At 43.4% G+C, this 144,179-nt stretch overlaps 2 protein-coding genes and 1 long non-coding RNA gene across 8 annotated transcripts; 2 read left to right on the plus strand and 1 right to left on the minus strand.

Moving 5' to 3' along the window:
• The first annotated feature begins 228 nt into the window (after positions 1-228).
• Ocrl (OCRL, inositol polyphosphate-5-phosphatase) lies at positions 229-62,752 on the plus strand. 5 transcript variants are annotated; one of them, NM_001108256.2, is made up of 24 exons: positions 11,925-12,166; positions 12,404-12,483; positions 15,840-15,919; positions 18,836-18,874; positions 29,742-29,852; positions 30,265-30,351; positions 30,926-31,043; positions 31,130-31,291; positions 32,710-32,811; positions 34,156-34,270; positions 35,947-36,063; positions 36,168-36,355; positions 38,222-38,333; positions 41,453-41,562; positions 42,684-42,819; positions 45,703-45,813; positions 46,401-46,566; positions 46,809-47,044; positions 54,747-54,770; positions 57,444-57,560; positions 58,321-58,405; positions 59,006-59,133; positions 60,052-60,163; positions 60,374-62,752. In NM_001108256.2, the coding sequence occupies exons 1-24, from the start codon at positions 12,128-12,130 to the stop codon at positions 60,496-60,498; spliced, it is 2,700 nt and encodes an 899-aa protein (NP_001101726.2). In that variant the 5' UTR covers positions 11,925-12,127; the 3' UTR covers positions 60,499-62,752. The 5 variants fall into 5 exon arrangements, with proteins under 5 accessions (XP_063136160.1, XP_063136159.1, XP_038955773.1 ...); XM_063280090.1 differs by lacking the exons at positions 11,925-12,166; positions 12,404-12,483 and adding an exon at positions 229-286 and having other exon boundaries at positions 60,374-62,748; XM_039099845.2 differs by lacking the exon at positions 54,747-54,770 and having other exon boundaries at positions 11,898-12,166; positions 60,374-62,748.
• Positions 62,753-79,159: 16,407 nt separating this feature from the next.
• Positions 79,160-122,981, plus strand: LOC134484146 (uncharacterized). The gene is made up of 4 exons (XR_010061552.1): positions 79,160-96,137; positions 104,847-104,966; positions 118,647-118,775; positions 120,938-122,981. It is a non-coding gene; the product is annotated as an uncharacterized LOC134484146 (long non-coding RNA).
• Apln (apelin) lies at positions 103,193-135,972 on the minus strand. Of its 2 annotated transcripts, none has more exons than XM_039100000.2 (3): positions 135,294-135,972; positions 129,326-129,497; positions 103,193-103,899 (listed from the first exon to the last, which is right to left on the minus strand). In XM_039100000.2, exons 1-2 carry the CDS (start codon positions 135,358-135,360, stop codon positions 129,331-129,333), a joined length of 234 nt encoding a protein of 77 aa, XP_038955928.1. In that variant the 5' UTR covers positions 135,361-135,972; the 3' UTR covers positions 103,193-103,899; positions 129,326-129,330. The 2 variants fall into 2 exon arrangements, with proteins under 2 accessions (XP_038955928.1, NP_113800.1); NM_031612.3 differs by lacking the exon at positions 103,193-103,899 and adding an exon at positions 126,209-128,711 and having other exon boundaries at positions 135,294-135,700.
• Between the last annotated feature and the right edge of the window lie 8,207 nt (positions 135,973-144,179).

Genomic DNA, 144,179 nt, shown 5'->3' on the forward strand with positions numbered 1-144,179 from the left:
AAAGCAGACACACTATATGAAATATAAACAGATTTTTATAAGCATTTATTTTTTTTAAAAGGTGACAATAAAGTACTGAGAAAATGGTGGGAGAGTAGAGATAAGAATGAGCAGAGGCCATCATGTGCCCCTTTGTTCTGCTACAATATGATACAAGACAGACCTTGAAGAGTTCCAAGAAGTTCTCGGAAAGGTACAAAGAGGCACTGTTGCACAGAAACTGGAGCATTCCTTTCCAGCCGAGCAGTAATGAGAGAAGAGCTTCAAAGCAAACAGCCCTATTAAGGTGAGTTCTGAAGAACTGAAGGTTCCATCAGGCAAAAAAAAATAGAGGAGATGGGAGATAGATAGAACTAAATTAATACCGACATTGAAGTAAGGAGGATATGTTCAAGAAATGAGACTGCATTTCTAGATTGGTTCTGCTCTTTGACACCTTTCAGAAAATTCTAGGCCTTTCAATATTTTTCTGTAAGGAATGTTTAGCAGATCCCTATGGAAATGTTACTGTGTATGGTACTTAGTGTTGAGTATACTTCCATAAGCAATAGAGACTAAATTCTAGACTTTACACAGCCTTCATATGGACATTATTTCTTTCCAGAGAACAGTGATGGGGTTCTTCACATAAGATTCAGTCAATTCATTATGGGGAATTCTTTCAGTCACTTCCCGCTTAGATTCAATGAAACTTAGGATCTATCTCCTCCCTCCTTCAGGATTACCATATTGATTTTGGACTCAAGTTTAAAAAGAAAAAAGGACTGAAATATCAGTTGAAGGGGAGGGGACAAGCCCATTCCTTGACTTCTGGCTGTAGTTTTCATAGGCCTTGCTTATCCACACATACTGCCATCCACTAAGGGAGTCATCTGTCTATCACACCTCCAAAGCCCAGGCCCCTACTTCTCCCCTACACAGTTTCATCTCATCCTTCCATGAGGTATCAACCTCTACTTTTTCTTCTCTTCCTACTTGTGTTCTTATTGCTTCTTTGGCTTTTATTTGTTGAAGCTAGAGAGCTATAATTTAGGGATGTAACATGTATCAACAGAAACTCTTACCAAATATGTTTCTTATACTCTGCACTAAGACTTCAAATGAAAACCAAGACTAGGTTCTTCTCTTCCTCTATGACACTTGCATCAGAGGTAAAATCAGTCTAGGGCCACACTGTCATCATCAATAAGTGTCACAAGGTAGGCACACTCAGGCAATCTTCATAGCTCATCTTACTGTATCTATAGCAGGCTTGACTAAATATTACTTGACCGTGCAGCATTCACAGGCAGAAGCTGTTTTCAAAGTCTGATGTTTTGTAATAACAAAACCGAAGGGAGGAGTAACCTGGGAAAGGAAGAGAATTAGCGAGTGAGGACCCAAGAAAGGGTGGTGAGAGAGAAGAATAAATGAGAACAAATATAATATTGACACATATGTATGAAAATACTACAATGGAATCCATTATTTTGTATGCTAATTTTAAAAACTAATAATAAAAGTTCTGATGTTTATAACTCATAACTAATGCCCCTAGTGGTGACCTCAGTTTTGCAAGTACATACCCAGTCAGTGGGTTAAATTGATAAAGGATAAAAAGTATAATAAGGATAATAAAAGTCTGTCTTCTCCTCTCGAATTTTATGGTTGGAAAAATATTGTCTTGCTCACTTTAATAATTTTTATTTTGTTTAGACATGAAATTAGAGATCTTTACTTAATTTTGCAAACATGGCTGATTTTATTCCCAATAAATGTCACCGATTTGAAATGGAGGCATAATTCTGTTCTTTTTCTTAGGCTTTCTAAAGTTCCAATTCAAGAAAATTTTATATTAAATCTCAGATTATTGATCAGCTTAGGGGTTTGATGAGTATCATCTTGACAATTTGTAGACGTTTCTATCAATTTTATGCTCTGTATTTCAACATCCCCATCTCTCTGATTCTTTGGAAAGATATTGAATATTTTATGAGCTTTTTTGTAATTTTACATACTATAAGGGTCAAAATCAAGATTGCAAGCTAGCAGTAGTCACGTGGATAAAACCGATCTTGTTGCCTCTAACTACTGCACATGTTCAATTCCAAAGACATGATGGCTAAATTGAGTTGAATTCAAGTCTGCAAAGAATGGTCTGAAAAGACATATTCAAGGACTTGTAGATGAAGCTCAGTGGTAGAGGCTAAGAAAAGTGCATTCAAAACCAGATGTGGTGATTCACATCTGTAATCCCAGCAGGTGTTGTTGTGAGATTGAGGCAGGAGGATTGTTGTGATTTTTGAGAGTTGCCTGCTCTATCTAAAAAGTTCCAAGACAGGCTGAGCTGTAGAATGAGAGATCCTGTCTCAAAAATAGAACAGAACAAAAGTCAGAGCTGATGAGATGGCTCAGAGTGTAAAGGCATCTGCTGTCAGACTTGACAGCCTAAATTCAGTCCCTGGGACACACATGCTGGGAGGAAATAACTGACTCCAGAAAATTGTCATTTGTGCATCACATATCTCTCTCACACACACACACACACACACACACACACACACACACACACACACACACTCGTAATTTAAAAATTAAAAGAAAATATTCAACCAACCAACAAACAAAAATGCAACAAAGACAGATCCTTGGATCTGAGCAAGACAGGTTGATTGTTTCAGTTGGATCTCTTTAGCTTCTGAGATGTGAAGGCAAGTAGGTCTGGGTACTGCCTGGCTATGGGATTCAATGTGTGGAAAGACAAGCCAAAGACATGGTCCAAAGAGAAGAATGGTGTATGCAGGAAATGAAAAGAAAACTTAGCCAGGAAAAGGGGGAAATACCCTAAGGTGAGGCTTAGGGGAAAAGGAGGGTCGGAGGGCATCATATGCCAAAGGAGGCTAGCCGTTTCTGCTTGCTGGACTTCTCGCCATTTCTCTAGGGTATACACGACCCTCAGTAATCAACCTTTCTTAGTGCTCATTCTACACAGGAGGAAAATATATGTAAACAAAATAGAAATGCCTAGCTAGAAATACATCACAGAAATGTAAAAAAGAAATATGTAAATAAGAATGAGCTTTTCATGCAGCTCTGTATGGAAAGCAATTCCAATAGTTGGATCTCTGTGTGGGAAAAGCGAGGCTTTCTAACTAGCGGTAATTTAAAAATCAATGAATCATTTATGTCTCGTTCTGCCTGCCTTCCAGCCTCTGGCTGCTGATTCACCTCCATGTAGCCTTCCCTCCTGGCTTCATCTGTGCCGGGCAGGCCTGTGTTTTGCCTTCACAGACCCTAAGCACTATCACTTGTGGAAGCTCCAGCCAGCAACAAATTAAACATATTAAAATGCATCCCTTCCTGCATTAAACATTTATATTTTGCTATAAATTTTTGAAAGGGCTTTTGTAATTTTGCTTTTGAAATTGCCTGTGCATAACTAATTCAATTTATGACAGCTGTGATTTCTCCCATAATAATTATGCAGACTCGGGAAGTCAGGAGATCCGACCTCAAAACAATTTTCAGATATCATGGGCTTTAGGGCTAGGAGGATACTGAGCACGGTTGAACACTCTGTGGTAGAACATTAAACTAGCATGAGCAAGTCAAAATCACTGCAAAAGCAAAATAGAATTGGTTTTTGGATAAAATTAACAATTGATGTCTTGATAAAACATACTATTTTGTAGCTACTTGATTATAAATTACTTTATTTTTGTTTACTGTTTTTCTCTATCCAACAAAGAGTTACCACAAAAACCACTATCTGTTAGACACTATTTTTAAGGTACAGAAAGTACTATAAACTGGGAGGAAAGAGAATCCTGTCTGTTCTCCAAAGTTGATTCCGCTATGGCCAGGTTGGACCGTTGTCCTTCTCAATCACTGAGGGAATTTGCTTGGGATCTTGCAGCCTATTTAATCTAACTTGTGCTGGCTCCGTTCCCTTTGCTTTAAAATGCCTTTGGGGTCTGTCAAAATCTAGTTTTACACTTCTAGCTAAGTTAATTACTTTTCTCATTTTTCTTTTCAAAGCTCATCAATATTGCGGTCTCTTGTCTCCACTTTTTTAGGACAGAGCTGCCTCCTTGCACGCTCTATATTCTTGTTTCTATCCACACCTCTAATTGAAACCACACATTTAGTGTTTGCTAGTGGACTCCTTGCAACAGCCAAAGAAACTCTCTTGGCTTTCATTTTCCTTGGCCTAATTTTGGCATCTGACATTGCTTACCCTCTCCTAGAGTGTTCCCTTTATATTTTCATTGATTGAAAATGATTGCTAATGCAGGGAAACGTGTGATCAACAGAACAAGTATACATACCCATCACCCAGTTCTTGTTAAACTTACAACAACTTTCATTTTGTGTCCTAAGAACTAAATATTACAGGGACACACCATGAGAACACAGCCCACAGAATCAACTGACTGGAACTCATGGGAATTCACAGAGATCAGGGAGCCTGTAGGGGACTTGCCTGGTCACTCTGAACGTATGTAACAGTTGTGTAGCTTGGCCTTCTTGTGAGACTCCTAACATTGGGAGCATGGGCTGTCTGATTCTTTTGCCTGCCTTTGGAACCCTTTTCCTCCTACTGAATTGCTATAGGAGGGTTTGTGCCTGGTCTTACTGTACTTTCTTCTGCTGTGTTTGGTTGATGTCCCTGAGAGGCCTACTCTTTTCTGAGGGGAGGAGGTGGATCTAGGAGAAAGGGGAGGAAGGAGAGAGAAACTGGGGGAGGAGGGGGAGAGGAAATTGTGGCCAAGATATTAAAGAACGTAATTTTTTAAAAAATGAAAAATAAAAAAAGAAATATTAAAAAACAGGTATGGGAGAATACACCTGTAACTCTAGTACTTGAGTGGATACAGCAAGAAGATCTTCACACGTTCAAGAACAGCCTGGTTTACATAGTCTTTTCTGAACCAGGCAGCAGAGCCACAGAGATACCGTCTTGGCAAGGGGTGGGGGGAGAAAGAAAAAGAGAAAAGATAATATCTCTGACAGCTGCTTTATGTCAGTCCTCAGTCCTCTTCCTCCCTTATAATTTTGTGAGCATGCCCTTTGTGACTTACATATTAAACTTTTGCTGTATATGGCATCTATATACTCACAAGCAACGATTTTCAGACTACATAAATATATGATAGATGTTTTGCATAGTTCTGACATTTAATTCTGTTACTAATTAAAATTCAAAATCATTCATTTTGATTTCAAGAAGTCACGATTTAACCATTTACCGTCCAACAGGCATTTGATTTGCTTCCATGTGCTGCAAAGAATGCAGAAAATTTAGTTTTGTCAGGATCTCTACCTAGAAATGAATTTCTGGCTTTGAGGGTGTGGTCTTATCTTCATTAAACATTGTCAATTGCGCTTTACCAACTTAGAATTGTAGTACAAACTCTAACAAAGCTGTCTGTGCTCTATGTCCTCATCAAATCCGTGCTGTATATGAGAGGGATGCAGTAAAGAAACTGCCAATATGGCAGCTGTGCTTGGGGGAAAGGTTTTATTGTGCATGTCTTAGTCAGGGTTTCTATTCCTGCACAAATATCGTGACCAAGAAGCAAGCTGGGGAGGAAAGGGTTTATTCAGCTTACACTTCCACATTGCTGTTCATCGCCAAAGGAAGTCAGGACTGGAACTCAAGCAGGTCAGGAAGCTGATGCAGAGGCCATGGAGGGATGTTACTTACTGGCTTGCTCAGCTTGCTCTTGTAGAACCCAAGACCACCAGCCCAGGGACAGCACCATCCACAATGGGCTGGGTCCTCCCCCCTCGGTCACTAATTGAGAAAATGCCTTATAACTGAGTCTCATGAAGGCATTTCCACAAATGAGGCTCCTTTTCCTGTGATATCTCCAGGTTGTGTCAAGTTGACACACAAAACTAGTCAGTACAATTGACCCCTTGTCAACTTGACACACAAGCACATCACAATTAAGCCTCAAGCCTCACTTTCTTATTCATCCCCAAGATCTAAATAACTTTAAGAGTCACACAGTCTTTACATATTAAAAGTTCAGTCCATTTAAAATATCCAATATCTTTTAAAATTCAAAGTCTTTTTAAAATTCAAAGTCTCTTAACTGTGGACTCCACTAAAATAGTTTCTTCCTTCAAGAGAGAAAAATATCAGGGCGCAGTCACAATCAAAAGCGAAATCAAACTCCAACCATCCAATGTCTGTGATCCATTCACGATCTTCTAGGCTTCTCCAAAGGCTTAGGTCACTTCTCCAGCTCTGCCCTTTGTAGCACACACCTTGTCTTCTAGGCTCCAGATGCCTGTACTCCACTGCTGCTGCTGTTCTTGGTGGTCATCTTATGTTGCTGGCATCTCCAGAATGCTGCTCTCTTCCACTGAAACCAGGCTTCAACAATAGCCTCTCACAGGCTTTCTTCATGGTGCCAAGCCTCAACTCCTTTGCATGACCCCTTCAGTCCTGGGACATCAATTGCAACCGAGGGTACACCTTCACCAATGGTCTTCTACATCCTCTCACAGTGTCCAACCTCAGCTGCTCTTCATGACCCCTTCATGCCTTCAAAACCAGTACCACCTGAGTGATTCTTACACATGACCAAGTCCAGCCACAGCATGAGGTACAACCTTGGCTTTCTCTGGAACACAGCCTCTTTGTACTCTCAGAAAACACTTCCAGAAGATTTCACATCAATGATGCTGGTCTTGTCTTAATCATGACAAATTTCTTAGCTCCAGATGACTAGCATCAATAGTCCCAGTAGTGCAAAGGTTCACTTTAGTAGTCCTGGTATCTTGTTAATCACAGCTGATTCTTCAGCCCCAGCTAATCAAAACCACAGGATCGTCACAATCAAAATAGCAACAGCCATTACAAGAGTCTATAATCTTCCCCTTGAAATTTCACAAGCCAGGCCTCCATCTTCTGCACTGTTCTCAACATTATCTTCTAAGCTCCTACCAAACATTCCACAAAGCTCTTAACACCCCAATGGCTCTTCTAGCTCAAAGTTCCAAAGGCCTTCCACAGTCTTCCCCAAAACATGGTCAGGCTGTCACAGGAATACCTCACTTCTGGTACCAATTTGTCTTAGTCAGGGTTTCTATTTCTGCACAAACACCATGACCAAGAAGCAAGTTGGGAAGGAAAGGATTTATTCAGCTTACACTTTCACATTGCTGGTCATCACCAAAGGGAGTCAGGACTGGAATTCAAGCAAGTCAGGAAGCAGGAGCTGATACAGAGGCCATGGAGGGATGTTACTTACTGGCTTGCTTCCCCTGGCTTGCTCAGCTTGCTGTTCTATAGAACCCAGGACTACCAGCCCAGGGATGGCACCCCCCACAATGGGCTGGGCCCTCCCACCTTGATCACTAATTGAGAAAATGACTTATACTTGGGTCTCATGAAGGCATTTCCACAACTGATGTTACTTTTTCTTTAATAACTCCAGCTTGTGTCAAGTTGACACACAAAACTAGCCAGTACAGTGGATAAGAGAGAAAGTATCCAGAGGCAAGTAAAAGAGTCCAGAGCAGAGAGAAAAGAGACTGGTGGAGAGAGCATAGCAAGGGATAGAGCACAGTGTGAGTAAGAGAGAGTAGAGAGTAGTAACTAGAGAGTAGCAAGAGAACATTGGGTGGACAAGCCATGAAGATTATAGGAGGGACAAGTAGTTGGAAGGAGGGATTCAATTTGGGGGTGGGAAGCTTGTTTTTCTAAGCTCCTGAGGAATTTGCTGGCTTTTATCTAACCACCGGAGGTCCTTTTATACTCCATCTTGAGTGCATTTCTAGATACATGGAGGGCCTGAAACCTAACAGATGATACCCAGCTTTTCAAATTTTTTTGCCAAACAAATGGTTGTGAAAAAGTAATTCATGGATTTTTTTTTTTGTTTGTTTCCCTGAATAGAAAGAAAGTTAGGCATCCTTTCAGATTTTATCAGTCACTGAAGTTTAATAGACAATTATTTCTTCATACATTTTGTCAAGAATTTTGTAGATGGTTGTATATGTGTGTTGTGTGTTGCTAGTTATTAAACCCAGAGCCTGGACATGGTAGACAAGCACATTAAGATGAGTCCCATCTCCTTGCTTCCTATGAAATAAACTCTCATTATAGAAATCCAACTAGTCTTGCACTTTCTGTGTCTACCTAGGCTACCCTCAAAGTTACAATTCATCTACTTCCGTCACTGGGTACTGAATTTAAGGCATGTGTCAGCATGCCTCACTACATTGTCTTAAGGTATATACATTGTGAAAATGGTGTAACTAAAGTTATTCTCATTCTATTTTAAGATAATTTCATTGCTAGGGGTTGCAGTGACTGTGCATGCTAAACGTATGTGCTATCACTGACCCGTATAGCCTCCCACTCCTATTTTCCCATTTTCTTCTGAAAGTTGCAACATTTTGCTTTTCACCGTCTCATTTTTCATCTACCTTTCCTTGTTTATTTTCTGTTGCTGTGATAAAACACTGACCAAAACCAACTTGGAGAGGGAAAGGGCTTATTTATCTTACAGGTTAGAATCTGTCAGCTGCAGAAGCCAGGGCAGGAACTGAATCAGGAGTCATAGAGGAATACTGCCTACTGGGCCACTGTGCTTGACTTACTTAGCTATCTTTCAACATAGGCCTACTTGCTCAGTGGGCTGGGCTCTGCCACCATCAATCAGTAGTCAGAAATGATCCCACAGAGTGTAGAACCATAAAGCAGTTACAATCAGGTCAAGGCAAAACAAAAAATTCAGCAGTATAAAAAGCTTAATGTCAGATATCTGGGACTCATTTGTGATCTTCTGGGCTCTAAAGTGCTTGGCTAACCTTACGTCTCCATAACACACACAGCTTGTCTGATAGGCTCAGGCTCTCTACTAACTATAGGATAGCCTGAAATTAAGATCTCTTCTCATGGTGTGAGATGAGAATCAAATTTTATAATTTTACATGTGGAAAATTCAATATCCCCAGTGTTATTTAGTGAAGAATAGATTCTTCCCTTACTGATAAGACATGGCATATATACTGAGTATTACTCTTCTGTAAGCCTATTGGGTATATTGGGGGCCTGTATTTTCGGTTCTACTGGTCTGTGTTCACACACAACTGAAATGGTAGTACTTTTGATGGCTATCAACAGAGTAGAAAAGTGAAAGGAGAGGTGCAACTCACAGGATTTCTTTGGAGGGAAATTCAGTAACTCAGATCAGATATCACAAAGCTTATAGTAGAGTGATGGCTGGGGGGAAAAGGAGAGAAAACAAGGAATTGAAAACATCATTTCAAAGAAAATATAAACCAGGATTGTTTGGATTAAAACAAATTAAAGGAGAGGAAGAAAGCTTGTAGCTTTGGATTTCGGGGCTGGTGGCTGAATGAAATGGTGAGATAGTTTTGTCAATGAGTAGCATTTTCACAGTGCGCTATATTAAACAAGGGGCCTAGACTAGCCCTGTGTGCTTGAAATTTGTATGCTTGTAAGTCACCTGGGGAGAATGAAAAATGGGGGATAGAAGGACAGAAGGCTGAGCTATGAGTAATTTTCCAATTCAGGGGACAGAAGAAAGAAATGGAAAGAGAAAACACCTTAAAAAATGGCCAATGGCCAGGATGGCTAAAATTATTCTCAACAATAAAAGGACTTCTGGGGGAATCACTATCCCTGAACTCAAGCAGTATTACAGAGCAAAAGTGATAAAATTGCATGGTATTGGTACAGAGAAAGGCAGATAGACCAATGGAATAGAATTGAAAACCCAGAAATGAACCCGCACACCTATGGGCACTTGATTTTTAACAAAGGAGCCAAAACCATCCAATGGAAAAAAGATAGCATTTCAGCAAATGGTGCTGGTTCAACTGGAGGTCAACATGTAGAAGAATGCAGATCGATCCATGCTTATCACCCTGTACAAAGCTTAAGTCCAAGTGGATCAAGGACTTCCACATCAAACCAGATATACTCAAACTAATAGAAGAAAAAGTGGGGAAGAATCTCGAACAAATGGGCACTGGAGAAAATTTCCTGAACAAAACACCAATGGCTTATGCTCTAAGATCAAGAATCGACAAATAGGATCTCAGAAAACTGCAAAGCTTCTGTAAGGCAAAGGACACTGTGGTTAGGACAAAACGGCAACCAACAGATTGGGAAAAGATCTTTACCAATCCTACAACTGAAAGATCTTTACCAATCCTACAACTGATAGAGGGCTTATATCCAAAATATACAAAGAACTCACGAAGTTAGGCTGCAGGGAGACAAATAACCCTATTAAAAAATGGGGTTCAGAGCTAAACAAAGAATTCACAGCTGAGGAATGCCAAATGCCTGAGAAACACCTAAAGAAATGTTCAACATCTTTAGTCATAAGGGAAATGCAAATCAAAATGACCCTGAAATTCCACCTCACACCAGTGAGAATGGCTAAGATCAAAAACTCAGGTGACAACAGATGTTGGCAAGGATGTGGAGAAAGAGGAACACTCCTCCATTGTTGGTGGGATTCCAGACTGGTACAACCATTCTGGAAATCAGTCTGGAGGTTCCTCAGAAAATTGGACATTGAACTACCTGAGGACCCAGCTATACCTCTCTTGGGCATATACCCAAAAGATGCCCCAACATATAACAAAGACACGTGCTCCACTAAGTTCATAGCAGCCTTATTTATAATAGCCAGAAGCTGGAAAGAACCCAGATGCCCTTCAACAGAGGAATGGATACAGAAAATGTAGTACATCTACACAATGGAATATTACTCAGCTATCAAAAACAATGACTTTATGAAATTCATAGGCAAATGGATGGAACTGGAAAATATCATCCTGAGTGAGGTAACCCAGTCACAGAAAAACACACATGGTATGCACTCATTGATAAGTGGATATTAGCCCAAATGCTCGAATTACCCTAGATGCCTAGAACATATGAAACTCAAGAAGGATGACCAAAATGCAAATGTTTCACTCCTTCTTTAAAAGGGGAACAAGAATACCCTTGGGAGGGAATAGGGAGGCAAAGTTTAAAACAGAGGCAGAAGGAACACCCATTCAGAGCCTGCCCCACATGTGGCCCATACATATACAGCCATCCAATTAGACAAGATGGATGGAGCAAAGAAGTGCAGGCCAACAGGAACCGGATGTAGATCTCTCCTGAGAGACACAACCAGAATACAGCAAATACAGAGGCGAATGCCAGCAGCAAACCACTGAACTGAGAACGGGACCCGCGTTGAAGGAATCAGAGAAAGGACTGGAAGAACTTGAAGGGGCTCGAGACCCCATATGAACAACAATGCCAAGCAACCAGAGCTTCCAGGGACTAAGCCACTACCTAAAGACTATACATGGACTGACCCTGGGCTCCGACCTCATAGGTAGCAATGAATAGCCTAGTAAGAGCACCAGTGGAAGGGGAAGCCCTTGGTCCAGCCAAGGCTGGACCCCCCCCCCAGCGAACGGGATTGTTGGGGGGAAGGGCAATAGTGGGGGGGAGGATGGGGAGGGGAACACCCGTAAAGAAGGGGAGGGGGGTAAGGGGATGTTGGCCTGGAAACCGGGAAAGGGAATAACAATTGAAATGTAAATAAGAAATAGCCAAGTTAATAAAGATGGAGGGGGAAAAAAGAGTAAAAACAAATGGCCAATGGAAGGCTTCATAGCCTTCAAAAATGAACAGTATGCTGTGGGCCCTATCGGTCCAGTTCAACTGCTGTGTCCGTTTCTTTTCTCTGAGCATCTTCAAAGTCCTCAGATCCCTTTTGGGTGTTGGAGATAGCAATTTGAAGCCAGATTGCTCTATAGTGGGACCAGCTATGGAGTCCCCAAGTCCTTCGGGTGTCTGGTTGCAGTTCCCTAGGTTGGCCGCAGGGGGCGAAATCTGCGGCGGCCTGGCAGGCGGGCGGGGGCGGGAGGCGCCGCTCTCTCTCGGGTCAGACTCTCTCCTCCCGGCTCCCCAGCTCCCCGGCTGGCTCCCAGGCTCCCGGGCTCCCGGGCTCCCAGGCTCCCCGCGCCCAGCGGCGCCGGAGCTCTTCCTCTCCGCCTAGGCAAGGCGGGCGGGCGGGCGGCAGGCCGCAGGAGGCGGTGTCGTGGAATCCGCTGGCAGTCCGCAGCCCCGCAGAGCCTGGAGGCCGCCCTGATGGAGCCGCGGCTCCCGATCGGAGCTCAGCCCCTGGCAGTATCCGTCTGAGAGAAGGGGGGAAGGGGAAGGGAGGCCATACAGGCGTGGGGCGCGGGTTGGGGTGCAGCATGTCCTGGGGCGAGCGGAGTAGGGAAAGGGGACCAGGTCGGGAGGGGAAGCTAGGGGAGCTAAGGAGGGCAGACGGTGTGAGCCTGTCCCCGCGTCACCCCTCTTTAGCTGCGTTTGCAAAAAAAAAAAAAAAAAAAAATAGAGACCCTTGACCAGTGCCTGCATATGGTGGCGGGTTTGGAGATGAAGGGTCCTCTCCGGGAGCCCTGCGTCCTGACCCTAGCCCGGAGGAACGGGCAATATGAGTAAGTAACCTCCTGACTACCACGGAGGAGAGAGCCTTCTTCTATAAACCTCCTTGAGCCTGAAACCGCAGGGAGCCACCCACCTTGGCCAAGCGGGCAACAGGTTCACAGCTAGGTGTGGAGACTGAGCGAGCCCTGCCTGAACTGGGGCCTCCCACCCCCAACTTCTAAGCTGCTAGGTAACTCCAGGCCCTGAGGCTCAGTGGATGGACTCAATGGACAGGGAAGCAGGAAGCCTGGGTTCTTAGTTCCTTCACCCTGTAACTGACATGTGTTGTGTAACCAAGTTAATCAGGCTTTTCTGAGCCTTGGTTTCCTCTTGAGTTAAATAAAACCAAAAACTGTCTTATGGCTTTTGGAGATGAAACTGGGGGACTACACAGGCCAAAGTGGCTTACAAGTAAGAGTGCAATGGAAATACTATATTGCTAATGTCCCATTCGACTGGCTCTTCCAGTCCCCAGATCCTCTTTTTCATTTGCTTGAAGGTATATGCATTAATTCACTAATGTGTTGGCGCAGGGCAGTCACTGTCGCACTGGACCGGACTGTTGGAAAGCAAAGTTAATGAAATGTGTAGAAACAAAATGGCATTTGACATTTTATCAGTGCATGTCACCTCCAACTCTCCCTTGGATGATGGCAGCTCAGTAAATACTGTTGACTGATTGAGCAGAAGATTTTTTTTTTTTTGATAAACTATCGCCACAGCTGCTAGCCTTGTCCCCTTGCCACTAATGCTTCATCTTAAAAGTTTCCATGGTGACCATTTCATATCACAGTGCTCTATCGCTGTATCTGTACAAGCTCCTTCCCTTGGTTCACTGGTGTCTGGGAGTAGATTTTCCCCCCAGTTTAGCAGTTATTGATCACTTAAATCCTACCGTCTATTAACATTAGGTTCTGCATGAAAAATTGTTTGTCTCAGGGTCTACTTTTAAATCCTCTGTCTAAAGCTGTGTGATTCACAAAGAAGAAAAAGCCCACTAGCCTGGCCTGATCTTAGCTGAAGCTTTGGGTGCTATGATAACTGATTGTCACCTAGTTCAATGAAGTGGCTCTTTCCTAGATCCTGCTTGGTCAGTCATGTCGATGTAAGAAATTCATGTTATTTTCCCTAGACTTTATAAAATCTGGGAAGACTATTTTACTAACAGTACATTTAATAAAATAGTGAACTGAAAAATGCAATTCCACTACCATGTGGGAAAGGTAGAAATGTGTAGAAGTGTAATCTGCACAAACCAGTAAATTCTGTGTATCTTGGTTTCTTCTTGTATTAAAAACCCAAAGTTTTAATAATTGAACAGCATAGCTACACTGTTGAAATAACCACCACAGAGGAATTTGTTCCCCTGGTTGAGTGGGTTTAGAACTCTAGTAAGAGAGCCAACAGCTAGTCTTGGGAAAAGTAACTTGTTCTGTCTAAGCTCTTATACTAGAACTTATAAGCTTGGCAAGGGGAGGGCTCTTGCCTATTTCCCCACAGAGGAATTAAATCCCTGTGTTTTGAGTCCATGTAACTAATAAGGGTATAGTAACAAGTAACTCGGTGGCTTGATGACTGTCCCAAGCATGTGCCATGCCCCTTTACAGGTACAGACATTGAAGTTAAGTCACTTACTCAGAGTTACACAGCCACGTGGCTGAGATCCAAACCCAGGCGACATACTTAAGAATTCCACAGAGAAAATGTCTACTTTTGTTTTCGAAACAATGTTTCTCTGTGTAGCCATAGGTATCCTGGAACTGACATTGTAACCAGGCTGGTCTCAAATTTAGAGAACCGCCTGCCTCTGCCTCCAGAGCACTGGGATTAAAGGCGTGCACTAACATGCCCAGAGGAGAACTTCCTTTTGAGCATTCACTGGAGACCCCTAATATATAATACCACTTAAAAGCTCCACAGGGTTTTTTTTTTTCCTCTTAATGTCATCTCTGACCTAGATTTCCAGAACTTTTTAAATTTGGACTTTTGTCTTAGAAGTTGAAGCCTATCACCATGTTTGGCTCTGTGGTTCTGAATATAGAGACCAAAATGAAAAGGGGGAGGGTTGTTTTTGGAAACAATGAAATGTTAAAAGAGTATTTATTTCTCCAAGGAGTTTCATTGAAAAATTCACCTCTGTTTATGGTGTGATTAAAGTTGTTCACTTATTCAACCGGTTATCATTGAGTATCTGTTAAACTGTAGACAAAACTGAATAGGGTCTTCACTCTCAAGGAGTTCCAATATAATAAATATAAGTGCTGTTTCCATGTTCTATTAGAGGGCCAGGCTAAGGGGATAAGACTGCTGCTTCCTCTTGGGAATATTTGGAGAAAGCTTCACTGAGGAGGTGGGTGTAGGGAAGAAAAGATGTGTTATTGATTTAAAAAAAAAAAACCTCACTTGAATAGTGCTTGAAGTGGAGAAGCCAGTTAATGTTTAGAATGTCTGTTTACCAATTAAGATATACCTTGATTCTGGCCCACTAGAAAGTAAAAAAACAATTCCCAACATGATAGTGTGCATCTGTAATCCATGCAATTTGGAGTCTGGGCAGGAAGATCATATATTTGAGATCAGCCTAAGCTATATAGTGAGTTATAGGCCAGCCTGAACTACAATACTGGAAACCTATCTCAAACATTAATGTTTAAGGAGTGAGTAGAAGTGAATTTTGGAGTCTTGCATTTCATACTTGGGAGCCAAATTCATTTGTATTTACGTAAAAATACCAGCTTAAAGTTAGACAGCAGAGGACATGCACAAAGGGTGTCAAGGCAACCCATTCAGGAATTTTGCTACATCCTCAGCTGCTAGTGTTCTTTTGACTGGCCCAGGAGTGACTCTTCTTGTTCCTTAGTAACTTACATGTGTGTGTGAAAGTGGCAGCACCCATCTTTGGTCAAAGACATGCAACTGAACCTGAAAAGCTAATGAATGAGTTGTCTGATTCATTGATTCATTGCACACCAGTGTCTTAGATATGCCAGGCTCTACACTAAGCATTAGAATTACTATAACAGAAAGATAGCCACAGTCCCTGCCGTCAACAAGTTCACTTAAGCTGTAGGTTCTTCAGTCTAATGGTCATACAGTGAAGGTATGTAAGTGCATGCTCTTAAGCCTGTGCTTAGGACATAGACTATTATACGCTCTTTATGCATGTAAGGCAGTTTGGATGTTCAGGTATTGATCACCTTTTAGCCCTTGAACAACGTCTAGTAATCATGATGCTCAGATCAGGTGGACTCACTGCTGCTCGTTTAATAAACACAGATTATATTTGTGTAGCAAGACAGCAGTGCTTTGTTGCTAAAGATTAGTCATGTTCGGCAGCTATTTGTTGATATATTCTTCTGTGTTCTAGGTTAATAATCCAGTTGCATGGGAAGGAACAGCATGTTCAAGATATCATTCCTATAAATAGCCACTTCAGATGTGTTCAAGGTACTTGCTTTAATAACTTAGCTAGTTTTATAAGGCTTCTCCTTGGCCATTAATGCAGAGTATAATGTCGTACATATTCAAATTTGTCACTGCTTATAAAGTGAAATATATTACGCTTCACAGAAAAGTTAGCACTTCTAGCCTACCATTGAAAAGTGTTGTGGTTAAAAATGCCGAAGAATTATGTTTTAAAATACAAATGTATTTATCACCTGTTTCCCTGAGGAGAGCTGAAGATTTCTGTAAGTAATCTTTGATGCTGATTGACATACATGTGGATTTAAAGTACTATCTTGGGCTTAACCAACATTCTATCTGTTATAAAGGATTCACACACATTCAGCACATTGTTTCCAAAGTACTAGATTTAAGACACCTTGGCACCATGAAGTATCAGATTGTGCTGGCGCACAGTCAGTTATGTTGGTTCTTAGGCCTTGACATTTGTGAATCATAGCTCTGGGAAAGAAGTACTTGACTTTCTGTCCTTACATTTGAGGACTGAACATAGAAAAATCATGTTTCATTTGCTACATTCAAAAACTGGGAGAGCTATGTGGGAGGTACTGCTTCTGCGACCTCACTTTGTTCTAGAAAGGAAGCTGGACTCATCCTATATAACATTTTTCTCTCGCCCACTTGCTACTGTGTTATGAGTGTTTGCTGTGTGCCAGTGGCTGTACGCCCTTCCATTTTATGAATGGCTCATAATCTAATTATTCCCTCTGGTTGACATTTGGTTTACTGTTCAGTGGTATAAATAGTAATGGGATGAACATCTCTGTACATAAATCTTCCCACATATCTGTTATTTGCTCAGGATTTAGCCCTCTGAGTGAATAGAGTCAGTGTGCATGAGTTTTAAGACAGCATGCTGAAAAGAAAACACTGTATGTATTAAGAACTAAAACTACTGAGCTGGCCAGAGCGGCTCACACCTATTATCCCAGAAAGCCGAAGCAGAGAAATGGGGAAAGAGCAGGAGGAAGAGGAGGGGGCATATTGAAATGCCTACAAGGAATAGTGTCTATAGGATATGGATCAGCAAGTCAGCTATTGAGTCTCCCCTGTGTGGGAGAGAGATACTAAACAAGGCACCCAGTGCCACAGTAGGTTACTGCACTCAGTGACTTTGCAAGTGGAAGCCTTCCACAAAAGAGCCAAAGGCTTTGCTGTTCTAGCATGTATTTCTAATTTGCTACTACGTCTGGGGTCTCACTTCTATTGTTTTTTAATAAGAAGGAGATGGCCAGTTGCTAGACTCCAGTGGAAAACAAGTACACGATCGTTTCCACCATGACAAATTGAAATGTTATGCCCTTGAGTTTTCACTTCCTTTCCATTTCCTGACTTGCGTATCTATTTGGAAAGCTAATCACTCAGAGTTTCCCAGAGCTAAAGAGTACCACAGCAGAGCAGTGGATATAGACTGTGTTCACAGCCCAGTTACTTCACCCTGCAGTGGATAGTAGTGAGACTCCATTCTGCTAGTAGACGACGACGACGACGTAGTGCCTTACTCCTTATTTCTTTTGTACCTGACTAATAGAACCTGTGGTAGAATCTCATGTGCTGAGGGAGCAAGAGAAGTGTGCAACTTCCCATCTCATCAACAGAGATCCTGGTGATTCCAGCACAGAATCAAGAGTCAGACGTTAGGCTGTGCTCAAATCTGGGGAAGTCGGAAAGGAAAAGATAGGTTGAGTTCAGATACTTGGGGCAGAAAAAAAAAAAAGGAAGTCCAGGAAGACCAATGTGAAAAAAAAAGAGAACTCTAAGCTTGCAAACTGCTTTGTGCTGTCTTCTGTCTTCTCTTTTTTCCATTGACACATAACATTTGTATGTATTAAGGAGTACAGTGTACCAATTTGAAACATGTAATGATCCAGTTGAGATAATAACATTTCTTTGTATTGGGAGCCATCCAACTCATCTAGTTCTTTTAAGATCTGTAAATGGGTGATATACCTTAGTTACCCTGCTATGCAGAAAAACACTAGAAACGTAGTCCTCCTAGCTAACGGTACTTAACTATCCATTCCTCCCTCCCCCTCCATACCTACTACTTCCTACTAGTCTCTGGTGCTTCTTTTCACTCTGAGCTTCCACATGTAAGTGAGAGCATGCAATATTTGTCCTTCCATGATTGATTTATTTCACTCAGCATAGTGTTCTCCAGTTCCATGCATACGGCCAGCAGGACCTGATTTCATTCTTCTTGTCCTTCAGTAGTACTCCTCTATGTATTCTATACTATATTGTCTTTATTCATCGTCATCACTTCAGTTAGCGACTCTCAGGAATAGTGCTCCAATTAAGACGGAGCTTCATGCTGGGTAGGAAACCTCTTAGACCCACAGGCACTCGCTGAAGCCTAAGAGCCAAGAACTTAAGTATACTCCATTCTTAGGGCAAAAGTCCAGATCAGGAGATCATTGACAAACTTTCAGAGACTGTATCTGAGTTGAAAGATAAGTCAGTGAGAATAAGTCTGCTTGGAGGCTTTTACTCACTTCCCTGGCTTTCTAAGATCTGAAGAACACCGAGAGCTAAGCTTTCCTTCACGTGCATGAACATGTTCCCTACTATTAAGTCACCATCCCTTGCTTTTCTTTGAGGAGCCCCACTTGGGTCCTTGATCGGTTTCTTTCTCTTTCCGTTTGTTGTTCTTGTTGATGATGATGATGTTGTTTTGTTTTATTATGTTTTTAAGTTGAATTGCACATACTCTTTATAGCCTGGGGCTTTTAAAATCCTTTTCTTAAAAAAGCGTGCCCAACAAAAACAAAGGATTCTTTAATGAGATCTAAGACTCGGGGTAACTGAGTAATGCTGTTACTTCGTTATGAAATACTGTTTCTGTGGTAATGAGTGGTTTTCTCCACTGTGATTCTGTTGTGTTTTTCCTCCTTTCAGAAGCAGAAGAAACTCTTTTGATTGATATTGCTTCAAACAGTGAGTATCTTTCAGAATGGCGCTGGTTTTCATTCTACAAATATTGACTTTATTAATACTTTACATTTAAGAGACTTTCAGGGGTGTATTGTGTATTTTGCCATCTCATCCCAAAGTCACCATTTTTCTTAGAGCAGCCCTAAAAATTATCCCAAATCTCTCAAAGCCATTCCAGCTGAGCCTAAGGAAACACAGGTGGCTGTTAAGAACCTCTCCAAAGCTGAGTGCGATAAGCTTTGCTGAGGAGCTGGAAACTACTTGAAGCTGCAAACATTGTCTATGCCAATCATTTCGTTGCTGTAGGACGGATTAATACGAAGAACTAGGGAAATGCTTAAAGTGCTTGAGGTTTATGGGTCATTCGTTTCTATATTAGTTTGTGTGTGTGTGTGTGTGTGTGTGTGTGTGTGTGTGTGTGTATGTATGTATGCAGACAAGCATGTGCATTCATGAATGAGTGTCCATGTATATGTGTGTCCATGTACATGTGTGTACTACAATAGGTAGTATTTTTAGGCGGAGTGCACCTTTGGTAGCTCATCAATTAGGCTATGCTGGCTGGCCAGTAAAACACCAGGAACCATCTATCTACCTGTTTCTGCTTCCTCAACTCAGATTACAAGTGTGTACCGTTTCCAGCTTCTTTACATAGGTTCTGAAGGTAAAACTCAGGTCCTCCTGTTTAAATGCCAAGCACTTCACTGACTAAGCTATCTACAGACATATTAGGGTTTTTAAAATGTGTATACATAATGTATATGAATATATATTTAAAATAAAAATATAAATACATTCTTTTCCTCCTTCCCTATCCTGCCACCTCAGCCCCTCTAAAGGTCACTCCTTCCCAGCTTGCTTCATGACCCCGCCTCAAATGGATAGCCTCTTTTTTAATTATTATTGTTATATATTAGTGTACATGCATGCATGCATAACTATATAAATACAGCCTACTGAAGGTTTCAGTTTGTGTGTATATGGTTTCAGAGCTGAGCACTTTCTATTGGATAATGTATTAGAGGCTCATCTCCCACCAGAGGCAGATTCTCCCTCTCTCAATACTCACTATTTGCCTATTCTGTGGTGGTTGCTGCTGCTGTTGCTGCTGCTGCTGTTGTTAACAGTATACAAAGTAATAGGTTCCATCATGGCCTCTTCCAGCATATCTTTTTTTTTTTGGATTCTCGTCCCATACCAGCCTACCTCCTTCCTTCTGACCCCCTTCTTCTCACTGTTCCACCTTCTGCCTACATATCACATAGTTCTTTTACCCTGATTTCCCTCTCCTCAGCCTTCCCTTAAGCTATCTTTTCTTCTCTCATGGCCCCTTTCCTAGCCTTATGACCGTACCCCCCTACACATATATACACACACATTCACCCATATACACATTAAAATGTAGGCTCTGCATATGAAAAGAAAACATGCAGCATTTGCCTTTCCATATCTGAGATACTTTGCTAACAGTGTCATTATAATTTCCAGTTACACCCATTTTCTTGCAGGTGTCACGATTCTGTTTATCTTTGTGGCTGAATAAATGTTATCTTCCGACTATTATATTCTAGAGTCTACTCCCACCTTGTTTTTATGTTTTTGTGTGAATTAACAATGTTTTCATCTATTCCTTACATTATTTTGAAAGGCACAGACTCCATTAAATTGCTTGTTCTTTTATTTCTTTTCCTTTTTGAAATAATTTGTGCCCTACTTAAGCCCTGTTCCCTCAAGGCTTCCATTCATCAGAGGGAACATGGTCTTCTTTTTGCTGTTTCTGTCCCTTTTTTATGCATTTAATGCAAATCACTGACTTTCTGTGCAAGACGTTCTTTGTTTATCATCGAATTGTACTGTTCTCTGGAGAGGAGAAAATGGGCACTTGATTGCTACTGCGGCTACTGTTCGGTTGCTATGGAAAGTGTATCTGACCATACAAATCTAAATCAAATGGTTTACCTTATCTCTTGCTTGATCCTTGGATAAGCAGAACCTGCCATTTATCTTGGGGCTACAGGTTGCATATAATTTTGTTTGGAGATGGTCTCTGCCCTTAGCACTATTAATGTGTACTAAATGGTTTTCTAGTTTGGGTGTATTATTCCTCTCTTAATCATAGAATATGGAAATCTTAATGACTGCTCCTAAACTGTTATGTAAAGTAGCTGCTAATTCTGTTGCAGGTAGCTAAGAGAGAAAATAACTTAGAATCTGTGTTGTTTTGTACTTAGACAAAAGACAGAACCAGCAGCAGGCTGGAGACATGATTAGGTTGATTTGATAGAGTATTTGCCTCGCATCCAAAAAGCCATGGTTCCATCCCAGCACTCTATAAACTGGGTGTGGGAGCACACATCGGTAACCTCAGTGCAGTGCAGGCAGAAAGATCAGGAATTCAGGTCTATCCTTACATTACACAGTGTGTTCCAAGCTAGCCTGGGCTATATAAAGTACCCCCTGTCTCCAAACATGTTTCTGTTTTTGTTTTAAGGAACATAGGGTCAGGGAGAAATTTCCGTGAGTAAAAGCACTCGTTGCACAAGACTGACAACAATCTGAAATCTAGAAAACGGTACCCTTTATTAATGGGCAAGACTGATTTTAATATAAATATATATTGTCTAGATACTAGTGGTGAACATCTTGAAAGTAGTTTTCCTAGTTCTAAAGTTAATGCATCTTAATTATGTATAATTGTGACAGAAAGTCTTGAAGTATCAAATTAAAATTATTATGTAGAATGGGAGAGATGGCTCAGCAATTATGAACAAGTATTGCACTTGCAGAGAACCCAACTTCGTGTTCCAGCATCTGATTCAGATGGTGCACAACTGCCTATATACCTCCAGCTCCAGGGGACCCAACACCCTCTTCTGGACTCTGCAGACACCTGCACTCTTGTGCATGTATGTTCATGCACACACACACATGTGTGCATGTACATACACAAATACAGTCTTTGAAATTTAGCATATAATCTTGAGGTTATACTGTAGCTAACATTTATATGTATTTCCTATTGTGTTAGTTTGTATTTCATATCATTGGAGTCCTTCTACATAGATTTTGTGGGAGGGTTATAAGGCCAAGAATTGAACCCAGAGGCCTGGTACCTGGCAAACATCTGTTCTACAGCTGAGGTATATCCCTACTGCTTTTTTTTTTAATAGTTTTTATCATAGATTTTCACTTAGCACTTTACCATGACATTTCCCCTATGACATTTAAAATCATTTTAAACATAATTTTGTGGTTGTTGTTTGAGACAGGGTTCTATCTCTCATAGGCTAGCCTCAAACTCTCTATGTAGCCAAAGATGACATTGAACACTTGATCCTCCCTCTACCTCCCTGGTGCTGGGATTGTTTTGTTCCACCATGCCTGTTTGTTCAAACATTATTTTTAATAACCAGTATTTTACCATAGCTATTTTGTCATAGTGTTAGTTTCTTTGTAAAATTATCTTGAGGGAACATAATGCAAGTCTTTATTTCCTATCTTACAGTTCTCAGTAAAATTTTGTAGTTTCTTTTATACATCAAAATTTTAGGTTGAGAATTTCATGGTGGATGTGATTTGCTACTGGTGTGAAATTTTTTTCTGTTTTCTTCTGCTTACTTACTACTATCATATAGAACAACTAATAAATCTTGGATATTTTATCCAGTCACTTTACTTATTTTAATGTTTTTGCTATATTTTCCGACTTTGGCAGATCTATAGCCTTAATTATCTTCAAATAACTATTCCGCCTTGTTTCTAATAGCTAAAGCCATTGGCTTTGTTTCAGTTCTTACTGTACCAATGAGAATTTGAGGACCAATATTAAATGATGGTATTAATCCTTATGTGGCTGTGGGTTTCACTGGGGATGCTTCAACTGTATTTCCCAGTTAAAGACATATTTCTCTGATGAATTGCTGATTCTTAAAAAAAATAATAAATTCTATTTAAACCAGACATGGCATGTGCCTGTAGTAGTCTGGATAACTGGCAGACTTAGGCAAGATGATTGTGAATTCAAGGCCAGGGCTATAACAAGTTCAAGACCAGCCTGAGCCACATAGCAAGACTATGTCACAGACAAAAAGAACAAAACCACAAAAAAAAACTAAGTTTTTGCTGTTTCTTGAAAATGTACACATATACTGAATTTTATTAATTTTTCTCCATTTTTCATAGAAATGAATTTATTTTCCTTTTTCTTTCTTTTATCTCTTTATGACCTTTAGATGAACTCTGTTATGCTGATTTTTAAATAGTACCTACATAGTTTATTCATTATTCTGCAAATATTTGTTGAGTGCCTTCTATTTGTCAGACCTGATGGTAAATCCTACCGAATCATCAGAGCACAGCAGAGATAAGATTCCTGCTTCCGCTTTCCTTTTTCCTTCCGTGCTTTTTGTTGCCAGAGCCACAGACATGCCTATAATTGATAAGTGTGTTCCATAAACATCTGAATACATTTTGAATACTGTGCACTGTGCTAAGCTCTAAAAATGCAAGAGAAAGCAACACACTCTTGGTGGATCATGTATTTTAATGGACAAAAGTGACCTTTAGAAGGATTAGATGCTTACATAAATGTGGATTTAATAAATACTAACAAGAAAAAGTGCAAAGAGTTTACATGAGGGGTCACTAAATTAGGCAGTGTACTCGGGCAAGGCATTTCCAAAGAAGAGACATTTATATTGGGAACAGAGGGCCTAAGACACAGGCAACAACTGAAGAAAAATGAATATTCCAGATAAAGGGGGTTATGAGACTCCAAACTTAGAAGTACCCTGGCAGTTTCTGGGAAATAAAAGGCCTTGAGCACTGAGACAAGAGAGGCTATGAAATCTTGTAAGCCACAGTGTTGAATCTGCATTTTTAGACTTTAAAATGAGAAGTGGAGGATTTTTATGCTGATATAGCATCATTTGCCTGGAAGCAGAAAGACTACTTACGAGGCTGCTTTGGTAGTTTATGCTAGAGTATGGTTGTGAGAGAAATGGAGAAAAGTGAGCAGATTTGATAAAGGAAGCTGGAGGTAAGGCCAAGAAGAATCAGCTTGGGTGGGAGGGATGGGAGGAAGAGAAATATCAAGGATGAAGACAAGGTTCCCAAGGAACGTAGATGATGATACCATTTGCATAAAAATCTTGAAGACGGGCTGCATTTCCCTGAGGGGACCATCAAACATTCATGTTTTAAAATATAAGTTATTGTTTGTGGATACATTTTTATCATTTTACTTACTGCTGAGCATGGAGTCATCCACTGCAGAGTAACTGACCTATCAGAAGCTACACCCTTAGGGAAAACTGACTGTCTCTCCCCTTGAAGCCACCAGCTGTCCATAGCTCCTCAGTAATAGGAGACTCATGAACCCCTTTACACTTGATGCTAAAATGTTGACTGGCTGATTATTATAGGTCCTCTGCACATAGCCACAGTCGCAGTGAATGCAGTTTTGGTCCTGTTTGAGACTTCTTTGAGACAGTTGTGTGTGGATGACAAATTGGCAGCCAAAAAAATATGTCACTCAGGAGTAAAGCTAATTCACTAGCATGTGAATGATACCCAAACCATGAGAGATGATGCCATTGTGTTGAGAGCTCCGTTGTTTCACACAGTGGTGTCTAATGCATATACCTGATTACATGAATTAGAAGTAAAATTCACAATTCAGTGGCTCCATTTCAGTAATCACATTTCAAGAGCTCACTAGCCAGACACTGGGCAGCCCAGTTACAGAGTGTGCTCAGCTTCACAGAAAACTCAAGACAGTGCTATATGGAATGAAAAATAATTTTGGATAATTCAATGAATTCTGGGGTTGGTTGGTTTGTTTGTTGCTGTTGTTTGGGTTTTGGTTTTTTATTTGTTTGTTTTGGGGTTTTTTTGGGTTTTTTGTTGTTGTTGTTTTGTTGTTTTGTTTTGTTTTGTTTTGTTTTAGTTACATATAGGAGAAGCCACTACAAAAAGTAGAAAAAAACAAAAACAAAAACTAGGCATGGTGGCACACAGCCAAAGACCAACCTCAGTTTGGAGAGGGGTTCTGAGGAAGGAATGTTTGGGAGCTAATGGAAGAAACAACTCGAAGTCAGTTTGTGGGTACAAGATGACAACAGTGTTAATAACAGAATGTCCAATGTCTGGGATCCACTCACCATCTTCTGGGCTCTTCCAAAGGGCTTGGGTCACTTCTCCAGCTCTGTCCTCTGTAGCCCACACAGCTTGTCTTCTAAGCTAGGGCAGGCTCCACTCCACAGCTGCCGATGTTCTTAGTAGTCATCCCAGGTACTCGCAGCTCCAAAATTCTAGTTTTCTGCTGCATCTGGACTCCACTTCATCAATAGCACTTCCTGACTTCTCACAGTGTCAAGCCTTCAGCTGCTCTCCTTGACCCTTCATGCCTTCAAAACCACTTCCTGGGTAACTCTTACACTGCCAAGTTCGGCTGCCAGCACAAGGTACAACCTTGGCTGCCTCTGGAACACAGCTTCTGTGTGTTGACTCTGAGGAAACACTTCCCGAGAGATTTCCTCTCAATAATGCTCGTCTTAATCACTGCTGAATGTTCAGCTCCAGCTGACCAGCATTGAATATCCCAGCCAAGGAAAGGTTTCATTTTTGTAGTTTTGGTTATCTTTGTAATCATAGGTGATTCTTCAGCCTCTACCAATCAGAAACACAGAAATGTAATCAAAAATAACAAATAGCCCCCTAGAGGTTTTAAGTTTCCCTCTGAAACTCCATAAGCCAGGCCTCCATCTTCTGCACTGCTCTCTTAGCTTCTAAGCTCCCTCAGAGCAGCCCATTGAGCTCTCAGCACTCAATGGCTTTCCTAGTTTAAAGTTTCAAAATCCTTTCAAAATCCTCCCCCAAACATGATCAGCTCTGTCACAGCGATACCCTACTACATTGATACCAACTTGTCTTAGTTAGGGTCACTCTTGCCACAATGAAACACCAAACCAGAAAACGTGAGGAAGAAAGGGTTGGTTTGGCTTACACTTCCTCATCGCAGTCCATCACTGAATGAAATTGGGACAAAAACTCAAAGAGAGCAGGAACCTGGAGGCAGGAGCTGACACAGAGGCCATGGAGGGGTGCTGCTTACGGACTAGCTCCCTATGGCTTGCTCAGTCTGGTTATAGAACCCAGCACCACCAGCCCAAGTGGCACCGCCTACAGTGGGCTGGGCCCTCCTGCATCAGTCACTAGTTAAGAAAACGCTTTACAGGTTTGCCTACAGCCCGATCTTTTTGGAGGCATTTTCTCAATTGAGGTTATGTCAAGGCAACATCTCGGACCATAGAACCAGCACGATACGTGTGTACTTGTGTGCTTATTTCCTCTGCTTGCTCTGGTGGAAGTATGGAGAAGGCACTTAGTTGGACTCTTGCGGGTTGGAGGTTAGCCAAATAGATGCTGTGGGAGACCAGAGGTAAGACAATTGTGGATTTCTGCAACAGACAATGATGATGACATCTGTTTGAGAAAAAGGGAAGTGAAAGCAAGAAGGGTTCCAGGTATAGCAAATGAGATTACTGGGGCTAGTAGGATTAATGGGGCTAAGGTTCCACAAGGTCAAAAACAATTACAGAAAAGATAAGGAGCCAGTGACTAATAGTCACGGTGAGATGTTTGATTTATGTTGCATGTTAGGGGATGGTGCTTCTGTGGTGGAAAATCTAGGATATTTTTGAGGGAGTCACCACAGGGAGTGAGGCAATGGGGGCTGAGGCCAAATGGGAAGGCCACTGGGTGAAGAACGTGAAGGTGGTAACTGGATTTTCTGTGTCAGTTTTTAAGCAAGACTGAATAATGGCAGGCAATTGAGTGGAAGTAAAGTCTTATGTAGCAGGCATTGGATTCTGAATTCCGAGGTTTGTACAGAGTGGTGGTCTTGTAGAGGAAGAAGGAGAAGGTGGTATAGCCCAGTGAATGGACCTCAGGAGAAAGCAGTTTCCAGACAGAGATGGAGAGGGAGTCGTCTATAGGTGGTATTTAAGCCAGGCATGATAGTGCTTGTCTATAGTCTCAGGTACATGAGAAACTGAGGCAAGGGCATCACATGAGAAACTGAGGCAAGGGCATCACTTGAGACCAGGAATTAAAATCCAATCTGTGGAAGACGTAATCTGCTTGGACACCAGTCAGTTCCAAGTTGCATTTGCCTCCGATTTATAATGTAATTATATGTTGGACTCCCTAAGAAGTATTTTTCTTAAATAACCAGTGGAGTCAGGTGTGGTGGCAGGTGCCTATAATTCCAGCATTTAGGAGCCTGAGGCAGGATCAATGTTTTGAAAGGAGCCTGGGCTACATAGTGAGACATTTCTGGAATTCCTCCCCAGATAGTCTGTGTTTATTGTCCTGAGGTGGGGCACACTATCAGTATGCCCTACAAAACACTTTTGGGGCTGTAGAGGTGGCTTGGTTGGTAAAATGCTCTTTTGTCCAAGCATGAGGACAAGTTTGATCCCTAGAACCCATGTTTGAAAGAAAAAAAAGGTAGTGGTAAGCATATGGCTAATTCCTCATTGTGGAGACAGAGGCAGGTTGATCCCTGAGGCTCACTGGTCAGCTACCCTATACCTCCCTACAGGTCAATGAAAGACCCTGTGTATTTTTAAAAAACCCAAGTGGATGGATCCTGAGGCCTAACAAGAAACTAGCCTCTGTCCTCCACCCGTGCATGCACATATGTGTAGGCACACACACATGCACACAAATGGGAACTTCTAGTAATGTCATGAAGCCATGGTTAAGAACTACCAAAGGATAAAAAGCATGTCAGGTGGAGTGAAAGATGTTGGAATGCTTGCTGCCCACAGAGGACTGAGAGTTGGGGCAGGGTGGAAGAAAGGGGAAAAGAAGACTGGGTGATGGAAAAATTTGTACTTTTGAGCAACATTTAAGAAAGCACCCAATGATAACTTGCTAGCAATTTCTGGAATCTTCTGGCCGTTGAATAGAAGTATTTTATGTTTGCTAAAGTATATTCAAGAACCATAGAAAAGAGAGGAAATATCCTTGTACTAAATTTGTATCAGATGGAGATGGCTTTGTCTCACCTATTTTGATTATAACTGACATGAGAAAGTGAGGCATCAGATCCTAAAGCTTTCCCAAGTATTTTAATGCTGCTCCAAACTAACACTTGTCTCCCTGCCTTCATTCTCGTCTCTACAGTGGATCCCCTATTAAGTAACTTAACTCTAGTCTTTTTGTTGTCTTTCATTTTTCTCCATTTTCTCCATTTTTATTATTCTGACCAGTAACCTTATTTTTTTAAAAAAAAAGTGTTCTATAAAGATGGAAACAAAAGAGATAGAAAAAAGAAAAAATAATCAAAATTCAGAACTAGATTATCAACATAAACTAGGATTTTTAATTCTATTTCCCCTTCTTTAGTATTTACAAGTGTAAAAGTGTCCCGTTCCACAGCCATTTATTAAATGCCTTCTAGCTCTGAAGTCTGCCGTCACTGTCACCAGGAGATTGACCAGCTAACCCAGGACTTTCTCCATCCTGATATAAAAAGTCTTGAATCATACATGGAAAGCCCCTCAACCTCTGACAGCCATTGGCTACTCTAGACTGTAGAGAGCATTGGGTAATGTGTATGTGTGTCTCATCCGTCCCTTGACTGAGCTTATAACTTTGGGAACACAGGAAAAGCAGTATATATAATCAACCAACTAGAATAAGAATATAAATAAATACATAAGTTTCTAAGTAGTTGAGTCAGATGATAATTTTAGGGCATCAGAAAATAGGAGAGAATGTGTTGTACTCTTAAAAAGGCTAAGCCTGGGGCTAGAGAGATGCCTTAGCTGTTCTTCCAGAGAACCTGGCTTCAATTCCCAGACCCTCATGTTAGCTCCAGTTCTAGAGGGACCCAATGCCTCTTCTGGCCACCAGGTGTACCAGGCACACATGTGGTGCACAGACATACATGCAGGCAAAAGTAAAATGAAAAGAGTATTTTAATAATTGAAGAACTCTAAACCCTTGATAAATTTGCTTTGCTTTTTAAAAGGTATTACTATTTTGAATGTGTATAGGTGTTTGCTTGCATTATATATATGCACCATATACATGCTTAGTGCCCATGAGGCCAGAAGAGGGCATTGGATACCTGAGAACTGGAGTTAAAATTCCAGTCATCTGCATCAAATGTTCTCAACTGCTGAGCCATCTCTCCAGCCCCAATAACCCGCCCTAGTACATTTGCTTCTAATTCTCTTCTTTCTCAATTGACTGTTCTTAAACCAACTAACTCTAGGATAGATTTACAAGATTATTCAAGATACCTGGTATTTTTCACTTGTGTTAATAAGGTATAGGTATGTCTTCTCAGAACACATCAAGCCAATCCCACTTTTTAAAAGTTAACTTGTAAATTTAATTTACTCTGAACCTGGCCATGTGACTTGCTATAGTACCTTCATGCTTTAGAATATTATGCAATCCGAACTTAAATGGTAGGAATTTCTAGTGTGGGGATAGAAAGAGGGTGATATGTGAATTTATCTTTTGCTAGAGCTTAGAAATCCCTACATTGACATCTGAGAGACTGGGACATAGGAAGCTATGATTTAGTGCTTAGTGTATTGCTAGTCTGCTCATAGATACAGTTCATCAGCAGTGAGTACTCTTCCTGTAGGGTTTCTTCTCTGCTTCATCCCCTCCAGCACTACAGTACTGGAGCCCCTGCTCTTCAGCATGTGCTCCTTAGGACAGGTCTGGACTATTTGTAATCTGGACCTCCTTCTTACCAGAAACTTTGAGAATATTATCACAATAAAGTATTAATAAAGCATTGTATCCCATAGCTAGGGATCTGTGGGTTTCATTCTTTTTAAAGGTGGCTGCAAAATTCGGGTACAGGGAGACTGGACCAGAGAGCGCCACTTTGAAATTCCTGATGAAGAACGCTGTTTGAAGTTCCTCTCAGAGGTCCTTGCTGCTCAGGAAGGTAACTCAAAATTCAACAATTTCCTTCCCACAATTTCAATGGGAGTAAAATGCTCACATGCTGATTCAGAAGCAGGTAGCCATTAGCAAAGCGCCACTTCATCCCCCCACCCCCCACCCTGCCCCTTGAGCTCTGATAGCTCTTTTTTTTCTTCAGGAATGAACCCAGGGATAGATTAAGGAACAAGTCTTAAAACGATAAACTCAATGGCATGGCATGTAGTTTACTTCAGCCTGCAGTCCCCCTCCTTCTGCCCAGAATGACTCAGAGCTGTTGGTATTTCCTTAGTGTCTTCTATTCCTTTTCAGAATCCTGCTGACTATGCATTCAAGGACTCTGAATAAATGGATAGCTATGGGTTGTAGTTTAGTGATGGTCTTCCCAGTTTCTGACCTAAATCTTGTCTTTCCAGCTCAGTCACAGCTTCTTGTTCCAGAACAAAAAGACTCATCTAACTGGTACCAGAAATTAGACACTAAGGATAAACCTGCTTATTCAGGTATCGGAAAGACTCTTCATCTCTGGGTGCTATGACCATTTTTGAGCCAGTAGATAGTATTAGTTCAGAGGAATTGGTTGTGTGGGGTAACCATTGACTCCATGGCCATGCACAAATGCTTCCCTCCTGGTTTGCTCTGTGGTGTGGTAGCTCTTTCTGACAAGTACAGACTTCACAGCCAGACAACCTAGGCTTGAATGCCAAGTCTGAAACTTACTAATTATGTCATATTGTTTGAGTAACTCACCTCTGAGCTTCTGTTTCCTTCTCTACAATGTAGAAAAAATGTTAATGGTACCTACCTGATGACGTTGTTGAAATGTAAGGAAGGCAAGTGATATATAATCCCCTCTATAAATGTTGCCTTGTGTTATTCAGGTTCCAGATCGGTATAACTTTCTTACAGTTAGTATGTCAGTGCTTCTGGGATGAATATGAGTCTTACCCTAATATAAATGATTCCTACACCTTTGATACCTTGATTCAATCATAAGCAAATAAAAACCTCACCTACCCTGGCTATGTTGGACGGTCTCTTTATCTTCACTTTTTCTTTGGGTCTTGTGTCCTTCAGGACTGCTTGGATTTGAAGATAATTTTTCATCTATGAATTTAGATAAAAAAATGAATACACAAAATCCCCCCACAGGGATTCATCGGGAACCACCCCCTCCACCTTCTTCAAATAGAATGTGAGTCCCCTGTTGAACATACTTCCCCCTCTAAGAGGCTTACATTTTAGCCAATTTGACTTTTGAATCCATGGTTTCTTTTCTAGGCTTCCACGTGAAAAGGAAGCTTTAAACAAAGAACAGCCCAAAGTGACCAATACCATGCGGAAGCTGTTCGCACCAAACAGCCAATCTGGCCAGCGAGAGGGTCTCATCAAACACATCCTTGCAAAGCGAGAGAAAGAGTATGTCAACATCCAGTCTTTCAGGTTTGTCTGTTTTCTACTCACTGAGGCTAATCTTTTAGGCACAACCGTCCTGACTTGTAACAATGTTAGCTTCGTTAAAAATGAAAGCACTCTATACAGAAGTGATTATCTGACTTGGGCTCCTGCCTCTGCTTGCTTAAAAACATAAATATCTAAAATCATGCATAAGCTATAGCTTCCCTTCAATTTCCTAACTGCTAATGATATGATGTCTACTAATATTTCTATCCATGCTTAGAGGAATAAGTCAAACTTCTATATAATGGGCAAAGTCATATATAATTGGAAAATGGCCTGTAATACCTTCGATAAATAAGTATTTGTCTCATCTGGCCAGCTGAAGCTTGTCCAGCCAGTATTGAAAAATTAAAGTCTACCACTACTACATATATAAATTTACTGCTTTGATAAATCAACTAAAATCTGCCCCAATCCTCTGGACAGTCTGTCCTGAATTCTTTTCTATTAGTTTTCCTTTCACCTTTGCTCATTAATATCCCCTTTCTGGACCCTGATATATTTGGTAGAAAGGGGAGGTGATGAGGCATGGCATGTATCCCCAGTGTGCTATTCCTAGACAGAATGTCCCATCTAATCCAAGATACCCATATGGTATTCTGCCATGCATCACTTCCTCGAATTCAAACACAACTGCACTTCCTCAAGTTCTACACACTGCTCGTGTCTCCTCCCTTCTGCTTTCCCACTTCATCCATTATCTGCCTCATCAATATTCCCCACAGTCGTCCTCATGATCCTTGAGAAGTGAGGGGTTTTTGTTGTTGTTTAGCTATAGCTCCTTACAGAAGAGCTAGCCGCATGAGACCATGTCTTCTAGCACCAAGATACCTCTTTCCCACCCTAACCTGAAGCTCTCTCTTAATGAATTTGGATGGAGTATAATTGAAAGGAAATTTGGCAAAAACAGTTGTGTTTGTTTAAAACATAGACCTAGTTCCTTTTAGTTGATTTGCTCATTGTAAAATGGAGAAAAAATAAAGTCATGCCTTTATACTATATGTTCAAGAGTTCTTTTTTATTAATCATTTTATTCATTTACATTTCAAATTATATCCCCCTTCCCAGTTATCCCTCTACCAATCCCCCCTTCCCATCCGTTCTCACCCTCCTCCCCTTTCCCTCAATGAGGGTGCTCCTCCACCCACTCACCGCTCTAGCATCCCCACTGGGGCATCAAGCGTCCCTCCCCTCCCATTGATGTCAGAAAAGTCCATCCTCTGCTACATATGTATCTGGAGTCCTGGCTTCCAAGAGTTCTTTTGTTAGGTATCTGGCAAAACACTTTTAAAAGTTATGTTAATCAAAATACCCATTCATAAAAGTGATAAAAGCAACATTGTGTTTGTTTCAACTTGATCTTTGTTTTTGAATTATCTTTTTTGCTGTAATGTTATTAGATTTTTTGTTGGAACTTGGAATGTGAATGGCCAGTCTCCAGACAGCAGCTTAGAACCTTGGCTGAACTGTGATCCAAATCCTCCTGATATTTACTGCATTGGGTAAGGAGCGCTTCTGGACCTTCCTTTTCCTATATTTGGTGTTACCGTAACCTGACTGTGGCCCCCCTCTCATCTGTGTGTGTGTTTGTGTGTGTACACATGTGGGTGTGTGCATGTGACCCCACAGGTTATCAGGTGTCTTGCTCAATCACTCTCCATCTTATTTCCTTTCCATTTCTTTAATTCTTTAAACATTTAACTTATACATATATGATTAATTTTAGTTGTTTGCACCCCTGTTACCTTCTTCTCAAAAAACTCCCTCCTACACTCATGTCTTCTTTATATGTACAACCCACTGTGTTTAGTTGGAGTTTCTTTTGTGAACATGGATGGGATGTTATTTACTAGAGCAACTCATCGGTGGCTTTCCCACCAAAGAAAGTGATACCCCTTCCACCAGCAACGGTTAACTGCCCACTGTCCCTTAAAAAGGGGTAGGGCCTCATGGGCCCCTCCCCCATTCATGATGAAATGATGACGGGCCCAATCTGTGCAGGACTTAGACAACCACAGCTGTACTGAGTTGAGGGGAACCATGGTGATGTCATCCACGTGATGTCCTTTTGCTGTACATGTCCCCATCTTCTGACTCTTACATTCTTGCCACACCCTCTTTCCAGTGTCCCTGAGCCTTGGATTGTGTGATGTAAATGTCCCATAGTGGCAGAGCCCTCTGCCATCATGAATTCTTAGCACTTTGGCGAGTTATGAGTCCCTCCTGTAGCTGCCACCTACTTCTATGATAAAAGCTTTATCTACCTTATTTTTTTAGATGGGGTCTCTCATTGAACCAGGAGTTTGCCTAGAGATAGCTCCTCCCCTGGCTTCCTCCCCAGTGTGGGCATTACAGACACATGCCTGCACAGACAGCTTCTCTGCATGGATGCTGAGGTTTGAACTCACATCCTCACACTTGTACAGCAAGCACTTTACTGACTGGAACATTTCCCCAGCCTTGAGCTTCATATTTTTTCTAAAGCTTGATTGATAAAAGAAATCTTGCTGTGCACTATATGTGAGGGTTAATTTGTGGGTCAAAAGAAAACATGAATGAAACCGTTAACAGGGAACCACTCATCGTAGAAACGGATGAGATCAATTCTCAAAGTGATTATTCAAAGGTTGTAAAAGACAAGTTTCACTATGAGAGTTTTGATATTGTTCAGTTTTTGTATAACCTATGAATGTACTGGTGGGGATTCTCTAGAAAATCTATGTGCCTTTTGTAAAATTTATCTCATACTCTTTTTTTTCTTTACTCTAATGTCTCAGCAAATGGGAAAGGATGTAGCTAAGGAAAGTTGTGGCTGTGTATAGTGCCTGCATCTCTTTTCCCCTCAGATTCCAAGAGCTGGACTTGAGCACAGAAGCCTTTTTCTACTTTGAGTCTGTAAAAGAGCAAGAATGGGCCATGGCTGTGGAAAGGGGTCTGCCTTCGAAGGCCAAGTATAAAAAGGTAAGCTGCGCTGGGTTCTCGCTTTTAGCAGATGATTAAGTAGAACTCACTGGGAGTCATCCATTAACTGAACCTCTTCCAAAAGGCTTAAATAATTGACTTCTTCCCCGTATGAAATACTGCGTGCGCCATATGAGACTAATCTACTGGAGTTACTTCTGAGAAAAAATTCGTAAGCTTTCTGATCATACATTTTCATCATTTAGTTTTTTAGAATAAATCAATATATTGCTTTTACATTAATAATCCAAATAGTTACATATAAGCTAACTGATCTGTCTGTGTAAAAATATATAAGATTGTCCTCCAACATGGCCAGAATGAAATGCCTACAAAAAGAGCAGTATGGGGGTTGGGGATTTAGCTCAGTGGCAGAGCGCTTGCCTAGCAAGCGCAAGGCCCTGGGTTCGATCCCCAGCTCCAAAAAAAGAAAAGAAAAAAAAAAAGAAGAGCAGTATGAAGTATATGGGGCGCAGAGAGGATGCTTTCAATTCAGAACAAGAATAGCAGTATTGTGGGATTTAAGCACATTCTGAACTTCTTTGTCAGTCAAGAATTGACTTGAGCAAAGTGGTCCAATTTGTTAGTCTTTAGAAGATATCTGCTAGGAGCATTTAGCTACTAGGAGTTATGTTCATCTTAAGACTACTGTCCCACCCCATATGAACAACAATGCCAAGCAACCAGAGCTTCCAGGGACTAAGCCACTACCCAAAGACTACAGGGACTGACCCTGGACTCTGACCTCATAGGTAGCAATGAATATCCTAGTAAGAGCACCAGTGGAAGGGGAAGCCCTGGGTCCTGCTAAGACTGAACCCCCAGTGAACTAGATTGTTGGGGGGAGGGCGGCAATGGGGGGAGGGTGGGGAGGGGAACACCCATAAGGAAGGGGAGGGGTTAGGGGGATGTTGACCTGGAAACCAGGAAAGGGAATAACAATTGAAATGTAAATAAGAAATACTCAATAAAGATGGAGGGGGAAAAAAAGAAAGAAAACAAATAACTCTAACCAATAAAAAGAAAGGAAAAAGAAAAAACACAGCATGCCATTTTCTATGCTGCTTGTTGAACCATTAAAATTCAGTCTTGATCATGTAAATTAAGTGTGGATCTGTGAAGAACTGTATAATTTGGATAGAGCTGGATTAAATGTATTTCTGATTTGGAAAAGAAAAAGACTACTGTCCCAAACTCAAACAAAGTCATCTATGGTTTTGAACAGTTTACGTAGTGACCATTTGAACTTTTAATATGCTCTCAACGGGCTACAGAGTGATGGGTATGGCTCAGTGGGAGATAGCTGCATGACATGCTCAGCGTTCTCCATTTGACCCTCAGCACTGATAAATAGAAGCAGAGAGACAGAGGCATACACAGAGAGAGGCAGACAGACACAGAAAGACAGACACATACACTCACAGAGAGACAGAGAAAGAGAGAGAGAAACAGACTTATGCACTGTCCCTCAAGGCTTTTAACTCTTATTAATCAAAGCCAGACTAGAGCTTCCACAGAGAATCTTAGTTTCCAATTTATGGGGTCTGATTGGAAATTAGAGGATGCAGATCTAGATTTGAACATTAGTAATCATCTCATTGGACATCCTAGGAAGTTAGCTATGTAGCAGAGAGTGATGCTTATTTTAGCCCTTAGTAACTCTCTGGAATTCATAGGTTCAACTGGTCCGCCTTGTGGGGATGATGCTTCTCGTATTTGCCAAAAAAGATCAGTGTCAATATATCCGAGATATTGCTACAGAAACAGTCGGAACAGGAATCATGGGGAAAATGGTGAGTTCCTTTGGCAGTTAATTTGACTATTACTTATATCTATGCAAAATTCAATTGCTGCTCATGTTAATTAACTTTATATATATACTTACTTTGTCTAACAGGGAAACAAAGGTGGAGTAGCTATGAGATTTGTGTTCCACAACACCACTTTCTGCATTGTCAATTCCCACCTGGCTGCCCACGTGGAAGAGTTTGAACGAAGGAACCAGGATTATAAAGACATCTGTGCGAGAATGAGCTTTTCAGTCCCCAATCAGACTCTCCCACAAGTGAACATCATGAAGCATGAGTAAGCAGTTACCTCTCTGTGGCCTTTGGATAAAGCTAGAACAGCGATTAAATAGGGTAAAAAGCTATAGAGCTATGAAGAGTGAGAGATTACCATTTGGGGATTTGGGTCACAAAGAAGAGAAAGTTATTTAGAAATAACAGGTTCATTGAGGCAGAGAAATAAGGTTTGGCACTGGGAGAAAAAAGGGTTTATATTAGTGTAGGTTCTAAAATAACACTGAAGAAATCTGCAAATTAGAGTCATCTTTTTTAATTCAAATAAAAATGTTCACTGTAAGTATAATAACAAAAGATAAAATGAATATATATGATTTTAAATCCTTTATTTATCTTCTGTTCTCTCCAGCCAGTCCCTCTCTCAAAGGAGACTGTCTTTGGGTGTCGTTTGGGTGTGAACCTTTCTAGAGCTGTGCTGTCTGATATGATAGCCAGCATCTGGCTGTTGGGTATTTGAAAGTCATTAGTCAAACTGAGAGAACTGTAAGCAAAAACTATATTGGATTTTGAAGGTTGCAAGGGGAAAATGTGGGAAACCTTAATTTGCAAAATATGAATCACACATTAATGATTTGGGTGTATTGGGCTAAATAAAATTTACTTTTACTTTTATATTTTAAGTGCATCTAGTAGAAACATTAAAAGGATATGGAGACATGTATGTATCATTTCACTGAACAGTGAAAATCTTCTAGACTTTTCTCCATACATATACAGACATACATACTTGTTGTATGAGAACATCTTACCCTATTTATCTCTTTCCAACTCTGTGTCCACATATCTACATTATTCTTTTTAATGGTTGTGGTGATTAAAAAGAGGGGTGGCAATGATGGGTCTGTAAAAAACGAGAGTTGATACGGACAGAAGTAGAGGGCCATTGAAGAATGGGTTGGGTGGGGATAGAAGTGGATATTGGTCTTTGAAGTTCTGAGAGGATGATATGGAAGACACAGTGTGAGGTGACAATTATAGTAAATCAAAAGATAATTTAGGAGTATTCGAAGTAGTGATTATTCGCAGAATTAAGAAAAGAATGGGTACAATGGTGGTGTTTGACTGAGCCCGTATTGTCACAAAAACTGGAATCACAGAGTTCTCTTTCATGGGGGCAGAGTCAAGGTCTTGAAATACATGACCATGAAGACCCCAGTGATTCATAAATTTATTCCCTAAGAATCCAAACCTTTCCTGTTGCCTTTGAGAACTTGCAGTGGCTTAGAAGGGACCCATTTTGATGTGGTCATTTCAGTGTCTTCTCAGCATATCTCAAGTACTCGTGCTAGGACTGAGGACTTAGGTCCAGTTTCCTTCTTTCGGACAATTTGAACTTTAGGTCTTGAACAGGTATTGTCAGGCTGGCTACAGTGGAGATCTAGGATTGAATTTTCCTGGTGGGCTCTGTCAGTCATTCCCACCATGCAAACCCTAACAGAGAGGCTACAAAAACCTCAGGGCTCTGGGAAGCAAAATGCATTAAGATTCTCTTCGCCTGGAGATCTGGCAGGCAGCCAGACAAAATTCTGAAGCTAATCCAGCGAGTAAACTGCATGCTTCTCAGTCCATTAACTCCTTGGCTTCCAAATCCCATATGTATACTGTAGTCCCCCATTTTCATTTGGTTTTATGTGGTGGTGCCTATTTTCCCAGATATTCTATAATCTCTTGTCTTTCTTAGGCCTTGGCAGTACTCGCCCCTAAAGAATTAATTACAGCTTTAAGTCCCATGTCAGTGATAAATAGATCCTTAAAAGTAATCTACCCATTTTCTTCTCTCTCGGTTCCCCATCTGATTGACTTTAATCTTAATTACTGCTAGTCTAATCTATTTCTAGTCTGTACTAATCTATTTCTTGGTCCTCAGTGTTGTCATTTGGTTGGGAGACTTGAACTACAGACTTTGCATGCCTGATGCCAATGAGGTGAAAAGTCTTATTAATAAAAATGAGCTTCAGAAGCTGTTGAAATTCGACCAGGTAAGTGAAGTAAGAGTGGCAGAGATTGGTAGGATTACGAGATCAACACATGGTAGACATGGTTTATACTAGGAAGCAGTGGCAGGTTCGTACTGTCTTGTAAGATATTGTGGCTGGGGATATAGAGCTTTGGAGTGCCTTGATTAGGTGCTAAGATTAAATGGAGATAATGTTGGTGACAAAAAGCAAATGTAAGCTCTATTTAGTAAGTCATTATCAGCAGAAATTTTAGAGATCTGTATCCATGGGCTGGAGAATGGGTGAAGTTAGCTAGAGAATACTTCCTAGAGAAACGGGCCTTCCGCTGGGCTAATATAGTTTAGCAAATGGGATGGAGAAAATTGTTCTATGATGGCTTGGCAGGCTGGACAACAGCTTGGAGATAAAAGAGGGAAAGAGGTCCTGTAAGAGAGACTAGAAAACTGGCATAAGTTTGTTTGGATTGAATGGCACATGCTATAATCTAAGAGGAACTGATTGATGGCATTAACTGATATTCAGCTGTTGATCTTAAACCCAGTGTAAAGGGCTGAGAATGTGGCTCCTTGGATATAGTCATTGCTGCACAAACATCAGGACTTGAGTTAGGATCCTAGGATCCCATGTAAAAGCCAAACTCAGTAGCGTATGTCCGTAACCTGAGCTCTGGGGCATGCAGGCAGGGGTAGTCAAGGACTTAACCACCCTTGTGAGCTCCTTGTTCAATGAGAGGGCCTGTCTCAAAATATAAGGTAGAGACACAATTGAAGAAAACATCCTGATATTACCCTCTGATGTCTGCACATTCCCACATGGACACCCACTCACATATACACAAAGAAGAACAACAAAACCGGAAAACCATCAGTTATGTAGCGCAGCATGCAAGAAACAAGTGTCTATGTATATAAGCCACTATGTTGGTATGTGAACCTGGTAAATGGGTTGAATTTTTATTTTCATACATTTATCTTTTCTTTCTGTGCTAGAGTGTCACTATAAAGCCTATCCCAGATTAGAACTAGCTGTATAGTCTAGGGCTGGCCTTGAATTTATGGGGCTCCTGCCATTGCTTCCTAAATGCTGGCACTGCTAGTAGGTATCAACACACCTTGATCATAAAAATCATTGTACTGGCCAATAAAAGTGAATGTTCCTTCATGTCCTTTCATATTGAGTTAATACATAGTAATTGCACACAGTCATTGTGTTTCTTGTGATACTGAAGAAATTATTCAAGTATATTCAGAATACAATAATCAACTCCAGCTTCTTGGGGCTGGGGAATGTTGCTCAGTGGTGGAACATTTGCATAATCCATGTAACTCTGTGGGGAGAGCTACAGTGCCATAATAATCAAACAGCTTGTTTTTATGCAACCTTCCCCCACATCCTTCTGATGATCATTGTTCTACATTCAGATTGATTTCTTTTGGTTTTCACACCTGAGAGGTAAAACGTAACATTTGCCTTTCTGTGTCTGGCTTATTTCATTTAACATTCATTTTGTCTAGCCCATCCATTTAGCTGCAAATGACAGTATTTTGTTCATTATGACTGAATAATATATGTGTGTCACATTCTCCTTATCTAGTCACCATTAGCAGGCATTCCTCTTGGTTCCTTCTATTTGGCTATTATGAATAGTGCCACAGTAAATGTGTGTATACATATCTCTTCGATATGCTGATTTCAATGGACCCGGAACATCGTGCTACTGCAATGAAAGTAAATGCTTCTTAATGAGGAAAGAATGGTTTGACTTGGTTTAAATGTCTCCTCGTGAGAGTTTAAGCATTAGAGACTGTAAGAATTCAGGAGTTTTGCAGTACAGCAGTTTTTATAGCGAGCCTTCCTTAGATAGCCACCTTCACACTAAAGTTGAGCAACTACGTTGTTTGTATTTCTTTCCTTTTTCTTGCACGCAGAAAGGGTACAGTTGGGTACCGTCTCATAGAAATCGGTGAAATATCTGAGTGAGGATAACTTTTACAAACACCGGGCTGTAGGGGTGGAGAGGTGATACTTTCCCTGCAAGCATGAGGACCTGAGTTTGGATCCTAGCCTCCACACAGAAAAACAAGTGCGACCCTATGCAGCCATAACTCCAGCATTAACAGGGAGAGGTAGAGACAGGAGGATCACTCTGTATATGTGTCTGTGAGTATGGATCTGTATATGTGAGTGCAGTACCCATGGAGGCCAGAAGGCAGTTATGGGGCCACTGGAGCTCAAGTTATAGGTAGTTGTGAGCCATCCGACAAATATGGGCCCTCTGAAAGAGCAGGACACTCTCTCTCTCTCTCTCTCTCTCTCTCTCTCTCTCTCTCTCTCTCTCTCTTTATTAACTTGAGTATTTCTTATATACATTTCGAGTGTTATTCCCTTTCCCGGTTTCCAGGCAAACATCCCCCTCCCCTTCTTTATGGGTGTTCCCCTCCCCATCCTCCCCCCATTGCTGCCCTCCCCCCAACAATCTAGTTCACTGGGGGTTCAGTCTTAGCAGGATCCAGGGCTTCCCCTTCCACTGGTGCTCTTACTAGGATATTCATTGCTACCTATGAGGTCAGAGTCCAGGGTCAGTCCATGTATAGTCTTTGGGTAGTGGCTTAGTCCCTGGAAGCTCTGGTTGCTTGGCATTGTTGTACATATGGGGTCTCGAGCCCCTTCAAGCTCTTCCAGTTCTTTCTCTGATTGCAGGACGCTCTCTTAACCACAGAGCCATCTCTATATCCCCAACTCACCCATTAAGAAAAAACCATTACTTGCTGAAATTGCTTTCAAAATTATCCTTTCAAGGTTTGTGTGCTTTTAGTTGTAGTGATAATGATGCTAGATCATTCCTGCCCAGTCCTATGTAATGTGGGTTTATTCTGAATTCTTGTTTCCATGATTTTACCCTGGCCACAAAACTGGGAATAAAATAGCGGTGTGCTAATAAGTGTTGTTAGAAGGTGAGTTCAGATGCTATGGCAATGTTGACATTGAATTCAAAAGATAAGAAATCTTGTCTGTGTGTTTTTTCATGGTTGAAAAGGCTGCAGAACTGAATACCTAGAACGGAAACAGTGGCCAGTCAATCTATCACATAGGTTGATATGGTGTTGCTATGCTTATGTGGTGTTTCTTTCTGTCTGTAGTTAAACATTCAGCGCACACAGAAAAAAGCTTTTGTGGATTTCAATGAAGGGGAAATCAAGTTTATTCCCACTTACAAGTATGATTCTAAAACTGACAGATGGGATTCCAGGTAAAGTGATGAGAATGTTCTCACAGAAAGGCTAAAGCTTGATCTTTTTTCTGTGTCCTTCCATGTCCCTCCTGCCAGGCTAGGCACTGTGTTTATATGACTCCATACACAGAGAGGATGACTCCTTGGGGTCCCTTTGATTTCCTCATTTCCCCAGAAAAGTAGTGAGTGACCCAGTCAGTAAGTCCATCTTACCTGCCTGTCTACCACATCTGTTTGTTTTTCCTAGTTTCCTAGGTGGGTCAGGAACTTGAAAGACAAAAGAATCCATGGACAGACTCAGCTGCTGCAGACTCTAAGATCATTACATGGGATATGGGTGATGGGTAGGGGAATTGGCAGTAGGAGTGGGGGTTGTCCTGTGTACCCAGGGACCCAGTCCACAATAGAAGAAGGACACTGAGGGACCTTGTTTACTTTGCTTGGTTTTTGCCACTGAAGGTCAAGCTCCAGAGCTCTGATAAAGAATATTTGAGTCACCTACTAGATCGAGTGTACACAGCTTTTCTAGTTTGAATGAATGATGAATAAGTTTTCCTTGCCATCAGTATTCTGAGGACTGTTCTGTGCTCAGGCTCGCATGTATGCGTGTTAGTTCTAGCAAAGAAGCTAGATGTGTCCATGAAAGCTCAGGTTTAGAAGAGAAAGCTCTGTTCTTATCCAGAGATTAAACCCACTCTAGGAACAGAGGATTGTAGTTTTCTACTCCATTAGTTATCTATTAGGAAGCACCACTGCAGTCAGGTAGGGCCAAGGAAGAAAAAATGTTCAGAATGGAACCTTGACCTTATAAGGCCATTTTAAGAAGGTATTGTTCCACTTTCACCTATGGTGACATTGTTTAAGATGCAGACCTACATTTAGGGAAAGCATCTATTCAGTCTTTAGATACTACTAGGCACATACTCTATACTGGGCAGTATTGCTAGGAGTTCAGTGGCTGGCAAGCAGACACAGGCTGTTATCAGTGCTTGCAGTGTAGGAAAGATGATAGGAGTCCTCTGGGAAGAAATGTGTGGTTCCCTGGGAGCACATACAAAGAGGCTGAATGTGATTCTAAACTAATGCGTGCTATTACCCTTGTGTGGTATGTTATTTGTGACCCCTTCCTTTATTTACAGTGGGAAATGCCGAGTCCCAGCCTGGTGTGACCGAATTCTTTGGAGAGGAATAAATGTTAATCAACTTCATTACCGGAGTCACATGGAACTCAAAACTAGTGACCACAAACCTGTTAGCGCCCTGTTCCATATTGGGGTAAACAGTTGATGGCTCATTCATTTGCTCGTGTGTTAAGTAACCATTTCCAGAGCACTGTATACATATAGAGTGGATTCAGAAGCCAGCATGGCATAAATGATCTCTACACAAATCATCATTTACAGAGTTGAGTGGTTAGCACTCCCTCACCAGGCTCAAATACTACCCTCAAATATCGCAACAGTCCAGTCTTTTTACTGATGTATGGCTATGTTATGCTGTGTCGGCAAAGGCTGATCAGAATAGGATCAGATCTACTCATAAGAGATATAGTCCTGTCTGCTACACTGACATCTTCCTCTCAAACAGTATACGTTTCATATTGCTTTGAACTTGGTTATATCTTGAGTTGAATTTATAACCAGTTATTTAATGTTTTGCCTCTATTATAAATGCATTGTCTCATTTTTTTTTTCCGGAGCTGAGGACCAAACCCAGGGCCTTGCGCTTGCTAGGCAAGCGCTCTCCCACTGAGCTAAATCCCCAACCCCGCATTGTCTCATTTTTAGATGTATTATGAGTGTACAAATTATCTTACAAGCTTGCTGACTTATACTTTATTTCTTGTGGGTTTTCCACACATGTGGTCTTGTAACCTATCAGGATATAACCAGTGTGGGTCTTACTAGGATGACCTGATAGTCTGCTACGTGCTTTTGCATTCCAGGTCAACCACTTTGTAATTGTGGGACTACAGACAATTTATTTAATATCCTCATGTATCAGTCTCTTCCTCTACAAAGTATGTTGGTAATGAGACCAACTCATGTGGATTCATGCATGCAAAGAGCATAATAGGACAGATTTTTTTTATGTCAGTTTCAAGGACTGCTGACATACATAATCACCCATGTGTCTTATGGTAACTTTTGTCCTGAGTCCGCTTTTTTAAAAAATTATTTACTTGTTTTTATTTTATATGCACTGGTGTTTTGCCTAAGTGTATGTCCGTGTGAGGGTGTCAGATCCCCTGGAATTGGAGTCGCAGAGAGCTGGAAGCTGCCATGTGGGTGCTAGGAATTGAACTCAGATTTTCTGTAAGAGAAGCCAGTGCTCCTAACTACTGAGCCATCCCTTCAGCACACAGCACGCGCGCGCGCGCGCGCGCGCGCACGCACGCACACACACACACACACACACAGAAACACTCTGCACAGTCCTCTTTTTAAAAGATTTTAGGGCATTTCCTTGGGAAACAAAATTAGTTTTTTGTATTAGACCATATTTAAATTATTTTCAAGACAACCAATAACATTTTTGTCCACTTTTGCAGTTATTATTTTTGTTTATTATATGATTATTGAAGGGCATGTACTGTGGGATGTATGAAGGTTAGATGACAACTTGGCAAGAGGTTATCTTCCTCTACTCTCTGTAGTTGTTTTTAATGTGATGCTAGGAATCAAACGTGGGGCTTTGTGCCTTCTAAATACATGTGGAATCACTGAATTCTACTCACATCCCCTTTCCACCCCACTTTGAAATCTTAACATAAGAATAACACTAGCCCTGTGTTTAATCCTACATTCTAACTGTGTGCTAGAAATGGTGCCGGGTTCTTTGTGCATGTTGGTTATTTCCTGCAACAGTGGTCACTTAAATACTTGCCATTTCACAGAGGAGCAAATAAAAACCCAAAGACTTTAAAAATCACTTCCTTGAGAGTGTTCAACTAGGAAGAGAGCTGAGATTCAAATCTTCAGGCTGTTTAACTCCTGTATCTGTGTTCTTTCCGCTACCACACAATGGTTTCATAATTCTAATATCCTGATAAAACATGCCTTCAAAAGCCACATTTAACCCATCCAAGTCCAGTTTGTTTGTCTAGGATGTCCACTTGTCCTCACATGTACCCCCTAATCCATTTAAGGAAGGTATTTCTTCCCAAACACTAGCCTCCTTGGATTTCTTTGCTGTGTTTCCTTGGAATATTTTCATATTACACCCCAATCCAAAACCCCACTTAAATATTTAAACATTTTCAAGTCTTTAGGTAAAAAAGGAAACTGATGTCTCAAATATGACAATGACATGTTACATTATTTGTACTAAATTTTAATGTTAATTTGCATAAGGTTTTAATATTTTAAAAAATACAGCTATGTGAGGACATTGGAAGTTCTGTGTCATCTGAAAACTTTCTTAACCCATTTGTTAGTCCAAATGACTTGTCTGTTGTCATGGTTTTGTTCTAGGACATTTCGTGGTGGCTTTTTTCTAAAGTGGCCGCTAGCTGCACTTACTAACACCATGCCAGTCTATTATGTAATCTAAACAATTACCTGATTCCTGAAAATGTCCATGGCAACTAATGGACTTAAATGCTTTAATCTTATTTTTCTGCAGTTTTACTATTTCATGCCTGTTAAAAAAATAGCAGTGGGTGTATTTTAGCTGTCATTTTACACACTGCAAGAAATCACTTTTACTCCAATTATCCCATTTTCTCCACAGTCAGATAATTAACAATGGAGCTACAAAAATTTCTCACCAAATATGTACTATTATCATGCTTCTTACAAATTGGACTTTTCCAGAAATATAAGCAATTAACCTTACCTTTCCCCCAAGTGTATTTTTTATAATGCCTATTATCTATATAGTGCCTATTACTTTAGGGGTTTTTTTAGTGACTTTTAAAATTTGCTAGAGACAGCTAGGTGATGGTGGTCCATGCCTTTAATCCCCCCACTCAGGAGCTTTGAGTGAAAGGTATACTTATGAGTAAAGCAGACTAGTAAAGTATTTGAGGGCGTTGAACATACTATAGCATATTTTAAAGGTGTTCCCTTAGTGCCCAGTTTTAGATTATTAGATAATCCCTGATGGAGATGAGCTCCTAGCATGTGAAGCTGAAAACGGTGCCTTCATCCCCTTTAGGTGAAGGTTGTAGATGAACGGCGGTATCGGAAGGTCTTTGAAGATATTGTACGCATTATGGACAGAATGGAAAATGACTTCCTTCCTTCATTAGACCTTAGCAGGAGAGAGGTGAGCAAAACTACACAGGTTCCCGTCTCCTCTCCTTTGTAGATAACACTAAGGAAACCCCATTACTTTAAAGGGCATCAAGGTTAAAATCATCGTCACCAGTGTCAGACTGTCTGCGTCCTACTCTCACTTGCAGTTTGGTAGATGCAGGAGCACACGAAGGACCACAGCCTCTCAGAGATTCAGCTCCCCTTTCTGGAGCACGAGTTAAATAATGCATAATAGACTCATACAATAGCACCTAGCAGCTTGGAGGCCTTCAGATTAGTTACTCTTGTTTGGTGCTTACTTCACGTGTCTGGAGGAACAGAGCTCAGTCAGAGAATGAGCACCCTGAACCATGATCATGTCCCTCTCAGGATCCCTGGAACAATCAGAGGAACCTTGAACAGGGTCAGTGCCATCTCTGCTGGTGTGAGCTAAATAACGTCTGAGAGTCAATGATAGGAAGTTGTCTTGGTCTGTGAATACATGTGGTAGTTTTATAGCTGATTACCTTATTCTTGATTCATATTGTCTACCAATAATCCAACTTACTTCCCCTACTACGAATGCATGGTTGTGTCTGTGTGTTTGTTATTCCCCAGTTTATGTTTGAGAATGTGAAGTTTCGGCAGCTGCAAAAGGAGAAGTTCCAGATCAGCAACAATGGACAGGTTCCCTGCCATTTTTCTTTCATCCCTAAGCTTAATGACACCCAATACTGCAAGCCATGGCTTCGAGCTGAACCTTTTGAGGGCTACTTGGAGCCAAGTGAGTTTCCCCTTTACCACTGTCTGCCTGCTACATACCAACTCCTCAAGCCTCCCGCCACTCTGGCTTAACTTCTTGTTCTCTAATCACTTGTCTCTCACCTGCACTGTACCGGTGATACCTCTTTTGTGTGCCCCATCTCTTCCCTGTTGTTGCCTGGTGGTTCTGTGTTTCGTTTGGGAGGACAGTTGCTTTTCCACAGGAAAGATCTGTGCTCCAGTGCACCATCTCTTTCCTTTCAGACGAGACAATAGACATTTCCCTTGATGTATACGTCAGCAAAGACTCTGTAACCATCCTGAACTCTGGTGAAGATAAGATTGAAGATATTCTTGTCCTCCATTTGGATCGAGGAAAAGATTACTTCTTGACCATCAGTGGGAATTACCTTCCAAGTTGCTTTGGAACCTCATTGGAGGCTTTGTGCCGAATGAAAAGACCAATCCGAGAAGTTCCTGTCACCAAACTCATAGACTTGGTGAGACGCATCCTCAGCCATCAGCCTTCTTTACATTTAATTTGCATGTTTTGTCCCCATTATTTCTGTGCCTTCTCTCTTCCTCTGGGATCATGGGAACTGACAAATGATACAAAAGAATGTCACTTTATCTTAGCACTCCTTTGTTTAAAATAAGCCTAGGAGGGAAAAGGAGAAGACTCCTCGGTCGTTCTTTGGGGACTATAGTAGATAATGTATTGTACCTCCAAAATGAGATCAAAGACCCCCTCTCGCTAAGCTCGTCATACTTTTGAATAAATTGGCATGTATGCTAGGTGTGGTAAGTGCACCATGCAGTATTATCCTCATTGTGCTTACAAGAAAACTGAGGCCCAGAGGGATTCACTTGCCCATAGTCAGATAAATTAATGACAGATCTACTACCCAGATTTTCTGACATCCACTCCAGTATCCCTCTACAGTCTATCAGATCAAACTTGGCTGCTGCTGAGAGCAGAGGCTGTTATGGGTGCTTACAGAACCTGCATCATAGTCCCTAGGGGCGCTTACTAAAAGTAGAGGTTCCCACCCCCATTCACCACTGGTAATAGAGTCTTAAGATACAGAGCCTATGAATCAGCATTCTTTTCCTTTGGTAGCCCAGGCTAGACTTGAATTTCCTCTTCAACTGAGAATGAATTTAAACTCCTGATGTTCCTGCCTCCACCTCCCCAGTGTGGGTTCACAGGTATACTCCACCATATCTGGTTTATGCAGTGTTGGGGACCAAATCGAGGGCTACTTGCATATGACGCAGGCCCTCTGCCACCTGAAATATAAAGTCAGATGGGTATAACATATATTGAAGCTTCTTCACTTAATGTGATTCAAGGAAGAAATAAAAAGAATTATACCCGTCCTCTTTCCCAAGCCAAGTTATTATATAATGTCTCTATTCTTGTATGGAAAAAAGCATATTATTTTCAGTAAAAACATGATTTAATAGCAAGTCATCCTATTAAAATTTTTATCTGCTAAATGAACTATTGTTGGATTTGTGTACTGATTGGCACTTAGCATTTTTTTTCTCCAGATAGAAGGAAGGGAAGAGCCACGTGTTACCATTTGAATATAAAATCACATTGGTGCTGTGGCCTGGCAACAGCTCGTGATTGTTTGGTCCATCAGGAAGGGTTAGAGCAGCAGCAGCCTGCTGGCTTGTCTGAATGTAATCTGTGCCGTTGCCATGGAATCCTTGCACCTGTGACTCAGAGCGCATTCCGCCGTTGGAACGTCATTTGTTTCCATAGAGCTCTCATGATGGGAGGTGTTACCTGTGTTTGAAAGAAACCCTTTTGTACAGAATATCCTGTCTGTCTGCTGTTTCACGAAATTGTTTATCTTCTACCACCATATTTTTTGGTGGGAAAAAAAATTATACAATGGAGGCTGATCACGCTCACCCTCCCCCAGCTCTTCTGGGATCCTTTCCACCCTACCCAGTCACCTAACTCCACACCCTTTCTTTCTCTCTGTCTCTAGAAAGCAAACAAGTAGGCAAATAAAAACACCAGAATGTTTTAAAGGAGAAAGAAAACAAGAACACACACAAACAAAAACCATAAAACACAAGATGGGAAATCATAACATCCAGGTAAAAGACCGGTGGGATAAAGAAAATGCTCAAAGCAGTATGAGACAAAAGACTCATTTTTATCGTGTTTATCAAAGCAGTCTGAGACAAAAGGTGTATTTTTATCGAAGTAGCAGCACTATAGTACCCTGGCCGTAACTTTTCCATGTTCTGGGAATGACCAGGAGGCTCAACAAGCTTTAAAAGTTTTTCCTATAGAAAAAATATATTATCAGGTAATTCAACCATAAATAGAAAGTATCAAAATTATTAGAGGAATCGTGGCTCAGCATAGGGACCTTTTCCCTCGTCTAGGACATAATCGACTCGGGGTCAAAGACAGTGAGTGAACCTTGGTCATCTGTAATTACAGAATGGCTTTTTTATGAAATTATACACTCATGATCGTGTGCTCGTTTTGAAAGGTCCTATTTTGTGGGCTTCAGAGTTCTTGCTCTTTCCATGGCTTAGTGCCTCTCAGTGTTATTAAGTTAGTGTGTCTCGGGGTTGGGGATTTAGCTCAGTGGTAGAGCGCTTGCCTAGGAAGCGCAAGGCCCTGGGTTCGGTCCTCAGCTCCGAAAAAAAGAACCAAAAAAAAAAAAAGTTAGTGTGTCTCATCAATGAGGAAGTTATCCATACTGTTTTGGAGCAGTAAACGGGCCCTAAAAGCTGAACAGCTTTCCTCTCATTTCAAGTCCAAAGTACTTCTTAAGGTCTCATGGTTTTTCCAGGACTTAACAGGATGTTTCAAACCCATGAGACAGTGCCACCAATATTGGTCCATGTCCTCTGTTTAGTGTGTGCTCTAAATTCATGATGGAGCCGGAAATGAGTTCAGTACCTGTGCTCTGTCTCCATGAACTGTTTCAGAAAGGTTTCTGTGTTCCATTTCCTTCCTACCAAATTAGAAATGAGAGCATTGGCATAAATCCTTTTGTTCCTCCAACCATTTTCAGTAAGAGAGATTCTACAGCTCCTAGGATAGTTGGAATTAGGCTCAGAGGAATGGAGGAGAATTATTGGCTGTTGTGACTATTTTTATTCTTTTTCAGAACAAAGGCTTAATTTTTCTGATTGACTAACATGTTAACAACCGGATAATCATCAATATTTATTACATGCTATAAAGTAGTGTGGAGATGATGTGAGTTTCTGCAATTTAGTGACCATGAAAGTATACTTACGTGCACTGTCTAACTAAATTCTAAGTCATGGTTAATAGAAGACTTCATTCATAGTTTGAACATTAATGATCTCCGTGGCTGATGTTCATTGTATTTGGTTAAGTCAATATTTTGGGAAATGATTTAAACTGAATGTTGTGGAGATTGTAATTTCTATTCACAATACTTGCCTTTCCAGCAGTTACTCAAGCCTTTGTGTGTTATAAAAGCTTACTGAGTCACCAGGCAATCTCTGTAAAATCAACCTCAGAATCTGTCCACTGTTATCTTGATGCTTGTAACATTAACATGATCTAGAAGTTCAGTACATATGAATAAAATAGATTAGAGAAGTGACTTGGATTGATCAGAGACATGTTTCCAGTCACGTCAGGGCACTTAAGAAGCAGACATCTATTTAGGTATTGAATGAATAAGTTCTTCCTGAAGTAAGGTGCACCTTGAATAAAGGATGTAAAGCAAGAGAAAATTCACCATGAGAAGATTATGAGATTTCTCTTGAAGGCAGGGTCAGATTATGATATGTGAGACTAGCTCTGGAGGATAGAGGCAGGCAGTGGTCTAGAAATCAAGAGATACACTTACGCATGGGCCAGAGATGATCTAGAACCTTCAGGAGACTTTGAGGGCTAATACAAAGTTGTAAATTGGCACATTAGAAGAAAACATTTGATGGTGCATATAGGATGAGCTAGTAGAAAATAGAACAGGCTTGAAGTGCCAGAAGTCGTTAAGGACTTTGGTTGCAAGTACAAACATGAAAAAGAAGGCTGGGTGAAGAATGTGCCAATGAGGAAAAGGATATAAAGTCCGAGATAAGAACTTGGTGATTCATCTGATGCCAGGGATCATTTCTCTCTGTTTACTTTCTCTTACCGATCTAAAAACTCCTTTCTTGTCCTCTTACATGTATGATTTGTTTCTTCTGTATATTTCATATCAACTATTTCTTCTGAGAGCTTTGATTTTCATATAGTTATTCTTAAATTTGAACCCTCTAATTGGGTCTGGTGACATACACTTTTTATCCAGTTACTTAAAAGACAGAAGGGAGGAGGATTCCAAGATCAAGGCTAGTGAGGGAAATTTGACAAACTTTGTCTACTATAAATAGTTGAAAGTGGGCAGGGAAGCTGGAGATGCAGCTTAGTGGGAGAGCACTTTCCTAACATAGTCCAGGCCCTGGGTTTAGTCCTCACTACTATGAACTGAATCTTCTACTTACAAAGAACTCTCTTCTATTATTTATCTACGTTCACTACTGGGAACATTCTTCTTAGAGTAAATATTGGGCTAAGGAATGATTTGCATTATACTTATTATGTGTCATGTCACTCCAGGGCAGAATAACCTTTTTTTAGTGGAGGTTAACTGACTTTTCTGGCTCTAAAATTCAGGCCAGCATTGGTTTATGAGTAATTTTCATTTGTTTCCTTTATGCCTACATCCGGAGAAGTAAGCTCCCTGTACTTTTTTTTCCCTTTTACACTTTCAAACATATGTGACATACATGTACATTTGTGTGTGTGTGTGCATATGCATTCATGTGAAGCCTGTTCCTTGATGACGAGAATCACGTTCTATTTGTCCCCCACCTTATTGACTGAGACAGTTTCTCAGATAACCCCTGATCTCAGTGATATGGTTAATCTTCCTCCCCAGCTTACTCTGAGGATCTCTTATCTCCCTAACACTAGAAGAACAGCTGGGCCACCACATCCCCGGAGCTTTTTCTTGGGTTCTGGGGATGCAGACGCCATCACACTTGTGTGGCAAGTGAATTAACCACTGAGCTGTCATCGCAGCCACCTAAGAAAGAAACTCTGCATTTCAATTTGCTGTCTTTCTCTTAGCATTTTAGCAGTCCTTTGGATTCCTCTTTTACAGTGTCCTTTTTCCATTCCTCAGGTTTATGGTATTGGGGGTGGAACCCAGCGCCTCATTCATGCCAGACAAGCATTCTTCTACTAAAAGACACTGTCTGTCCACTAAGTTGAAATATCTATGGTGTGTTGGTCAGGACAACTCTTTGGGAGTTGCTTCTCTCCGTCCACCTTGTGGGATCTAAGGATTGAACTGGGTCTACATACATTCACCTCCATCAAGTGAGCCATCTCCCAGGCCCCAGATTAGTAATAAACTGATCCAGTGACTGATTTAGCTCACTTATGGAAGTTGGAGGACAATTTTGTGGGGTTGATTCTTTTACTCCACTATGTGAGTTCCAGAGATTTAACTTATGTCGTCCATCACGCTTGGAGGCAAACAGGCTAGCTGTTTCATGGGCCGCCATGTTAGTTTTAAGGTGTTTCTTTTCTCCTGCTTGACGGATGCTGATATCCATTTCATGTTTCCCTTTTTTCTGCACTTCATTTTTTCCCATTTAGGTCTGCTAGATTAAACATTCTGTAATACTGCTCAAGCGGGGGTGATTTTGTCCTTGCTCTTCAATGCCTGCTGCAGACAATGCAGACATATTAAGTTGTCACTCGGTGTCACATTTTGTTTCTCACTGTTCTCTCAACATTCTCTAGTTAGTTCAGCTTCCCGAAAACAAAGTGAGTAATTTCTTCTTAGTCACCTTGTCATTTAACGTTTCTGTGCATTTCTTTCTTTCTGCTTCGCCCACCTTTTCTTAGAGCATGGATCTTGCTATATTGTCCAGACTGGCCCAGAACTCAGCATTCCTGGGAACTTCCTGAGCAACTCCATAACGGGCCTACACCACTGTGCCTGGCTTACTTCCACTATCCTGTCCCCAAAATCCTGTGGATTAAGGCCTTAGATGTGGCTCAGTAGTAGACTGTTTACCCAGCATGCATTCAGCTCTGGGTCCTAACGCCAGCTTAAAAAAAAATCCTGTATTCTTTTTAAGGACTAGTAGCCATGTATTGGGAACTTTTACATATGAATTATAAGACTATCAGGTTGTAAATTCTAAGACTAAGGAGGAATCAGACTCAATTAGACACCAGGGTTAGGGACCAACCACATCTTTCTCCTTAATTTGTCCTTATCTGTCACTGCCCCCATCAGAACGCGTTTTGCATAGCCCTTTGTACCTGTAGATGCTTATCACTCAAAGGAAACTTCTTCAGGGCCTAGATTGACACAATAGCATGCAAACTCCCTGCTTTGTTTTGCTTGTTATATCGTGGGCATGTACTCATCAGAGGACAAATGTAATGTCTGTCAGATTTACTAACAAGTGTTTCTAAATGTAATAAAAGGTGCAGACTTTTGTTAAATTAGATTGTTGGTACTCAGAAATAACTTCACATTTAGAAGTATCAAAAGGATAGGATTATGCATACCTAGGACTCTGACATCTTTATTTCCTAAGGTATTTAAATGTAGGCAAACTCAAAAAATCAGGCTTAATTCATGATGTATCTAACAATACTAAAACCCCTAATTGCCTATGTAAGAACAGCTCAGGAAAATAGGTTGAGAATGTCACTTGGAATGTCAGGGAATACATATTCATTCCCACACCAGGTACTCTTGCTTCTCTGACACGAAGACTTGGATTTCTCCTTAGCCCTATCAGACTTGAGATGTGATTTCTACTTGATTTCTCATTGGTCTCTAATGGGATCAGGAAGAACCCAGTTGAGAGTCTCTGGGGTAGAGACTCCTCCTGGTTTCAGATTGCTTCACTGTCCCTAGGAGGAAAATATTTTACCAGCTTCAGAGACAAAGACACTGAGACAGTACAAAATTGGATAAATTGCCTGGGCTCCCTACCAAGTCAGTATGAGGCAGAAGGAAGACTTGTACCCAGGCCTGTCTATCATCAATACCTATACTCCTTGCATAAACCATGCTGCCTTGTGAATAACATTTCTCACTCTCCTTAGCTGATCTTAGAAGTACTCTCACAGCTTTTCCCTGCTCTCTATCTCGAAAGCACTTATGTTGTCCTCTCTGATTGTCTAAGAGAGTATGCTGATAATGAATGGGGTTAGTCAGACCTGGGTTCCAATCCTGATTCTGTCACTTATTACCTATGCGTGACCTTGGGCAAATAATTAACCTCTCAAAGCCTCAGTTTCTTCATCTTTAAAATGGGAATAATGTTTCACTTTGATGTGCAGATAAAGTGGCATTGTATATACACCCTTTGCTCGACTATGGTAGAGATTCCTCCTCTGGTGGTGGTGATCATGGCTGCTGCTCTCCCTCTCATTGGGTTGTAATGAGTGCAGAAATGACAAGTACAATGAAGGCACTATTGCTTCTGCTTCTCCTGTGTCTTTTATACCCACTAGGAAACTAGAGGAACTGGTGGATACCCTGAGCCACAAAGCTCTGAGATAAAGTCCATTTACATTTAGTTGGTCTTCAAATCTGGGGAGTCTAGACACTTTGGAGGAGGTGGGTGGCTAAAGGGTGAGAGAAAAAAACTCAAGGGGACTCTTGGAGACTTGGAAGGCTAGCTGAGATGAGAGTGGCGTGAAAGGAAGGAGTATATGGAAGTGAAAGTAGAAATAAACAAGAAGTATCCCTGCTTCTGAATATTCACTCTCAGACCTGAAGCTGAGTTATTCCATGGACGCAGCCTTAGGACAAGGTAAGAACTGCGCATGACAGTAGATGGGTGAACAGGGAGATGCAGCACCAGGCTTGGCTGGAGCCTCAGGCAGCTTCCTCCAGAGGGCACTGCCTATGGTCAAGGCCTGGAGAAGGATGTTTTGTTAGTGATAATCTCAGTGAACTGTTATGGACAGGAGGTGTGACAAAGAACTTTGCATGTGGGGAATGGGTTTCATTTTCAGTGTTCATTGTTTGAAGGACTCAGAGCTGTTAAGCGCCTTTGTGTCTAGCAAGCTAGCAAGACCTAATACTGAGCTGTTGCTAATACTGTGAATTAACTCTGATCATTGTCTATCTGCCAATGACTTTTCTCCTGCTCTGCTCTCAGGAAGAAGACAGCTTCCTAGAAAAGGTAATTCAATCCATTGGTGGTAATGAAGGTTTCCTTGTGCTTGCTTAACACTTAACTGTGGTCCCTGGAAGTTGTCCCTATGTATTCTCATATCAGAGGCCTGTGATTTGGTGAGAATTTCCTAATAACCACTGATGTCCTGCAAGGTGTCTTGAAGTATGTTCAAAATATAGGAACAATGTTGACATATCTGACAAGTTGTTAATATTCTGTATGTAAAAGAAATAAAACTCAAGAGTGCATTTTTTTTCTTTTTGAAACAGGGTCTCATGTATTATAGGCTAGTCTCAAATTCATTAGGTAGCAAAGAGTGACCTTAATTTTTTTCATCCTCCTGTGTCCACCTCCCCAGTGCTGAGATTACAGCACCCCTCGTTTTATTCAGTCCTGGGAATCATACTTGGGCCTTGCGATAGAGGATAGATAAGCATTCTAACAATTGAGCTATATCCCTAGCCACTAGTGTATGCATGCACGTGTACATGTGTGTGCACACTAAAGTATGTCACAAGGGATGAAAATGCTATAAAAAGTTCCACTGCTCCTGAACACCACAATGTAAGGGCAGGTACTGTTTTCTGACTATCCAGGGGTACTGCCCTTCCGTAGTGCCTCATGACCTCTTTCATCCTCTACTGGAGAGGCCAGGCTCCCGTCAGGGCTGCCAAATGCAGAGGAAGAAACTGGACAGATATTCCACACAGCACTTTCATCGTGTTTCAGGGGCCTCTCCAATGGGTGGAGTTGAATGCTGCTTTAACCCTTAGCATTAAGATTACAAAGTGAAGGCTTATAAGGCAAAGAGTGCATCCTGTGAAAGAAGGCAGGGGTCTTGGTTTCCCTTTGAACATTAGGAGTTCACAATAATATACAGAACATGTTTTTGTAAATATTCTTTCCCCCATTTTCTTATTGTATCTTTTTCTAGACTTGAGAGCCACAAGTATGACATTTCCAATTATCACGCATGAATCTAGAAGTGGATACTAGATGCTGCGTATAACCTACTGACATTTTATTAACCTTTTAAACCACTAAGGCTTAAGACACCTTTGCTTCTTTGCTCCTCTCTGTTAAGGGCAGTCCTTGTTCTGTCTATTCAGCTTAAACAGTACCTTATGTTGTCTTGATGCCTTAGTACAGAAAAAACCAACAGTTGGATATCAGATTGTTTTAAAGTATATGAGTTAATGATGAATAACTTATATATGCTAAGTTCGGAGGCATCCGCGACAGAATCTGTACATGTGTTCTGTTTGGCCCAGCAAGTTAGTAGAATGCATTATGACGTGTTTGGGCTCAGGTATCAGGTGGATGCCTGCAGGATCCATACAGCCAGAATGAAATCAGGGAATGAGGCACCACTAGAAGTTACAGCAAGAATACAGAATGTGAATATCAAGACATAGCATCCCAGGGAAAGAAATGTGAAAATAGGTATGTAGAGAGATTTGAAATGGTAACCAGTGATCACTGCCCCCTTCTCTTTATTCCCTGAGAAGGGCACAACAACTTAGGAAATTCATCAGTGCTTCTTGAGGAGCACCATGTTAGGAGGACACCTGGGTGCCGCTGGGGTGCGCTGCCTCTGCAAGCATCGAGACCAGGGCTCGTTTTCCTTTCCCCTAAAGCTGCATGGCTGGAGGTTAGAGACTGAACAATGTCAGGCAAGACTTTCTGAAAGTTAACAATAAATACCGTATAACTTAGAGGTGGCAGAAGGAGGATGCTAAAACGTAACATGCCTTTCTCCACTGGGGCTTTTCTGGAGGCTGCCTTCAGATGATCTTTAACCTAGTTTAGATGGATTTTTTCATATTCTTTACATTTGAAACTCTAAACCTAAGGTAAATTAGCATATTTCTTTTTGAGTATTGGGAGAGGTTGAGTTTATTTTACACTTTGAATTTAGTTATTGGTCTGGTAGTGTCACTTCTGGATTTTTGTCTTGTATTCTTTCAAAAGACTCTAACAATAGAAAGGTACAAAAGGCTAATGATAGCCCCCGAAAAGTCTTTGTTGAGCTACTAATAGAACCAGTAACTTCTGATGCAGACTCTTGGATTTTCATGGTATTTTAGCTCTTTGGTTGTTCTAGTCCATGTTATTACTTTTAGATCTTGAGGCTTAATGATTAGAAACTTGAATCAAGCCTAAAGTATCAGTATATGTGCATCTAATGTGCAGAGTTCTCTTTCATTCCTAAGAGCCAAAGCAATTAGGTTAAAGGAGCAGTGAGAATGCTCAGAAGTACTTGTGATAAGGCCTGAAGGAAGAGTTAGTATAGAATAAACTGAAATCTAAGTATAAGTACAGTCCCTCAGGGTACTAGATTAACAAGTGTGATCTTGTGGTCTAGCTACTGGTTATGCATAGACTGTACTATGACCGTATGATATTCTCACTTCAGAATATGGAATGCTTCCACAGGATACACACCATAAGCACAGATGAAATGCTTACTAACTGAATAAAGCATTTTGGGAAGGAGATTGATTTAAGTACTGCCATTACTACTGAGTGTCTTCTGAACACGCATGTCTCTTGCGAGGAAAAAAAAAGGCAAAAGCTTAAGAGACAAAGATCACATTGTATCCACTTGAGAAGATTTTGAAGGAGATTTAACTCTTCATTCCGAGGCCCCTTTGATTCTTATCCCTTTTCATCTGTTAGGAGAAATCCCTTCTGCAGATGGTCCCCTTGGATGAAGGTACCAGTGAGCGACCCCTTCAAGTCCCCAAAGAGATCTGGCTTCTAGTAGATCACTTGTTCAAATATGCATGTCACCAGGTAAGTGAGAGAAAACCTTCCCTGCAACTGCAGCATGTGTGGGAATCATACAGCAAATGAGGCTTCATATCAGCATAGCGCATTTAACCATGCCAAGCAGCCTGCATGTGGCTACACCGGCAGACCACTAACGCATACAAGCTAAGCTAACTCCAAGTACTCTCTGAGTCTGAGGGCAGAGGCAAGACCAGAACTGAGACTGCCTATGGCTTGTTTATACGCTTTGTCCTGGATGACTGAGTACTCCAGTCTAATGCCTATTTTGGCTGCCCTGTAGCCAATTGCAAATTTTAAAATTGAAACAAATTTCAAGCCCATTTCTTTAACAGAACACTGAGTTTTCTTTCCAACCCTACACTAAAACCCTAGCTACTCACAACTCATTCCCTTAAAAAAAGAAAAAAAAAAACTTTCTTCGACCAAATTGGAGGGTAATGTTCTCAGATCTACTAAGAGCAATATAACTCAGAAACCAAGTTGTATCATGCACGTGCCATTCACACCTTTCCCTTCATCCAGTTCTGTCCACGTTTGTCAATGGCTGTACTTGTGCAGGCTACACCCTGTTTTCTAGAGGCTTCTCGTGGATTATAGAAATGCTAAAGGAAAGCAAAGCTACATCCCTGCTTCCTTCCCTAACTGTTAATACGTGCACCACCCTTCACTTTCTGTCCTGTTGCTCTCCCAGTTTCTGGGCAAGTTCAGAACTTGAGGGGAAGGCTACCTTACCTTGTTCCTTTTACTCGTACATCTTTGGTAGGAGGACTTGTTCCAAACCCCTGGAATGCAGGAGGAGTTACAGCAGATCATTGATTGTCTGGATACCAGCATTCCTGAGACAATCCGTATCCTTTCTACCCAAGGCTTGGGAATATGGACAGATCCTCGGCCAAAGTCTTTTCTCACCTGTCTTTGATGTGTGTTTCTACATTGATGTTTGCCATTGCCTTATTATAGGATAGTCAGTGACTATCTAATTGTTTCCTTTCAGGAACTTTTAGTCTCCCTTTGTCTGGAAACTCAGACTAAGAGGAATGAAGGGGTAACAACAACATCTAATGAGCGTGGGACACAGGAGCCAGTCCTGCTCTCCTTCAGGCAGTTGGCCCTTCCTGCTAACCTCCCCACCCAGGCTCTATCAGTAGGGCAGGAAGAAAAATGAGGGGAAACGCTGGCAACTACTTATAACCCATCCAATGGACCCTGTCACGGTGCAGGCTATGCTCACCAAGTCTCTTGGTAGAGTGAACCCTCCCAAGGGAATGGCAGATTCTCTACCAGCTCAGCTGCAGAGCATCTGGACCATTATCAAAACACGGTCAGGGGCAGTGTGTGCTGAGAGAGAAGAGAGAAGCCAGCCCTCTAGAGGCTTGAGGAAGGGCGTCAGTCAGGTCTCTGTGTGGCTTTGTTCTGGGATCCTCTTCCTTTAACTCAAGGTAATTCAGCTGGTAGTAACCATTCTGTGGCTGAAGCACTGCTCATTTTCCTGGAAGCCCTGCCAGAGCCAGTCATCTGTTATGAGCTGTATCAGCGATGTCTCGACTCTGCTCATGATCCTCGGATCTGCAAACAGGTGAGTTTTGGTGCTCTGAGGATGTGCTCAGTACAGGTTCTCTCATAGAGAAACGGCTAGTTTCACAAGCTATATGATAGAATGGGCCTGGGTCAGTTATTCATGATGGGACACCATAGTTCAAAGTTAAGATCCTTCAGGGAGCCAGTGAGATGGTTCAGTGGGTAAAGGTACTTGCCACCAAGCCTGTTGACCTAAGTTTGATCCGGAGAGCACAAGTAATGGAAGAAAAAAAATCAAATCGCAATAGTTGTTCTCTGATCTCCACATGTGCCCTACCCCTCCACCCACACACTAAGTAAAGTTGAATTTAGTTAGTATGATTTTTTTATTATATTCAAATGTTTTCTAGTTGGCCTATCTCTGTTATCAGAAAACTTAGCGAGGTGGATACCTCTCACCCTGGGGTGAGATTGGCAAAGCAAATTGTAAGTGCAGTTCTAGTTGTCATTACATGAAAGAGTATGTGACAGTTGGGATCTACCACCTCCTTTTTCTCCTCCTCCTCCTCCTTTCCTTCTTGATGTGTTTCTGATCTTGCAAAGATTTTGGTCCACAATGGCTGAGACTAGCTATGAATCACATTATTGAGTACTGGTAGGAGGTACCCATCATTGCCAAGTGGCATTGTGGAGAAAAGCAAGTTAACTGATGCCTTTGCTGTTGGGGGAAAAGGAAAAATAACAGAGGAACACTTTCCTTCTGGTGAGGCACTGTATGAATGTGACTCTGTGCTGACTTCATGGCCTGGTCCAGAGTTCTAATTTGCCAGGTAAAGTACTGCTCGTGAGCAATAGAGGGTAGTGATAGACAAATGGGGCCTATAACGGTTGGATTACAAGTTTTCCTATGGCAGCTATAGATTCTCCTTCCTTATGAGCCATTTGCCTTACTACACACTCCTCTCTAAAAAAACAGGTCATTTCCCAGCTTCCAAGGTGCCATAGAAATGTTTTCCGCTACTTGATGGCATTCCTTCGAGAACTCTTAAAATTCTCTGATTACAACAATGTCAGCACCAACATGATCGGTAAGGGTACTTCACGACAAAGCCTGTGTGTTGTGCTTTTTGAAAAGAATCAGTGTGCACTGTGCATAATGTATACCATATTTGATGTTTGGGAACATGGGAGTCCCTTCCCTCCTACTATTCTTGTTCCTGCACCCCGGAACAACCTTGTGGTTTTGCTAAGATCATGTCTGACAGTGGGCTTCCCCTGTTCTTTCTCCCAACCTTTAGCTACTCTGTTCACTAGCCTTCTCCTAAGGCCTCCACCAAACCTCATGGCAAGACAGACTCCAAGTGACCGCCAGCGCGCCATCCAGTTTCTTCTAGTCTTCCTGCTTGGGAGCGAGGAAGACTAAATCTTTTCCTATCTGAGATTCTAGAGGAGGAAGATCTTGGGCTCCGAGTAGTTCAGAATGATTTGAAAAGTCATGACACAAAAAGGGTCTATTGTAGGATCTTACATTCTGTTAATAATACAAAGGGAAGAGTTTCCTAATCCTTCCATACCATATCCTACACAGCAAAATCCTTTTAGACATATATTGCCAAGCCAAAGTTACCATATTTCGGTGTTTTTGTGTTTACTCTTTGTAAAGCAAAGAGGTCTGTATTTACACACCTTTTCTGGAGGTTTTCTGCCCTGCTTCCTAGTCCTCATGATTTAATACCCTAGGCCTGGATTGAGAGGCATTCCCATTCTAAGCCTACAAGCACTACTTGCTATATAGCCCAGACTTGTCTGCAGTCCTTTGTACACAATGCACTTTGGATCCACCCTCTCCTCATGTCACTACTTTGCACACTTCCTCCGTTAATGCTATCGCTTTGAAGGAAGCCTGGATGAGGTTAGTGACTCCGTGGGTATCCTGAACAGTGAAGTTCACTGTCTACATGTGATTGTTACATGCGTTCGTGCATTTCTACTACAATAATGTCTATGTGTCACTGTAATATTGGCCTTCTTGTGGAGCCACACTTGGTGGAACCATATTCCCTTGTCTCAGACCATGTTTAGTTATGTAATTTTATGGACTATTAGAGATGGCATCCCACTGATGTGAAAAACATCACAACAGCGAGGAAAGCACTGTGACTATGTCAGAGTGAAAATGTCCCTGCTTCCCATCCTCTTTCCCTGGTAATATCCACACTAGACATGAGGAGCAATCCTGCATGTCATGGTACCCATCTTCCCCACTAGAAACCCACTTCCAGAATAATGTTTGCATCACACTCAAAAGAGGAGTTTGTGCACCTCAAGTAAGGCCCAATGGAGCTTTCCTCACTCTCCAAAACAAGTATTGAGGGTAACCCTCAGAAGCCAGTCTCCTATCTTCAGAAGTATTGAGGGAACACATTGACCTCCTCAACAGGGCTGACTCTAAGCTCCACATCTGCCTCCTTCAAGCAAAGACTTCAAAGACTGCCCTTGGCTTGAGACACTATATCCAGTGCTGTGTATGAGAGACTGGTCCATGGGACCAGCCACACACATTACCTCTTCCACTTGAAACGACTCTAAGGTTTTCATTTTATTCAAGCGGTATGGGACAGACAAACTTTTTAAAAATCAACTTGTTGACTGACAAACCAGCTGCCAGCTTCTGGCTGCAAAAACTGCCTGGTGAAATTGACTTGCTCGGTTTCATTCACCAAACCAACCCAAGTCGTCTCGTTCTTGCCTATGTACAATCTTGGGTACTGATTCCATCAGTAGCATCTTATACCATCCAAGGAGAGGGCCAGGGAAACAGCCACCATCAAATGGTTTTCCAGCTTCCCCGTCTCTTCAAAAATTGAGTTCTTGGGAGAACAAAAGGTATGTATCCTGCAATAGACCTGATAAGCCCTCAAATAAGTGGGAGTTGGGAAATCAGAGTCAAAGTATTGGTGCCAGCTCACTGAGGATCTGATTGGGTCAACAGTTGATTAACGGAAGACTGAGAGGAAAAGAAAGTTGTCATATCTATTAGGCCAGAAAGTAATCACTGAAGAAGCAGATGATGTGGAACAAGGTGGTCCACAGGGAAATGCCTCTCCTGGGCCCACTTTACAATACCTTGCCAAGCTTGGGTCTTCAGATGAGCAAGGATATGGTGAGTGGGGCCTCTGTGGAGCATGCACGTAGTGCCCTGTCTTCATCAGGCCAAAGCACCAAGTTGCTTCACTGCCTCAGCCTTTTGTCCAGCTTGGCCTGGGATTTATATAGAGCTGAGGGTTTTAGACAATCTCCAGGTAGGGGATACAAAACAGATCAGATGGAAGAAACCTGCTTCCCTATCCTGCCTATCCTGCACCTCAGCCTCTTAATTCCTAATTCCTCCAAGGTACTATTTCATAGTTGCTCTGAATTAAGGATTTCACATCCAACTGGTACGGAAAGACTCCGCACCTAGCATCTTTGGGAAGAAATGATTCCAATCTAATGGGTGATACTGCATTAGTTTCCCTTTCTGATTCTTAATCTGTAGGTCTTTGTTATACTTCACAAAAAGGAAAAATGTCTCGGTCACTACGCAAAGCTGCTAGTGGAATTCTGTATTTTGTGTCATCTTTTTTATTATAATTTATTGCAATTTTATGAATAAATATATGTTGTGTGAAAACTCATTGTGATCTGAGAAGGAACTAAAGAGGGGGGATTTAATGTCACTTGGTCACACTTGACTTTTGCAGTTCCGGTCCAGCCATACCCGCACCTGTCACTACGCAGCCTACAGAGAAATACCATTTAAAATTGTTGGGCTGGGGCTGAACCTCCATTCTAGAGTGCTTACTTAGCCTGCACAGTGCCAGGAGCACAAATGAATGTTTTCCTCGGCTGGCGAGATGATTCCATGGGTACTTGCCATCAAGGCTGATGGCCTGACTTTGATTCCCAGAAGCCACATGGTAGAAGGAGGGAACCGACTCAAGAAAGTTGTCATCGAACCTCTACACGTGTGTTGGGATGTGGCCACATAAATAAAATTGGGACTGGAGAGATGGCTCAGCAGTTAGGAGCACTTACTGACTAGTTTTGGTTCCCAGCACTAACACCTAGCAAGTCACAGTTGCTGTCACTCCATCTCCAGGGGATCCACGGGCCTCTGCAAGCACCTGCACACATATGGTGCATTTATAAAAAGCCATGTATTTTATGAGACTAATAAAGAAGTCATGTACATTAAGGACAAGCAAAAATAATTTTGACTCTAAGGGTTCAGGCAACAGTGAAAGAAAGTCTTCAATGGGATAGGATGGGATTTATAATGGAATCTCACTATGTTGCTGAGGCTGTTCTTGAACTTCTAGACTCAATCAGTGCTCCTGGGCCAGCCTCCCTTGTAGCTAGGGCTGTAGTCACACACCATCTTGCCTAGTTGATACTGATTCTTAATCCTGTAAACGCCACAACAAGGTCATACCCACGATCCTGCCAGCTCCAGAAGCATGACAAGTTCTAACATACACATTTCAGAGGAGCCCAGGTGCCCCTACTGTCACCCTAGGTGGATTAGATCTGACTCCCAAAGAACCTGTTTTTCACATAATCCATTTTAGAGCTTTTGAAAGCTAGTTTATTACTTGGGCTCATGGCATACGTTTACACATACGTAGGGACGGCTGTGGTATGAGCTCTCTGGCACTTGGAGACGATGCTCCTCAGTTGAACAGGGAAACACTCTTGGCTGGCCCATCTACAGCACGAATCTGTGGATTCTGACTTCATTACCCTTGAGACTGAAGAAGCTCCACTGGAGAGTTCTTCTTAACCAGGCCTTCTTCCAACTCCTCCTCCCACTGTGAGCCTGCCAGATGCATGTGCTGACTCAGCGTTGTTAGGGAATTTTTTTTTCTAGCTCCACCCAAAGGCTTGGCAGAAGGTGTTTCCTTTCAAAACTGATGTTCCCTTCTGTGAATGGAGACTAACACCAAGCAGTTTCTGGGTAGTAGTGGGCGCTGTAACAAAGCAGGCACTGTAGATGTCCTTGCTTGAAGTTAGAAACTGCATCTGTACCTGCCGAGCTGCTCTTGTGGTATAGAGGCCCCACTAGAGCCTTTTTTGATGAAAGGCAAATTGAACAGGCTCTGTGCTGCTTAATAATCCATAGCCACATAAAACCACAAAATGTTAAGGAGAGAGCCATAGTAAATTATTTAATCCATTGTCATTGTTCAAATAGAGAGTTCAGAGTGGACAATGATTGACCCATCATGTAGTTGGGTGGGAAGAAAAGGCTTAAGCTTTGTAACTTGACATGAGTCAATAACCACCCTACAGAACCTTAACCTATACTTGCCAGGTCTGGTATGGCCTTGGTGGGGATGTGATTCCTGCCCCTGGGACAGGACCAGCGGCTGTGGGCCTCCAGAGTTGGTGGCTGCAGTAGGCTTTAAGCTTGTTTGCATAATAATGCACATATTTTACATTCCTCCCTTAAGGAATAGCCTTCATGTTAATGTTCAAGAGTCCTTGATAATGAGATAGCGGGAGGCAAAGGTGTGGCTGATGTCTTAGAAAACAGTAAACGTTGGGAGCTTCAAGACAGCCCTTCAGGCTGTGGAAAAGAACTGTAAAAACCTGAGTTCAAAAGTATATAATTTGGGCTGGAGAGATGGCTCAGTGGTTAAGAGCCCCGACTGCTCTTCCAGAGGTCCTGAGTTCAAATCCCAGCAACCACATGGTGGCTCACAACCATCTGTAAAGAGATCTGATGCCCTCTTCTGGTGTGTCTGAAGACAGCTACAGTGTACTTATATACAATAAATAAATAAATCTTAAAAGTATATAATTTCTCAACTACACAAAAAATAAGGATGCAGTATGAATTAAATGAGGGGCTTCATGAACCTAAAAGAACAGAGGAAGCTGCATTAATGAGCCAGCTTGTCAGAAAGATATGAAAGCAGCCAGATTCCTAAGTTCAAGGTCAGCCTGGGAGTCCAGGCCCAGGTGTGGTAGAAACAGTAATTCCAGGATAGGGTCCCACCCAGCTAACTTACCATCTATGCTTAACGGAGGCAGGCAGATCTCTGAATTCTTTGCAATGTTAAAATGTGTGCTTTGCTGTCTTGGAAGAATTAAGGGACTGGGGTCTTGGGATGCCGATTCATAGGATAATCAAAAGGAAACCTGGAGTAAATGAGTGGATTGATATGTAAAATAAAAGGCTGGGTTTATGATCTGCAAGAAATGAACCATGCAGAGAAGTTTTTTAGACTAGCAGAGAACTGCTAGGAGAACTTTCTCAAGCAGAATGTAGGGACAGAGGAAAAAAAGAAAATGCAGATCAGAGAGAGAAAGCAGGCTGGAAGGCTGTGCTGTCTCCAGCAGAACATAGGCCGCCAGCTTGGACCCACAATTTGACTGCTCCCAGACCAGACGCCCCTTCTCTCAGAACCCTTCTCCAAGCGGAGGCTTGTCCTTGACATATACTCACCAGTTAACATTTAACCAGAATTGCCTTACCTTGTGTCTGCTATTCAATCCAGTTCCTGCCCCTTCTTTATTGTGAGTGACTTTAGACTAGTTAGCCTATATATAGTTCACTTGCCTATAAAAATGGAATGAGTACAATATTGACTTTACATGGTATAATTATAGAAGTCTCATCACTTCCTTGTTAAAAATGCTAAAGCATTACTTGGTATGTTTAAAACAATATCCCAACTTTCTCATAGCCTGTGAGGTATGGAATTGTTAAATGAAAGATACTTTAAGTTGCCATCAATAGTTCATGGTATGTAGAAGCTGCTATATTGTTTTCCCACTTGGCAGCGGTAACTGTACGTAAGGCTTTAGATTTCTTATTGCTAATAACCTTGTCAGATAGGCAAGAATCAACTTGTATTCAACCTGTTCAGCTCGTCTTTACCATCTGACTATGCCACCATAGCAGCACCTATGCCTCTGTATTTCACTTACCTGTAGCCCATTTTCAAATTATTATTATTATTATTGTCATTATCATTAGTAGTAGTAGTAGTAGTAGTTGTGTGTGTGTGTGTGTGTGTGTGTGTGTGTGTGTGTGTGTGTGTGTGTAGGTCAGGGAACAAGTTGTGGAAGTCAGTTCTCTCCTTACACTGGGTTCAGGGATTGAATTCAGGTTGTCAGTCTTGTGGCAAGTTCTTGTTACTCAGTGGCCCTTTAGGTGCCCCCCTAGAAATGGGATTGGGCTATAACTTAAAGCCAAGTATGATGATGTACATTGACAAAGGAAGTGTTTGCTTGGGAGGCCAAACCAATTTAGAGCTACAGCCTGGGTTATATACCAAGTTCAAAGTTACACTTAACTAAATAACAATGCACTGTCTTGTTTGTTTTCTCATTTGTGTGTGTGTGTGTATGTGTGTGTATGTGTGTGTGTAGTTGTGTGTGTGTTTGTGTGTGTGTTTGTGTGTGTATATTGTAGTGTAGTGTAGTGTGTGTGTGCGTGTGCGTGTGTGTGTGTGTGCGCGCGCGCGCGCGCGCGCGCGCGCGCGCGTGTGTGTGTGTGTGTGTGTGTGTGTGTGTGTGTGTGTGTGTGTGTGTAGCAAGTATGTGCAAGTGCCCAGAGGAGCAGAAGATACCATTTGGATCCCCTGGAGCTGCGGTTACAGGTAGTCATGAGTTACTTGATGTAGATCCTGAAAACAGAACTCAGATTCTCCTCAAGCAAATTTTTTTTAATTTGTGAAACATCTCTCTTTGGCCATACCCACTCAAATTAGAAGAAGAATGAAAAACAAGCACACTCGTGTGCTCCATCTGGCTGCTAACCAACCTTGGGAGCCGTGCCAGCGCTCTGCCCACTCCTCCCTGCCAGCCTCTTACTCTTTTTAGGGGTCTTTGCCTTATGTGGGCCTCACTTCTAGCCCTCCCTGCTTTATGAGTAAATGGCTCATTTTGGCCTTTGCTACTTGGGCCATCTCTAACTCTTTACTCACAGTGCTCCGTTCTCTCTCCTCTGTCCTGAGGAAGCTATTCCTACCCTTCTAACTCCCTTAGTAAAGAAAAGGAGCTTGCCTGCTTCTGGATCATGGTTTGAAGCCATGGTTCTGGACTGTTTAATCGCTCGTCTACAATTTAGGTGAATACTTGTCAATCCGGGCCTTCATTACAGTCATCTAAAGCCATAGTCCTCAAACTGTGGTCCTCAAGGACAGCAGCAGCAGCAACATCTGGAAACTGCTTTTTTTAAAAAAAGATGTATTGGGGCTGGGGATTTAGCTCAGTGGTAGAGCGCTTACCTAGGAAGCGCAAGGCCCTGGGTTCGGTCCCCAGCTCCGAAAAAAAGAACAAAAAAAAAAAAGATGTATTTATCTATTTTATATATGTGACTACACTGTTACTGTCTTCCGACACACCAGAAAAGGGCATCGGATCTCATTACAGATGGTTGTGAGCCACCATGTGGTTGCTGGACATTGAACTCAGGACCTCTGGGAGAGCACTCTATGCTCTTAACAGTTGAGCCACCTCTCCAGCCCTGGAAGCTTCTTTAATGACCACAGCATGTAAAGCCCCACTTAAGACCCTTAAACGAGAGTTCCTTGTCAGGACTTGAGCATAATAATATCTTTAAAGTTTCCTGGGACATTGTTTCTCAAAGTACACGGAATCACCTGAGGGGTAAGAACTACCAAGAAGACTAGAACTCACCTACTGGGTTTCAGAGTAGATCTAGGGGTGAGTATTTTATTCCATGTTCTGTTGTTACAACAGAATAGTTGAGGACTTGGTAATCTAGATGGCATCAGGAATGTTCAGTGTGCTATGGTCAGAGACAAGACTAGGTGATTTAAGAGGCATAGATATTTATTGTGATTGACAACTGCGGATGTTGCCAAGAGCCCAGGAGCATGGCACTGGCATCTGCTTGGCTTCTGCTATGGGCTTCCTGGTTCTTCAACTCCTAGCTGGAAGTAGACGGGCAGGAGGAGACATTTATAAGTGAGAAATGGGGATTGAACTCACTATAGGTAACCCATTCCCACAAGAAAAGCATTAATCTCAATTAATGAGGGCTCTGTTCTTATAGCCCTAATCCCTCCCATTAGGTCCTAGCATCTGACATTGCTGATGACCAGAGACTCAGCCTCAACATTAATTTTTTGAAGCAACAGATATTTAAAGCCTAGCAGGGAGAATAGTGAGCACCTCTATTTCTGACAAGTTCTCGGGTGTCCCCATTTCATTTCTGTTGCTATAATAAAATATCCTGGCAAAAAAGTAAATTAAGGGAGAAAAGGTTTATTTTAGCCCTCAGGCTTACAGTCTGTCACTAACAGGGAAGTCACAATGGTAGGAGCCTAAAACAGTTGGTCACATTACACCCATAGTCAAGAGCAGAGAGGATCGAATGCATACATGCTTGCATGCTTGTTTCTACTCAGCTTGGTTACTTTCATAGTCTGGGATCCCTTGCCTAGTAAATAGTGCTGCCCAGAGAGGGCTCTGTCTTCCTCTCATCGTTTAACACATTCACCTAAGCTCAGTGGTAGAGCATTTGCCTTGCAAGCCTAAGGCCCTGGGTTCGGTCCCCAGCTCCCAAAACAAAATAAAACAAACAAACAAACAAAAAAAACCACATTCACCTAAGACATGTCCACAGTCCAACCCAATGTATACAAACCCTCATTAAGCCCCTCTTCCTGAGTGATTCTAGGTCGTGTGAAGTTGACAATCAAAGCTAGCCATCATAGCAGGTAAGGCTGAAACTGATGGACCACACAGCTTGCCTACTGAGCTCTACAGTAGAGTTACCATTACCTAGTTCCCAGTTGGCCTGTCTACTTTACCCCTTGCCATCATTCCTGCCAGTGCAGATGTCTACATTAATAATATGTATTTGATAAATGCTAGTACCTTTACCTCTCCTTATTTTAAAACAAGGTGTCATGAAACCCAGACTAGTCTCAAAACTAGCAACAATGCTTCTACCTTGGCCTTCTGGGTGCCAGGATTGCAGATTGCCCCAGGTCTGGCTCATTATAGCCATCTACCCAGTGGGTAGCCTTCCTACAGACTACAAACTGGCATTCTACTCTGTGGGACCAGATCTCCTAATCAGTCACTTATGCTTTCTCATGGCAAGATGTCCCTTGCTAAGGCCAACTCTTCTACCTGTGCCTTGAAAGTTTCTCCATCCACCCTTGCCAGACTTCCTCACCATCATCCGTGACACTTCCTCTTGCATCTTCAATAACAGTAATCATGATACATATTTCTGAGGTACATCCTATATGTCCTGTTGCTATTCAAGTTGCTAGAATCACAGAAGTAAACAAGACAAAGTCCCCATTCTGATGCTACCTTTATCAGGAGGGAGGTAGACCTGCAAACAGTACACAAAGCCACTTCAGATCATCACAAACACAATGGAGACAATCCAGCTGGGTAAGCACCATTGGGTACAGGAAGAGATCTTGATCAGGGAAGCTGCCTTCAAGGATGTAGCAGCAATCTTCCTAAATCCCTGGAAGCCAAAAGATACCTTATCATTGTTTGAGTGGTGGTTACAGAGTACATCCCCAGAATCCAAACATTAAGGCTCCATATAAGATTAGATCTCCACAAAAGAAGAGAGTAAAGTTCCTGAAAATAGTTTTCCATATTCTGAGGATAGCCAGGAAGAGCACAGTGATGGTGGCTATGCTAGACAAGAGGTAATCAGGGACTGAATCACTGAGAGCCTCAAATGCTGAAGACAGGTGCTCCATTTTCTTTCACATGCAACAAGATGCTATGGGTGTTTCTCGTCAGAATAGTGACATAGTAACTCTTCTCTCTCTCTCTCTCTCTCTCTCTCTCTCTCTCTCTCTCTCCCCTGTGTGCATGTGCTCCTTTGTTTCACAAGAACAATAATGGTATTATGCTGTTATAATGTATTTTTCATCACTTTTAGTTAGCCCTGACGCTGCTCATAAATTACTGCTTTATCCCCATTTCCACAGCCAAGGAAACCAAAGCTCAGAGACTTTGTAACTTATTGTTCTGCTAATGACTGAGTAGACAATGACTCCGGAGTCCAAATTGAGCTGTTAGAAGCAATCGTTATCTCTTCCACTTTACTGCAAGTGAAGATAGGTATGTATGCTTCCCCTTCTGTGATAAAATACCTGAAATAATTAACTTGAAGGAGAAAGGGCTTATTTGGCTCTTGATTTGGGAGGGTTTTATCCATAATCAATTGGCCACATTTCTTCTGCCCTCTAGCAGGGCTGCCAGAGGGCAATTGTGGGAAGTTCCTGGTGGAACAAAGTCCCTAAACCAGGACAAAAAGAGGGGATAGGGATCCCACAAGTCCTTTTATGTGCATGTTCCTCACTGGCTTCCCAGTAGGCTCTACTTCCTAAAAGTTCCAATACACTGTGTTGTGCTACTTTTCCTGGGAATTCTATTTACCCCAAGACAGACGGAATACCAATAGGCCAAGGAGCCAGTTCTGTCCAAGTCTAGCTCGGTGGACCAGTGAGTTCATTCCCGATACTTAGAAGAGCATGAGTGACTCACAGGCAGCTGCAGCACCAGAAAGCCCCACCCTAGCATGAGCAATGACTCAGAGAAGCTGCCTCTCTGGAGTCTCCTACCCTAGTCAACCTTCTACCTCCTATATACACTCCACCACTTCCCTAAGCCGTGTGCAGCTGGGCCAAGATGACGTGTGACTAGGGAGGGCTAAGAGGAAGTGAGTGGCTGGAGTCAAAGAGAACAGTCTGGGAAGATCTGATCTCTCTCTCTCTCTCTCTCTCTCTCTCTCTCTCTCTCTCTCTCTCTCTCTCTGTCTCTCTCTCTCTCTCTCTCTCTCTCTCTCTCTCTCTCTCTCTCTCACACACACACCACTTATGCAGAAATGATAGTAGACAATATCAGGTGGTCTCATGCAAGTAATCACACTGCTCTGCCCCCAAGATGGCAATGGTCATGCCATGCCTTGAAGACAGTTTCACAACACCTTCCTTGTATCACCACCCTGAGGACCCAAGCCTTTTACACATGGATCTTTTGAGAACATTCAACATCCTAACCACAGTAGTGGAGAAGCCCCCTTTTCATCCCTTTTAGCTTTATCCCCAATACATAGCATCAGCTTAATATCCAGCTGGTAGCTGATATTCAACTTAGCTTAGCCTTTAACCAGCTTCTCCTGTTACCTTGCTCTCTCTCAAAGCCCAGGCCTAAGTCTTTGCTACGTCAGGGCTCTGGGCCCCACCTGTAATCGTGAACTAACTTGAATTCAGCAAGTACGTATCAAGCACTCACTAACTGCAGGCCATTGTGTAAGATTCTGAAGGAAAGTGAAATGGATATGATAGGAGATAAGACAAATGTGTGGACTCTTTCCTTTGAAAAACAGGAAAAGATAAGATACAGGGGGTGGGGAGGAAGGGGACAAGAATGTGGAAGAAGGGGCTGAGAGAGAATGAATGAGAGAAGGGAAAGAGTGGAGTAGTGAGAGATGGAAGGAAAAAGGGTTAAAGAGGAAAAGAGGAAAAGGAAGAGTGGGGAGAGTAGATGTAAGAATGAAGAGACAGCCTAAAAAGTGGAGCCAAGGTGGGACATTCAAAGGTACCCACATCTGGACCCTGTTCGCCCTTTCCCACTTCCTGGACCCCACAGAATTCAAGCCCCCATTACTTCAGATCTGAGGGGCAAAGCTTGAGATATGCTTCCTAACCCCTGCCTAACTTTTCAGCTGCCAATTTATCTCCCTTTCAATTTACCTTGCACATCATGGCATTTTCTGGATGTCCTACCTCTCTGTGCCTGCTTACTCACACACCACAGAAGTTCTAATTCTTCAACCTTCTCAGTCTCTTCTGCCCACTTCTGTGGAAGAATCTGCCACTCTCAACCTTCTCATGCACTCCCCTTGCATAAACCTACCTATATTCTACTCTAGCCTAGTCCAGAACAGTCCTTTGGTCTCTCTAGGCCAGTGGTCCTCAGCCTTCCTAATGCTGTGACCCTTCGATACACTTCCTCATGTTGCAGTAACCATAAAATTATTTTCATGGCTACTTCATAACTTAATATTTCTACTACTATGAATTGCAGTGTAAATATATGATATACAGGATATCTGATATGTGACCTCTGTGAAAGGGTCATTTGGTACCCAAAGGGCTTCCGACACATGTTGAGAACCACTGCTCTAGCTCCTGTCTCTACACCTGTTCAGGCTCAAGCAAATGTATTGTCATTCCCTCCTCCCCTCCCTTCTCCTGCATTCCTTAAACTTCCACTCTGGGCCACTATTTTAAAACACAACTGTCAAAGAGTATTGTCACCCCTCAGGACTGGAAGCCAGCCCCAAGAGAGGTGGAACCAAGCTAACCATATTTGGAGTTTTCCCAGAGTACCCTGCAAAGGACAAGTGCTCAATAATATTTGGTTAACAAATGAAAATATTCCTGAAAATACATGAAGACATAAGTCTATTTACTATGTGTTCCCAAAAGATGTGTACAATTAATTATTCATTCTGAGCTCTGTTAACTTCAGAGAAAGTTGTGTGCATGCATGTGAGCAGGTGGGACACTGGTGGATTTCATTAATGTCGTCTGAGAACATAGATCATAGCTTTAGCAGCCACGCAGTTCTATCATTTCTCTTGGTCAAATGCAATTTTGTTGATTTTTTTTCTTTTTTTTTTTAATGTGTATGGGGGTGTTGTCTGCATATATGTACAAGTGTGACAAGTATGCCTCGTGCCCATGCAGCCCAGAAGATGGAGTCAGGTCTCCTGCAACCGAAATTACAGACATTTGTGAGCCACCATGTGGGTGCTAGGCATCAGACCAGGTCCTCTGGAAGAGCAGGGTGTTCTTAACCACTGAGCCATTTCTCCAGCCCTGAATTTTCCTTTTAATATGTTTACTTCACTTATTCATTCATTCATTCATTCATTTGTGTGTACATTTGTGTGAGAAACATATGCATGGTATATACATACATGCATACCACACAACTGTGAAGTTCAAAGAACATTTTATGGGAGTTGGTTCTCTCCTTTCACTATGTAGGTTCCAAGTATCAAACTAAGGCTGTTAGACTTGGTAGGAAGCACTTTTACTGCGAAGTCATCTTAGTGGCCCTTGAATATCCTTTTCTTCCAATGCTTCTCAAAATTGCTCAAAAAGTTAAAAAGGAAACTACAATATAAGCCAGCAAACATACTTCTGGAGATACATACATACATACATACATACATACATACATACATACATGCATTAATTTAAAGAAAGTTCTTGAAAACAGATTTGCTCACTCATATTCATAATATTATTCACAATAGCCAGAAGGCAGAAGCCACCATACCCATCCACAAGGGGGTGGGGGGGGACAAGGAGTATGTGGTATGTAGAAATAATGGAATATTATTTAGTCATTTTTATTTATTTTATTGAATATATTTCTTTATTTACATTTCAAATATTATTTCCTTTCCCGGTTTCCTGTCCATAAGCTCCCTATCCCCTCCCCTCCCCCATAAGGATGTTCCTCCATCCACACCCCCGACATTCCCCTACACTGGGGGTCCAACCTTGGCAGAACCAACAGCTTCTCCTTCCACTGGTGCCCAACAAGGCTATACTCTGCTACATATGCAGTTGGAGCCATGGATCTGTCCATGTATACAGTCTTTGGGTAGTGGTTTAGTCCCTGGAAGCTCTGGTTGGTTGGCATTGTTGTTCTTATGGGGTTGCAAGCCCCTTCAGCTCTTTCAGTCCTTTCTCTAATTCTTCCAACGGGGATTCATTCTCAGTTCAGTGGTTTGCTGCTAGCATTTGCCTCTGTATTTGAAATGCTCTGGCTGTGTCTCTCACTAGACACCTATATCTGGTTCCTGTCTGCATGTACTTCTTACCTTCATCCATCTTATCTAGTTTGGTGGTTATATATATGTATATGGGCCACATGTGGGACAGGCTTTCAATGGGTGTTCCTTCTGCCTCTGTTCTACACTTTGCCTCTCTATTCTCTCCCAAGGGTATTCTTGTTCCCCCCTTTTTTTTTTATCGTGTCAAGCCAGGAGAGGAAGAGAGAGAGAGAGAGAGAGAGAGAGAGAGAGAGAGAGAGAGAGAGAGAGAGAGAGAGAGGAAGAGCGGAAGGAAGAGTGAGAGTGAGGAAAAAGAGTGAGAGTGAGAGTCTTGTTCCCCTTTTAAAGAAGGAGTGAAACATTCGAATTTTGGTCATCCTTCTTGAGTTTCATTTGTTCTAGGCATCTAGGGTAATTCAAACATTTGGGCTAATAGCCACTTATCAATGAGTGCATACCATGTGTGTTTTTCTGTGATTGGGTTACCTCACTCAGGATGATATTTTCCAGTTCCATCCATTTGCCTATGAATTTCATAAAGTCATTGTTTTTGATAGCTGAGTAATATTCCATTGTGTAGATGTACCACATTTACTGTATCCATTGCTCTGTTGAAGGGCATCTGGAGTCTTTCCAGCTTCTGGCTATTATAAATAAGGCTGCTATGAACTTAGTGGAGCACGTGTCTTTGTTATATATTGGGGCATCTTTTGGGTATATGCCCAGGAGAGGTATAGATGGGTCCTCAGGTAGTGGAATGTCCAATTTTCTAAGAAACCTCCAGACTGATTTCCACAGTGGTTGTACAAGTTTTTAATCCCACCAACAATGGAGGAGTGTTCCTCTTTCTCCACATCCTCACCAACATCTGTTGTCACCTGAGTTTTTGATCTTAGCCATTCTGACTGGTATGAGGTGGAATCTCTGGGTTGTTTTGATGTGCATCTCCCTGATGACTAAGGATGTTGAACATTTCTTTAGGTGCTTCTCAGCCATTCCGCATTCCTCAGCTGTGAATTCTTTCTTTAGCTCTGTACCCCATTTTTAATAGGGTTATTTGGCACTCTGGAGTCTAACTTCATGAGTTATTTATATATTTTGGATATTAGTCCCTCTATCAGATGTAGGATTGGTAAAGATCTTTTCCCAATCAGTTGGCTACCATTTTGTCCTAACCACAGTGTCCTTTGCCTTACAGAAGCTTTGAAGTTTTATGAGATCCCATTTGTGGATTCTTGATCTTAGAGCATAAGCCATTGGTGTTTGTTCAGGAAATTTTCCCCAGTGCCCATGTGTTCGAGACTCTTCCCCACTTTTTCTTCTATAAGTTTGAGTATATCTGGTTTGATGTGGAGGTCCTTGATCCTCTTGGACTTAAGCTTTGTACAGGGTGATAAGCATGGATTGATCTGCATTCTTCTACCTGCTGATCTCCAGTTGAACCAGCACCATTGTTGAAAATCCTATCTTTTTTCCATTGGATGATTTTAGCTCCTTTGTCAAAGATCAAGTGCCCATAGGTGTGTGGGTTCATTTGTGGGTCTTCAGTTCTGTTCCACTGAGCTATCTGTCTGTCTCTGTACCAATACCATACAGTTTTTATCACTATTGCTCTGTAATATTGCTTGAGGTCAGGGATGATGATTCCCCTAGAAGTTCTTTTAGTGCTGAGTGTAGTTTTCACTATCCTGGGTTTTTTGTTATTTCAAATGAATTTGCAAATTGTTCTGTCTAACTCTATGAAGAATTGAGTTGGAATTTTGATGAGGATTGCAATGAATCTGTAGATTGCTTTTGGCAAAATGGCTGTTTTTACTATATTAATCCTGCCAATCCATGAGCATGGGCGATCTTTCCATCTTCTAAGATCTTCAATTTCTTTCTTTAGAAACTTGACGTTCTAGAAAGGTCTTGAAGATCTTTCACTTGCTTCGTTAAAGTCATACTGAGGTATTTTATATTATTTGGGACTATTGTGAAGGGTGTGATTTCCCTAATTTCTTTCTCAGCTTGTTTATCCTTTGAGTAGAGGAAGGCCATTGAGTTAATTTTATACCCAGCCACTTTGCTGAAGTTGTTTATCAGGCTTAGTAGTTCTCTGGTGGAACTTTTGGTGTCACTTAAGTATAGTATCATATCATCTGCAAACAGTGATATTTTGACTTCTTCCTTTCCAATTTTTATCCCTTTGACTTCCTTTTATTGTCTGATTGCTCTGGCTGGAACTTCAAGAACTATATTGAATAAGTAGGGAGAGAGTGGGCAGCCTTGTCTAGTCCCTGATTTTAGTGGAATTGCTTCAAGTTTCTTTTCATTTATTTTGACATTGGTTACTTGTTTACTTTATGTTGCTTTTACTATGTTTAGGTATGGGCCTTGAATTCCTGATGTTTCCAGGATTTTTATCATGAAGGGGTGTTGAATTTTGTCAAATGCTTTCTCAGCAACTAGTGAAATGATCATGTTTTTTTTTAATTTGAGTTTGTTTATATAGTAGATTATGTTGATGAATTTCCGTATATTGAACCATCACTGCATACCTGGGATGAACCATACTTGATCATGATGGATGATCATTTTGATGTGCTCTTGGATTCAGTTTGCAAGATTTTTATTGAGTATTTTTGTGTCGATATTCATAAGGGAAATTGATCTGAAGTTCTCTTTGTTGCGTCTTTGTGTGGTTTAGGTATAAGAGTAATTGTGGCTTCATAGAAGGAATTTGGTAGTGCTCTGTCTGTTTCAATTTGTTGGAATAGATTGGACAGTATTGGTATGAGGTCTTCTATGAAGGTCTGATAGAATTCTGCACTAAACCCATGTGGTCCTAGGCTCTTTTTGGTTGGGAGACTTTTAATAACTGCTTCTATTTCTTTAGGAGTTATGGGGTTGTTTAAATGGTTTTATCTGTTCCTGATTTAACTTTGGTGCCTGCTATCTATCTAGAAAATTGTCCATTTTCTCCAAATTTTCAAGTTTTGTTGAATATAGGCTTTTATAGTAAGATCTGATGATTTTTTGAATTTCCTCTGACTCTGTAGTTATGTCTCCCTTTTCATTTCTGATTTTGTTAATTTGGACACACTCTCTGTGTCCTCTCGTTAGTCTGGCTAAGGGTTTATCTATCTTGTTGATTTTCTCAAATAACCAGCCCCTGGTTCTGTTGATTCTTTCTATGGTCCTTTTTGTTTCTACTTGGCTGATTTCAGCTCTGAGTTTGATTATTTCCTGCCTTCTACTCCTCCTGGGTGTATTTGCTTCTTTTTGTTCTAGAACTTTTAGGTGTGCTGTCAAGCTGCTGACATATGCTCTCTCCTGTTTCTTTCTGCAGGCACTCAGAGCTATGAGTTTTCCTCTTAGCACAGCTTTCATTGTGTCCCATAAGTTTGGGAATATTGTATCTTCATTTTCATTAAATTCTAAGAAGTCTTTAATTTCTTTCTTTATTTCTTCCTTGACCAAGTTGTCATTGTGTAGAGCATTGTTCAACTTCCATGTATATGTGGGCTTTCTGTCATTATTGTTGTTATTGAAGACCAGCCTTAGTCCGTGGTGATCTGATAGGATGTACGGAATTATTTCTATTTTCCTGTCTGTTGAGGCCTGTTTTGTGACCAATTATATGGTCAGTTTTGGAGAAGGTACCATGAGGTGCTGAGTAGAAGGTATAACCTTTTGTTTTAGATTGGAATGTTCTATAAATATCTGTTAAATCCATTTGGTTCATAACTTCTGTTAGTTTCTCTATGTCTCTGTTTAATTTCTGTTTCCATGATTTGCCATTGATGAGAGTGGGGTGTTGAAATCTCCTACCATTATTGTGTGAGGTGTAATGTGTGATTTGAGCTTTAGTAAGGTTTCTTTTATGAATGTAGGTGCCCTTACATTTGGAGCATAGATATTTAGGATTGAGAGTTCATCTTGGTGGATTTTTCCTTCGATGAATATGAAGTGTCCTTCCTTATCTTTTTTGATGACTTTTGGTTGAAAGTTGATTTTATTCGATATTATAATGGCTACTCCAGTTTTTTCTTTGAACCATTTGCTTGGAAAGTTGTTTTCCAGGGTTTTACTCCGAGGTACTGTCTGTCTTTCTCTCTGAGGTGTGTTTCCTGTATGCAGCCAAATGTTGTGTCCTCTTTAAGTATCAATTCTATTAGTCTATGTCTTTTTATTGTGCAATTGAGTCCATTGATGTTGAGAGATATTAAGTAATAGTGATTGTTGCTTCCTCTTATTTTCATATTTAGAGGTGGAATTATGTTCTTTTGGTTTTGTTGCAAGAAGATTACTTTCTTGCTTTTTCTCTGGGGTAGTTTCCCTCTTTGTATTGGAGTTTTCCATCTATTATCCTTTGTAGGGCTGGATTTTTAGAAAGATGTTGTGTAAATTTGGTTTTGTAATGGTTTCTTGGTTTCTCCATCTATGTTAATTGAGAGTTTTACTGTATATAGTAGCCTGGGCTGGCATTTGTGTTCTCTTAGGGTCTGTATGACATCTGTCCAGGATCTTCTTGCTTTCATAGTCTCTGGTGAGAAGTCTGGTGTAATTTTGATAGGTCTGCCTTTATATGTCACTTGACCTTTTTCCCTTACTGCTTTTAATATTCTTTCTTTGTTTTGTGCATTTGGTGTTTTGACTATTATGTGACAGGAGGAATTTCTCTTCTGGTCCAATTTATTTGGAGTTCTATAGGCTTCTTGTATGTTTATGGGCATCCTTTAGGGAAGTTTTCTTCTATGATTTTGTTGAAGATATTTACTGGCCCTTTAAGTTGGGAGTCTTCACTCTCTTCTATACCTATTATTCTTAGGTTTGATCTTCTCATTGTGTCCTGGATTTCCTGGATGTTTTGGGTTAGGAGCTTTTTGTGTTTTACATTATCTTTGACAGTTGTGTCAATGTTTTCTATGGTATCTCCTGCCCCCGAGATTCTCTTTTCTGTCTCTTGTATTCTGTTGGTGATGCTTGCATCTATGACTCCTGTTCTCTTCCCTAGATTTTCTATCTCCAGGGTTATCTCCCTTTGTGCTTTTTTTTTTTTTAAAGATTTATTTATTTATTATATATAAGTACACTGTAGCTGTCTTCAGATACACCAGAAGAGGGCATCGGATCTCTTTACAGATGGTTGTGAGCCACCATGTGGTTGCTGGGATTTGAACTCATGACCTCTGGAAGAGCAGTCAGTGCTCTTAACCGCTGAGCCATCTCTCCAGCCCCCCTTTGTGCTTTATTTCTTGTTTCTATTTCCATTTTTAAATTCCGGATGGTTTTGTTCAATTCCTTCACCTGTTTGGTTGTGTTTTCCTGTAATTCTTTAAGAGATTTTTGTGTTTCCTCTTTAAGGGCTTCTACTTGTTTACTTGTGGTGTCCTGTTTTTCTTTACGGGAGTTATGTATGTCCTTCTTAAAGTCCTCCACCATTATCATAAAATGTGATTTTAAATCTAAATCTTTCTTTTCTGGTGTGTTTGAGTATCCAATATTTGCTTTGTTGGGAGAACTGGGCTCTGATAATGCCAAGTAGTCTTGGTTTCTGTTCCTTAGGTTCCTGTGCTTGCCTCTCGCCATCAGGCTGTCTCTGGTGTTTGCTTGTCTTGCTGTTTCTGACAGTGACTTGACCCTCCTGTAGGCCTCTGTGTCAGCACTCCTGTAGACCTGTTTTGTTGTTTTCTTTCAGCGGTTTCTAGGAGCAAAGTGCTCTGCCCTCAGGTGTCTAGGCACTCTTAGTGACTGTCTTTCAGCTCTAGGCATAGGCAGGAACCGAAAGGGTCCTATCCCTGACTGCTTCTAGATCCCTGCACTCAGGGGGCACAGATGGCACTAGGTGATTCCCTCTTGGGTCGGGAGTGTGGGCAGAGGGTAGTCTCCTCTGATTTCTCAGGAGTGTCCACAACTCTGAGGGTCCAGCTCTCTCCCTTACAGGGTTTGGGTGCAAGGAGCTGTTTGATCGGTTCAGTTCAGTTCTGTGGGAAGACTGGATCCGAAGGTGCCTGCTGCTGACTGCTCCTATATTCCAGTGTCCAAAGGTACTATGCAGTTTCCTCTTGGGCCAAGGATGTGGGCAATGTGGGCGGAAGTGGCAGTCTATCCTGCAGTCTCAGGATGGTCCGCACTTCTGGGTGTTCAGCTCTCTCCCCCATGGGATTTGGGAGAAGAGAGCTGTGGGATAGGATCAGTTCAGTTCTGGGCATAGCCAGTACTTAGTCTTTAAAGGAAGGCTCTGCTGATATTATTATACAGATGAACCCTGATGATCAAAAATCAAAAATCAGACAAATATTGAATGATTCCACTACAAAGACATGTAGGGTAGTTAGTCATACAGACAGACAGTCAAACGAAGGCTAACAGGGACTGTGGACAGGGAAATATTTGTTTTCTGGATATGGAACTTCACTGTTGCGAGATGGAAAAATTTTAGAGATCTATTGCACCTCAGAGTGATTATACTTAAGACTATTGAACTCTGTAGATTAAATGGCTAAAACGGTACATTTTATATTATGAATCCCCACAACCCTCAGAAGGCAAGTCTGATCACATCACTTCTCTGTTTCAAACCATCCTGCATGCTTTGGGTGCAAATCTTTTGTGCATTGATACACTGTATCCTCTTGGATTCATCCAACTGCACTTCTCTTCTAGTCCCTCTTACCATTGGCAACAACTCCCCTGAATCTCAACAGAAACTCATTCTTTGAGAGTTTCTTGGTCAACGCCCAGCCAGGACTGCTCTCCTAATACCCTCCTATTCAGTCTGTAATTGCACACTCACTATTTGGTCAAAGTCACTCTGTCACCAGACCAGACATTCAGTGGAGACAGAAGTTCTTTTTCTTTCTCACTAGTATATCCCCAACATCTTCCCCAATGCCTGGCATTCCATAATCTCTATCATGAATTACTCAAGTATTGAGATGGGCCAGGAAAAAGCCAGTCTGAGGAATCTGAAATCATGAGTGTCAACTTTCTAAACACAATAAGGAGATATATAGGGTAAACCTGGAAAACTTAAAGGACACTTGTTGAAGGAGTGTAAATACGACCCCACAGACAGTGGGAGACGAACACTGAGCTTTGGTTTGGTTTGCTCTGCTTCTCTATCCTTTGCTAAAGACGCACATGTATTGGTTCGCCTTACATATCATTGTTGAGCTCAACTTGTGATAATGCCACCATCGAGAGAAACTCACCCGAGAACTGCTCATGAGGTTCCTGTGGGAGCATGGCTGTTTCTTTAGGATTGGTCTACAACTGCCTGGTGTCTGATTGCTGAAAGGACTGGACTATAGCTGCCGGTTCGTGTGTGCTGTCTGCCTGCCTAGAGGACTGATCTGAAGCTGCTGAGTCCTATTTGGTGTTTGTTACAGGATTGGTCTGCTGTCAAAGGAGATCAAGCTTTTTCCCAAAGAACTATTGCTGAACAGGTCCATTTCCCCCCTATCCTAATAAATTTTCTCCTCCACTACCTCTGCTGGGTAGAGGAGAGGGTGATCCCTTATTAAATGTGGGTTGCAAAAAATGTATGCCTACACTCTTTTATCATGACCCTGATTAACAGGCTGTTTTAAAATGTCTAGAATTGTATGGATAGGATAGGATAGATGTTTTCCAAATTTTTTTCCTGCAGTGCTGGGACACAACGTCATGCACATGCTAGCCATGTGCAGTCCCACTGAGCTGGACTCTCAACCCCAATCACATTTATTTATTTATTTATTTATTTATTTATTTATTTATTTATTGTGTGTGTGTGTGTGTGTGTGTGTGTGTGTGTATTCATGTGTGCATGCACATGTGTAGAGGTCAAAAGCTGACTTTTAGGTGTTGGTACTCTCCTTCCCCCACATGGATCCTGGTCATCAAACTCAGGTGGTTGATTTGGTGGCAGGCACCTCATCTGTCGAGCCATCTCACCAACCCCCAACAGATAATATTTTTAATTTTTATTTTTTAAATTAAATTATAATCACATAATTTCCCCCTTCCCTTTTCTCACTTCAACCTCTACCACCTACCCAACCCACTTACTGTCTCTCAAATTTATGACTCTTTTTCTTGACTTATGATACACACACAATTATATAAATACAACCTGATTAGTCCCTATAATGTTACTTAGATGTGTGTGATTGCAGGGTTAAGCACTTGGTATTATTGGATAACCGGTGGGCATAGCTTATCTCATGGGATGACTACTTTTCCCATTCTTAGCATTCTTTGGTTGCCTATAGTTCTTCGTCTATGGTTGAGGCTCCAAGAAATTTTCCACTTCTAAGTTATCAGGCATATTGGTGTTATCTTTGCCAAGTCTTTTTTAGATAGCCACACTGGTGGGACTTTATGGATGTAGCTTTCCTGACATTTGTAGGAGGCACAATCTCACAGTATACTTCGTGTAGTCTCCCGCCTCTTTTGAGAGGTTTCTCGAGCCCGAGGTGCATGTGTTTTATTTTACCCTTTATCAGTTGGGGCTGGGTACCATATGATCACTGGTTCTCAGCATTTTCATCAGTTGTGGTTTTCAGTGATGGGCACCGTTAGTGTCAAAAGAAAACCCAAACCAATACTAGGCATAAGAATCCTTTTAAGTCGTTGGTGAAGAAAGTGCAGGAAACTCCCAAAACATCATAGGCTATTGCTCTTGCTCATCGTTGCTTCCCAGAGTTGAAAGTCCGTACTGCTAGAGGAACCACGCACTTTGGACATGAACCCAAAGGATCAGAGCTGGATCTGACCTGAAAACCTCCTCCCTGAGGACCAGTTTTCAGAAGGTGCTATGCAAGCATCCAAAGTAGGGAAGCTGAGTACTCCTATTCAGCTGTCACACCTACAAACTACAGTAACAACCAGAATGGCAAAATACTCCCCAGGGTACACTAGTGGCACGAATATCAAGGCACTAACCAGCAGCTTTTTTTTTTCAACTTTATTAACTTGAGTATTTCTTATTTACATTTCAAGTGTTATTCCCTTTCCCGGTTTCCGGGCAAACATCCCCCTAATCCCTCCCCCTCCCCTTCTTTATGGGTGTTCCCCTCCCCACCCTCCCCCCATTGCCGCCCTCCCCCCAACAATCTAGTTCACTGGGGGTTCAGTCTTAGCAGGACCCAGGGCTTCCCCTTCCACTGGTGCTCTTACTAGGATATTCATTGCTACCTATGAGGTCAGAGTCCAGGGTCAGTCCATGTATAGTCTTTGGGTAGTGGCTTAGTCCCTGGAAGCTATTAACCAGCAGCTTTTTAAATTGTACTTAAAACCTGCTCTACAAGAGGGAAATCACGCCTGGTAGTGAAAACCTAGCCAACTACTTAGGGTAGGTGAAGTCAGGAATATTGGAGAAAAGCTTACAACTGTCACTTTAACCAGCATAAGTCCTGTATTGTTGATATTTACCCTTATACCCACAGATTAGTATAGCTTTCACCCTTCATCAAATAATATTTTCAAGGAATTGTGTGCCATGGGAAAATTGTTAGTATGTAGCATCAAATAGACAAAGTAGGCTATGTATAATTATATCCAATTATGTTCCCAATTTTAAAAAATCAAATTCAAAAATAATCCCAGCATTTGGGAGGCAGAGGCAAGCAGATTCTTGTAGATCGAGGCCAATCTGGTCCACAGAGCAAGTTCCAGGATAGCCAAAGCTACATAGAGAGACTTTGTCTCAAAAATAAAAGAAAATTGTGAAACAATAAATAAAATGTTTTTCAAAGAACAAATAATCCAATCCAAAAATTGTGCAAGTTAATTAACAGATGATTCTCAAAGGAAATTCAAATGATCAATAAGTATACTCTTTTTTGTTTTTCAAGATTTATTTATTTTATATATCACGAGAACACTGTAGCTTTTATGAAGCAAACAAATGCTGATGCATATTCAGAGAAGGGGGAATCCTTATGCACTGCAGGTGAGAATGCAAACTGGTAAAGCGACTATAGAAATCAATTGGAGGTTCCTCAAAGAGCTGAGAAGACAATGACTATCTTGGCTATACTGAAGGATTCGAAGTCACCATACCTCAGAGCTACTTGAGAGCTCCACTATGCACAATAGCTTGTAAATGGAACCAGCCTAGATGATGATCAACAGATGGAAGGATAAAGAAAATGAGATGTTTATGTCCAGTGAGTGTCTTTTCAGCCAGGAAGAAAACAGAAATTGTGGTATTCATAGGCAGATCAGATAGAACTGGAGATGATCATGTTAAACCAAATAGGCCAGTCTCAGTCTCACAAAAGAAAGTGTCACCTGTTTTAGTCTATGTGGAAACAGTACTCTAAGCTGTTGACAACAGTCTTTTTGGATCACAACATGGTAGTCTGTGATAACCTCAAAATATGTATGGAGGGAACTTTAGAAGCCATTAAGTGCATGAAAGAGTTGTCCTGACACTGTACATTGCCTTTATATGGAAAGCAGAATTTTGCTTAAAGTGACAGGAGCATCCACAGTGACTTTGGGTGTATTGCTGGAAATTATGGTAACATGCGCCCCTGGCTACTCTTTGATGCTTACCGCAATAATTTTAGTGACCTTGAATATTTGGCTGGTTTACTAGATGTTTTACAATGAACACATATTGCTTTTTATACTCACAAAAAGATTAAAGAAAACATTATTTTGAGAAAGAAAGGGATGTCTCTGTGTTGGAGTGAATGAACACGGTTTCTCCCTCAAGAATAGGGGGTGACTGGAGATGTCCTTGTCAACGCCATGCCCCTCAACCTCATGTTGAAGTGTTTTGACAAAGAAGATCACTGGGGTCTTATCTGTACCCCCTAGGAATAGCTCTATGGAGTATAAAGCTTCAAGATAACACCTCAATACAAGCACAGACGTGCACACACACACACACACACACACACACACACACACACACACACACAAACCACAAACTCTGGCTTTGCAGAACAAGGATCATGTGCAGATTGCTGCTATGGCCAGTAGACGGCAGCAGAGGATGACTATTCTCTCTCGTTAAAAGCATTTAAAAGTGGAATTATTTTCATTTTGGCATCATTTCTTTTCTACTGAGGCTCAAAAAGCCAACAAAAACAAAGCTTTTTTTTTAAAAAAAGATTAAATTGAAACTGGGTAAAAGGCAGTGGATATTTCAGCCCTGTGTTTCATAGAACACCATGCCAAATCAAATAATATTTTCCTCCCTCAGTTATTTTGAAAGCGCCAACCACAGTTGAGAAGTAATCTTGCTGCCTAGAGCTAGTGACTTATATCTTCTGCGGAGAGGAAAATGGAAATGACTGGACCATCTGGAGAAGGAGGCTGGGGAGAAACATGAGAACTGGGAAGAAAGCAAATGACCCCTGACTAGGTAGCTGGAGGAGCACAGGGAGCGGGGAGGCTGAAGGTGGAGGAGGTTGTTGTGAGTTGCACTGGAGCCCTCCAAATCCACATGTTTAAGTCTTAATCCTTAGCACCCATGAATATGACCTAATTTGGAAAACACTTTGCCTAGCTCCCCTCCAATGGCTTGGAGGTGCCGTTGCACGCTCCTTTTGCTTCTCAGCCCTACCACCAAGTGGTGGTGTGTCCTGGGATTTGGTCACATCTCTTCTCATACTACATTTCTCCATTAACCGAGCTCATTCTTTTGCCTGCCATTCCCACCTGTAGGCTAACAAGTCCCAAACCTCTCTATCTGAAGCAATATCCAGCCCTGCCATCGTCCACTTCAGATCCATTTTACAGTGCTGTCATCCCCTACTTGGTTGATGTTCTAAAGTCTGCTACTTCAAAAAATGGAGGGGATTTAGCTCAGTGGTAGAGCGCTTGCTTAGCAAGCACAAGGCCCTGGGTTCAGTCCTCAGCTCTGGAAAAAAAAAAAAAGGAATGATCACAAGAGCTATCCTCTAACTATTCCCAATACAAAAGAATGTGAGTGCCCCCTCCCTCCCTCCATCCCTCCCTCCCTTTCTCTTCCCTCCCCCCACTCTGTGTGTGTGTGTGTGTGTGTGTGTGTGTGTGTGTGTGTTTAAAACAGGGTTTCTCTGCGTAGCCCTAGCTGCCCTGGAACTCACTCCATAGACAAGGCTGATCTTGAACTCAGAGGTCCACCTGCCTCTGTCTTCATGAATTCGGGGATTCTAGGTATGTGCCACCACCATCCAGCACACACTGCTCTCTTTAAATATAGGAATCATGCTCAGATCAGGGAGATGATCATACCACAAAACACAACTTAGAACTGACACCTGCTAAAGGGATGGCAGTGTGACATCTTTCACACTGATTCCCAGAACACAATTGCTTGGCCCGAGCATGGGTGGGGTACAGAATAGTTTCCACCAGTATTTTCCCTCTCTAGGAAAGCATAAATCGGGTTGAGTTGACATTAAGTGAATCCTTATACGTCACTACAGACTCAAGCGCTCCACCAGATGCCCCACATTTATCTCAAACTGAACCTGTCATACTGCCATAAATCAAGCTTTTCCAGAGTTTTCTGTGTCCTCAGTGAATGCCAGTGCAGTCCTACCAACAGAAATAGTCTGTTGTAGGTGGTGAGGGTGAATGGGAGTGAACGCACCTGGGTGTAACGGCGCCTGCGTGTAATGAGATTTATACTAAATTCAAGGACACCCTAGGAAACCCAGAATGCCAAAATAACCTGTTTTGAGAGAGCAGGCACAGGGCACACTTACTGAAAGGCCTTATCCAGAAGCCTTGCCCACCTGCCTAGCCACAAGGACCCTTGGTAATAATGTTTAGTATTATACTATACAATAAGACTAATGTATAATTTGCCTCTGAACAAATCCTGTAGAATTCTGTTCTAGAGGCTCTCGGGGGTTGGCAAACCATGGGCCAAATCTAACATACCATCTAATTGTGTAAGCTAAGTTTGATTGAAGCACAGCAATGCTATTTTTTCCACGTTATCTATAACTGTGCTTTACTACAATAAGAGAATTGCCTCATTGCTGCAGAGACTCATGAACAAAAACATTTACTACCTGACCCTCTACGGAAAATTTTATAAACATTGTACACTAGACTGTTCTGCTCTGAGCCCTACTAGTGGTGCCTGGGCCCTTTAGTACAAGCTTTGGTAGCAAGTCCATGTCATCCAACATTTAACTCAAGAGAATTCGTACATAAATGCTCAGAAGACCAACAAAAAGTGATAACAAATATGGTTTGGAGCAGCCATTTCGCCCCTCATCACTCACATCCAGAGCGAGCATGGAGCAAGTGTGAACTGGTGCACCTGCTCTTCCCATACTCCTTCTCGGTCCCTGTGCACCTCTCATTGTACTGGACTGGTTCTCATGTCTGCACTCAATCAACAGTGCTGGGACAACCAGATAGCCATCTGGAAGAATCCAGAGTTGGATCCATCCCATATACTGAGAGCAAGATAAATTCCCACCACTGCAGACTAAGGAGTTTCCTTTGCCTGAGGAAGTCCCTGGATGGATGATCAGTTTAGAGACCCAGAAGATAAGCAAATGCCTTGTGGGAGCCAGGGGGTTGGGGTTTTGATGGACCTAGTATACAGCAAGCAGACCCCTTGGCTGGAAAAAAGATGAGCCAACAATGTGTATATACAACGTGTACAATTTAGAACTGGCCAGGAAGTAGGGCTAAAACTGACGGTCTCAGAGGGATCAGAGCAGGCCAGACCCACAAGAAGTGGATCTCACTGACACAGGAAGAGCACAGGCTCCTTAGCCAAGGGGTTGGGCAAACATCGTTCATTAGTTCCTAGAATATAGCTAGGGTGTTGCGTAACTCAGGGGTCATGACTGTGGTGCCGCCCACCCCTGATTCACGAAGCCCCCAGAGGCTCACATTCTGGAAAACTCACAGGCCATGGAGTGGCTCCAGGAACTGAGGTAATCCCAGAAAAGATGAAGTGATCCCTGCTTCATTTTTCAAGTAGACAGCTAGAGACCCTGCGGACAAAGGACAGAGATGGGAAGGCGAGAGTGAAGCCAACAGGATGATCCTTGTAGTGACTCAAACCTTACAATCTGAAAAGCATTAGAAGTAATTTTAAAAATACCTTACATGTTTGTTCCTTTAGTTTGTCCAGACTCTTGGAGAGTTGTTATTACTCGCAGTCTAAAGTTACACCACATGACGAATTTTGTGTTTAATCCATATCTCGGCTCAGGAAAATAGAAGACCAACCCAAACCTGAACCATGATCAAAAGCAAAGGGGCATGCTGTCCCTGTCAGCTGGGTGACACCTGAAATGGGGAGGGGCAGGGGAGAGACAGGGGCACAATGATTACCTCAGCCTCTGCTTCAAAGCCTGGGTACCCCCTGAAGTCTTGGAGCAAGGAAAGATGCTGAATTTCCTGAGTTGAGCTCCTTTTGAAGTCTTTCTCAGCCACTTCAGGATGTGGCCATCCTGACAGGAATGAAGATACTCTAAAGACAAGCTTAGGACCCTCCTGTTGGCTCTAAGTCAATTGAAACGACAGACCCCTAAAAATCTTTCCCATGGGAGATACAGGCTAGTAAAATGAAAGGCTGAGGCTGTGGTGCCAACCAAAGGAGAAACTTATCTCCCAAGATTCCACACCATTCTGACAAGTTGCCAGACCAATTTACAGGAGAGAGAAGGTGGAGCCCATGCAGACAATAAAGGGTCAATGATGGGCAAGCGACACCATCTCGTAACTGGAACTGCTTAGTTATACATATCTCTGGCCCCCTATTTAAATCTACCTGACAGTACCCAGAAAAGGGACATGGAGACGCAGAGCTACTGGTCCTTTTAGTCCCCTTTTCTTAATGTGCAGCATTAACTACATGAGTAAAACCCTTTTCTCCTGCAAATTTTCGCTCTTCTTTATTTGCCTATTGAAGACAAATTGCTAAGCCTGGTTTGTGAAGGGCCAAATTCTCATCCTAACAACTCTGGTAATGAGAACAGTCAAGAGTGCCAGCCCACAAAGTCCCCCAATGCCTGGTTTTCTCTCACTTCCCATTCTTTGAGTCTCGAGAATTGCTTCTTGCTACATCCTCCCAGTCTCCTCTGTGGAGAAGATATATGGCTCTTTTTTGACTTCTTGTGACTGTAGAAGGGAGAGTGGTATATTGGAGAACTGGCCAGTCATCTGTTGTGGTAGCCACATGCCCATCCTGAGGAACCACATTGTGAGATTTCCATGTCAGGCCTCTGGATGGAAGTGTTCACAAGTAGCATTGTTTGTAAGGTGGGATCTGGGAGACGTGGAAAAAGGCTGGTGATTTTGAAAAGTCTGAGCAATTCAGCCTGGAGCCTCTTCCCAAGTCTTGCCAAACATGCAGAGCTGAGGGTGTGGCTGATTCAATGGATGTTACCTTAGGCTCTTAACCATCAGACTGCCAAGAAAATGTGTGAGCCCAAATCTTAAGGGCAAGAGCACCGACAGCATCCTTAATGCATGGCCAACTGCAGGCACAGGGCCTCTGCCTCCCAATGTAAAGCTTTCCCACCAGTCTAGAAACCAGTCCCAAGTCACTTTGTCCTGCATTGTCCCATGGTCACCCAGAGACCTGTCTGGCACCTCCTCCTTGCATTGCAAGGACTAGGGCAGAAAGGTGAGACAGTTAACCTGAGCCAAGCAAGGGATGAAGACCATGATGCAAAATGAAGCAGGAGGCAAAGCTGGACAAGAAATGCCAGGGCCCCTGGGTTCGGTCCCCAGCTCCGGAAAAAAGAACCAAAAAAAAAAAAATAAATAAAAAGAAATGCAAGGGCTGTGGCGATGACTGTCCTCCTGGCTTCCATAGTTCTTTAACGTGCTTTTAAAGGACACGACCTCAGAAAGTGTGGTGGGTAGGTTGAAGGTGTGGCTAGATGACAAAACCGGACACTGTCATATTTGACACCTCCTTCGGTTTCATGATCCCACACCCTTTTTGCCCCAAATTCTTTCCGACTTCTCTTCAACTCTATTTCCATTGTAGCCCAAGCCACTAACCATCATCTTTCTGTGATGATTAAGACAGGGAAGGCAGACAGACTATAAGCTACCTAGTTGAATCTGAATCTCAGACACATAAAATCAGTTTCAGCCTATCTTGTACTACATTTGGGCCACACTTACACTTAAACAAAGCATTTTCTCTGTGAAGTTTAAGTGTAACTGGACCATCTGTGTTTCATTTTGTTTGTTTCTCTTTTTTCCCTTTTGTTTTGTTTCTAAACCTAGCAACCAGACCAAGAGCTTCACAGCCCAGCATCCCTTACAAAGCAGCCAAAAGGAACTTACAGACATTTAGATATGGCCATTGTCACTCACTACTCAACACCATGAAATCCCTGCTCACCCAGGGATCAAGTCTAAGCTTTTCACACGATACACAAGAACTATCTCTGCCTGAAGGCTTCCCAGCCCTTATCTTCATCTCATTCTGTTACCCCGAATCCACGCTATGCCCCCAACATACCAGATGCCCTAGACTCTTCTCAACGTGCTTCTTTGCTTTTACATATACCAACTCTGTCACGTTACCTGAAGAATTAAAGTCATCCAGCTAGCAACCACCATCACTGACACGCAACAAAAGACATATAGGCCAAAGGATTAGAATAGAGGACTGACCCTGAAATAACCCAAAGTGCCTAGAGCTACCAGATCTTTGGACAAGGGTGTCAAAAACATACACTAGAAAAAAAAGTCAACCTCTTCAACAAATGGTCCTGTGGGAATTAGGTACTCACATGAAGACAGATGAAACTAGATTCCTGTCTTCCCCCCTAATACAAACAAAAGTTCAAAGTTGATCAAAGGCCTTAATGTAAGACCTGAGGCTTTGAAAGTGCTCCAGGAAAGCATAGATGAAACACTTCAAGACACAGACTTGGGCATCAAGAGACGCAGACTTGGACTTGGGCATCAACTTTCATTAAGGGACATACAGGACTCAACTCTGAGAACTGACAAACTAGGTTGCGTGAAATTAAGAAACAAACACCAGAGTCTAAAAGATACCCTCAGGATGGGAGAAAGCCTTGCCAACCACACATTAGATGGGGGATTGCTATCCAGAATGTATAAAGAAATGCAAAAGGTAAACACCAAACCTTCCCCCCCCCCCAGTTAATACGTGCTGATGAGCTGAATAGTCAATTCTCAAAACAAGAAATACAAATGACCAATAAATATTTTTTACAAGTATCCAGCATCTTTAGTCGTGAGGGAAGTGCAAATTAAAATTGGTTTTGAGATTCCATCTCAACCCACTTAGAGTGGCTAGTAACAAACAAATGCTGGAGCTAGCAACGTGGCTCAGCGGTAAGAACGCGTGCTGTTCTCCCAGAAAACCGGGTACCAATATGGCAGTTCCCAACCACCTATAACTCCAGTTTCAAGGAACCTAACACCTTCTTCTAGATTCCACGGGTACTAAGAATGCACATGGTACACATGCATAAAGGCAGGTCAATATCCACACATACGAAATAAGAACAAAGGTGTTTTGTTTTGTTTTGTTTTGTTTTGTTTTGTTTTGTTTTGTTTTGTTTTAATCCTAGCAAGGATATGGGGAGAGAAGCCTTATAAATTGGGTGGGGTGTGAACTGGGGTAAATATGGAGGGTCCTCAGCGTGCTGAAAATAAGACAGCAAAGTGTTCCAGCCCACTCCTGAGTTGCACAACCATGTTTATTGCTGGATTATTCACAATAGCAGAAGATAGAACCAGTCTAAAATCCCATCAACATGTAAATGGGAAAATAGTACAATACACATAGTAGAAGTTTATTCAGATGTGAAGGAGCTTGAAATCATGACATGAGAGAATGGAGAGGACCTGGAGAATATTACATTCAGTGAAATGAGCCAGACACAGAAAGACAAACCCTTTCTGTTTTTTCTCATATGTGGAGTATAGATGTAAATGCCCCTCTGTGTGAGGAGGGGCATAGGCGACTGTGAGAGAAGATGAGATATTAAGGGAGGGGACAGAAGGAGAAAGAGTAATGGAGTACAGGTGACCCAATACCCGAAGAGGCAACAACTACCTGGGGGAAAGAGGGTATCAGGAAGAGGAGGGCAGGTGAAAAGGAGACAGGTATTTGGGAGAGGGACAAATAACAACAGATAATCACACACACACACACATGAAAATTTCATAATCCATTAATTAGTATGATGACTTTAAATTTAATTTTTAAATTATTAATTTATCTCAAGGAAATAACAGGTAACGACAATGTAATTTTTAAAATGAAGCTTAAAAACCATGTCCTTTTTCTTCTTCATATTACTCATTGCCTCCCAAGCACAATGCAACCTAGCATGAAATAACCCTTTATACTTATTTTCCTATTAAAGCAACCTATGTGGGTCAGCGACATGGATCAACATATAAATGCACGTGTGACTACACACACACACACACACACACACACACACACACACACACACACACACCACAAATAAATACAAATGAAATTATCTTTTTAAAATCTGTGTCTATTTCTCCTACAGAAGTGTAGCCTCCTTAAAAGAGTATTTAAGTCTTCTTCATCGTTGTTGTCACGGTGCACAGAGCGCAGCTGCTGGCCAGCGTGGAGCAATCAATAAAAGTGTGAGGTGTGAATGAACCAAGAGGTGTGAATGAATGAAGTATTGATTCTAAACCCGAAGGCTCCGTAGGCCAATAGAAGTGAGTGCAGTAACAGTAGTGGACACCAGAGGGCAGTATAAGCTTAGTTTTGTCCGGTGGGCGGGGCTGTAGGGGAAATGGAGCCGAAACCTGACTTGGCTCTCGCATCAGTTTCAAAGAGAAGATTTTCTGCTGTTTTGTTTTGCTTTGTTTTTAAATCGTGGAAACAGGAAACAGGAAGGAACCTTAAAAAAAAGCAGTTGATTCAATCGCCTCTGTTCACACAGTTGAGAGAAATCTCCCTATTTCTAGTTAACTCCTTGTTTCCAGGAAATGCAATTCAGGTTAGGAATAAATCACAGGTTAGGAGATTTTCTTCATGTCAGAGAACCAGTGAATGGTAACAGTAGGTCTGATGTCCAGAGTTCTGCAAGCAAGACCCCATGTCCTTCTCACTGCCGCCCTAAGAGAGAGGTGCTGTTCCTAAATTGCACATGGAAGAAAGCCACCAAGGTGCTGTGGTAGAGTGGGGCTCGGACCCAGGTCTCCAGATCTCCATTTTCATGCCCTGTCCTTCCTCACAGTCAGAAAACTGCCAACGTTGGGGTACAGACTGGAGGCTTCTCTTTCTGGATGCTTTTGCAAGAGTCACCCGACTGTTGCAAGACGATTCTGCAGACCCCAACGTTCTCAGCACCAAATCTCAGAAGGTTCTCATATAGGGAATCCAGGTGGAGCCTCTGAATTCTGGCAAGTGAGGCCCTTGGGTGGGAAACTAAGGTGGGGGTGGAGGGGGGTTCCTGCTCACTCAAAAGTGCAACGTGAGAAGGTGCAGGGCAAAGCTCGGTGTGTGCATCTTACTCCGTACCCAGAAGCCTCACCTGCCTCACTTGTACGCCTGACCCTGGGAAGAACATTGAAACACGTACCCTTAGTCTTTTCGCCCAGTGCTCGACCAGCCTGGCCTTAGAGGAACCTGGAGGGCACAGGGGTCCCTAGAAGTAGAAGAAGAAGGTAAGATGGATTCAGGGTAATCAGAAGAACACACACACACACACACACACACACACACACACACACACACACGTTTATCTCTGCTATACATTTTGATCCTCCTTCCAGAGGAGCCTCCAAGATCTTTGTTCCTAGGGCCAGTCTTCGTGGCTGGAACAACTCAGACATGCTATGTTCTGAGGGCTCCTTGACAGCAGGGGGAAAAAAATAGGCCAGCCATGGGCCCCGCTACAGTGCTCACCACCCAGTTTTGCCTCGCCTTGCTCTCATACATAGACTGAGGCCAGAGCTACAAACCTGTAACCCAAGCAGATGCCCAGCCAGGCATGGCTTTTTGATAGATCTGCCATTCTTCCCTCTTCAAAGCTCAAGCCCCCCCCCCTTCTGGGTGGAAGTCTCCTGGCAACTCCTCACCTTTCTGGGTGCTGAGGTGGGGAAGAACAGACAAAGCTCAGTCACGGTCTCCTTATGCTGTGATGTCCCCAAATTTCCACTTGGATCAAAGGAAGGAGATGGTGAGAGCAGCAGAGAGGTTCTTAATGGGTTCCTACAGAAAACTTTGGCTGCCCTGTGGTGGAAAGTTTCTCAGCACATCTTTTTGGAGGTTTTTCCTCAGCTGAGGCCTGCTGGTCAGTTCCAGGGTCTCCAGAAGACCCACTCACACCGGGTTCGGTAAATGCCCACTGAACAACTTGCTGTGCCTTGGCTCCTATAGCGGAGACTGGAGATCAAATGAGCACCATTATTAACCTCGGCCATGTTAGATGATAAGGCTTAGCATACCTAATTGCCAGGGGAGAAGCAAAAGGATTAGGAGGGACCCATTAGCAAGTAAGAAACACCTTGGGATGAAGAGAGCAAGTTGCGTTAGTTCACCAGATGCATTTCCCTTGCATGTCAAAAATTTAAAGTCCATCTGTCTAGTTTTGGTTTTGTTTCAGTGCAATTCAAGGCAGATTCTGACAGGTAGCTGAGCTTCTGGGAGCAGTAGAGAGCAGTGAGTAGTATCAAGGCCTGGAATCAGAAATGCTTGCTTTCTAGCTAGGGCAGATGCTACCTGTGCACGTCTAGATTAGTCACTTCCATTCTCCGAACATGTTTCCCTGGGTGCAAAGTGGGGATGATAACCACACCTCCCTCTAGGACTAGGAGGATCAGAGTAGACAGAGTAGAAGCAAAATGAGCCAGCACTGTGTACTAATGACACATAGTACATTGGTAGACATCAGTTATAACTTGTGTTATTAAGAGGTCAGTGAGCAGTACAGAAAGCTTTCCTTGGGGGGCTTGGACTTGAGCTTAGCCTTGAATGGAGAAAAGATTTTGGAAGACATCTTCTGATGGAAGAATATTCTCATAGGTAAGTCTTCACAAAAAATGAAATTGAACAAGATTCCCATTTTAAACCCCCCCCCCCTTCCAATGAATGATCTAATGAGATTGTCATGCACGTGACATGACACAAGAGATCCCAGCAAGGACAGGGAAGTCATAGGGGAGTCCAAGAAGCAGCATAGGCCTTCTATTCTTGATAGATATTCATACTTCTTCACAGGGCAGCAGAGGCCTAACTGTGGGCCAAGGCATGCAGTCAGTCAGCTTCCTGCTTTGTGACCAGGGCAGCTCTGAAGCTGTAGACCCGTCCTTTCTGCTCCCCTCCTGAAAAATTTAACCCTGAAGAATGAGCTTTCTGGGTCCCAGAAGATGAAGGCAGAGACCCTGCTAAGGAAGTGGTATGCGTCTGAATGGGCTTCTCAAGAAACAAGGCCCTACCTCCCACCTCGTCCCCCAGCTCCAGTTCTGCCCTTGTTTTCATATTTGAAATGTTGATGAATTCCTTGAGAAGTTTAAACAGTCGCTGCTTGCTGCATCCAGGGAGCCAGGACTTAATTTCCCCCACACTCCTCTCCCTCCCCCAGCTAGGGAGAATTGTGGGTACCACTTAACCTACTCCTATTCTTGTTTGGATAGAAGTGGTGTGGTGTGTCCTTTTCTCTGCCATCTCTATACACTAGGTCAAGCTGCAATAACAAACGCCCTGAAATCAAGGTATACAGAAAAGGCTTTTTCTTCCTCACACAATCTAGCGAAGGTTGAACCACAGCTAGGGAAATTATCTGAAACCAGGGGCCTCCAAGAACTCCAAACCAGAGCCAGAAAGACCTGGGGAAGCAGGGAGTCCTAGCTCAGACTGCCACAACAAACAGCCAAAAACCACCTCCTAACCATGTGGCATCTATCCCTTGGTTCTGAATCCTGGGAAGTCAGTCCACCATCAGTGCACTGGAATCTTTTGTGTCTAGGCTGGGTAAGCTTCCTGTCATGCAAATGGTGTCTTTTCGTGGCATCCTCACCCCAGAAAGAGAAAGATACCCCTCTGATAATAGTGTTAATGGTTCTGCATCAGGACCCCATCTTTCCAAGCTCACTTGCCTTTCGTTCTTTGCTCCAGATCCAGACACTCTATGAAAACTCCTTTGGGAGATATAATCCAGCCCACAACAGCACGGTAACCCTTGATGATGATGCGCAGTGATTCCAGTGGCCTGCTCTCAGGGACTTGCTTATGTTATCTTCAGCCACCTGCCACCCACTGCCACGTGTGCCAGGTAGACACAGTGAATAAAGGGAGCTGAGCACCACCCCACCTCTCTCTTTTTCTGGTGTGTTCTCTCTCTGTCTCTCTCTGTCTCTCTCAGTCTGTCTCAGTCTGTCTCTGTCTCTGTCTCTGTCTCTCTCTCTCTCTCTCTCTCTGTGTGTGTGTGTGTGTCTGTGTCTGTGTCTGTGTATGTCTCTGTCTGTCTGTCTCTCTCTCCATCCCTTCCTCCCTCTCCCTCTCCCTGCCTGCCCCCTCTCTGCCCCCCTTTTTTCTGCCCTCATGCCTCTGGCCCCACCTGTCTGCCTATCTATATGGCTCTCTCACTGCCTCTACCCCCTCCCTAGGTCCTCACTCCTCTCCCCTCCTCCCGTAAACCCCCTTTACATCAGATCTCTTACATGGCATAATTTCTCAGGGGTGCACCTTGGCTCAGGCCACCAAAAGTACCCCTCTCACCGCATTATATTCATAACACCAAGAATATTCCACAGTAGTTCCACTGATTCTTTCTCAGTCAGAGCTAATATGTTGCCGAAACTTAACTACAAGGAATGCTCGGGTATATGGAGTAACAAAAGAATATTTATTATATATAATCTTTACTGTATACTGTGCTCTTAGACTGAGTCTTGTAGAGAGTTTTTGAAGGTCAAAGGACAATTCTAAAATATCAGGTAGGAAGTGCATCAGAGAGAGAGAGAGAGAGAGAGAGAGAGAGAGAGAGAGAGAGAGAGAGAGAGAGAGAGAGAGAGAGACAGATCTGGCAAGTAGTTTCAAAGAGTAAATAAACTTGGTGATAATGTGCTTGCCTATATCCTCTGTAATCCCTGCACTTGGTAGGGTGACTCAGAAGGATTGTAAATTCAACACCAACTTGAACTACATAGCAAGACTCTTCAAACCACAAAAAAAAGCCAGGATGTCCAACATGGCTTAGAATTGTTCACCTCTGCACATCAATGGGAGTAGTATATGACACTAATGCCAAGGACATGCCTGGGGAAACTGCTTACCTTGTAAACTGCCCAACTGCCCAGTGTGTTTTCAGACATGCTGGAGAACTTGCTCTTTTCAACACAGGAGCTTGGCTTTCTTGGGTGCCTTGGGAGGGAGCATAGCAAGCTTACTGTCACAAAGCCCAGCCTCGGCCAGATGTGGAGGCACATACCTGTAATCCCAGCACTCAGGAGATGGGGGACAAGAGGATCAGGAGTTCAAATCCATCCTCAGCCACATAGCAATCAAGTTCAAGGCTGGCCTGGGCTACTAGAGATCGGAACTTTAAGGGGGTGGATGGGGGTCAAGGATGAACAAACAAAAAGCAGAAGCTGAGTTTTTGTATGAATGGGTGCAAAGTTTGAACTGATAAAATCTGAGATGGAGACTCTGCTGCTCTGAGATGTCTAAAACCCAGATGGGGAAATGGATGATGGGGGCCATATCTTTCTCCTGACAGGATGTGAAACGTGAATGATTGTGCAATGTGTCATGACAAGTTGCTATACGGGATGACCTCAGTACTATGAGGCTACCCTTGTGCTCATGACCCATATACACCCTTCCTTCTGTGACTTATGAAGCCTTGTGGGATCAGCTCATACCTGCTGCTCCCAGCTGATGACCCTTCAGCCACCCAGGAGCAATGGCCTCTGCTCCACTCCAGGAAAGCCACAGGCCCTTTGATGCCTCTGGGCTTTCGCACTCATTGTTTCCTGTCCCTGGAAAGTTCTTCCCCCAGGTCTTCGAGGGCTGGGTCATTGTCATCGTTTAGGTCTTCTCATAGTGAGACGAGTGATGTCTCAGGTCAACTCACAGTGACCTGACTATCTGCAACAACATCACGGTCTCCTCCCTCACCTTACGTATTTTGTGCTAGCCATATGGGATTATAGATCCCCTCTTGAGACACTTATGATCTACAAATAACAACACAAACAGCAACGTTTATATACCATTTACCATGAACTATGCATTGTTCCAGACACCTTCCTTCTATTAATTTATCTTTGTCCCAGAAGCCTACTTTTCACCGATGAGACAACTGAAGCTCAGAGAGGTCAAAGAACTTGCCTGGGGTCACACAGCTGGCTAGTGTGAAATGAGCTATTATTAGTCACTAACCTGGGGAATTCCCCTGTCTCTGTTGTGGTTATTGTTGAGCCAGGTTGCTTAGGAAGTGCTACATCAACTCCTCCTGCACTTTAGATCCTGTCTGCTGACAGTTGTGCTAAACAAACAACAGCCCCGATACTGCTGGCCTTTTTGCATCCGTTTCATACCTGATGAAACTTTTGAACGCCAGCCCTTCTCTAAGCACATAGATCTCAGCAGGGAAGTCCTGTACGCAAGACTGTCTTGACTTGAAGTCAGGGATCTCACACTGGCCAGCTTAGTGGACTCTATAGAGGCTGCTCCTAAACCCCACATCTTCCCTGAAGAATAGCCAAGGAGTGTTACAGTGTGAACAGCATCATGCACAGCTCATAAACAGCTGAAGCCGTGACCTCACCCATACAGCAACTCCTCCCTGAGAGCGAGCTGTGCGCCTGGTACAGTACTTGCTCCTGAGATTCTAGCCGTGAAAGCAACAGCCTAGAGTCCTATATTCCAGTGGTGTGCATGGTGCAGTAGAGGAGCAGAAGATGAAGAAAATGAACGTGCAGAAATGTCTCTGGGTGATAAACAACACCGGAGAAAAATAAAACATAGGAGACTTGGACTGGGAGCCATTTTAAATATGGTGGTGAGGGAAGGTGTTACCAAGGAAGTGACTCCCTGAACAAAGATGAGAAGGTGCAGGACTGCCACCAGGAGCCAGGCTCCATACTTTTGTATACACAAGGCCTTCTACAGTGGCCTGGCATGGCCTAGGAGAATCTTTTTCCTTTGTGGACTTTTGGGTGGGACTTGGCGTACGAGGCTGTGCTCAAAGGCAAACTTCACCCCTGAGCTTTAGAGGTCACCAAGCTGAAGGACCCCATTACCTAATATGGAAGGGACAGGCCAAGAGCCACAAAGACAAATACCTTGCTATCTGCCTGCCTTCTCAGTTTACTGGTTTGTATCTTCAGTGTGAAAACAGCCCTGGCATAGGCGTCCCCCATCAGCCTCTAAACTGCAGTCATTAAGATCTAACTGCAGTCATTAAGATCTGTAGCATTTAAAGGGGTTATCGCCAATGCTCAGTGTATGTGTGTGCATGTGTAAGGGGTTATATATCTCAGAGTCTTCTATTTCAAAGATTTATAATGTCTTTTGTTTTCAGGACAATGCTAATTGAAGTCATTGTCAGAGAATCACGGTCTTTCACTAGTCAACACTATAAGTTGATTCTGACTCCAGCATTAGATAAAACTGCACTAAAACATCAACCTAACCATATTCTTGGTGTCTGATCTTTTATGTAAGTCCATTTTGCCCTCTGAACAGCATTTACCCTCATTTGTTTATTTACTTACTTATTTCTAAACAGAAAGTCTTATGTAGTCCAGGGTGGCCTTGAACTCATTGTGTAGAAGGATGGCCTTAAACTCCAGGCTTCTTATCTTCTGTGCTGGGGCTACAGACATATACTGCCATGCCCAGTTAATAATGTGATAGATATCCAATGCAGGGCTTTGTGGATGCTAAGAAAGTACTCTACCAACTGAGCTAGCTCTGGCCCTCCTTCCATTATCTCTCTAATTCCGTTCCTCACTGTCCCTGTCCTCAATCACTACTAGCCAAAGTGGTCAGTTGATTTCCATGCCAATGAGGAACCTGCTAGATTATATCAGTATCTCATTGGCCTACAGGGTGTCGCTTACTGAATGGAAGGAAAAGTGGGAGAGGAAAAAAGAGGGAAGTCTGTACTCTAATGGATTGCGTTCACTCACATAGGAGAGTGTCAGGAAACCTCTGAGCTATCTGGGAATATTTGCAAAACCAATGCAGCCCATGGGGAGGGGAAACGCAGTAAGAGCTTTAGCAGATAAAGAGACTTACATTGAACTGTGAAGGAGATGGATTTAGCTGCATCAAATGGTAGCAGGAGCCTGTTGCTGATGAAGAGGAAAGGGGAGGTTAGTTTGGCCTGGGCCGCAGGTCAAATCCCCAAGACAAAGGCCTGAGGAGACAAAGAAAAGGTACGAGGGACTTTTGGCAAGATGGCCGAGACCCTGTGTGTAGTCCTTGTTCCCTAATTCTCCATCTGTTCTTTTGCTAGACTTGATCTCCAGCACCACTCCTCCACTCTCTCCCATCTTTAGACCACTCCCACCACCATCATTTCATCTGCAAAATGAAGATGCCCTTACTGGAGGCCGGTGGTCTTGCTGCTCCAGTCTTGCAGGCCAGTTCTGAGATCCAATTTAGTGCTCTTCCAGGGTGCATCCTAGGAGAGGCCTGAGGGAGCAAGCCTGGCATTCTATGTTGCTGCTTACTCGGTATCGTGGGCAAGACTATTCTATTTCTCATTCAGGATGGAGTCAGCCAGGGACTCCATCTACCTTGCTACAAGAATCAAATGGCTTCCTCTCAGCACTACAGTCCCTTGAAGATGAGAGAAAGGCTAGAAGAGAAGATCTTTGATGTTGTTCAATTGAGAAATTCATCAGGAGGGAGCAAGCCCGGAAATGCCAGAGTGCAGGGCTCCACAGTGGGCCGAAGTGGCCCAACCCTGGCCTGGACTTTGTTTTCTGATGGTAAACATTCCCTGACATAAACACAGGAGAAGCAGGGAATAGCAACATCCAGTCCTCAAACAAACAAAACAGGAACGGACCTGTCTTGCATGGGGGATGGCTCCTGCTGCAGGGATGAAGCTCAAGGGCCTTCGCTGTGGAATTTCCTGCCTAGAGTATGATGGATTTTCCATTCTTGTCCTCAAATGAACATTGGCCTTGGAGCTTAGTAGATAGTCGGTGGGGCTGAGGGAGGCCCTTTGGGAAATGAGCGCAACTGGGTAAGGTAAAGAGGGGGCTGCTCCTTGTTTGATTCAAGCCAAGGTGAATGAATGTTGTTGCTAGTGAGTCCTTCAAAGCATTATGACACTCTTTGACCTAGGGCACCTGAAGATCTAGCTTGAAACTACTTTTTTTCTACCTGCTCTTAGATGATTTCCCCTACAGATACCATCTACAGGTACCACTGCTTTCCATGAGATGCCAGGTATTCTTGGATCCCTCCCTGACTCTTCTTATTCAAGTCCTAGCTTGCACCTCTCACCTTCATCCTATTTCTGCCCATCCCAGAGGTAGTCTGAGTAGTAGCTATGGCATGGGATCTGCTAAATTTCTCCTGGGCTCCATCCCTAACCAGCTGTGTAGCCTTGAGTGACTTGGGAGCCTCCAGAAGCTTCTATATCTATACCTGTTCAATGGGGAGCAGAAGGGCACTTACTTCATAGGATTGTGGTAAGCCTAGATTACTCATTATTCATAGTGCACATAGAAAAAGACAGCATGGGGCTGGAGAGATGGCTCAGTGGTTAAGAGCACTTGTGGCTCTTGCAGAGGTCCTGCATTTAGTTTCCAGACCATTTCGTGGCTTACCACCATCTGTAATTCTAGTTCTGCTAACACAATGTCTTCTTTTAACATCCATGGGTACCAGCCACACACATGGTACATCTACAGCCATATAGGCAAGCAAATCACCCATATACAATAAAATAAATTAATCTAATGTTCTTTTAAAAAAGACAATCTGATATATAGACAGCACCTTCATAAAGTATTAAGAACATGCAATTGAGGCCCAAATCAAATGCTAGGTCCTTTATGCAGTCTTCCTGACCCACCCCAAGGGAAATGTCCTCCCCCAATTTTTTAACTGGCTCTTTCCTGGGGAGCTAGTGACATGGTATCATGACAATGGGTGTCAATGGATCAGTGACCTGAGGACTAGGGAACATCCAACCTCCCCAATAACTTTCCCAGGGCCTACATCTAATAAATGTTCAATGGGTCTTTGGTGAAGAATCTAATGGGAGTGAAAAGGGGAGATTAAAGGACAGGACCTACAAGAATGTGCCACAGCTACATGGATTTGGGCTTCTTCTAACTATGAAGAAATGAAGTAAAGGACGGACACATGTTCAGGAAAGCTAGGACCAGGTGGGCCATGCACGCCGATGGAGACATATTACAAGAAGCAGTCCTGAAACTCAGCACATGTAATTTATACATCTGAACAGAGAATGTGGTGGGTTTATAGTGTTTAGCTGATCATGGAAGAGACAGGTTAGCTGATCTTGGGAGGAGGTCTTTGTATGGAAACAGTTTCAGGTTGTAGTCATCCTGGAGAAGGAAGCTGGGGCTGAGAGTTTCTACATGCCCTGGTCTTAGCTAAAGGTCAGTTGTTCCTAACATTGGTATTTGGACCAGAAGAAGGATTTACCATTTCCCTGAGCCTGACCCAGGGAAGTTTTTACTATTACAATGGGTCTGAGGCACTGGAGGGTCCATGACATGGTCATGTGAAGGTCAACAAGAAACACACATTCACTCAGTACTTATGTATGTTCAGGAAGACTCCACAAGCTAGACTTGACTCATCCCTATCAAGTTGTGGCGATCTACATTTCAGTGGCCTCCATCACATTGTGCCCTGTTGGCCACCATGAGATACCCTGAGCCAGTATAGGCAGCTTTCTGCCTACTCTCAGCTCAAGATTTTCAGCACACATCTTCCCAGAAAATGTAAGTGGTATCCTCAAAAAACTCACTCAGTCCCTGGTGTAATTGTACCTCCAGATGCTATTTGCTTGCCTTCCCCTTTTCCCCTCTCCCTGAGGAGTCTAGACATACCCAGATATCCCCTGAATCAGGCCAATTATCCGGTGAAGCTGGTCTTGGGCTCTACCACTCTGCTGAGCTATTTTCTCAGTGCTCCCCAGAGTCCCTGTGTCCTCCAACTACCCTGCTGTCGGATTTCTGTTCATTGTGCTATCTCTTGTTGAAATGACTTCTCTATGGGTTTCAAGTGACTGTACATGATTTGTTGTTTGCTTGTTTGTTTGTTTGCTTGTTTGCAACACCTAACATGGTGAGTGGGGATAGAAATTGTCTTTGAATGCCATAGATGTTTCCTTAATGCCTGTTTATTCTTATCCAATTGTCAAATCAAGGGAAGGGAGGTGATAATCAAACCTAGAGTCTCTTTGTTCTTTGCCTTTGCCTTGCTAATCACCCAACTGGATTTTTGAGTTTTCTCCAGGCCCCCATACTCCGTGAGACCTAAATGGCCTTACCTCTAGCCTTCTTCACCTCTGTGCCAGGTCAGGGCCAAGATCTATTTATCAGTTTCATGGGGTGGAAAAGTAATAGGGAAAGCATATCCTGTGGTCTTCTTTGCCCCACCCTCACCTCAGTTCCTGTGCTTTGGGGCCATGGTCTCTGTACCTACAATATTGATGGAGGTTTGAAACCTTGGCCTTCCCTCAGTTCTTCACAAGAACACAATGAGAAAATAAGACCTTCCTGGAGATCTTTGGTAGAGGTACCCAGACCTCTTCCATCTCTCTGGGTCTTCTGACTCCCTTTCTTCACTGCTCCCTGTTGTTTTCCTTCAAGCTATCTAACATCATTCCAAAGTCTTTTCTTGTCTCCTAGGGTCTTGGTATGTATTACAGGTGTGATGACAGGCCAGGCATCCCTTTTCTACCCTGAAAAGAAGACTTCAAGCTTTTGGCAGCATATTTCCGCTTCTGTGGATGCTGATGCTAGCTGTTAGGGAAAACATTTTCTTCATCTCACTGCATGAAGAGGTGCCTTCTTTCTTAGTTTTATAATCTGTAAAATGAACCAGAACATCTAGGTTAGCCATGATTAATAGAAATGCAGTGTAAGTCACATGTGTAATTCAAAATGTCCTAGTAGTCTTACTAGAAAAAAAAAAGAGGTAAAATTACTCCTTTTAGCCTCTAGTGCAGTAATGGCAAAGGTACTGAGGATCTTTTTCACAGCGTCATTGCTATACAGTTGGCTTATAATGAAGTGCATATATTGAAAGTGTTCAGTTTGATATATATGTTAGGATCTGTGAAACCACCATCATAATCAGAGAGTGAATGCATTGTTCCACTCCAAAGAGCTCCTTCTGTCCCTTTGTGAATGTTTTAAATTTTTATTTTTCGTGTGTGTGCGCGCGCGCACTGTGAAGTCCAGAACAGAGAGTTGAATCCCCTGGAACTGGAGTTATGGACAGTCATGAACTACCAGACATGGTTGCTGGGAACTAAATTCAGGTCCTCTGGAAAAGCAGCAAGTCTCCTTAACTACTAAGCCCCTGCCCCTATAATTTTATATATTTGGCTGTCTATTTTATGTAATTGATTATGTACAAAATATTGATGTGCCATAATTTTAATGTATTATCAATACACAGACTATTAATGTGGCATTTCATGTTATTTTCCTCAGGCAAATGCTTCTACTTCTGGTGTATATTTTACTCTTAGAGAACATCTTTTGCAATAGCCCCATTTCAAATGCTCTGTAGCCAGATGTGGCTAATAGTACTTGTTCTACACAGCACAAGTTTAATTGATTTCTAAGCACCTTTTCCTCGGCTATGGTTTGAAATTCCATGTGTTGGAACATTAATTCCCAGTGCAGAAGTGTTGAGAAGAGAGGCTTCCTGGCAGGTACAGCATACATGAATGGATTAAGGAGTGGGTTTGTTCTGACAAGAGTATGTTCATTCTTATTAGAGGGTTGTTGCTTTTTTTTTTAAACAGTGTGGTTATTTTGCACATTGTCACTTGCCCTCCTGGGAAATCATCCACACAGCACTGAAGCCAGATGCTGTCAACATGCCTTGGAACATCCCGGTCTCCAGAACATTGAGGGGAAAAAAGGTTTGTTTTTTTTTTCTCCTTTTTAAATGATCCAGTCTGTGGTATTCTGTTACAGTAACAAAATAGACTGTGGTAGCAGGTCTCATTCTGAAGGACTCCAAGGTGTCTGTTTCTCCAGAGGCGTGTCCTTACTCTTGGTCTTCCAGCGTTGAAGCTACTCTACAGCTGACCCAGCTGTTTGACAGGGTGGTGAGCAGGCTGTTCCCTGATGCTCTATAGATAACTGTTGTTGAACCTGTTGCCTGGCACACATGTGGTCATTACTATGCCAACTGGGTTCAAGCATCTATGGGAGGACCTCCTGCTGTATGATCATTCTTGTGTGTTCCTGAAAGGTCCATGTCTGAAAGACTTGGTACCCAATATTGCATTGTTGTGAAGCAGTGAAACCTTTAAAAGGTAGGGCCTAGCAGAAGGAAGTTGGGTCACTGGGAGCTATATTAAGCAGACTTAGTGTCGCTATAACAAAATGCTTAACCAGATAACTTACAGGAGAAAAGATTTTGGGAGTCTCATGGTTTCTTGGCCCCGCCCATTCAGGCAGAACAACATGATGGAAAGAGCATGTGGCAGAGGAACTTCTTGGCTTTGTGGCAGCCAAGAAGCAGAGAGAATGCAACTGTTCTGTTGGCTCTCTCCTCTCTCCCCTTCTCTCCCATCCTGGCTCCAGCCTGTGGTGCTTTCAACACTCAGAATAAGACTTCTCCCTGTGCTAGTTAGCTTTCATTGTCAACTTGACACAACTTAGAGTCATCCAAAAAGAGGATCCTTAATTGACAGGTTGCACACTTTATATTAGCATGTAATCACGTCTTTGGGGGGACATTGTTTTGATTGCTAATTGATGTGGGAAGGACCAGCCTACTATGTTAGCACCATCCACAGGCAACTGGTCCCAGGATGTTTAAGAATGCTAACTGTGCAAGCCAGGGAGCAAGCCTGTAGGCAGAATTACTCCGTGATATCTGTTCTAGTTCCTACTTGAGTTCCTGCCCAGACTTCCTTCAGTAATGGACTGTGACCTGGAAATGTAAGTCAAATAAGCCCTTTCCTCCCTTAAGTTGGTTTTGGCCAGACTGCTTTATCACAACAACAGAATGAAACAAGAACATCTCCTTAGTTAATCCTCTCTAGAAAGAACCTAATGAACACACTCAAAGGTGTGTTTTGCTAATAATTACTTAGATGTGTCCCACCTCTGTCAAGGTCACAATTGCTATTGTGCCAACCACCACAGGGAACAACTCTTGAAGGAGCTTCTGGGACTCCAGTGTCATCTTCTTGCTTTCTCTCACTTTTGAGTGATGAGGTGAACAATTTTCTTCACCACATGCTCCCTCTCTGATGTGCTACCTTGCCACGGACTCAAAATAATGGTGCCAATTGGTTATGGACTGAAAGCACGAGAACAGAACAGACCTCTTTACAAGTTCATTATCTCAGGTAATTGTTCTAATAATGAAAAGTTGATGACAGGGAGGAACCCCTTTCAGGACAGCAGAGTCAAGACAGTGGTAAAGGATGCCATAATAAAGTATTGAAATTTGCAAAGAAATGGTTTGGCATTACATGTAATGTTGCATCATGATGATCTTCATTGCCAGGGTGCAGTTGGAATTATTCCAAGAGTGAAGTTGTTCTCCCACCATTGACCCCTCTTCAGTAGGACAGGAGAAGGGTCTACAGCTGCTACACTATGAATTACTTTGACTCTACCTTATCCTCTCTGAGCTGAAACCTTGAATACCCTTAAGGTTGGATGACAGATATAGCACCAGTGATTGCAAATTGATGGGAGTGAATTACCATGCCCCAAAGCATGCCAAAGAGCATGCTTAGTATGTGCTAGAACGCAAAAATAAATATTGAAGAGTCCAGAAATGGGGAACTAAGGTGAGAAATAAAAGAGGGCCTTTAAAGAGAAAGGCTTTGAGCTGCCTGAGACTAAACATTGCTCTACAAAGCTCCCATAGAAAAGATGGAGGCTGAGAAACAAATAGTATCACTTGGTGGGTAGGTGCACCTCAGTGAGAGAGCAAGAAGGCAAGCATACCTTCCAGGCCTGAATGCCCTTCTATCCATTTTTGGCAAAGGTGGAGAGGGGCTACATAGACAAACACTTTCCTCTAGGCCAAGAAGGCACTCTGCTGTGGGGTGAGCAATTTGTCGCTTTCCTTTGGGATTGGGTGGGGTGGCAAGAGTGAAGGTGGCTCACTGGGGCCCTACAACTCATGAACTCTAGAATGGACTTTGGGGGCCGGATGGAAGTTGCAGTTTTTTTGCTTTTGCAGCTGCAGTGGAAGTGAAGAAAGCAGGAGGGCATCCTGAGGCGGGAAATGCCTATCGCTGTCATCCCAGCTGCTTCCGCCTTCCTCCTTCAAGGATTCCTCAGCCTCTCTGTAACCCTGCCAACTCCTCTCCCCTCCCGAGTTCTGGCCAGCAGCTGTGCATTCCCCCTTTAGGGCCCACGTCACAGATCCTCTGAGAGGCTGTCAGTTCCCCATTGTTCTTGGGGCTTCTCCGGCATTCCTTTGGCTCAAGAGGGGAAATGCCAGAGGCTTGGCCTCCAAGTCCTCAGAGATGCTTGGCCTACTCGTCACCAGTTCTCTGGCTCCTCCAGGGACACCAGGAGAATGTCAGTGGATCCTAGTGCCGGCCATACTGCTGGATGCAAAGATGGAATCTATAGCACTAACCAAGCCAATGAGCCTTGGGCTTATCCTTACCCATCCAGAAAGGCTCAACCTTTCCCTCCAGAGCAGGAGCTCAGTTAGCACCACAGTCAAACCCTGCCTTCCATTCCCAATCCTACTCACACCCACAAAGGTCTTCACACACTCTCATAGCGATACTCTTATCTGATCTACTGTTCAGGGAAGCCTTCAGGAATGGCACAGTCAGGTGCTACCTTTGCTGTAAATGTGGAAACAAAGCCACATCCAGGAAAATTTCCATGACCAAAAAGCAATGTGTCCTGGATGGAGGCTCTCCATACCCCTACCTGCTGCATAGGCCCCTTCAGGAACATAACAGACAAGAATCCAATCATCTTAGAGAATTGATTTTCGACCTGTGGGTTTCATAAGGGTCACATATCAGATATCCTGCATATCACATATTTACATTACAATTCATATGGGTAGCAAAATTACAGTTATAAAGTAGCAATGAAATAATGTTATGGTTGGTGGGGTCACCACAGCATGAGGAACTGTATTAAAGGGTCACAGCATTAAGAAGGTTGAGAACCACTGTCTTAGAGTTTATAGTTTCATGTGAGAAAGAAGGCAATCAACAAAGAATTAAAACATATATGATGTAATAGTGATATGGATGAAAAAAGAGGAAGAAAGAGGACTGGTTCAAGGAACATTTGTAATTTTAAAAATTGTGGTGTCTTATGGAGATAATAAAGTAAATACTGAAGGATATAAAAGACAGCCAAATCATAATCTGAGAGAAGAACGTTCTGGACCAAGGGAGTAGCAAGCACAAAGGCTGTGAGGTGGGACCGTGCTTAGTGAACGGGGACTAACCAGCAAACCGATATGTTTGGAGTGGCGAGAATGGCAACAGGAGGTCTGGCTAGGAAGCACTGAGACTACATCTGAGAGGGTCATTTGTCACCACACTAAGGAAGATGGAAGGTAGCAAGGGATTCTGGGTAGAGGCCTGGCCATGACTAATCAATGAATAAATAGGAGGGCTAGAGACCGGGAGACTAATCTCAAGCCTTTTATAACACTCTGGGTAAAAGTTGGTATTGTCTTAACCCACAGCAGGGATGATGGGTGTCTAGCTACTGTGATGAAACACCATAGCCAAGACAACATATAAGAGAAAAATGTTTATTGGGGCGTAGTTTCAGAAAGTTGGAGTCCATGATTGTACAGTAAATGCATGGCAGCAGTAACAGCTAAGAGCTCACATCTTGAAAGAGGGAAACACTGGGCATGGTGAGACTCCTTTGAAGCCTTAAAGCTCACCCCCAGTGGTACACCACCTCCAAGAAGACCACACCTCCTAATCCTTCCCAAACAGTTCCACCAATTGGAGACCAAGTATTCATGCATATTAGCCTATGGAATCCATTATCATTCAAATCACCAGATTCCACTCCCTTGCCCCCATAGGCATGTAGCCATATCATAATGCAGAAATGCTTTCAGTTGAACTTCAAAAGTCCTCATAGCCTATCACAGTCTCTGCACTGTTTAAAAGTCTGAAGTCTGAAGTCTCTTCTGAGACTCAAGGCAGTCTCTTCATTGTAACCCCCTGTAAAATCAAAAAGCAAATTACATACTTTCGACATACAATGGAACAGAATATACATTACCATCCCAAAAGGAAGGGATCAGGGGATACTAAGGAAATACTGGACAAAAGCTAGGTCAAAACCCAGAAAGAAAGACTCTAAATATTCATTCCATGTCTGATGTTAGAGAGCTTAGATGGCTCCACCCTTCTGACTTTGTTGCCTCAGCACACTTCTTTGTTTTGGGCTGGTTCTACTCTCTGTGTGCTGCTCTTCTTGGGAGATATTCTATAGCTTTGGCAATTCTATCATCTTGAGATGATCCAATGTGATCCAGGCTTCACCTTTACAATTTGATGGAATGGCCTCTCAGGGCTTCCATGAAGAGACTTTCCTACCAGAGGTCTGGCCTCAATGACTGTCCTTAACCATGAGGAAACTTCCACAGCCATTTTACTCGTGTATCCTTCATGACTCTGAAGCTAACCCCACGTGAATAACACTGTCAAGTTTGGCTGCTGACTTGGCCCCCTTGACTCACATTTGTAGCAGCTTTGACTTGTTTTTCCTTTCTAGGAAGAGAAAATTCCTTAGGCCTTTTCCTTTTACAAGTTGGAAGCCTACATGAATGGGGTCTTACCCCAAGGTCACACCTTGCTTTAGTCTCCTTATCTCTTTCAGCAAAAGCCTTGGTGCCAGTATTAAATTTCCTGGTGCTTTTTCTCCTCAAACTGTACATTTTAAATTTATTTCTGCCCCCACGTGCTCTTTTTCATTATAAACCCATGTAACAACAGCAGTGTCCTGAAATCTCCTTTGCCAATGCACTCAATCCATTACCTTTTAATTTAGTTCCAGACAAATTCTTAGGACAAAGGCAGTTGCAGTCTTTGCCAAAATACCACAAGAATGGTCTCTAGCCCAGTTGCTAAGATTGTTTGCCTCTGAAACCCTTTGAGCAAGGCCTTCACATTGCACATAGCTCTCAGAACCACGGTCTTCCAAGCTCCTACTAAGATGGCCCATCAAACTCTGCTTACAACATTCAACCGTATTTGTAGTCCAAAGGGCTCCATATTCCTCTAATAAAACAAAACAACAACAACAGTAACAAACATGGTCAGGTTCTTCATAGCAATGGTCACCTTAAATACTTTTCTTTTGTTCTTATGAAACACATGACCAAAACAACTTATAAAAGAAGTTGTTTAATTTAACACGTGGTGAGAGAGTTAGAGTCCAGTATGGTAGAGCAAAGGCATGGTAGCAGGAACAATTGAAGAGTTGTAATCCACAAGCAAGAGGCAAAGAGGACCCTAGGAATGACACAAGACTTTTGAAACATCAAAACCCACTCCCAGTGGCATATCCCTTCCAACAAAGTCACATCATTTAATCAGTCCCAAACAGTTCCACCAATAGGTACCAAATATTTAAACATATGAGCCTATGGGAGCCATTCTCATTCAAAACACCACAGATAATATGAGACCTGGGCAAGATTCTCTCTCTCTCTCTCTCTCTCTCTCTCTCTCTCTCTCTCTCTCTCTCTCTCTCTCTCTCTGTGTGTGTGTGTGTGTGTGTGTGTGTGTGTGTGTGTGTGTGTGTGTGTAATTTTTCATGGAATACTTCAAAAATGTCTGCAGAGGCCATGCCATTCTGTATAGTTCAAATTTTGCCATATGTATACCTGAAGTGAGAATGTATTTTTACAGTGCATTCCATCTATAAACAATGTCAAACATGGCTTTATGAGTATTTGAACTTGATATATCCTGTCCATATCATTTTGCAATGTGCTCTTTTTACTCAAAATTATGTTTTAAGATTTAGCATGTTGAAACATCTATTTCAATTTAACTCTATAGCAGTCCATAGTGTAAATGTGTTCCAGTTTGTGTACCTATGCCCTATTGAGATCACTTCAGCTGTTTGACTTTCTGAACGCTGTGCTTGTATTTCTACAGTTTGTAATGCAAGGCTTTGTGGTACTAGTCATACAGATGGCACATGATTGGTATAAGGCATGGTTTGTTGCTATTTTATTTTTATTGGCATTTTGCTGGCATGCATCTGTGTACCATGTGATTACTTAGTAACCCTAAAGACCAGAAGAGGGCTTTGAATCGCCTGGAACTGGAGTTTTGGACAGTTGTGAGCAGCCATGGCTGTGCTGGGAATTGAACCTGGGTCTCCTGGAAAATCAATCAGTGCTCTTAACCACTGAGTTGTCTTTCCAGCCCCTACCAGGCATGGTTTGATACATACCTATGATCCTATCACTTAGGAGGCTGAGGCAAGAGGATTGAAAGTTCAAGGCCTGCCTAAGGTATAGGAGAATTCAAGACCAACTTTGTTAACTTAGTATTACCACATCTCAAAATAAAAAGTGTAATAGAGGGACATTGGAGAGACGGTTCAGTAAATCAGAGTACTTACTGCTCTTTCAGAAGACCCAAGTTTGGTTCCTTAGCATTTATGTCAGTGACTCACAGCCACTGTTGACTCTAACTCCAGGTGCTCCTACAGAGGTTACGGGACTCATGTACATATATACATAAAAAATGAAATAAAAACAAAACTTTTAGAAGTGAAAGGAGAGCTGTGCATGGTGGTACATGCCTTAGATCCCAGCACTCTGTACAAAGAGGCAGGTAGATCTCTCTGAGTTCAAAAATCAACTTGGTCTACATAAGGAGTTCTAGGCCAGCTAGGGCTGCACAGTGAAATTCTGTCTCCAAAAAGGAGAATGTGGATGTAGTTGAGTGGTGGAGTGCTTGGCTAGTATACACAAGGCTCTGCGTTCAATGCCTACTACTTAAAGAACCAAAGTTTATTTCATAATCGCTGGGTCAAAAATCTGGGTGTGGTTTGACTTGATCCTCTGTCTTAAGTTCCCTTTCAAGCTGGGGTTGAATTGTCAACCAGGCTGCAGTCACTGTGGGGCTCAACTTAGAGACTTCACTTCCAAGCTCTGTCATGTGGCTGCTGGCAGGAGTGTCCTGGTGCCTGCTGGTTATTGGATGGAGAGTCTCAGTGTCTTGCTGGCTTTTGGCAGCCCTCAGTGCCTTGCCATGTGGAACTCTCCAGAGGGTAGCTCACAACATGGCAACAAGCTTCCTCTAAGCAAGCAAGAGAGAGAATTTGAGAAAGATGAGCATCCTTGTCTTACAGTGTAATCTTAGAAGTGCCTGCCTGTCCATCTTACCATTAGTTAACCTTTCTAGGTTCAGCCCACAGTCAAAGGGAGTTAGATTGGACAAGGATAGGAAGACCAGGAAGTGGTGCTCTCTGAGATCATTACAGCCAAAAGGATGGCTCACTTGCTGAGACCATAAAGGAAGACGACAGGTGAAGAATGGTACCAAGAGCCAACAGATAAGAATGTAGGGATGATGGACTGGGGATTTAGCTCAGTGATAGAGCGCTTGCCTAGCAAACGCAAGGCCCTGGGTTCGGTCCCCAGCTCCAAAAAATAGAAAAAAGAAAAAAAAAAAAGAATGTAGGGATGAACTTAATGAAGGCATATGGTTGAACACCATTTGTATGAGGAGGTTAGTTGTGGAAGAGTGTTGGAGGTGGACAGTGAAACTCTGAGCACATTTAAGGGCCAGGAAAGAAGGGTAAGGATCTGGCAAAAGGAAGGACACTTCAGAGAGTGGAGAGGAACAGTGGAAGCCAGACACCTAGAAGAGGCAGAAAGGCATCTTATTATCTGATGGGTATTTATATACCACAGTGCAGCTTGAAAGTGTTATCACAGATCCATTCTAACGTGAGCCTCATATTTCCCCAGTGAGGTTGATAGACTATCGCCTCCTATTTCTCCAGATGAGGAAGCAGATGCCGAGAAGAAAAATAATCTTCTCTAAGTCATATACACAACACAGAGATGAACCAGAATAGAGAATTCGGGTATTCTGCCTCCAGGTGATTCAAGTCCAGTGCTGGTTCCTATGCCTCAACCCAAACCAACCTTAGTTGGCTTCCTTGTTTCTATGAGGCTGATGAACTGCTATAACAGCACAAGGAACTGAATGAAGAACCCCAGTCTAGGTCCAAGCAGGGAAATGAGTAAGAATTTCTTCACTATTAAGTGGTCGTAACTCAAACTGTAAGGATTTGGGGTATGAAGGCGGGAAAATCCTTACAGACTGACTTGTTGAGCTGCAAGCCACAGAAGTTAGTTGGACTTGGGTGACCTAATGAGATTCTGTGTGGGAGATCAGTGGCAGTCAACAATGGCCTGCAGGGAGAACAGACAGACAGACAGCCCTGCTTAAGAGCCACCTATTATGTCCCCCTCTCCAAAGTGCTCAGCCCCTCTTTGCTGTTCAGGAAGCTGACGAAGCCCAGTGCAAGAGTTTCGGTTAGGCCTAGTGGACGTTAACCGAGCTAGAATGGTTGTTTTTATGCAGCTTTGGGTGGAGCTGGAGCAAAAGCTTAGCAGTGAGATTGAGGTCTCTTGTTGGAACATCTATTTTAGGCCCCATGCCTACCCCAACCCTTCCCCAGGAGACAGAGAGCTAGAGCCATTCCAGAAGCCAGGGAACCTTAGGACAAGCCAGTAGAAATATTCTCACTGTAAACATCTGTGCTATCAAGGGGGGCCCAAAGAGGACCCAGGCTCTCGTGTTTTAGAAAGAAAATAGGTGTACAAAGCAATGAGGACCGTGGTTCAGTATCACAAAACCACTGGAGCAGGGCAGAAGGGGAGGGTCACAGTTTGAAGGAAGGACCATTGGGAAGCTAAAGTAGGAATTCTGAGCAGAGTTACAGAGTTGCTCCACATAATGAGTGTCATGTATAGCATGTGTGCTCAACAAATGCATCGTAAATAAATATAAAACTTTGCTCTGCTCTTGAGTCCCAAGCAGTGAAATTAGAATAACCATCTAGGCTTTTTTCCCATGGAAAAATAGGTCAACTCTGACCAGAAACTGCAGTGGTGGCAATGGGTGGGACATTAGTGGGCGTGAATTTCTTACTCTTGATGGGGATAAAGAGCTTCTTGACTCACTCCCCTCTTTATTTTGTGGTGGTGAGAGGTGAACCCAGAGCATCACAAACACTGCATGAATGCTTGTCCTTCTAAGCCTTCCATTTTTGTTGAGCACTTACTTGGTATCGTCACACAGAGAGAATTATCATGTAAGAGTTTCATGAAAAAGAACTGCCCAGCTCCACACCTCATCTATAGATGCACAGATGCTAAGTAGCAGAGCTGGGTCTCGAACCCAGGCTGTCTGGCTTTACTGTTTGTACCCTGGAGAAAGAAAGCTTGTAGTAAGGGCTGCTGCCTCTGCTGGTCAAGGAGTCACTCCCACTCATGACCACTCCACTTGGAAGTGTCACAGTGGAGGCTCACACTTCACCACCCAACCTGTACATACCATGGTGCTTTAAGGGCCTTCCCCCTGGCCTTCTGTCAAAGGGGAAAGACATACTCAATCTTGACTCCTATGTGGAAACTTTTCATGAGGCTGTCTGGCCTTTGTAGAAATAACAGAGCTTAAAGACCCCAAATCAGGGTAGAAATACAAAGAAACAAAGGAAGACTCTTTGTAGCAATATCCTCATCTCTGTCCATTTGACACATATTAAGGACCTACTATGCATCTATAAGAGGCAGTTAGAGAGAGGCAGAAAAGTGACCCAATAACAGATAGAATTCAAAGGAGAACTGTGACCAAAATAAGTCCTCTAAGTCCAGTGTAATGGTATTAAGAGGTGGCATGTTAGGCTGGAGAAGTGGCTCAGCAGTTGAGAGCACTCACTACTTTTCAATAGGACCCAAATTTCATTCCCAGTACCCCACGCTGAGTGGTTCACAATTGTCTCTAACACCAGGTCCAGGGCATATGATGCCTGTGGCCTCTATAGGCACCTGCATTCACATTCACACACCCATATGCAGACATAGTTACATATAAATAAAAATAAATTATTTTTGGAAAAAAAGTTAAGGTCTTTATGAGGTAAGTCACAAGGGTAGAACCTTCGAGAAGAAATTAGGAAACGTATAAGATGGCTTGAGAAGGGGATTGAGCATCCAATCCTACCCTTCTGTCACCTGAGAACACAGTGCTCCTCTGTACTGGACCTGACAATAAGATGCTGTCCTGAATCAAACTGCAGGCAGGCCTCACCAGTCACCTAATCCATTGGCACCTTCTTGGATTCCTAGTTCTGGAATTATGAGAAACAAAGTTCTGTGATTAATGAATTATCCAGTGCTCAATATCTTGTCAGAACAACCTAAAGGGTTCAAGGCTGGAAGAATGTTCAGAAAGGGGCTGGAGGCATGGCTCAGCGATCGAGAGCACTAAGGGGGCTCTTCCAGAGGACAGGGTTCAGTTCTCTGCATCCACATAGTGGCTCACAGCTGTCTGTGACTCCAGTTCCGGGGATCCGATGCCCTCTTCTGGCTTCTTCAAGCATCAGGCACGCATGTGGTACACAGACATACGTGCAGACAAAACACTCATACACATAAAAATAAACCACCACATAAAGAGTATACATGGCCCCAGCTGCATATGTAACACAGGATGTCCTTGTTGGGCACCAATGGGAGTAGAGGCCCTTGGTCCTGCCAAGGCTGGACCCCCCCCCCCAGTGCAGAGGAATGTCAATGGAAGGGAGGCAGGAATGAGGGGTGTTTGGGGAGGGGAAACACCCTTATAGAAGAAGGAGAGGAGGATGGGATGGGGGCTTACGGACAGGAAACCAGGAAAGGCAATAACATTTGGATTGTAAATAAAAAAATCCAATAAAAATTTTAAAAAAAGAAAAGAAAATTTCAATGGAAAAAGAAAAGACTGTTGAGGTGCGGGGAGGGTTGCATCATGAGGAAGCTCGGTGCCAATGCAGTCCAGATAAAGTCCTGGAAAAGCGTACACACTTTGCCCTTGCTGAGGGGTCAAAGAAGGGGCTGCGTCCACCAGACTCCTGAGTCAGACATGCGGCCCTGTAAGTCCATACATTCAGAACGTGTGAAAGTGATCGTGCTGCTACTCAAGTCTGAAGGAAGAATTACAGACCTTTTACATCAATTTTATTCATTGTTGTGGCTGTGATATGCATGCAAGTGCACAGTTGCCACAGCACATGTGGGAGTCAGAAGGACAACTGCAGACGTCTCTCCTTCCGCTTTTACATGGCTACAGAAATTGAACTCAGGTCATGAGACCGGCACAGCAAATGATTTGCTTGCTTGAGCCATTCTCCTAGCCCTACAAAACTTTTTTCCTTTCTTTCTTTCTTTCTTTCTTTCTTTCTTTCTTTCTTTTTTTTTTTTTTGTAATTGCTATTTTACTTGAGTTCAATTTAAGACACGGTCTGCTGTGTAGAGCCTCTGCCTCAGCTTTCCAAGTCTTTGGAGTTTAGGTGTGAACTACCACACCCAATGAGTCCAGACCTTTGATGCAATTGATGGGCATACACCTTCCTGAGTTTCCATGGTAACTGGGAATCATCATAGCTATCCGCATCCTAACAAAATCATATGCCTTTTATGGCCCGCAGCTGCACAACGTCGTGAAGAGAGAATGCTTCCCTCTGACATGGCAGTGTGTTGCATGTGGATAATGACAGGGGCCTGGGGTGGGGCGGGGGGTAAGGGGTCTCTAATGACTTGGATGAATCCACCTGCTTCAGCTCATTGTCACCAGAGAGAGGTCATAGGTCAACACTGCTCACAGAATTCTCGGCTGGAGCTCTTAAGTAGCACCCCTTGTGAAGAGATGTTCACCCAGGCTGGTGCACCAGGGTTCACTTTTCCCTGCCTTGAGCTTCCTTTGTTCTGCATTAAATGGACCCAGTCATGCCTGCCTTGATAGCTTGTTCTGAAGAAGACATTATGGCTGGCACAGCAAGCATGTCCTAAACTACTGACTAGCTCATAACAAGTGTGAAAGTCAATTCTGGAAAGTCTGTCCTAAATGCTTTTGCCCTGCCCCACCATGGAACCTTCCCCCCAACACACTTTCTTTTCTTTCTTTTTAGAAATTAACTCCACAAACAGGTAGAAAACCTACAAGTGGGAGTAGTCCCTGGGAAGTCAAAGATTCCAAGTTCGAAATGATCCAAAGTTGAGACTTTTCAAATTGTGTCTCACAGGATTGTGGGTGCCTCCAGGGGACTCTGGTAGGAAGAAGAATGAGACTCAATGGTTGATGCTGAGGGCTTTGATCTTGCTTTGATCCAATTTATCTAGGCTATGGATTTGCAAAGAGTTTGAGAAGTCTGGCAGGGCACTTCTGGCTTTGCTCCTGAACTCAAGTAGCCTAAAAACAGCCGCGGTGAGAGAAGCACGGGACCCCGAAGGTAGCCAAAGCTCTATTTGCTCACACAGGCCAAGCCCCGTTCCCCAGACCCAGGCTGTTTCAACCTGGCACCCTGAGAATCAGACTGGTAAGCAGAGAGAGGCTGAGGAAGGAAACAAATCTGGGTCTTCCCTCTGGGAAGCAAGAGCAGGAGCAAAATCCAAAACACACTGGGCTGGGGGGCCCACCTTCCAGGACATTCTTTGCTGAGGGTGAAGGGTACGGGTCTAATCTGCATTCAGGACAAAGCCGACAGGGTGTTTGAGTGTTGTTGTCATAGAGACTCAGAAAGGTGTTATTAGCATCTTTTCAACTCGGTGGCCCTGTGTGGGCCAGTCCCGTGCAATCTTAGCAGTAGCGCGCTGTCACCCTGGCAACCCATTAGCCTAGTGTTGTTACCATGGAAACTCCAGCGAGGTTGATGGGCCCAAGAACTTCCCTGAGGAGGTATCCTCTGGGGGATCTGCCCTTGGCAGTGCCTATTCCTCAGGTCTCCCAACTGACAGTTGCTTGCTACTCAGACACTGGAGGCATTTGGGGTATTTTTTTTTTCTGGAGTGAGCTCAGATTCTGTATGACAGAAAAGAATTTGGCCCTACAGAGTGGCAAGTCTATGCTTTGTTACCATGGAAATGCTGCTTTTAAGGCTCTCAATGCAGGATGCAAAACTAACTCTTCCAGGCAATTGAGGCCAGCCAGAGAGGAGGCTTGCACTTCACACTCTTGGAGCTCATTCATTCATTTGGCATCACTGAGCACTTATCAATACACTGGGTGCTGTGGATGCTCTGGGTTACAACTAGAGACAAGGCCTGATTACCCACTGTTCTCAGCTGAAAAGAATGTTGAGGTGGATAGAACCATTTTACTTCCTGCTTCAACCCTGCCTTGTTCTCAGCCACTGCATTAGGACCATGGGGTACCAAAGAAGCCTAGGTCCCTTGGGGGATCCGGTGATAAGAGGAGATGTGTGACTGAATGCCAGCCCCCTAAGAGTGGCATCAAGATTTCTCTGAGTTCAAAGAAATCCTCAGTTTTGCTGTATAAGGATGAACAAGATGAATATTTGTATAACATATTCCTTACTTGTATCTTCAGGAAATTTATATCATTGTGCTGTCTGTGTCACTAAAACTTGGGTAAACTTGCCAGAAGAGTCTGCCAGCTACGGCTGTGTGAAACCAAAGCAGGCTACCCTGAGAGATAATGAACTCCTCATTCCTGGAGGTAAGCAAGCAGAGACAAAACAACTGCTGGGCAAGGATTGTATAGACGGTTCAGTCATAGACCTGGACTGCAATCTCTAATTCTTGGCACAGCTTGCTAGCTGTGTGACTTTAGGCAAATTGCTTATTGAACTTTGCTTTCCCTGTCCATAGAAAAGGGAATGAGAGTTTCTGCCTGGTGGAGTTGTCTTGGGGACTCAATGAGTAGGGCAGATGTAAAGCAGACAGAATACCTAGCACATCAGTACTCCATAAATATTAGCTTGCCTTATGATATGATGGTTCAGCTGAAGTTCCCACCAAGTGTGACTGTTAGCTATGCATCCTCCTGCACCATCTAGGGGAGAGAGAGAGAGAGAGAGAGAGAGAGAGAGAGAGAGAGAGAGAGAGAGAGAGAGAGAGAGAGTCTTCCCAAGGGCAGGGCTCTCTGTACCGATCCAGGAGCTTTGAACTCTCTCCACTAGCATGCTTCTAGTAGTGGTTTTCTTTTCAGGTTGCTTTTAGTTTCAATCTCTTCACCGAGCCTAAAGACCCAAACAAGGGGTACAAGGGGTCACGTCCACAGTATAGTAAGGGAAGTGAAGACAGGTGGATGAGTAGGGACCCAGTTATCAAGTGGCAGAGCTGGCATGACAGCTTCCTTTGCGCTACAACCCTTCTCAGAACTTAGGACCACCATATCGAGAGGACAGCAGATGGAAAGAGCAAGGTGTGTGGGGTGGACGAAAGAAGAGCCCTGCCTGGCAGTGGTAATTGGAGGGCAGCCTCCTCCCTTCTTGCACTTGTGCATGAAAGAGTCACAGCCACAATTAGGGGACCCAGCCAGGGTACATCTTAGAAATGCTAAGGGTGTGACTGCTGTGCTCGACCTAAGGAAAAAGCACACAGTGATGCCTGCGCATGAGCACTTACGTGAAGCTGATTTCTAGAAGCTTTTCCTGAGCTCCTATCATTCTGCTCACACACCCAGAAGCTTTCCCTTTGAGTCAAGTTCGGGGATTCATTTTTGTCTCAATGTAGTGGCTCAAATACTCAGCTAATGACCTCTCCAGGGGATTTTGCTTGCTGAGATTGGGCGGGGAGGGTAGTATTTTTATGTAGGATATGTGAGATCTTGTTACCAGACAGGCATGAGAATGGTAAGGTTAAATGAACTCGAACCCTGAGAATCTCAGAATTGAGAACAGCAGGAGTGGACCCATTCCCTACCTGCCTCTCCCTGCTGTGGAACACCCCCATGACACCCCACTGAGAACCACAGACACGGGGTCAAGTAGCATAAACACCAGGAGTTCTCTATGCTTTTGGGGTATTTAGATAGTCCAGCCCAGAGTTCAGCCAATGAGCCCTTCCTAGGCATTCCTTCTTGCAAAAGGTATTCAATCCCTGGTCCACCCTGAATAAACTGTGTGCATTCACATCTATCATCAAATAAAACAGTCTGAACAAGAAAGGACCGGCTCTTCCTGAAGGATTGCAGCAGAGAAAGCCTTCATCTTAAACAGCCATGTGCCTAAACTCTTGAAAACCTCCTCCCCTCCAGACGCTCTGAACCCTTGGCACTCACTCCGAACCAAACCAGGTTCCCCCAACCCAGACTCTGCCTTCCCCTTCCTGCCCTGTGTGTGAACGCCCTGAGGGGAAGCATGAACTCCCCTACCTAACCCCCCAGACCCCAGTTCCTGACTCCCAGCAGTAGGCTAGCAGAGTTCAGGTACACAGACCAGGAACCACAGCATTTGTTGATTCCACTGTTTCTCCTTCCTGTTATGGACCGTGTCCTGACTTCTCCAGGTAGCACTATGGACACCCCAGCAGAGAAGCAGGGATTGGGACATTTTTAGTCACTTAAAAGAAGCGTGGGAACAGGAGTGATGCATTAACTCGTGGACTTCGGGTTAAGATGAACATCTGTATCTGGGAGTGTGGGAAGTATCTAGAGTGACACCATGAAAATCTTGGATAGCCATCACAGCAACGAAATGTCCGTTAATCAGCGTGTTCTCTGGACAGAAACACCCTATATAACTTCACCAGTGCAGGCAGGGGCAAAGAGAACCCCAGGTTATGAACCTTAGCAAAGACTAATCTCCCAAGAACACATACAGTAATAATAACTGCTATTGCCCGTAGAAGTGATGGAATTTCCCTCTGGCACTTCAGGGTAACAGAAGGGCCGCTGACAGGGAAGAGACCAGTGGGAACGTGAAGTTCACTGAAGGAAGCATTCCATTGGATGCATACAGCGGAGAAGCCATTCAAGTGCTCACTCGCAAGTGCGGAGCTCAGGGACAGGGAAAAATTCTCTGCCGTTCCAACACTTTGCCAGCAGGGGGAAGCATCTCATGCTACATTTCTCCCCCAAACTGAGCAAGCCGACTGGAGAATAGCAGAGCTGAACCGCTGGTTAGGATTGCAGAATTTAGAAGCTTTCAGCGCATCCTGCTAGCCTGAGAGTTGGCCCAGGTGAACTCAACCACCCACTTCTGTAAGGGGAGGGAGGGGCACTACCTTTCCTAAGCGACTGATAAATTTGGTAAGAGCATTTGAGCAATTTACCAGGAGACAATGTCTTAGTACCCTGCCTTTCCAGTCTACTGCAAGAGTCCATGTTGGAATTCAATGGAATCTCTCGTTGAGCAAGCCACACAGCCTCTCACAACCTCTCCTCTTTGTCTGTAAAACGGCTTTGAAAGTCACATCTTCCCCTTCCTGCCTCAGTGTTTCAACAGGAGCCCTGGGCTTCTTCTACAAAGGCCTCGCTCCTTCTTGCTCCAGACTCATTCCTGAGGCCCCATCTCCCAAGCCTCCTATAGGAACCCTACTCCGACATCCACACAGTCCCCAGAGAAACTGCCTAGAAGCCTGGACTTTTCTTCTAGGACACCATAGTTAAACATCTATTGTGATTTTTAATAGCTTCTCTCTCTCTATCCCTCCCTCCCTCTCTCCCTCCCTCCCTCTTTATCTCCCTCCCTCCTTGCCCCCTACCCCCAACTTATAAGGAATGTGATACATCATAGGCACTCAATACCCATTTGACAAATGTTAAGATTTCTTTTGAGGGGGGGATGGAATCCTGGACATAATGCATGCTAAGCCCACACTCAACCATTGAGGTATATTCCCAGCCTGCAAAGGACTATGATTTTTCATTTTGGAAAGAATAAAATTGAGGCCCAGAAAGATACCAATACCACCTTGGTTCTCTGAGTTCTCTTACATATACCATGCAAGACCCTTAAACTGGTGGGTAATTTCGTTTTTCAATGCCTCTGTTTTCTCTGCTGCAGAGTGAGATTGTGATGGAGACTAAATCAAAGCAGGTGAAGCTCTGTGCATGGCTCATGAGAAGCACTCTAGTGTTACCTAGCCGTGCCCCTTTTGACTGTCAGTTTCCTGGCCTGACTCAACTTTGTCATATGCAAAAATGAAAGGGTGAGACTCACAGAATGAGCTTTCAGGCTCATCGACTCTGATCTTGGGATTCTCTATGGCTGAGAAAGGGACACCACTGGTAGATGATCCTATGAGAACAGATGAGGGCAAAATGGAACCCTAAAAGATGACCCAGTCAGATGCTGTTCAAGCTGGGGTAGGATCTAGAGCTCTGAGTTTGGGAGCTTCATGCTACTGGGCTCCCTTGATTATGCCCTACCATTCTTCAACTCCAACAGAAGAAGGGAAAGCAGTTTGCACAATGGGTGAAAGGTGACAGAGAGGTAGCAGCCTCTCTGGAATAAAGGGAAGTAGTGGAGACCCCATAATCCAGCAGTGGCCTTCCTTTCTGGCTGAGGTTAATGCCCCACCCTATGTGAATTTCTTCTCCCAGACCTCAGCGGCCTCCACAATACAGCCCAAAGTACCTGAAGCCCTTTCACTGTTTGCTGGAATCCCAGCTATAAGCACTGTTCCTGAAGGTGGTTCCAAGCCATCTACCCATTCAAGCTGGCCTACCAGGGAAGGAGATTGAGGCCTATAGCAGCCAAAGAAAAGCATGGCCAAGCTGCTCGGAAAACCAAGGCAGAAGCAGATGCAGGACTAGAACCTAGGTTTACAGGCCCCTGATCCTTCGAGAAAGGATCCCTAAATGCTAAGTCTCCTGGAGCAGATGTCTAGCTCCATAATTGCAACTCAGGGTCCCCAGATGCTGATAGGAGGATTTGGGATCTTTGGAGAGGCCTTCCAGGCTGTAGCCCAAGTGAAAGCTGGCACGTGAGAAAATGCTGTGGGCCAAATATGTCCCTGGGAAGGCCTTGTATGTTATCTAGGAGAGCTGAAGTTTCCAGTGACCAAGGCACAGTTTGCATGGCATCCAGACCTTTTGGGAACAGGACAGTGAACCCATGCTGAGGCTAGACCTAGGTTTGAGTCATGACTTGCCAAGTAGAGCTACTTCACGAACTTGAACAAGTGATTTCACCCTCCTCAAGCTTTTTTCCCTCTTCGTATAAAGCAGAGATAATGGCTTCTCTATCCGCATCTCAGGGCTCATGCCACCCTGAGGAGAGATAATAATTGCACCTATTTAGTGAGCCAGGCCTGGCCCCTGAGGTCCGTACTGAGCACTCCGCCTGTGTGATGCTACACAGACCTGACCATAGAGCACTGAGAAGCAAGCAGCAGCATCCAGGGCAAGGAGGAAAAGCAGGCTCGCCCTGGCCATGACCTTACCTTCAGTGTCATGCATATGAGTAAAATGCACCAGGATTCAACCCGTGATCTTAAAGTCAGACTTCCCATTCCACTAAAAGCTCTTTGTGAGATTATTCTCACATCCCGGTGCAGGGGTCATATCACAGGCAGTTGATGACATTCCCTCAACTCTAAACCTGGCTACAGAAAGTCCATCCCATGTCTGGGTCTGAATGGTAAGTCAAAGAACTGGTCAATGCTTCATTAGAATGGGTTGGCCAAACTATAGCCTGCTACCTGTTTGTAAAAGTAAAGCTTAGTTGGAACACAGTCCCACCCATTGATTTATGTGCCATCTATGGCTGCTTCTGTAGGAAAAGACAGATAAAATTCATAGGTGGGACAGATTTGAAAAGACTGTACAGGAAAAGTGCTCTGGTCCCTGATGTGAACTGTCTTCCATGAGCCTTTGACCTTTCGGCTGTAGTCCAAAGCACCAGCAGGGGAGTTCCTTGCTAGGCTACCTCTCCAAGCACTGGCTACAAGGAAGGGGAAAGTAGGTTTTCAAAAGAGACCTCCAGAGGCCTTTCTTTTGGGTGTTCCAGAGAAATCCTGGCAGGGTGAACAGCCTTTGCCAGCCAGGACAGGAAGGTATTGACTAAGTCTTCTCTACCATTTTCTTTGGCAGTTAGCTGGCATTGGTTCAATCTGGGCAGAGAGAAGCCCTGGATTGAGAAATTTAGCTGAATAGCCTTTAGATCTAAGAAACAGGATTATATAAGCACCCTGAAATGGTCACTTACTCCAGGCCCCATGAGCTCTTTGGTAGTAGAAGAACCCAGCCCCAATTAGGGGGTCTCAAGTCTAGCAGAGAGTCTAAAGAGAAAGGCTTCACAGCAAGTAGCCATGCCTCATTCGACAGCAACACCTGGGACCTGAAAAGCCATGCCTGTCCCAAATCTGTTTTCCCAATCTCGGTCATTTCAAAGGCTGCCCACTTTCTAGATGAATTTGGAAGCAGTGTCCTTTTTCAGTTTCTTTGCCTGTCTCCCTCATCTGCTCAGGGTGGGACCTCTAGTTCAGAAATAATCAGGTGAATTGTTGATTTGTCTAGCAAGAGGGTGTAACCACAACTTGCGGGTTATGAGAGTATACATACATTTGTTTTTTTGTGACACTGATAGCTACAGCTGTCACACTCCAGAATTGTATAAAGCAGCCAGTAAGATGGCTTAGTAGTTAAGAGATCTTTTGGCCAAATTTGAGTCCCATCTCTGCAACCTTCACTGTGGAAGGAGAGAGACGACTCCAGCTAGCCGTTCTCCAACCTCCACAAGTGCACTATGGAAAGCAAGCCCACACACATTTGCCCACATACACAAGTAAATAAATGGCAAAAAAAGAAAAGGCCACATACTCAAGTTACAAAGAAAGCTCATAATGTTTAAAGTATACATAAGCTTTTATGTCGGGCCACATTCATAGCACTCCTGGACCACGTGTGCTCTCAAGGCTATGGATTGGATGTCTGTGGAGAGTTCAGCATTTTGACAACCACCACCGTTCTGATTCTATTGTATTTGTTTGGTCAAGACATGGTATCTCCAAAGGATATAACCTATATGCTCCTGCTCTAGTCAGATCTGAAGTCCAGTTATCTTAACAGAGGGACATTAGTATTCCTTCCCCTTGTCCTCTGTGCCAAGGGAATCAAGCTCACACCTACTCGCTGATACACTGTTCACACCCTCGCTTGCTTGCTGCACCCTGGTAGCTGCTGTTTCTCAATCTTAGCCTTCCCTGCCTACCATCCTCGTCCAGACTCTGTTGGGTCTTAATAGGCCAGTTTTAATCACTCAGCCTCTCTTCACTCTCCCTGATCCCACCAGACCATCATGCCTCCTACTCCAAAATTCTGTTTCACCGAGTGGAAAAAGCAAACAAACACATTTTACACTTCATTATAGGAGACCTTCTGTTCTACACTAGAGTTTGCATTCTGGAATTCGTGATGTAAATTCTATAGCCATTTACAAGCTATGAAACTTTGGGCCAAGACCATCACCAATCCTAACCATGTTTTCTCATCTGTAAGATGGGCATGGCAGTGGTTGGTCCAAGATGTCCTAACGATAAAATGACCTAGTAACTTTTAAAGAGCTCTGCCCAAAGCCTGGATACTTGTGGGTCAGAATTCAGTTGCTGCCCAGTACTGTCCCTTTGCCCTTGATTTCCTGTGAAAGTAGCGCTCAGGGGGTGACAACACACCAGTCAGTTTAAAGCCAGCCCATCTCCAAGCCAAGCTCTGCCTACATGCGCTAAGCTCCTCCGATAACAAGTTCACTTAAACAGCAAACTAGCAATTTCAAAACTACATGTTTTCCTAAGAGGCACTTCCAACAAAATGCCATATTTTTAAAATTGCTATGGCACAATGTGCACCATTCCGTTAATGACGAGGTGCTTAAGCATTCTTGAGGGTGACTTTTCTTTCTATGCTGTCTCCTATTGAGCAGTTTTATGACTGTTTAGCAAGTTTGTCTGAAGGCATTTTCTTCAAAATTAAATCTTCTCAACACTAAATACTTGTCAAATCTATGAAAATGCTCACAAGATTTATCAAACTCATCTATTCTGATGATTCTGTCTCCTCCGTGGGTTTTGTTCTGCATTGTATATTCTTGTGCATACCTAATGGGTTTATTAGCCAAATTAGCATGTACCCAATGTTCCTGTCTGTTCTTCGAGATATTGACATTTTGACAACAAGCACGAAAAAGTAAGACAGATGGGGCAGGATTGTATTGAACTCCTCGCATTTTATTTTCCAGGCTATCTCATTCATCAAGCAACTCCACTTTGTGAAACATAAAATGATACATACAAAGTCATTACCAAATGTATTTATGGCTGAAGACAACATTTGTCAAGAAAGGCAAACTGGCTAAAAAGTCCCGAAAGTATTCAAAAGCAGATACAACACAAGACACCCACCAGGGTTACAAAACAGCATGTAGTACAATTCCCACCTCTGATCAGCGTGTCCTTAAATGAATTGCTTCTGAAAAAAACCTTTAAGTGACACTGCCAGAAAAATGAGGACATTCGAACAGATGCCAAAGGACTTAAAAGGGGCTCAAATTTATGTGAACTGGCCCTTAAGCATAGCGAGGCTTTTTGTGAGCTTGTGGCAAATCGGTTTGAGGCCAGTTGACCTAGAACCAATTTGGGATACAAGCACTCACCTCCCTACACGTGCAATCTGTGGGCACAGGGACAAGCTCGGCCCTAGGGGGAAAAGAAGGCCCCTCCTGAATATGACCTCAACAAGTAAGGGCAAACTGTCAGCTTTTAACTCTTTATTATAAAGACATATTTACATGGAACATTTTTTACAAACATAGTGAACACACGGGATGAGGACAGTTTCTTTAACTCAGAGGGCCTTAATATCTCTATATAAATTAGTATAAGAATCATACACAACCACTTTAAATAAGACAGCCCACTGGGTCCATTCACTCCCCCTCTTCTGTTTCTATCTCTCCTCTTTCTCAGCCAACATCCTCCTTCCCTCCCCTTCCCTGTGGGATTGGCCATGGCAGGCTGATAAGGCAAGAGGTACAAAAACAACAAAGACAGAGAAGGCCTGGTCCCTGGCAGGGGTACCAGCAGTAGAAGAGGCACCAGCAAGCCCCCACTTCAAGCCCAAGGAGTGAGGACTCTATGACTGGCCCAGCTCCCCAGGGTGGGCCTTGAAGCGGCAGCAGCAGCAGCAGCATTAGCAGCAGCAGATGGGAAGGATTTTGGGACGGGTGAATAGGCAATCAGGTTATTATGGGGCTTGGGGGTCCTGACTCCCCCTACCCTATACATATGTAAGTGAATTCAAGCTTCTGTCTTCTCTTTTCTCCCTCCTGAGAGGCCTCTGAGAAAAACATCTGCTCAAGCAGAGATGAGAGTCTCCCTTCAGGGAAGGGCTACAAATGGCTCCTGGTGAGAGATGAGACCACTTGTAGTGATAGAGCCCACCTACACATCCTTCCACTCTCCTTCCTTTCTTCGCCTTTCTCCATCCCCCAAAAGCCTCAAGATCAAGGGCCCAGTCAACATAGGGGTTCATGACAACTAGTTTCAGGGCCTAAATGGTAGTTTCAGTTCCTGAGAACCTCAATTAAAATCGCATGAGCCTGGGAATAGGCCTGTGTGGGGTACACCTCACCTCTTATGGACTCTTCCAGGCCACATTGGAAGAAGTCCCACACAAGGCACTTCCTAACTGGCTTGTCTCTCCCTTGCTTTTCCTTCCTAGCCACCCACTTCACTAAACCCATCAAAAGGCACTTCATTTGCTATGAAAGGACATCATCAAGAGGAAAAAGGGCATCATAAAGTGGGAGTTGGGGGCCCTGGTGCCCTGTGAGGCTCTGCAGTGGCTCTGAGAAGGTCATTTCCCTCTCCAGGGCCTGTTTGTGCAAGCTTTTGCATAAGGAAGCTAAATGATCTTCAAGGGTCCTTTGGGCTCTGACTTTCTGTGGGTTGTTTGGTTTGGAATTTTTTTTTTTTTTTGGCAAAATTACTCCCAGAAGAGTATAGAACCATGTCAGGATCAGCACTTTCCCCTTTTGACCTGGGGAGTGAACCAGCGGCAATAGAACAGAGAGAGCAAAGATGTTAGGAGACACAGTGACATAGCACTTCATGGGTTCCTCTCCTTTGCATCTTCCTTTAACAGGGCCAGAGAGAGCTAAGGAAGAGGCCATGACAGCTATTTCTCCTCACCCCTTCCTTATGCCCACTGTTTCCCCAGTGCACCTTCTCTGGACCCCAACACCCAATCCCTCTCAACCAAAGTCTCATTGTACATCCCTGTACTCCCTTCCAGGCGAGAGGTCCAATTGATAAGAAAGTATGGATGTGCAGGAATCCATTGAAGAAGGGAGTGTTCTTGTCCAGTGCCCAAGGCAAATGAAAAAAGGGAGGGACCAAGAGCAGGCTAAAGCCAAAAGATAGGAACTAGCGCCTGGAGCAGGCCAGGAGAAGCTGGGTCTCCAAGGGCAGTCCAAGGAGTGGCCAGGAAGATGGGCCAAAGGGATCCTTGCAAGAGAAATGGAATCATCCAAATGAGGGGTGAGACCACGCCATTAGAGGAACTTGGTGGGTGAGAAGAAGAGCTGGGACCATCAGCAGCGATAACAGGTGCAAGATGAGAGCCAAATAGATGTGAGGGTTCCAGAGAAGAGAACTCATCTGTGGAGTAAAGAGACTGGCACCGGGAGGGCACTTGGAGAGCCCTTCAATCCTAAAGAGACAAACCAGAGAGAAATCAGAGACATATCCTAGGTCAAAGGAATCCTTTAGGAAAAGAGGAGATACAAGTCATTCCCACTCTACCCATAATCCCAAGGCACCACGTTGATTTCCCTTGTTTCTAGCTGTTGTGAGAAGAGAAGCAGGCCAGGCCTCAGGGGCAGGCCTAGGCCCTACTCTCTTCGGCAACCTTTCATTCTTCTCTGCTTCTCACAGCTCTGGACAGCTACCATTCAAGCTCTCCTGTCCCCCACCCAACTACCCCAAGGCTCTCGGCTGCCTTCCCATTTACCCATGGCCCTGCTAAGAGTGCACACTGGATATCTGTAGCCATACCCTTGGCACACCTCTACAGCCAAGGCCTGCTAGGGCTTCCAGAACTCTCCAATGACAACACCCTGTCGGATCCCACTTAGCTCTTGGGAGGGAGTCAGGAGATTGATCCCAAGCACTAAGCGTTTCTCTGGGCCACAGTCACCTCTTCTATAATGAGATGAGTACTTTTTTACTAGCTCTCAAGAAGTTCTAAGACCCTGGTATGTCTAGCCATTGATGGTAGGCTGCCCATCCCCGGTTAGTGCTACCAACCACAAGGGGCTCTAATACCTGCTTTAGAAAGGCATGGGTCCCTTATGGGAGAGACGGGGCCGCTGTCTGCGAAATTTCCTCCTGCCTCCCTGCCAGGCCCCTGGTCCAGTCCTCGAAGTTCTGGGCTTCACCAGGTAGCGCATGTTGCCTTCTTCTAGCCCTTTCCCATCTGGAGGCAGCATCAGTGGCACTGCAAGGATGAGAAACATCTGTTAGCCAGGAAGATGAATTGAGACAGGGGAGGCCACAGTCCAAGGGACAGTACAACTTCTCCACAAGGCCCTCATGATTTTCTTTTCTACCCTGATGAAAGGAGGTCCCCATTCAAACACTGTCCTGTGGCAAGTGGAATCACTCATTTTACCACTGAGGATTTCACATTCTTCAGACCATTCTACCATGTAGCCACGAGCACAAACAAGCTTGGGAAAGGTCATGATTGGGGGTGCACTCTGAGACATGAAGCCTATACTTGGTTGGGGTGCAGGGACAATTTCCCTTGACACATCTACAGTTGGTGTACTTCAACCATTTTAGACATACAACCTGACACTGATGCCCCTTCATGGACACACAGCTAGACATCACATCACAGTTATTAAATGGAATCCTGTATGCTTCACTTGTTCTTTCTTTCTCTCTTTCTCTCTTTCTCTCTTTCTTTCTCTCTTCCTCTCTTTCTTTCTCTCTTTCTCTCTTTCTCTCTTTCTTTCTTTCTTTCTTTTCTTGGCTACAATATTTTTAAAGCAAATAACAAATGCATGTTACTCCATGCTTACATCCTTTGATAGGTGACCCACTTCTTTGTGCTAGAGATCTTGAGCACCTCACCAGCAGTTAGGTATATTTGAGGCTTTTCCTTGTTTCCTAGGCTTCCTTGTGTGTATGTGGCTGGGATATAACTCCTCCTGCTTTGTACTGGGTTCTACTCAGCCTGTGACCAGATTTAGAGGCTAGGAAATAAAGGAGTGGGGCAACTGTGTCCTGTTGCACTGTGCTACACCAAGAGAGGGGTGGGTTGTTGGGGTTAGATCATACCTCATATCCAAAATTTGATATAAACTCTCTCCATTCTAAGGCCACCTGGTTTCTGTTATGCTCTCCCAGGCTCCTGTCACCATCTGCCTACATCTGGCTTACTGCAGAAGTCATCTGATGCCATTGAGCCCTAACAATGGAATCCAAGTTGTGCAGGATGTTCTTGGGAAAGATGAGGGAGAAGGTACATTTGCCAGCTCTCACAGAGCCAACAGTGTAGCCAGGAAAGCTGAGCTAGTACCCAGAGACACTCTTGGACTCAAGAAGCAGACAGTGTGCAGAGACGAAACCATTCTGGGGAAGAGGCAGATGAGAAGGATGCTTATGCAATGCCCTGTATGGGAGTGGCCCTCAAAACCAGAGAAGTGCCTGAGGCCAGTGATAATGAATACCAGTCTCTGTTCCCTATACACCATCAAATGTGCCTTCAGCTACATCCCTGTTCCTCGAACCTCATTGCTATCTATCAATGAATTCCCACCACTGGTTCACAGTTTCCTTATAGCATCCAGTTGATTACTCCTCCTCCCCCAAATCCTCCCTGCTTCCAACACCCCACACTCTGGCTCCTTCCTTGACCCATTGGTTCTTGACCTTCTTCTGCTTGCACACAATTTCCAGGCATTTCGCATCCTCTTGGGTGAAAAGTGAGCACGGTCTGTCCTCGCAGCCCTCTGCACAGACTTTAGAGCTGCTGTTCTTCCTCCCCACTCGGAGCCAGACGAGAACACTACACATACCAGCCCCTACACCCCTGCATGCTCTCTATCCATACAACACCCTTCCATTCTTGTCCAAGAAAAACTATTAGGCCTATTAGGACCCAGGAGTTCACAGGGGTTGATTTGCCACACTTCCGTGTTCATGATTAAAGTGCGTTAGTGTGTCAACTGAACCCTAAACCTATAACCTATAAAAATTAAGATTTTAACAACAACAACAACAACAACAATAATAATAGTGCTTTTGAAGCAGAGGAATGATGATGGGTTAGGGACTGCTTCTGTCTGACTGACCTAGAGCTGTTCTCGTGCTAGCATCTGTGAAAGGGTTGTGGGAACACCACTGTGACCTCCCTACCCGCCCTAGCTGATGTCCTGAGCTTTAAGATCTCATTAACGCTTACCCTGAGCCTTGGGGGTGGCTCTGAGTGATACTGATGAGAAGTCAGAAGCAGACACACATTTCGGGTATGGGGTGGTAAGCACTGTGTCCAGCATGTGGCCATGCATAAGGGAAGGACCCTATGGGTCTTTAAAAAGTGAGTCTTTGGTTCCCGAGTCCCTGCCTTCAACTACTGGATTTGGAACAATGGTCCAGGCCATTGTATCCTAGAGAAACAGCAAGCATGGATGACTGGTGCCAGGAAGGATTATCATCCCCCCACTCACCCACCCCCGTCACCCCATGTCCTCATGGTCTGAGACTGTTGGTGTCTATGGGAGTCAAGAAGAACTTGGGGGAAGGGCACTACAGGGAGAGAGGTCAAGAGCCCGGATGAGCAGCATGCTAACAGTAGCTCAGAGTCAGGCCAGAAAGATGTCTGGACTCTAGACCTGCAGAGAAGAGTAACCCTGAGCCGCCTGAGGCTCAGCCAGGCCTGGGAAAGTAGCCACCCCAGAAGCCGCTTGGCCTCTTCTGTCCTATTCGGTTGGAGCCCGTTGCCTTCCTCATCACAGGAAGTCTGTGAGCTCCTCCTGCACTCTGATCCCATCACCCACTTGTTTCCTACTTTTACTGCTGAGTCTAGTCAGATAAGCTGATACCTGAAACCCTGGCTTTGTCCAGTCTGAACGAACAAATTAGAGGCCATTGATTTCCATCAGTGTTGAGGTCCTGGCTGTACAAAAGGCATTCCCCTTTAGAAACGGAGAATACCTCATTACACTTCAATATGCCATTCAAGCTCATTTTCTCCTCAAAAGGAAGCAGGAGCTATTTCCCAGAGAATCTCAAGCCAAGAGGATTGGACCTCTTGTCCATGAGAGTAAAGACAACAGCATTTTCAAGCTGAGAACTGCAGCCAGGGGAAGAAGCAGATTTGATTTTCATGCAACCTGAACCCCAACCCTGCTGAGATGCAAAAGGAAGTCTGTGCAACTTTTCAGGAACATGCCAACCTCAGCAGGAATGGTGCGCTTGCCTGCTTGTTCGGGGTCTGGCCTCTATAGTGATTGCTTTAAAAGTCCGCCCAAGGTTCTGATGGAAGATCCACTGATGACTATGCTACTACGTAACTACTCTGTAGTAAAGCTTGTCTCTGGGATATGAGCCAGTCTTTTATGCCTCATATTGACCTTCTCCAAAACACTGTACTGTCTACTGGCAGCTCTGTTTCTCTGGATTGGGTTCTGGAAAGCCTGGACTCTAATTTGTCTACCTTAGGTTTTTACTGTAGACAGACCTGGCTCAGGTTCCAAGGGTGCCTAGAGTTTAAAACTTGGATGGAATGATGTCCTCCACAGTGGGAGGGGTACAGTAAGCTGTCCCTACACTGCATAGTGAAGCAGAAGCTGGCAAGAGGGAAGAGGAGAGAAAGTGGTGCTCAGAGACCAAGGGACACTTGGCGAGGACCCAGAAACTCTCAGTCTCAGAAGAGCAAAGCGTCTCCCAGGTCGGGAGGCAGGGAGAAATCTTTGTGGTTGGGGGAGGGGCAAAGAAGGAGGGAGAACATTCCAAGACAGAAGAGAAAGTGGGAAGAGAAATGGAAGCATGGTTTTTGAGTCTGGAACTTCGAGGACTCTGGCTGTGGAAAGCTCATACAAGTCTTTGCTAAGGACAAGGGAATTCTAGAGCTCCTCTTTCTCGACCAGGACACAGGAGTAGAGTGTGCATAGCTGAACCTCTGGCTGGTGGCCACCTCCAAGGAAGTGCTGTTCTTGGTTCCAGGAGTGGTCAAGGGTGGAAAAATAGTAGGAGCTTTAGAAGTAGCCAATGCTAGTCTTTAATAAAATGTCTTATACCTACATTGTTAGAGTATGCAAAAGATTTAAAGCAAAAGGAGGAGACAGAGCAAGAAGTTTCAGGATCTAGATCAGAACCCCAATGTATTCTGGCAGCCTGCTTAACTTCCTTGAAATTGGCTCATGACTTTACTAGTAATACCCCTATAGCTGCACCCCAAAGGGTTCACAGAGTATCTGCTAGTCAAAGTCTCCCTTATACCCTCTGGAGAAATATGCAGCTTTAGGTGGTCCAGCCTCCTCTGGGGTACCCTCTCTGTACCCAGTCATTTTCTTCTTTAGAGGCACTACCTTGGACTGTTTGCTTGAAATTGAACGATGAGGATGTCTTGTCTTGCCAATCATACTGGCTATGTAAACTCCATGGTGGAGGGGCAGGCTGATGTGGTATCTTTATTCATAGTTTTTGCTCCCTTCTGGCCATTGCTTAGCTGACATGAATTTCTGAGGATAAAGTCTTTACTCCTCTTCCTAAGGAGGAGGGCTGCCTCAGTGCTAGGTAGGGTCTTGCCGGAGATCACTGGACTACCTGGAGGCAGGAGGCATCAACGGGGCCAATGTACTTTCCTGAGAAGCCTGACAATGTACTGAGTTCAGGGCAATGCCAAAGAACAAAAGCACAGAAAGGAGGTGGTTACACAGAGAGGCAGGCAGAGTTGGCTAGAACCCCAGAGGCTCCTGGGCAGTATGCCATCTTCCTGTTCTGGGGGGTGGGGGGGGGTCGTCAAACTAAGAATGTTCCTGGGCCCTTCCTCTAGGAAACTTGCTGTCCTGTTCACTCCCTCTCTCTCCACTCTCACCTCCTTGTGACTCCAGCCCTGGCACTGGCAACTGTCCACCTGGTCTCGGCCTTCCCTTTCGGCTGTGCCAGGCAGGCTGCCGTGACAGCCAGATCACAGGACTGGGGCAGCTGAAGGTGGGAGCTGGCAGTCCCAGGAGGCTCTGACCCACAGAGGACAGGCAGACCGAGCAGGAGCTGTTGGGACACTAAGGACCCAGGAGACTGAAGTAGACAAGAGATTATCGGTGCAGAGAATTTCCAGGTAGGAGGTTAATACAGGTGGAGGTGAAGGGAGTCCTCTTCCCTGAGCTGCGTGGAGGTTATGAGATCAAGTGCCTGTGTTTCCTCTTTTTTGGTACCTGGAGACCGGGGACCAAAGTTATACCTGGGGCAAGAGTGGAGGATGAAGCCAGAATTGAGAAGAGCCAAGTCTCCAGAGAGATGGAGGTTGTGGAGCCAGGTGTCCCACAATGGAGCAGGGAACAAAATCATCCAGGACCTTGGAGTACAGAATACCAGCCTGGCCCTGTCCAGTCCAGATCTGCCTAAGGACTATACCTCTGCTTACACAGAGGCTGAAGGAGCAACAGCTGAGATCCACTAGCCACTGCGGTCGCCCCCGCCCCCGCAGCGTGCTCCTGACTATGCAACAAGTGTCACGTCTACATGTTGGCACATCATCCCCAGTAGCTTGAGCCCCTGGACTGGCCAGCAGCCCCTAAACTCCAAGACCCAGAGACCTTCAACATGGAGTCCTGACCCACTCAGCTCAGGTCAGCCACCTCCACTGATTCACGAGGTGAGCTGGACATGCTCCCATCCTCTCCCCCAACCCTGAACCACCACCACGTGGGGTACAGGGTGCAGGGTGCAGGACATAAAGTGTGAGTCTGTGGCACGGAACACTTTAAAGTACGAGGGACACGGGAGTATGGGGGTGCTAAGTGGTGATATACCAGATAATCACGAAGCCCCCCGCGCTGTCCGAAGAAGCAAAGCCTACATGGCACGTCGCCCCGTGGCCCCAGATGCCCTGTCAATAGGCCTCCCGGTGCGGCTGGCGCGTGGCTGCTCCTGCAAGACTCGCGCCGGGTTTCCCCGGAGGCGGGAAGAACGCGCGTGGGGCGGAAAGAGAGGATCGCGCAGGCTGCACCTCGGGAGAGCCCCGGAGAAAGCCCAAGCGAGCAAGAGGGCACGCACTCACCTCCACACACGGCAGTCAAGGAGAGCCAGAGCAGCAGCAGCGCCTGCACGCAGAAACTCAGATTCATGCTGCAACTCGGTCCGTGGCAGCCCTAATGAGCCGGCGAGTGGGCGGAGAGGCCGGGCACCCTGACGCAAAGAAAGGCGCGAGCCGGGGCTAGCGCGTGCGGGCACGGAGCTCGCGTGGCTCCCGGACCGCTGGCTGGAGAGAGTGAGCGCCCCAGCCGCACCGCTGGCTACCGGCCCCAAGCCTGCTCGCTGCCTCTGCTCTGGTGCAGCCTCCTCTGCCGCCGCAGGGCAGCGCCGCGAAGCTGGCCTTGGTGGCTCCAGTCAGCAGCAAAAACTCTCCAAGTGGTTAGCTGTGCTCTGCCCGCGACTCCCAACTACCCGTTGGTCCAGGCTGCTGGAGAGAATGCTTCCCTGCTCACTTCGGGGTCTGCATTTTGTAGCTTGTGGTTTGGCCGCGAGCCCACTTGGTCATGTGGTCATTAGGAGGCGGGGGTGGGGCGGGGGGAGGCAGGAAGAGGGAGAGGGAGTGAGCCTCCCGCACCGCCCCCCTCCCGGGAAGCATGCTGCAGCCCTATCCAGGGCGCGAGAGAGAACCCCGAGGTGGCCCCACAACAAAGGCTGAGCGGCTGCTCGGACAACCCACAACTGCTCCCGGGACAATGCCTGCCTGGCCGGGGTCCAGAGGGTTCGTAGAGACCTGAAGGATTTCAAACGCAAAAAACATTTGGAGCAGTGAAGGGTACTCTTAACCCTTTCTCACCTGGGTTTCCTTAACAGCTGTCAGGATAGTTGGGCATTTGGAGAAGGATCCTGTTTGGACTCCCCACAACACCCTCCCTCCTTTTCTGAATCTAACTTTGTTCTTTCTTTCCTTGACACTGCATCCCCAAGTATGGGTTTGCTCCTTTGCTCAAGACCTCCCCTACTCCGCCTCCTTTCTCCTCTGCATCTTCAACTGAATTAGAATTGGGGGTGACTGCCTAGGGTGTGCATAAAACTTAGGTCACTGCTTACCACCCTTAATTCTCCCGCTGTCCCCCAACGTGTGCCCTCTACCTGGATGCCTGGCTCCATGACTAAGCTCTTTATGCATACAGCAAAACCTCGATGTCCCACTCAATCTAAAAGCCACCGTTCTGTCTCTGCCCATTCCGGAGATACTGCCCCCTGGTTCCTCTTCACTGTTCGGAGACATTCTGCAGGGTTCTACCGCGTTCCCCTTCTTGTTGCTTGGAGCTGTCCTTTACTTAGTTTGTCCCATTGTAGGGGGGCCTCCCAACGCCTTCCAAACTCGGCTGAATTTTTTTTTACACTCAACTGGGATTCCTTGCTATAAGAGGGCCCCGGAACCATTTGCCTTTCTACTCTAGAGGCTTAGCTCCTTTTACAGCCTGGGGGCTCCCAAAGAAATGCACCAGACTGGGAACCCCTTAAGATTGGACCATAATGGTCCCAATCTTCCAGATCTCTCTAAAGTCCCCAATATCACTCTCTGCACATAGGTGGCACTCAACACATATTAAAAGACTAAATCAAAAGGTGTTTCCACCTTGAAGCAAGGCAGGCAGTTTGCTCCATGTGTACATCCAACCATACACAAAAGGTACGTTGGACAGTGTTTCTATGTACCACAGAAGATGTGAAAAGGTAGGCTATATCACTATGGAATATCTTTGAAATGTTACAACATTCCAATACATACACGTTGTCAGTTTCTCTGCCAAAACCATTTACAAGAAAGTGACCCTTTTTCTGTATAAATGCAGTTCCAGGCCCAGAACAGGGCCTCAGAGCTAACTGGGGCTTCAGAATTTATGATTTTAAATATATGAGTAACTGTTCAAATAAATTAATGGAGTTGGATGGGAATAAGACAGGGTTCTTGATGGTGTTCTGTGATCCAACTGGCCACATTGTAAAGAAGAGGGACCAGGAAGACTCTCTTCAGTTGAGGGACCCTAGATCTAAACAGCCAGCATGGGTACCATGTCACTCTCTTCTTGCCCTCTCCTACTGGAAAGAATAGTTCAGTGAGAACAAGAAACACTGTCCTCTAGATGTGTCTGTTGTAGGCCATTGCTGCCCTTACCCACACGTACTGAATCTTATGGGAAGGATAGTCTCTGCTCTGACAACTCCAGGGTACAAATTGGGAAGAGGCCCTTACAGAGTCATCCTTAGGAAACGTATAGCTCTCGTTCTTGATGGAGCAAGTCTGTGACATGCAAATAAGTGTCCCTCAAAGCTTAATAGAAAGTTTCATATTTCATTGCATGTTAACTGGGATGAGGATGACTATTGCTGAGTGCGTTGAAATTCTGCTTTCCAATATGATAGATACTAATCTCATTCTAAACAAAGTTAAATTTTCAGTTCCTTGGTCATACTGGTCATTTTTTTTTAGTTGCTCAAGCCATATATGCATGGCTGGTGGCTCCTAGACTAAGCAGCAAAGAACATGGCCCATTCACAAGACTTAGTTAGCATCCATGTGAGGCAGGGACACAATTTGGTGTATGTATTGCTGGGAACAGAGATGAGATGGCCGACCTCTGGGAGAGCAGTGTGCCATTCGTCCCCACATCAACTCCATGCTATACAGTTCCAGTGTCCTATAGCAGAACCATTAGCGCTTTAGCTGCCCAGTTGACTTCCTACCTCTGTGTACTGTGGGTTTATGTGAGCAGTATGTCTTTTCTTTTAAACCTGAGACTTTTAGTAAATGGTTTTAAGTTCTGCTCCTCAATTCCTTACATAGACTGTGTGGCTCCAGATGTCTAACTTATCCCCTTTGAGGCTTCAAAGCTTCTTCTGCACACTGCAGGTACAGAGCCTTCTAAACTCTTGTTGGAACTAACCCCCCCAGGGGAGGAGCTTTTTGGAAGGTGATTAATTCATGAAGACTCTATCCTCATAGGTGGATTGGACAGAGGATGAAGGAAACAATCCAATGTTCTTTTCTTTCATTTTATTTTATTTTTATTTCTGAGAAAAGGATTCTCCGTATAGCCCTGGCTGTCCTCGAACTCATTCTGTAGATCAGGCTGGCCCCAAACTCAGAGATCAGCCTGCCTCTGCCTCCCAAGTGCTGGGATGGAAGGCCCACACCATCATACCTGCTCTCATGCTCTTTTCTGACCCTTCTGCCTTGTGATGGTTAGATTGTCAACTTGATGGAATATGGAGTCACCTAAGAGACAAACCTCTAGGTGTGTCTAGAAGGCATTTCTAGAGAGATCTATCTGACATTGGAAGACCCACCATGAATATGGGTGGCACAATTTCCTGAGTAGGAAGTGTCTTAGACTGAATAAAAAGAGAAAATGAGACTGGGGCTTGTCTCACGTGCAGGAGATCCTGGATTCAACACCCAGTACTCTCCAGGGTGGGTGGGGAGAAGGAAATACGTGGACAAAAATGGAACACGTCCACTTTCATCTCTCGGCTTCCTGCCTATAGGTGTAAGGCAACCAGCCACTTCCCCGTCCTGCTGCCGTGTATTCTCTACATTAAGGAATATATCTCTTCAAACCATGCATCAGAAATAAAACTTTTTCCCCCTGAAGTTAGCTTTTTTTTAAGGTATTAGGTCCCAACAACCCCGAAACTAGCTAATATATGTCTCTTCTCCTGAATACCACCCCTCACTCCCTACCCCCGCCTCATAAGAAACAACACTCAGGGTGCCATATTGGAAGTAGAGTTTGGAAGCTGTCACCAGACATGAAAACCTGTTGGTGCTTTGACCTTGAACCATCCAGCCTCTCCTGGATGTGAGAAACATTATTTCTACTGTACATGAACTACCCTGGCTCTGATATTTTGTTGCAGCAGCAGGAAAAAGGAGTCAGAGTTGAGCAGTTCAGTGAGATAATGCACGGAAAGTACTTAGCCAGTCTCCCTCCAGAGTAGGCGCTCATTCAGTGTAAGTGTTCTCCATTGACTAACCTCCCCCTCACCCTATCTGGCAGTCTCTGCCCTCTGGCCTCCAGGAACTGATCAGGTGGGAAGGCCTTTGCCTTTGCCCTGCTTCCTCCACATCTGTCTTCTTAACAGCCAGCAAAACTGATCATTATCTTATTGTCCCCAGAGGGTCAATACTTTTGGAGGCTAATCTGACGAAATCCAGGATCTAGGGATTGGAAGTGTGATTGTGACTTAAGGCTAACTTCCAGGTATGAAGCTCATTCTAACAGAGCTTTAAACTCTACCCTATCAAGCAAGGAGACTCTTCGGTGACTCTGATTTTGCAGTTTTCTAAATAGAGCTAGCTTGGTTTCAAAAATCAACTTCTAAGTCGAAGATCTATCCACTGAGTCTTGAGAGTGCCATCCAGCTGCCGTCCTCTTTTACTGTCCCCATGGGTGAAAATAATAGTAACGATGATAGCTTGAATTTTATTATACAAGTACTATGTGTTAAGCAGTATCCTGAGTGTTTTAAATGCATTAACTTATTTAATCCTCACATCAGTGAGGCAAGGCTGATTCTTCATCACCTCCACTTCATAGATGAGTCAGTGGAGGAAACAGAGGTCATTTCCTCAAGTATGTCTAACCTCAGAGCTCATACTCTCCTGTTACTGGGCATCACCAACCAAAAAATGTACAGGGCTGGACCGCAGCCACCCCACTCATATGTAGCAGATGTGCACCTTGGTCTTCATGTGGGTCCTGAACAACTGGAGTAGGGGCTGGCCCTAAAGCTGTTGACTGTCTGTGAGATACGTTCTTCTAGCTGGGCTGCCTTGTCTGGCCTCAGTGGGAAAGGAAACACCTAGCCTCACAGAGACTTGAAGTGCTAGGGTGGAGGAATATCCAGGAGGGTCCCCACCCACCTAGAGGAGAAGGGGAGAAGGGATTGTGGGAGGGGGTGACTGGTAGGAGGGTCAGTGATCAGAATGTAAAGTGAAGTAGAAAGAAAAGTTAAAAATAAATAAAAATTAAATTAAATTTTAAAAAAATTAAGGCAAAGAAAGAAGGAAGAAAGGAAGGAAGGAAGAGAAAAGAAAGAAAGAAAGAAAGAAAGAAAAGAAAGAAAGGAAAGAAAGAAAGGAAAGAAAGAAAGAAAGAAAGAAAGAAAGAAAGAAAGAAAGAAAGAGGGCTGGAGAGATGGCTCAGTGGTTAAGAGCACTGACTGCTCTTCCAGAGGTCCTGAGTTCAATTCCCAGCAACCACATGATGGCTCACAACCATCTGTAATGAGATCCGATGCCCTCTTCTGGTGTGTCTGAAGACAGCTACAGTGCACTCACATATATAAAATAAATAAATAAAAATCTTTTTTAAAAAAAGGTCAAAAGAAAGAAAGAAAGAAAGAAAGAAAAAGAAAGAGAAAAAGCAACTTTTTACTTCTTGGATCCATACCATACACTGCAATGTTTGAGCCTCTAACGTCTAAGTCATACTCTCTTAAGTTAGGAAATAATGAGGCATAGTGTAACAGGCATAGGGCTACTACAGCAATGCTGCCCCTTACTAAATGAGTAACTTTAGATAAAGCATTAACCTTTTCTGGGCCTTTGCTGCCTTATGTGAAAAACAGGCTACCCTAGCACTGGCTCTCTGGGGCTGGGGGAAGGTTTGAATGAATCAGAAACTATAAAGTACTTGGACCAGGGCTTGCTGGTTTTCCTGGTGAGGTGAGCATTGTATAACTGTTATGTACTCTCCTAGATATCTGTGCATATGTCTTAGCAATACAAGATAGTGAGCCTGCATCTTGTTTTTGTCTTCTCTCCAGTAGTACTGTTGCCCAAAGCCAATTCTCGGAGACTGTTCACTGAATGAAAGAAAGAATTGTACTAATCATCATTCTAGGTTGGCAACACACCAAGAATCTGTATTTTGGGGAAATTCATCACAACTTGCCCACAGGATTTTTAGATGAGTCAACACCAACAGCTAGCAGAAATACTCAAACGACGTGACCACCCTCAACCCCAATTGGACAATGATTACTTTTTACTGAAGCAATACAAATGATGGAATTAGTAAGGAGAAAGGTCATCTGGGTAATAACGGGCCTGCCCAGCAACTAGAGAGATTTCATATTAACAAGAGTTCTAACTCCTCTCATTAGGCGGATAAGAGAAACTGAAGCCAAGGAAGAAAAAGTGGCTTGCCCAAAGCTGGTGGCAAGCTCAGGACTGAGGTACATTAACTCCCATATCTTGCTTTTTCTCTATGCCTTTCCAGCATTGACCTAAAGGGTCACTAGAAGAACCCAGGCTGGCTTAGCAGAGCTGGTACTCACAGTGCCTGTGCTTAGTTAGACACAGGACTCAGTTCACAGTCCAGTCCTTCTAAAGTCATGTTCCTCATTCAACTTGTTCCCTAATACACAGTAAAACTTGCAAGCATAGGTCAGCAGCAATGGCACTGCTTTTGTCTTATTTGATTGTTTTGATCTTTTAAGTCATTTAAGAAGAGCCTCAAATCTTCCCCTGTCTGTAGAGAGGCTTAACTGAAACCTGGTGGGAGAACCTAAGAGGTCAGCTGTGAGTCGATGCCTTGCTAACTGGACCCATGACAAACGAACCTCACTTGCTTAAACACAAAGACTATGACTTTTTCATTGTCTCCTGTCCAAATACCTGGGTGGCTTTTGCTTTTGTTTTGTTTTGTTTGGATTCCACTGATGACAGCTGTGCTCTTTTCCACCAGAATGACAACTACAATGCTGGTCGTGCCCTGGCACATGCTTAAGGCTTAGCTTTCCCATGTAAGGTGTAAGATCGCAGAACAAAGAAGCAAATGTTAAGTATGTAGTTCCTGGCTTGAAATGTTGTGAATCAGAAGACCCTAATTACCATTCAGGCGAACGAATCATATTGTTCAGGTTTAGTAGATTTTCCCCCAGTGTTTCTCCTTCAATTAGCAATATGATTCTCCCTCGAGTCTTGTGTCCAATACCTTCTTATTCTTGTCACCTAACCCTGGCCAAAGAATAAGATCCTGTCTTTCACATGAACCCTTTTCTCAAGCACACGGAGCCAAATACTAACCTTTTGTGGCGGTTAAGCTTGATTGGCAACTGGATGTGAACTACAATTACCATGGAAACACACTTCTGGACATTGACCAGAAAGGATTGCTAGTAGATGAGAAGACCTACCCAAAATTTCAGGTGGCTGGGATTTTAGCTTAAACATAAAGGAGAAAGGAAGCTGAGCTGGAGAGATGTCTCAACAGTTAAGAGTGCTTGTTGCGGGCTGGAGAGATGGTTCAGTGGTCAAGAGCATTGACTGCTCTTTCAAAGGTCCTGAGTTCAAATCCCAGCAACCACATGGTGGCTTACCACCGTCTGTAACCAGATCTGATGCCCTCTTCTGGGGTGTCTGAACAGCTACAGTGTATTTGTATTATAATAAATAAATTGAAAAAGAGTGCTTGTTGCACAATCATTAGGACTGGAGTTCATATCTGAAAACCCACATAAGAAACCAGGCATCCTCAATATGTCATCCTGTTATGTCAGCTATAAAGGGGACAGAGACTAGAGGATCACTGAAGCATGCTGGCTTCCAGCATGGCAGAGAAAACACACGTCCCAGGTTCAGTGAGGAGGGCACTCAATGCTCTCTTCTGGACTCTAAGCATACACATAGGCATGTGCACCCATACGACACATACACACGTTCAAATACATTTAGATGTGTGTGGGATGGCATGCATGCACACCTGTGCACACACACAAACCCATAAATCTTTTCTTAAGAAAATCACTTCCCGGGGTTGGGGATTTAGCTCAGTGGTAGAGCGCTTGCCTAGCAAGCGCAAGGTCCTGGGTTCGGTCCCCAGCTCCGAAAAAAAAAAAAAAAAGAAAGAAAGAAAAAAAAAGAAAAAAAAGAAAAAGAAAATCACTTCCCTATCCTGCTAACCTAACCCTTCAAACCTGAGCACAAATAACCCTTTCCCTTTACATTTCTTTTGTCAGATATTTTGTCATAGCAACAAGACAAATCACCAATACAACATCTGTACAGCATCCCACTTTCCAGAACAATGTCATGGCTTCTAGTCACATCCTGGGCATTTACTGTTGTTCTTCCATGCTAATTCCTTCTACAGGTGCCTTTTGGGCCACTTTCAAATTGGCTTCACATGCCCTGGAAATGTTTGATCCTCTTCTACTACATGCTTCTTCCAAATTCTTCACAAACCATGTTCATTCTTCAGTTGTTCAATATATTTAGGCAGCACCATAGCTTCCCACCGATGTATCTCACTTGGCTGAGAAAAAAAAAAAAACTTGTGTTAGTGGGATTCAGATAACCTGTCATATCTCAATTGTCTTTGAAGGATTCATCCTTTATAATTCAGTAAGTGCCAAGAAGGATCCAAGACAAGCCACACCTCTGTCCTCAACCCCATGACCCCCAGCCTAAGCCACACCAAGGTGTGTTCCCCCACCCCGACCCCACATCCTGTCTGATTCCTTCTGATCCTGACTCTCTCAGAGCCACATAGATCCCTGCTCCTCTTGTTTGTCTTTCAGAACAGTTTCATTTCCTCTGAACATCCTCTATGACGTCTCCCAGGACCTCCATCCTTCCTCTCCCCTAGGGTCTATAAATACTCTGGTACCCAGGGTTAGGCATGGGAATTCTTTCCTCACCAAGCAATGCCCACTGAGCTAGGAGAGCCACGCCCAGAACAGCAGGTTTATCTCTTAAGGTCCCATACGTCAGTAAACCGTTCTTCCTCTTGCATTACTGGCTAACATTATCAAGACTTGCATTAGGGTATTACATGATCTTATATCTGGAAACATGATGTGCTGAGCCAGGGTAATGACTGTTGAGGACTGGTCTATGTTATGGGTTTTATAATAACATCAAAGGCAGAGAGATGATGAGGTCATCTTTGAGCTCCAC

Source organism: Rattus norvegicus, chromosome X (assembly GCF_036323735.1).
Source record: "Rattus norvegicus strain BN/NHsdMcwi chromosome X, GRCr8, whole genome shotgun sequence".
NCBI lineage: Eukaryota > Metazoa > Chordata > Mammalia > Rodentia > Muridae > Rattus > Rattus norvegicus.

What these genes read in the sequence shown, in the direction of transcription:
- Ocrl (NM_001108256.2), top strand. Translation starts at nt 12,128, where the DNA reads ATGGAGCCGCGGCTCCCGATCGGAGCTCAGCCCCTGGCA. An exon ending in GGTCCTTGCTGCTCAGGAAG is followed by an intron (nt 29,853 to 30,264) that starts GTAACTCAAAAT and finishes TTGTCTTTCCAG; the next exon opens with CTCAGTCACAGCTTCTTGTT. An exon ending in CAGCATTCCTGAGACAATCC is followed by an intron (nt 58,406 to 59,005) that starts GTATCCTTTCTA and finishes AAGGTAATTCAG; the next exon opens with CTGGTAGTAACCATTCTGTG.
- Apln (XM_039100000.2), bottom strand. Translation starts at nt 135,360, where the DNA reads ATGAATCTGAGTTTCTGCGTGCAGGCGCTGCTGCTGCTCTGGCTCTCC. An exon ending in CTTGACTGCCGTGTGTGGAG is followed by an intron (nt 129,498 to 135,293) that starts GTGAGTGCGTGC and finishes TCATCCTTGCAG; the next exon opens with TGCCACTGATGCTGCCTCCA.